General features: G+C 40.9%; 1 protein-coding gene across 2 annotated transcripts; it reads left to right on the top strand.

The window, feature by feature from the left end:
- Nucleotides 1-35,948: 35,948 nt before the first annotated feature.
- Nucleotides 35,949-108,913, top strand: FLRT2 (fibronectin leucine rich transmembrane protein 2). Of its 2 annotated transcripts, none has more exons than XM_030558977.1 (2): nt 35,949-36,011; nt 104,271-108,913. In XM_030558977.1, the coding sequence occupies exon 2, from the start codon at nt 104,695-104,697 to the stop codon at nt 106,678-106,680; it is 1,986 nt and encodes a 661-aa protein (XP_030414837.1). In that variant the 5' UTR covers nt 35,949-36,011; nt 104,271-104,694; the 3' UTR covers nt 106,681-108,913. The 2 variants fall into 2 exon arrangements, with proteins under 2 accessions (XP_030414837.1, XP_030414836.1); XM_030558976.1 differs by lacking the exon at nt 35,949-36,011 and adding an exon at nt 38,823-39,596.
- The last annotated feature ends 35,266 nt before the right edge of the window (nt 108,914-144,179 follow it).

Below are 144,179 nucleotides of genomic sequence, written 5' to 3'. Positions count from 1 at the left end.
CTTTCCTGTTAACAAGCAGCAGCAGACGCCAACCCAATCCAATTCTCTAGGATTGCTTTACCCGTCCCCCCACCGCATGGCTGGTATCATGGAAGATCACTGCTAATCACCCCCCTTTCTGCCCCCTCCCCCACCGCGTGGCTGGTAGCTGGGAAGATTCCTGCTGGCCAAACGCTAAAAAGCTCAGCGCCATTACCCCACCCCTCCTCCTGCTTTGCTACGTGCAAGGAAGGCTTTCTTTTAAGCAACAGCCCAGTAGGAAAATGGCCATCTCTGTCCCCTTAATTAAATTCCTGAATTTCAACCAGGTTACCATGAACGATATCACTCTGCTGAGGATAACAGAGCAAGATAAAGAACGGATGTTTCTTGAATGCCAGCAATCACCGGGACCATACACAGCTAGACTTTGTCATGCAATGATACTCGATTACTTGCTACATGCATGACGTGGTAAAGTGTCCTACCATGGTGGACGGAACAAGGCTGCCTTGCCCAGAAACCTTCTGCAAAGGCTTTTTTAGTACCTCCAGGAGCGCTTCATGGAGATGTCCCTGGAGGATTTCCGCTCCATCCCCAGACATGTTAATAAACTTTTCCAGTAACTTTACTGGCTGTGAATGCATCCCAAGCCCTCATGGCAAATCAATCATTAAAAAAATCTTGCTTTTAAACCATGTTTTATATTTACAAAGGTACACTCACTAGAGGTCGCTTCCATGGCTTCACTTTCTGGGCTAGTGGCTTGGGAGGGCTGGGAGGGTAATTTTGTCTGGGTCACAAAAAGCTCCTGGCTGTTGGGGCTAACGAAGTGCTGTGTGCTCACTGCAAGGTCATCCTCCTCTTCCTCCTCCTCCTCATCTTCCCCCTCCGCTGAATCCTCATCCATGGTTGATATTATAACCCCCACCTCGGAATCCACAGACAAGGGGGGGGTAGTGGTGGCACAGCCCCCCTAAAATTGCATGCAGCTCAGCGTAGAAGCGGCATGTTTTTGGCCCTGACCCGGATCTTCCGTTTGCTGCTTTGGTTTTCTGGTAGGCTTGTCTGAGTTCCTTAACTTTCACTCTGCACTGCACTGAGTCCCTGGTGTGGCCTTTTCCCATCAAAGCCTTGGAAATTTTTTCAAATATTTTTTCATTTCGTCTTTTGGAACGGAGTTCTGTTAGCACTGAATCATCTTCCCATATAGCGATAAGATCCAGTACCTCTCGTGCGGTCCATGTTGGAGCTCTTTTTCTATTCTCAGGAGACTGCATTGTTACCTGTGCTGATGAGCTCTGCATGGTTACCTGTGCTGATGAGAGCTCCAAGCTGGCCAAACAGGAAATGCAATTCAAAAGTTTGTGGGGCTTTTCCTGTATACCTGGCCAGTGCATCCGAGTTCAGATAGCTGTCCAGAGCAGTCAGTGGTGCACTGTGGGATACCGCCCAGAGGCCAATAACTTCAATTTGCGGCCACACTAACCCTAAACCGATATGTTAATATCGATTTTAGCACTACTCCTGTCATTGGGGAGGAATACAGAAATCGATTTAAAGAGCCCTTTAAATCAATATAAAGTGCATTGTAGTGTGGACGGGTACAGCATTAAATCGATTTAACGCTGTTAAAATCGGTTTAACTGCGTAATGTGGACCAGGCCTTAGTGGTGACATTCAATAAGCTGTCAATCAGTCTCCCAAGGGAAGTGGTGAAAAGTCCCATCACTTTGGACAATGGAAACAACACTGGACAACGCATTAGAAATTTCACTGCACAGAACAATCTTGCCAAAGAACCAATGGATCTCTTCTATCTCTGATTTATTGAGCCCAGATCCAGAATTCCTTGCTCAGTCATTAATGAAGATCTTGAATTAGATGAGATTTTTTCTGAGAAAGGAACTGAGAATTTGTCCCAGGAATCTATATGATTTGCTTATCCAGAGACTGGGATGATATCTCCAAAGTTTGGATTTGATCACCTAATACTACATGCATCCAATGAAGTGGGCATTCACCCACGAAAGCTCATGCTCCAAAACGTCTGTTAGTCTATAAGGTGCCACAGGACTCTTTGTTGCTAATACTATTGATGTGCTGAGCCGACTTCCTGGTCAATATTGTCTCATTCTTTGCTTATATTTCCCCATTTGTCTTTAGCCATTTGTTTTCTATTGTCTTATACTTAGGTTGTAAGCTCCTTGGGCAGGGACTGGTCTCTTTGTTCTGTGTTTGTACAGCGCCTAACACAATGGGATCCTGGTCCAGGACTAGAGTTTATAGGCACCATGGTAATAATAATAATAAAAAAATAATAATAAAGAAAAATGCAAGCGATTTATCAACAGCCCTAGTGAAGTTAAGGGAGAGTGAAAACTATCAAAATCCGACTACCAGTACGTAAGATTTCTGCATCTGATTTACCAAAAGTGAAACAGCAACCGGCAATCATATGTTGCTGTTTGTGACCAACTGGTGTGATGTATTTGTAGGGGGGTTGAGGGAGGGGAACCCCCATCACACAGTAGGAAGTGATAAGTACTTCAGTTACAGTAAATCTCCCACATGTATTTCCCCCTCAGAGCTAAACTACAACACAGTACATTGTGGGAATGCTCATAAAAATCAGAAGTGCTACGGGGATGATTCTTTTCTCACTGACACCAGCTGTAACTCCAATAAAGTCAATGGAATTATACCAGTATCACAGCAGCGTAAGAGGACAGCCAGGCTCAGAGTCATAGCTAAGCATAACTTCAGTGTGATATTTTTAATCCTCACCCTTAAAGAAAACCTGATATGTAAAATTTCATTTTCTGCAGAGAAAAGAACTTTGATGGCTCTGTCAGGAAAGGGCTGTAAATCTGAAAGTTGGAAACAGGAAGCAAGGGTAACTGAAACACCACAGTGGAATGTTTCACACTTTTGTGTTTAACTAAACATATTTTACATTACTTATAGAAAGATATACAGCACCAGGCAGACTCCATGGCTGTAAATCGTTAGAAGAGTTCTGCAGAAAACTCTAAAAGGGTAGCTAGGGTGCCTTATTTTACAATGTCACCGGAGCCCTAACATTGAATGATCGACAAAAATTCAGCTAGGTAGTCTCATTAATAATCAATGGGATGACTTGTTTCAATTTCATGGGCTCAGTGCACCCAACTGTTAAAACTTCTGTCACCAAAGGCATGACTATTAGGCGCATCACAGAAATTCTCTCCCCCTCTGTTTACCAAGTACAATTCAACTGAGGATATATTTCCAGCATTGCAGCAATATTCAAAAAGGCAAAGGTCAACATAAAGAAGAATGAGCAAACACATCCTTGAAGATCTAATAAGAATAACAGTGTTTTCCCTTGAAGAGATATTACGTGCCTGGTCCTGCTCTCGCAGCCTTTGGGTAAAGGGGGAGTAACATGCTTCTCTGCAGGAACCGAAGTGTACTGAGACTTGTAAGGGAAGGGAGATAATCTGCGTGCCCAGCTATTACAGAGCGCAAGGGAAGAAAGATGTGAAATGGAGAAGTGGTGATAAGAGTCTGGTTTTTATTTCCTGGCTCAGTCACTATACATGGGTCAACGTGTCAGAAGATTGATACCATGGTCACACAGCAGGTGTCAGTAACCCCTGTCTCCAATGGCTATAATTTTCCCTTTCCCACTTTATTTAAAACAACCAAAGAAACAAAATTATATCAGCTATACCCAATGCTGTCAACCTAATACAATCAATCAATGGAGACGCCCTAGGATGAAGGTCAGGCTACCTGAATCCTAGCAGATGGGAGGAGGTCTCTTAGTTAACATCGGTCAATAGCTACTATTTTACAATCTCTTATCCTCAGTGGCTTTCTGATCACACAGCCACTTCTTGCTCACAGGACAGTTCTTTCTGTCGTGGTGCAGAATCATGTGGTAAAATGCATTGGGCCTGATCTCACACCAGTTTTACAAAATTGTAACTCCATATACGAAGTTCATCTGGTTTTACACCTATTTTGAGATGAAAATCAGGCCTTTGGCAGATAAAACATGGGTTGGTTCAACAGCAATAAAAAAAAGCAGAAATCTATGTAAGAGACATGGGGAAAACATTCAAGAAAATTCTATTGGAACTTGACCCCATCTGTGAATGGCAATGACTTCCAATTATTAACCACCTGGATGAGACTCAAATTATAATATGGTTTAGTCCTTTTAATTTTCATGATGCACATAGTCCTGACCTTTACAATACCCTTTGAAGTAGATAAAAATAATTGCACCCATTTTAGAGATGGGGAAACTGAAGCAGAGGTGAAGTGACTTGTCTATGCTACAAAAAGGAGCTAGTGTCAAAGATGGACTGGAACACTGATGTCCTCTCTGTCCATTCTAGGATTAATGTTTCTTTCCGATAGGGTCCCTAAATAGATTTGTTCTTCCTACCTGTCTGCCTAATCTATCTGACCTTTATATCAAACCCAGTACTGTAATATCTGAGGACTTCAGTAATGGTACTTTTGCAGAATAAGAACAAAATAAGGGCAGTCAGTTTCTGTTCTGCCCTTAATACAGTAGCCAGGACAATATCTGGACAAGTAAGATATTTGATTCCTAGCCAGTGTTTGTTTAAAAGTGATGTTCAAACTCTAGCTGTTCTCACACATTCACACCATGAAAACCTTTCTCTTCCAAAGAAGGCATTTCAGAGACCACTCTCTGATGTTATTTTATGAGTTTGGTGACAGACTGTAGCACCTTCAGCTCTTCTCCTTGCCAAAGAGTACAGAGCAATTTTCTAGCTATTGCTTTTGCCACAGTGAAATTTCCAACTGATTTCTTCCTCTTAATGCTCACTTTTCATTGCTAAGAACTTGACAAGTAAGGAGGTTCATAAGCTGGTAAGGGAACATTCCCAAGAGCTCAACTCTGAGACAAAGAACCCACTTCAGTTATAGTGACATGTGCTCGATTAATCATTAAACAATCTCCAGATGTTGGGATAGAAAGGAATTTTTCACCCAGACTATATTAGCAATTATCTTGGTCCTCTGGATCATTCATTGAGGTGGGTTATCACAGTTAGGAAGATCCAATGAACACAGCTCATATGAGAAGTTACTTGTCTGTGCACTGGCAGACTTTGACCATGCCAGCCATCTTCTATGATGATCCTCACAGCAGTTGTAATAGTGCATAGAGATGTGTATCTTGTAACTCTAAACCCTTCATTAGTCATTGTTTATTATCTATATTAATACTCATTATTTAATAATAATAATAATTATTATTATTATTAAGAGACTAGGAACCCTAGTCATGTCATGGCCCGGAGCCTGGTTTGCTCAGCACTGAACACACATGTTGGGGAACAGTGAATTTCAGGTTTGTAACCATGATTGATTTAAATCAAGAAACAACATTATTTTTATTCTGAAATACAGTGATTTACAAAGGAGGTTAAGTCATCTCCAGTGAGGAAACCAAAACACTATCTGACATAGGAAAAAAGACACAAATCTCAAACCATAATTTCTGAATATTGTATAGTCAATTGAATCCTTCTACCAAAAGTTTATAAACAGCCCAAGGCTCAACTCGGTAGGTGAAAACTATTCTTCAAAACATTCTAAATAACAGATTTGTAAAAAACATAGAGGAAACAGCAAAGAATCCTGTGGCACCTTATAGACTAACGGATGTTTTGGAGCATGAGCTTTTGTGGGTGAATACCCACTTCGTCAGATGCATGTAGTGGAAATTTCCAGGGGCAGGTATATATATGCAAGCAAGCTAGAGATGACGAGGTTAGTTCAATCAGGGAGGATGAGGACCTGTTCTAGCAGTTGAGGTATGAAAACCAAGGGCGGAGAAACTGGTTTTGTAGTTGGCGAGCCATTCACAGTCTTTGTTTAATCCTGAGCTAATGGTGTCAAATTTGCAGATGAACTGAAGCTCAGCAGTTTCTCTTTGAAGTCTAGCCCTGAAGTTTTTTTGCTGCAGGATGGCCACCTTAAGGTCTGCTATAGTGTGGCCAGGAAGGTTGAAGTGTTCTCCAACAGGTTTTTGTATATTGCCATTCCTAGTATCTAATTTGTGTCCATTTATCCTTTTCTGTAGATACTGTCCAGTTTGGCCGATGTACATAGCAGAGGGGCATTGCTGGCATATGATGGCATATATTACATTGGTGGACGTGCAGGTGAATGAACCAGTGATGGTGTGATACAGTTCTGCGGCGATCTGGAAGCCTACTTTCGCCATCTCTGACTCAAAGAATACTTTCAGGACAACACTGAACAGTGCACTGATACACAGGTACCCTCCCACCAACAGCACAAGAAGAAGAACTCCACATGGACTCCTCCTGAGGGTCGAAATGACAGTCTGGATCTATACATTGAATGCTTCCACCGACGTGCACAGGCAGAAATTGTGGAAAAACATCACTTGCCTCATAACCTAAGTCATGCAGAACGCAATGCCATCCACAGCCTCAGAAACCACCCTGACATTGTCATCAAAGAGGCTGATAAAGGAGGTGCTGTTGTCATCATGAACAGGTCTAAGTACCAAAAGGAGGCCGCCAGACAACTCTCCAATACCAAATTCTACAGGCCACTTCCCTCAGATCCCACTGAAGAATACACTAAGAAACTGCACCATCTACTCAGGACACTCCCTACACTAACACCAGAACAAATAAACATACCCTTAGAACCCCAACCAGAGTTATTCTATCTACTACCCAAGATCCACAAACCCGAAAATCCTGGATGCCCCATCATCTTGGGCATTGGCACTCTCACTGAAGGACTGTCTGGATATGTGGACTCTCTACTCAGACCCTATGCCAGCAGCACTCCCAGCTCTCTCCGTGACACCACTGATTTCCTGAGGAAACTACAATACATTGGTGACCTCCCAGAAAACACCATCCTAGCCACCAGGGATGTAGAGGCTCTCTACACAAATCCCCCACACAGATGGAATACAAGCTGTCAGGAACAGTATCCCTGATAATGCCACAGCACAATTGGCTGCTGAGCTCTGTGCCTTTATCCTCACACACAACTATTTCAAATTTGATGACAAGATATATCTCCAAATCAGTGGCACTGCTATGGGCACCCACATGGCCCCACAACATGCCAATATTTTTATGGCCGACCTGGAACAACGCTTCCTCAGCTCTCATCCACTCATGCCCCTTCTCTACCTACGCTACATTGATGACATCTTCATCATCTGGACCCATGGGAAGGAGACTCTCGAAAAATTCCACCACGATTTCAACAGCTTCCACCCCACCATCAACCTCAGCCTGGACCAATCTACATGGGAGGTCCACTTCCTAGACATCACAGTGCAAATAAGTGATGATCACATTAACACCACACTATACCGAAAACCTACCGACCGCTATACCTACCTTAATGCGTCCAGCTTCCATCCTGGGCACATCACACGATCCATTGTCTACAGCCAAGCACTGAGGTACAACCACATCTGCTCTAACCCCTCAGACAGAGACCTACACCTACAAAATCTCCACCAAGCATTCTCAAAACTACAATACCTGCATAAGTAAATAAGGAAACAGATCAACAGAGCCAGACGTGTACCCAGAAGCCTCCTACTGCAAGACAAACCCAAGAAAGAAACCAACAGGACTCCACTGGCCATCACATACAGTCCCCAGCTAAAACCTCTCCAACGCATTATCAGGGATCTACAACCCATCCTGGACAATGATCCCACACTTTCACAGGCCTTGGGTGGCAGGCCAGTCCTCGCCCATCGACAACCTACCAACCTGAAACATATTCTTACCAGTAACTGCACACTGCACCATAGTAACTATAGCTCAGGAACCAATCCATGCAACAAACCTCGATGCCAACTCTGCCCACATATCTACACTAGCGACACCATCACAGGACCTAACCAGATCAGCCACACCATCACCGGTTCATTCACCTGCACGTCCACCAATGTAATATACGCCATCATATGCCAGCAATGCCCCTCTGCTATGTACATTGGCCAAACTGGAACATCTTTACGGAAAAAGATAAATGGACACAAATCAGATATTAGGAATGGCAATATACAAAAACCTGTAGGAGAGCACTTCAACCTCCCTGGCCACACTATAGCAGACCTTAAGGTGGCCATTCTACAGCAAAAAAAACTTCAGGACCAGACTTCAAAGAGAAACTACTGAGCTTCAGTTCATCTGCAAATTTGACACCATCAGCTCAGGATTAAACAAAGACTGTGAATGGCTTGCCAACTACAGAATCAGTTTCTTCTCTCTTGGTTTTCACACCTCAACTGCTAGAACAGGTCCTCATCCTCCCTGATTGAACTAACCTCGTTATCTCTAGCTTGCTTGCATATATATACCTGCCCCTGGAAATTTCCACTACATGCATCTGACGAAGTGGGTATTCACCCACAAAAGCTCATGCTCCAAAACGTCTGTTAGTCTATAAGGTGCCACAGGATTCTTTGCTGCTTTTACAGATCCAGACTAACACGGCTACCCCTCTGATAGAGGAAACATGGATCTTAATTATGGACAAATCTGCAACTGCTCCCTGCAATGCATGCCTTGTCTTTCTGTTGCAGGTGGCATGCAGGTGGCATCTATAACTTGCATCCCTGCTGTGGTCCATTGCAGGAAAGTGGAACCTCTCTTTCTACTCCTCTTTCCACTGTTTCTCTTCCATTCTGCCCCAGAATGTCCAGCACCTCCTCTCCTGGATCTCCTTGTTCCAGGGTAGTCTCTGGGAGGAGAAGCTTCCACCTGCTTCATGGTCCTTTTGAGCCAGCCATGCAAAAAGCTGAATTCCCTCTCTCTACTTTCATTTCCGGCCACTTCGTGACTAGACCCCAACTGGATGTGCAAAGGACGGGGATTGTACAAGGACCTTCCCCCCACCTCATGACTCTGCACACAGGCCAGCCCATTTCAGCCTATGCACTTCCTGGTAAGGTCCCTCTCTCTCTCTCCCTCCAGAGTGCAAGCACTGCCAAGGGGGCAAGGAAGGATGCCTAGAAGGCCAACCACTCAGCAGAGAATATGCTGCACTCCCTAAACAGCATACCAGAGATATACTCTCCTGGCACACTGGTGAACTATGCAGAGCAGCCTGCAGTATTTCCTCTGAATGCTTCTATCAGTGGAAAAGGTCTATCTACTGTGAAAAAGGTAGTCCTTGGCCCCAAAGATATATAGATCCCACATGAATATTGGGGCTTTACCGGACCATGTGCACAGAAGCTCCGTGCTTACCCTGTGCTCTGGATTTTCTATGGTTCATCACCAATACCAGAAACGCCAATAGCTCTGATTACCCTGAAGATCCCCTCTAAGCCCCACCACAGGGGCTGAATTCCAGTGGAAATCAATTATAGCTTCTATGTGTTTCCTCTTGCAGCCTCCCCTGTCTCATGCAGGAATCTCAGATGGATTTCCAGATCTATCGAGTTGCTGGATGTTGAAGGATGTTGCTGAGGAAGTGGCTGACACACTCCTCCAGGAGTGGGAGGAGGTCCACCCATTGGTTTCAAGGGCACAATCTAGGCTTAAATTAAGGCTGATCTCTGGGAAATGCTGCTTTAGCTAAAGTTTGTTTCCTGATCCTGGGAGAATCATAATCCAGCAGCATACTCTGTTTGTCATTAACCCAGTGTGCTGGATTCTATTAGAAAAAAAGTGACTGATCTGGGAAGAGAAATTGTTGATGCCTCTATTTATGTCTGTGGTCCATTGCCAAAAACACTGCAGTAGGGCCTGATTGGCTTTGGCATTTTGCATTTAAAAAGGCACAGATGAGGTATTAAACTATGAAAAATTGCTACTGTACAAGAGATGAGCCTTCCCTAAGGATCTGAGCAGTCTCTGTAACATATGTGGTACGTGTCTTTCCTAAGGACCACATTCTGGCTTGTAAACCCATATAGACTATTAGATGTGGGTGGAGGAGGGAGTGCACAGCATGCTGGGAATGCACACAGCAGCTAACTCTGCTGGCATTATTTACTCGGTGTAGAGTTTTCCCTATTGCTGACTACTGCAGAAGGGGCCAGAGCCTTGCTCTTACCAGCAGCTACCCCTTTGAGGTTTCTACCAATGCCCTCAGATGAAGTTACGCTACCAATGCCCTCAGATGAAGTCAGGGAATTAAAGACAGGGGAGTGGAGTGCATCAGGGGCATAAAGTTCCATGGGGACAGCCTCCTTGAGATTCAGATAGTTTGGGGGTAACAAGGGGTCATTCCTCCAATATATCCTCAGAACCTTATAGATGGAAGGAGCATGGAGCGGTAAGTAGTACCCACAGATACTGATCTCTAGAAGATTTCAGCTTCATTGAGGGCAGACCCTGTGAACCCAAAAGAACAATTTGAGGGAATTTCTGTGAAGGGAATCTCATGGAGATTTCCTCCCCCAAGCAACTTAAATGGATTTTCTCATGAGAGGAGACAATCCCACTGCTTAGTGATTAGATCTAGGGGCTAGGAATCAGGAAACATGGACTCGGTTCCTGACTCTATCACTGGATTGCTTTGATCTTCAGCAAGTCACTTATCTCTCTGTTTCAGTTTACCTATTTATAAAAGGGAATATTAAGTAGCCATCTTTCTAGAGTTTCCTGAGATTTGTGGATGATAAGTGCCATAAAAGTGCAAAATAGTATTATTCTTGCTGATTATTTATTCACTTTTTGTAACATTCAGAGCAGATTTGTTTCCTTGAAAAGTAAAAGCACGACCAAATGAATCTGACTCATCTGAGATCTGTCAGTGACCAAAGAACTAAGTAGCATCATAAAATTAAGAATAACTCTGTTTAATGCAGAAATTAGAAGGGGATAAGCTATTCATTAATCTGTCAAAGAGGCTGCAGCCTGAATTGTTCAGTGATGCACTCATACACCATTTATATCTGATTTTACTCTGCATTAAATACCTTTATATGCTATTTTTAATTCTTGTTGGCAAAGAGAATCACTCTCTCAAATGTCATATGCTTCCAAAGACAAATATAGACACAGATCCATTTAGATTTTGGACAAATGTATGGTATTAAAATTTAAAGCAATACATGCTAGGAACAAATCCTGTTCTAATTTTACACTATTCCAAATCTAGAGTAACTCCACTGACTTCAGCAGAGATATTTCCAGATTTACAACTATGTGAAAGAGTTTGGCGCTGTGGACTTACGCTGCATATATTTTTCTTCACCCCAGACTCACAAATCCTTTCCATACGAAGACAGGCATACACTTTGCTCTGTATTCTGCCAGATAAAGGGACTAGATTAAGTCAATGTATAAATATCACAGGCCAGATTTTCAAAAATTACGTAGGTGCTTAAAGTTTCAAAAGTGCTCATGAGTTTAGCTGCTTCTGAAAATTCCACTGGTGTTTATATTCATCTTTAGCCCCTTAATACGTTTAACAATCTAATCTCAGGTGAAGTTTTACAGGAGCAGTAAACCATACAGATTTGATATACACAGCCAAATATATCTGTAGTATAGCTTCAGTAAACTTGCAATGAGGATTTGGCTAACGTTGCTCACTTTACACAGTATACTTTCACAAAGGGGAAATCTGTGCCAGTGCTTAGTGTATAGGAACAGCATGAATATAGGGGAAATAGAAGAAGCACACACTGTATTTACCAGTGCAGAGGCTTTGAATGCATCTACAAAGGAGAAAACAAATTAGTACACTCTAAAACAGTCTTTAATTTCCGTGGTACTGGAAACAATTAAAAACAGTTGTACAAATCTGCCCTTCCCCCAGATCCAGCTCCACCACCATACCAATATTTATAAATTTTGGCCAACATGCAGGGGCTAACTGAGCGATACAGGCCTAAATCTTCTTAAGTGCGCTCTACTCTTGGTTGCCTCAGCTCTGGGGCACCAAGACCTAAATTGCCAGCTACCCAAAGCTGGACATGCAGAAATGGAAGCATACACAATTAGAAGTCATTTTTGAAAATTTATCCCACAGTATCCAAAGAAAAGTGATCAAGTATGAAATGACAGTGAATGAGAAAGCAGAATGGAGTGAAGATGTGGGCTGAGGAATCTGTTCCTAGCTCAGGATTCACTGGGCTGTCTCGTGAGAGAGAATACAGTCCAACCTGCCTTTCTCTTATACTTTTATTTGGGAAACTGAAGAGATGAATAGACTCCATGATGTTATGGAGTAAACCCAACACCACATGGTGATACTTTGCAGCATTTATTATGCTAATTCTAATTAATAAGAAGAAGAAAGAAAGAATAAAGGGAAATGAACCTCTGCAGATATAATCAGCTAAACCTTAGCATGGGAAGAGCAAAGTCTACTTGGGAGAATAGTTTTAGACTTGCTTTTACACTGATACCAAGATACCACAGTAACTGGTGTTGCATGAATACATACATAGATAATTATGTTTGCCTTGGGCTTTCATTTTTCAACATGATGCCAATAAATCAATGCTTTTAAACACAGGGGCAAAGTTCTGTGTCATTGGTTCCAGCAGGGAGAACCTAGGGGTGCCATTGCTGTGGATCCGATGATCTCCAACGTCTTTCTGAGCACAGCAGAGGAAAGAACTCCTATGGGGATTGCTCTCTGGATCCTCAGCTGCACTGTGTCCAGGCTTTTCAGATGTCTGGTTGCTTCATAGAACACTACTTCACTGGCATATGCTAGAACTCAGGGTTTTTCTGAGTCAGTCTCATTTAAAATAAAGGAACCTTCCTTCACATGAATTCACATGAAATCAGCAATTTATCCTTTTAGGCTTGACTTGGTTTTGGGAACAAGGCGGATAGGACAATTTGGGGAATGTTCGCTTTTCTTCTATTTTCAAACCAAATGTGACCAGTATGATAAACACCCATTGTCACTTTAGGATCAAATTCTCCCAACTCCTCCTCCCTCCCATTAATGTCTCACTTTGAAAGCTCAGTACTTGCTTTTATCTGCTTTCTTTTTAGGAACCACCTTCAAAACAAAATAACGTCTTGCTTCACTGCAATGGTTTTTGATAATGTGTGGGGAAAATGGAGAATGGCAATTGGAGTAGGATGTGTATTTAGTTATTTCCTAGTTACAATATAATGAGATCAGTGGGGTGTGAATGGATTATGATTGTGGCCATCCGTTTGGTGTAATTGTTGATTACTGTGGTTTTATTATTAAAAGGGTGACTCGGTATATGGGATGGGCAATCTTAACATGCATTTTAAAAACCAAAATAAATAAAGTGAGATACTATTATTGTTAGGTTCCTGGGAAATGCATAAGGCCAAATACAGAGGGGATTCTAAGGCTTTATCTTAGGATTAGGGTTAAAAGTATATTCTTGGATTATGTTAGTTGATTTTATCTATCACAATCTTATTAATACCTTCTAAAATCCTAGTCAAGACAAAAGCCTTGTCTACACTAGAAAAGGTCTAGCTATACCAGCAAGTCCTCCTAGTGTAGGAGCAGCTTATACTGGCAGAAGAGTAATTTTCCCCATATACCTCATACCAGTTCCCTGAATGAAATAAGCTCTAGCAACAAAATCAGTGTTGTGCTGGTATAACTGCCTATATGTTGAAAATAATAATAATAAAATAATAATAAATAAATACACCACCTAGTGACATTACTAAACCATTAAAAGTCTCCACTATAGACCTAGACAAAGAAAGTTGTACTTTAGACATACTAAGATGGTTGAATCAAAGCCTGTGGAGGAGTATAGCCTTTACTGGACTATGTGTTAAAGTGCAAATTGCTTTGTCTTGACTAAAGTTTTAGAAAGTATTAACTGGAATGAGCTAGATAACAACATGGTCCAACAACACATCCTTAAATCCTAATCCATATAAAACCTTTGGCCTTGTTTACACAAGAAAGTATTTTCAAGGAGGAGGGGAGTGTTGGTATAACCTAAAGTGTGAATTAAACCGATATAGTTATAAAGCATCAAATATGGAAAGAAACAGCAATGGATATATTTAAGACACATTTTAAAGATGTCACCAACATGACTTCTATGTAAATTGATAATATGGACATCCCTGGGAAAAAGAAAAGTAGGGTGACCTAGAGAAACATTACACAGAACAGCAGCAAAAGAAGTCATATCCATCAGTAGCCTGAACAGACCCCCACAAGACTGAAATAAATGACAGAAACTAGTGGACCCCCTATGCATCTGAAGTGTGGAAGGACAAAGAAAGAAGAAAAGATAGTAATATAATAATGTCCATGCTGGGGAGGAGGAGCTGTACTGCTTTAATTATACCAATAAAAGTAAAGCAATACAATGCTTCTGTGTAAAGAAGGATGGTTTGATAGTTAAGGTACTGACCTAGCACATAGAAGACTTGGGTTCAAGTTACAACTCTGCCATGAACTTTCTGTGTGATCTTGGGAAAGTCACGTATCCTCTTTGTGCCTCAGTTATCCATCTGTACAACTGGCCTAGAGGTGATGCCATATTTAGACTCCTTTAGGGTATGTCTACACTACCCGGCGGATCAGCAGGCCGCGATCGATCCAGCAAGGATCAATTTATCGCATCTAGTCTAGACGTGATAAATCAACCCCCGAGTGCTCTCCCATCGACTCCTGTACTCCAGCATGCCAGGCAGAGTTGACGGGGGAGTGGCAGCAGTCGACTCACCGTGGTGAAGACACCATGGTAAATCTATTTAAGTATGTCAATTTCAGCTACGTTACTTACGTAGCTGAAGTTGAGTAACTTAGATCGATCCCCCCCACCCACCCAGTGTAGACCAGGGCTTAGACTGATCTACTTATTTTTTAGACTCACACTTACTTATTAGCATGCAACTTCCAGGCCTCTTCTTACACATCACTGTGCATTTGGCACTCTGAGTCTAGCTGAGTGTAAGGGAGTCTAGAGAGATGTACATTGATGTAATTTACTCTGAGGGCCAGAAGCAGAGAAAGAAAAGCAACTAAATATTAGGAAGCAGACATTAAAGAAGGCCATCCCCTACTTTATTTAGTATATTTTATGCTTTCTTCCATCTCCACATCATAGTAGGTCTAAGAGTATTTAATTGAGCATAAAGGAATCTAAATTACACTGCTTTACACATCACCTCTGAATTTGGCTTTTAGGTTTTAAACAAAAGCAGAGTATAACAGCCGTCTTTTGTTGGGGAGGAGAATATGAAATGTATGCAGCAGTTTGTATATCCATAATGGTTTTGCATAACCAAGTGCCATTGTTGCTGTACTCCATCAAACCAACCAAACAAAACTCTCTTGCTTGTTGACTCAAAATACTGAACTAAAATGGAGATGTACGTGTAATTTTTTTGAAGGTGGGGCAGCTCAAAAAGCCAGAAAAATTCAATATGATTGAAAAAATCTGTCTCTAACTTGTCTGTCTGTCATCTGGGAATCAAAACAAAAGGATTTAAAAAAATAACCCTACATTATCTTCTGATGTGGCACACATTTAAACTTTGGCTAATCTATATTCTGATTCACTGTCAATTATACAATGGAATATGTATTTAAGCAAATTGTTGATGAGTAGTAGCAAATCTACCAGATTATAAATAGCTCCTCAGAGCCAGTAAACAACTATTTAGAAACAATGGAATCTATTTATTACCAGATGACTTACTCCTAAGGTCAATTATTGTTGTAAACATTTAATTAAATGGCGATGTAAATTTCATGAACCCACTGAGTGGGAAAAAACAAAGGGCCTGCTCCATACACAGAGAAGGTGAACAACAGAACTGTTCTGCTGTCATTCTAGCTGAAATTCTTTGAAAATCTTGTTTTTAGAAGATACACAAATTCCCTTGTCCATCTTCCCCCAGAATATTATCTCCATTAATTTTAAAATATACTGAAAAACAGATTTGTCAGAATGGGATAAAATGTGGGGTTTGTTTTTAAGCCTAGAAAAGCGAGGCCTGAATTTTGATTTGCTGTGATATTTTGCTTTTTTTATAGGAATTATGTCAGTTTGGGAGGGAAATAGGGTCCCAAGTTTTTAATCATACAGATCTGTCATTTAAAAGAGATGTGCCCCACAATTTTAGCATCAGATTCTAATCCTCTGGAGAAAGGGGACAGGCATCACTCCATGATAATTACTTAATTAGGTGCCAAGTGGTAAATACCTAATCCAAAGCATTCAAAGGGACACTTAATGAAACAAAGGAGTTTGTCATCTGAATGGACTGTGTTCATGTCTGAAAAAACATTTATTTTATATTTCTAAAAAGGGCTTAAAATAATGACAATCCGTAGCATGTGAAATTTACATTTTAAAGCCCATATTCCTTGCAGAGATTTTGTTTCAGTTTTAATTGAATTTATTCTTATAAATTACAATTATGCACCAAATTCACCCTGGCAGCACTTCAGTGCATGCCTTGAAAAATCAAAATCTTTGTTTTTGTGCATTTGCTGAACCAAAAGTTGTCTTGAAATCCTTTTATTGAAACCCTGCCTGATGTTATGAACCATATACTGAGACAGAATATCCAGTCCTTAATCAGGCAAAACTCCCAATCAAGTAAAATCAATTATTTTTTTCAATGCAGTCTGTAAATATGTCCTGAATTCAAACCAGTCCATAATATTAAAGGGCGCAGAGGTTAAAGTAGCTATGAGAGGCAGCCTTTGGGGATTTCAGCACCAAAGAGGTAGAATAAGCTACCTGTGCTACCTTTGAAACCTGGGTATTCCATACTTATTTGATCTATAAAAGCTACATACTACCTTTGATCCTTGAGCAGAAAGAGCACCCATTGACATCAATGGGACTGTGGGGACGATAGTGATATTAACACCACAGAAGATCCCCCTGTCTTGTTTAATATACATATATGGGGCCAGATAAATGAATAGATTTTAAAGGCCAGAAAAGACCGTTATGATAATCTAGTCTGATCTCCTGCATAACAGGCCAGAGAATAAAATGTGCAGAGCTTAGGGTGACCAGATAGCAAGTGTCAAAAATTGTGACAGATGGGGTGTGTGGGTGGGGGGGGGGGGGGGGAGGGTAATAGGAGCCTATATAAGAAAAAGCCTCAAATATCAGGACTATCCATATAAAATTGGGATGTCTGGTCAGGCTCATACAGGGAGTGGGTGAGGGAACAAGAAACCCCTCTGTTATTTGTGCTTTCTGAACAAAAGCCTGGCACAATAACAGGGCTTGCACCTGGAGAAAGAATGCTCTTTCCTACCATTCCAGCATGCGAATTAACCTACAGGAGACTGGGATTGTGGGTGAGGAGGCAGGGCTAGGCTCTTCCACTGGCTCATAGTGCCAGTTAATAATAATTACACATGGGGAACCCATGTCATGTCATGGAACGGGACAGTGCAGAATGCAGACTTCCACAGTGTGCTCCAGAGCGGGAGAAGACACAGGCCCTGTAGTTTCCTTTTCTACCTCAGCCCAACAAGCATCAATCCCTTGAGGTCATAACCTTAAGTGGAACCATGTCACAGGGAAGTTCCCCCTGCTCCAGCAGCCTCAGGAGAAGCAGAAGTTGACTTCAAGCAGAATTGTGTTGTGCATTGAAGATTGAAAGCTGACATTCTGCTTCTCCATACATGGACTTTCACTCAGTCTGAGTGGGTTTCAGTTTACCGGATCTCTTACTCTTTGGGCTTGCGGCATTGTCTTGTAAGTGTGAACTGCATTAAGTGCCAGTTTATCTTTAATTAAACAAACAAATAAAATAAAGGTAAAACCCTCTTCATGGTTTTTCAATTCTTCTCTTTCTTCTTATTACAAATTAAAGAAGACATTGTTTTAAGAGGTCAAATAGTAATTGCTGTAATCTCCTATGAAGCTGTATGAGTGTTCCAGGTAAATATGCACAGGAAACTCATTTAAGCAACCTTATTGATAATTAACCTATTTTCACTGCTAACACAGCAAGGAGTTGTTTATGCAATTTAGAACATTTTTATCTTATTTACCCAATAGACCATTACTCTTCATTGTGTAAATATATATCTGGTCACATAGTACCATTAGTCTTCTATATATTATACATCTTATACCTCTATATTTTTAAATTCTATACATTCACCAGATGCAATTGACTAGATCTATGACAAATAATGTTTACTATGAATATTACTTCAATCCCCATGAAAGGTATATAAACCATTCAGTACTGACACAATTAAACAGACCAGTTAGGTCAGCTGAGGATATAGTATTTACACACCAGTGCCTTATTCAAAACATAACTTTATGCTTTCCAGTGCCAACAGCTTTGCCATACTAAGCTAACTTTATATGAGGATCTGAAAAACAATGTCACCATGAACTATAAAAACTTTTTCCTGGGAGGATGAGGATACCCTACATCCACTTTCTATATCAGGTAGTGCTGGGACTGTGGGTGAAGTGGATGTTATAATTCATGCAGCATGGTCTGTAGAATTTTACAAAAAACAAACACTCCACTACTTTAACCAGCTCTGCTGAGAAACCAAAGTTTTATTACACTGTGTGTAAACTGTCAATTCCAGCTTTCAAGTGGCTGACATCATTAATTGTGAAGAAACTGGTCACTACAATACTATCAAAAAACAAACACAGGGGAAAAGCTGAGCTGGTCAAGAGAGTGATGTAATTTTATGACCTGATAGCTCAGACCTTGCCAGGAAGCCTAGGGTTTTCAGTGTTTCAATACAGAGAGGAATTTATTGCTAGCCTCAGTGGCTTCTGAGATACCAGATCAATGTGGGTTATTCCCACACAAGAGGACTAAAAACTCCCTGAATATTTACTTTCAGAGTTTCCAACTAATCATTTCCATGTGGGCAGGTTAGAAAGGGAGGGTATTTCCCTTCTGAGGATGACAGGGGCCTCTCTCCATTGAGCATGCAGATCTCCTAGGACTGGACTCTGCATGGATTTTGTGCCTATATGCCATATCCAAGCTCCTGCTAGCCGCCATGAGAGCACCAGTGCTATCCCACCTTCCAGCACTGCCAGACTCACTCTCAGAAGTTAGGAGAAGGCAGTTAACTCAGTAGCAGAGGAATCACCTTAAGTTAATACTGCAACGGTAAGTGCTAACATAGATTGAATGGGAGACAATGCTGTAGCCACTGGACTGCCCTCCATGGAGCACAATCCCCCAGTGAGCACTCATGGATTGCATTCTGCTAGATCAGTGTGGGGGTGGGGAGGAACATGCCAGGAAACCAGCACTCCTTCTTTTTGTGACTCTTACCTTGTCTGCTCAGGTCCACTGTTCTGGGGATTTCTTCACTCCCTGTTGGGCTTTGGAGTAGAGAAGACTGTCTGACCTTCCATAAACCAGCTCTTGATCTTACAGGTCTTGCTCACTCCGGTTGCATTAGAATGGGAAAGGGACAGTTTTATTTATATGTGTTGAAACTGGCAGTGTGTATTAAGATCTCATGAGTGTATTCAATGTGCTTGTGTGTGTGCAGGTCTAGGTGTGCATGCTGCTGAGTGTCTTTGCTGGAAGAAAGGAATAAAAGATTATTTTCATGAACTCCTGCTTTATAAAAGGAAGAGATGTAACAACCTCGGCTTGCATAACTCTGAAAAGTAATGGGTTTGTCCTGTTGTTTCAAGGTTTAATAAGTGTTTCTTGAACAACACTAATGACAGACCACTGATAAAACAATGCCGATGTACAAAATGAACATGAAACAGTTCCTTTCTTCCCCCCATATGTTCTGGTTTTCATACCTTTGAGTTTCCTTTCAAGTTCCCTTCCTTATACTTACTCTTAAGCAGGGGTTCTCAAACTGAGGGTCATGACCCCTCAGGGGGTCACCAGGTTATTACATGGGGGGGTCGCAAGCTGTCAGCCTCCACCCCCAAGCCACGCTTTGCCTCCAGCATTTATAATAGTGTTAAATACAAAAAAGAAGTGATTTTAATTTTTAAGGACGGGGGGCTCTCACTCATAGGTTTGTTGTGTGAAAGGGGTTACCAGTACAAAAGTTTGAGAAACACTGCTCTTAAGGTTGTGTGAATCATTGTCATTTACACTTTGTTCCTTTTCTTTTCCTTGGGAATATTTACCTTATTCATATTATTTACAAAGTAGAACCAAACCTTTGCATGGTGCTTCACAGACTTGTAAAAAAGGTGGTGTTCAGCCCCTCTCCAGACCTTTTATACATATCTTGTGGCAAATAGGGGCCAGGAAGCCACCAGATTCTTTCTTCTGGGTATTACTTCATTATAGTGTGGAACTTGGGTAACCAGTTCCTATGATATACCCCTTGCAACCTTCAGGGTAGATGGTATGCCAGGGATGGGAGGTGGCATGCCCAGAGTGCACTGCACTCCAGCAATTCCTTTTGGGCAGATCAAGTGTTGCAACAACAGCCAGCCAACCAGAGCTGCTCTGAACTATTCTGGTGGCTGGATTAGGATTTCCTCCTTGTCCTAAACCCAGCAGTTACTGGGCATAGCTGAGGGTTAAGCCTGAGGTCCCATAATCTGATGTTCTGTGTTTAGAACCAATAGCACAGGTGATAATGCAGAAATAGAGAGTTTAAAGGGAGAAGAGGACACAGATAAAATAAGAAAATGTGATTTCTTGGACATGTGCATGTGCTTGGCCTGACTTTTCATTCTGTTGCACCTCAGGCTATCATCTACATCCCAGCAAGGTGAGAGCAGCATAGATATACAAGCTGATCTGGCAGCATTTTACATTTACTTTGCATAGGTATCAATGATGACACAAGGTAGAGAAGAGGAGAACTAGGTGCCCACTCCCTCTCTAGTTTACTTTGTAGTATATATCTGCATGGTGTTTAGACAGGTAACCCTGTTCTATTACATTGATTATATGAAATGAGCTGGGTACGGGATTAGGAGTGATAAAGGGGCAATAGAAAGGAGGAGAATAGAGGAGAAAGAGTGAGGAAAGAGAAGAGGTGGTATGATGAGACTCCAGGGGCAGAATACAATCATTTGGAGCAATGAGTAAATCAAAGGACAACTTTAAAACTAATAATAAGGCAGGGAGTTAATTCAATGATAGAGATGACACAAATGCCAGGCTCAGTTACTCAAGCAGCAGCAATGGAGTAGTTGAGCCATTGGCAGCAAGGAGGCAAACACTCATCAGGGAATTAAATGGCAGCAAGAAGCAGGCAATGAAAGAACTGGATGACAAACTGGTAAAGTTCAAGCCATGGCAGCATCAATGCTGTGCGTGAAGATGGCTAAGGCCAAAGTGCCAACTGTGGAAGAGAGGGCAGGAGACAATGAAGATCCTTCCAGCTGGTGCAGTTGAAACTGAGGGCTCTTATAGCCTGCCCCAGCAGTGCTCACAGGTCTGGTCCCATCCTGAGGGAGTAATTTTGTTCCTGGTGGGATCAGTGGATCTAATTCACTCACCCGGTCATGCAGGGAGGGTAGAGGAGTGATCAGTGGATCTAATTCACTCACCCGGTCATGCAGAGCTGGAAAGCAGTAGCTCCTTACTCTGATATGCAATACACAATATAACGCGGTGCTACCCTCTTATTGGCTTTGTGAGCCCTGCAGCAAGTTGGGCTGAAATCCTGTGGTGAGATCCCTTCATAGCTGAAGAAGAATGGCACCAAATTCTACAGCAGGCAACATAGGCTTGATGGGAAAATACTAACACATAGTATTTAGCTACCATTTTCCATCCCCAAAGTCCTGTACAAGCATTAACTACGGAGTCCTCACGACACCCGTGAATCATCATGCTCCAAAAGGCATTGCAAGATAAAAATTGCACATAAAATATGAACAAGATTGTCGATGCAAATTCATTCCCCATCGTCCACTGAGGTGGGAGAAGAAGCAGAGGGTAGGTGGTGGAAGAATTGCTTTGCTCTCCACCTTCTCCAGCATTAGGCATAAACAATCTAAGGGGCTGTCCAAGATGCTATATCTAAGGGGACATATGGCTAATTCTTCCAATTAGAAAACTGTTTGAACCAATGTTAGGCTATTTAAGGGTACCCAATCTGACCCAACTGTGAGATACCCTCTGCCTCCTGTACAGCCCAGAGCCATGAAATCTTCTGCACTGGCTCCTGCAGCACCTCCTCTGAGGCTGTATTTTAGCCAGTGCCATGGATCTCAGGTTTTGGTTCTGAAGCTCTAAACCTTTTCATTACCTAAATCATCAATGTATACAGAGGCAACCTTGTCTTCCTATGGTGAAGGCTAGGTGGGATGGACATAGTCCAAATACTGCTTTCCATTTCTAGGGATTTTCCAAGTTTCCTTCTTGCAGGAAACCCAGGCACCTGACAGACCCCCCTGTGTCCATATGCTCAGTACTCTTCCTGCTACAGAAGAAATACATTTTGTCTGTGGAATAAATGAAGCAAAAGATTCCTTTGGGTAGCAGAATACAGTACTGACCTCTAAGGTCCAGAAATGATCTCTTGACTACATCTCATCCTAGGCCAGTGAAGATCTGTACAATTACCTTTTCTTGATACATTGCATGTATAAAACTGAAGTGAAGATGGTCACACCTGGTAGTTGGACTAGTGGCAGTCAGGCCAAGTGTCAAAGCCAGAATCAGGCATAAAAAGCAGGATTGGAACAAAGTAAAAGTAGGGGCTGGAATTAGGCTGCTGCCAAAGCAGAGCTGCAGCAGGATTAAGGACAAGAGTGGAGTAGGATAGAGAGTCCATCACCACTGTCAAGCAGCAGAGAGTTCCAGGCCACAAAGCAACTACTATCTTCTGAGGCTTACATACCTGCTTTCAGAGTCACCAGACCAGCTCCTGGTTTGTTGATTGACTAGACTCTAGTTCAGGGATGACTCATCACCTCCCAGCACACAGGGAAGAATGGCAGTGTTGATAGCAGGTGATACATTCTGCTCATTTGGATGTAAAATGAAAACTAGTGGCAGCTGGGGAGTGTGGGTGGATGAAGTGCTAGTTGACAGGGAACTGGTGGCCAACAAAATTTGGGAAAGGAAAGAACAGAGAGAGAGAGAGAAAGAAACTAATGTGTGATGTTTTATTAAATTGCATTCTAGGGATGGGTAAAACCTTGAAAGACTTACAGAGTTCAATCTCCTTTGCTTATTGAAGAGAAGATGAAAGATCACTTGATCACAGTATATAAGTAGCTACATGGGGGAAAGATGCTAGAAGGCTCTTTATTCTAGCAAAGAAAAAAAGACATGACAGGTTCTAATGGCTGGAATTTGAAGCTAAACAAATATAAACTGGAAATAAGGCACATATTTTTTAACACTGAGGACAATTAACCATTGGAACAGCTTACCGAAGGAGCAGATGTCTTTCTAAAAGATATTCTGTAGCTCAGCCACATTTTATTGAGTTTAGTGCAAGTATTGCTAGTTGACATTTTATTGCCTGGGTTATGCTGAAAAGCAAATTTGATTATAATAATAGTCCCTTTATGGCAATAAAATCTAGGAATCTTGTTTGGATAAAATAAGAACCAATACAAACATTTGCCCATAAGTCAAAATAGACTGAAACCAAAGCTTTTGCAAAGTATGAAAAATGTTCAGTTAAGTTGATAAACATTATTTCACTTTTGTGATCGTCTCTGCTCTCCTTGATGCCAGGTAGAAGTGCCCCAAATACCACGAGAAAGCTTAACCACCTATAACAACAGGAGAAAAAATAAATAGCAATTGAATGTGAAAGAAAACTTGTCCTGGCCAGATTTCTAGCTCAATATTTCAGCCTCAAGGGGTTAGTAACCTTCTAGCTGGAGAAACATGAGAATATTGTGGTGTTCCTCTGAACCCAAACAATGATGTTCTCTTGCTTTTTAAAACACTTTGAGATCTATTGATGTTAAATGCTATATAAGAACCAGGTACTGTTATTATCAATTAAAGTGAAATTCCAAGGTTTTTGAAGTCAGCCTTAATGACTTGTGACAAATTTGCTTAAAGCTATGTTAAAAAAAGACACTCGACTATACCCTCCATATGTGTAAATCAATGTAGCTCTACTAATTCCAATTTACACCATCTAAGGTTCTGGGCCACAATTTAGAATATTTTGCCTCCCTTTTGGATGTCTTATCTGATTATCTCAACCTGCTTTCCAGAAAGTCGCAGAATACCCCTGGGAAATAAGTGAACATTGTTATTCCCATATTACTGATGATAACCCCAAAGATTAAGGGCCTGCTCTCAGAGAAGTAAATGGCAAAACTCACATTGACTTCAGTGGGAGCAGGATGTACAGATCTACTATTTGTGTTACAGTAGCCTTCAAAGGCTCCATTGTGCTAGATGCTGTTCAAACACGTGTTCAAAGACCCACTGTCTCACAACATTTACCATCTGAATTAAATCAAGACCCAGCAAGTGCTGTGACAGACACTTGAGGGGATAGGGGTCAGAGGGAGGAAGGACAAATGTAACATTGCTATGAACACTTTTTCCAGCTATGGTACAAATTAGCAGATTTCAAGATGCATATTTATAATTAACTATAATAAACCAGAATTACGAATGCTAAAAATAAACCAATTCAGAGATTATATCTGCAGTCTTTAATCCTTACTCGCCACCTCTCCAACCATTGCAACTGACAATATATCATAGGCATCACAGTAGAAGTGGGTTTTGAGGAAGGGTTTGGAAGAGGTTTTGACTTTACCGATTACTTCAGAGAGGGTGCTCCATGCCTAAAGGGAAGACTAGGGGGTGGGGGGCAGAAATGTGCAGGTGTTTGTTTGATCTGGGATGGCATGATTCTGATTTATGTTGCTTAACAAAACTTCCTCCCTTCTTTTGGCAGATTATGTTAGCAGATTGGTCATGTAGATAAACATCAGAGCTATTAGTATAAATAATATATTTTAATAAATTTGTAAAATTAAAATATAAAAAATCATCACCAACATTTCTGGTGTGGAACAGCTAGAAGGTTAAAAACAGTGTGAATAACAGGCCAGAAAAATTAAAGGCAGAGAGAGCAGAAAGAAGTTAACAATCAGTAGTGGATGATGGAGGAGCAGTAAATAATGAGGAAGAATGCAGACAAATGCAGAAAGACACATAGCACATTCAAATGCTCACAGATGACAGATAGTTCAGTGCAGACAAAAGAAATATAATTATGACTTTGATGAGCCTTTGCGGCACAAGACTACTTTTTGTTCGCAATAAAACATGAGGAGTAAAGAAATAGATTTTTTAAAAATGTGAGGAGGCAAGTCATTGTGTATCGTTTAATGAATGATGAGAAAAAGAAAGAAGAAAGACAAATCAATGCACCTAGTGAGTCTTAATAGCCCAATTGTGTGTGTTCGTGTGTGTGCGCACATGCTTCACAAAATATGAGCGTTTAAAAAAACAGCTCAAAACAAAAGAGAACTCTTCCATATGCCATAAATACAATGTGCCTTGCTGGCTACTCAACTAGAATAAGATCATCAATTTCTTTGACTTCTGTTTCTTCATCCTTAGCTTTTTTTTATTATTTTATTTTTTAATCAAGAACTGCAGCTTGTACAATTAGTCAGGTTCTTTACAGGTGAGTGCATATTGCTTTTAAACTTCAGATACTGGCCATTGTTAGGATGCTTTTCTAGGTGTACTAGAGGCCTGATCCATTAGAGCAAAAGCTATGTTCTTTGCTGGGCACAGCTCCATTGACTTCAATAGAGTTTCACCTACTTATGCCAGCAGAGAATTTTTCCCCATTTATCTGCACTCAGATGTGTATAACTCCATATGGATGGTCATTACTAAGTTGACAGGGAACAACTGTAAGGACGTCCCCATTAGATTCATGATTAGGACTTTGGAACAATTAAAAAGAAACTTTCTCAGAGAATCCATCCCAGTATTTGCTGGGACAGGATTTTGAGGCCCCAATTCAGTAACATCTACCCTAATCAAGAATAAATAAAGTCAAGTCAGTGTATTCCATTAATGAAAAAGCTGTGTAAGGAAGAGCAAAAACCAGACCACGAGAGTTTAGGCAGTGCTGTGTGAAAACTCATATAATGAAGGCATGATTTAAGCAGTCTACGGTTCCTGAATCTCATTTTTTATCCTCTGTGCCTTGAACTAAGACGTTCCCCTGTTACTTGAAACATAACAGCATCTTCAGGTAATTATCATTATACTGAACTGTCTAATGATGAAATATTTGCGGATAATTGATTTATAATACGAAGATTTGCATCTTGGGGCATCTGGATTAAAATGTCAAGGTGACCATGTTCATTGTGAGTGAAGGGATAGAAAGTCCTAAAGATAGTAGTGAAGCAGAGTGCATGGATTTGCGCACTATCTGGCTACTGAAAAATAATTGAGAATCAGGGACAGATTATATACCATGGTGATGGATAACTGGGAAATACCTGGGATAAAGATAACAGCAGAACTGTCTAGTCCAAGCATTTACAACTCACATCTCCATAAATCATGAGACTGGATTTAAAATAATGAGATATTAAGAATAATATTGTCTGAGTTCTTTTTACTTGCCATCTGGGTTTTGGGCCTCTAGAGTTCACATTTTCAAGCTTTTCTGAGCACCAGAAATGTACTTCTTTAAAAAAATGAGAGCTGGGATTCTCATATAATCAGCTGACTCCAGAAACTAGGGATTTAACATAAACATTAAATATTATGAAATTCATGATAAAATTGTGAGAATTGGCACCACTGCCTCTTAGAACTCTGAGTGTAAAGTATAGTAATAAAATAAATGAAACCTTTCCCTCCCTCTCTCCTTCCCTCATATCATTTTGCCTCATGCAAAGTCCTCAATAAACTATTAAATACTCAAGCTGCTCAGTTTTTTTCAGGAAAGATTTCATTGCCTCCTCCTGGCCCTAAAAAAAAGAGTTATAAGCTCTTAGTATTCTTTCTGCCTGAGACAAAGAAAGGAAGAACATTTATGATTCAAATGAGACACTCAACTTATCCTGAGGATATTCTCATGATTGTTCCTAATAACTACTCTGCTTGTGACATAGTGTCTATGTAGTGTTTGACTAAATGAGCCCACCATAACTCACTCCTAGTAACACTGATAGCCACCAAAGAAGCAGCACTAACTGAAGAAAAAGCAAAAACTTACTGTGATTTGAGCCTTTTGAGTTAAAGGCAAGAAATCAGATTGAAATAAGTACTGTGTTTCATGGAGGAAAAAGTAATGGTGTGTGATCCATGCAAACACTACATGTCGAACTGGTTGCTTTAAATATAATGATCCTCTTTCTATACCATATTGCACCAAGGTATATAATGTACAGCTGGAACAGGCTGTTCTCCAGAGACTTGTGGGTTTGAGAACTGCAGAGGCTGAGAGAAGAAGAAACAAGAGAGACAAAATTATCATTTGATAATGCTTTCCCTAAGTTTAATTAAGCTCACTCTAAGCTTGCAGTCCTGGTAAGCTTTTGTAAATGAGTTTGATCATGAGGCAGATTCTTTCAGTATCCCAAAGGCCAAATAAAATACAGCATCTTTCTCAGTCCCTTCTAAAGAATGGGAATAGCATTATGAGAAATGTGATTCATATCAATGACAAAATATTCTTCATAATATCAACACAAGTAGCCTCATACCTTTCAGCAGTGTATTTCCACTTCCATATAGTACTCACACCTCATTAAACTACATCCCTTCCATCTTTCAGCCATAAGAGAATATTTTCCTGAATCAGTGATGAATGTTTCACTGGTTCAGTAGAACTAGTCAGAGTTCTAACCTCCTTCATTCTATCAACAGTTCCCCTAAGTCTAAAATGCAAAATCTTCCTGGCTATAAAGAGACCATTAAAGTGGCATAAACTCTCTTTTACCAGATCTTGAAAACAAGTTTGGGACTGAGAGAAATTAAACCAGTGCATCAACCAGCTCCTTTGTTTTAAACCAGATTGAAAAGGTGTTGAGTACTCTAGCTACCTTTCTGTCTCTCACTGTCTACAAATCTGTAACATGGGTGATTTGTACAGCTGAAGAGCTAAACAAATTGTTTCACAAGACACTTTCATTACCTCAGAATCCTCTCAAAGATCTGAAAATTTAGTGTCAATTTATCAGGATGCCAAATAGATACCATCTGCTTGGTAATTCTGCTGGCTTTTTAGCTTTTCTTTCAGGTGATCAGTCTGCAGCAGAATGACATGCTTTTCTGCCCCCAAGTAATAGACATTGGAACAGGGACCTTCTGGAGAATCAGCACAATGTGATTCTTGTTTATTTATCTCTGCTCTGCTTTGTAGTGGCATCAAACACCTCCTGAGCAATGCAAGTTTCAGGGCTGTAACTAGTGCAACAGCGCTGTGAGCTGTGATCCCAGCACTGGTAGCTTTTCCCCTTGTGGAGGAGGTTTTATTACAGCGTGGGGAGAGCTCTCTCCCCATGCTGGACCCATGACTACACAGCCACATTAAAGCGCTGCCATCAGCTGTGTAGACATACCCTCAGAAGGAAAAGATTCTTGGTCTGTGCTCTCTGATGGTCAAGTTATTTTCTTCTTAAGGAAACCGATATTGTATCTGATTTTCTTTTTCACCCATCTGTTTTGCAGTAATATTTTTCTTCCAAAAAACCCCCATAAATATAAAATGTCCACCATTGTCACAAAATATCATCTATGTTCTGTCACAAATAGGGAGTGTCCCAGAAAAGACTCCTTCTGAATGGATTTCAACATGAAAACTATATTTCCCCCCCTTCAGACATTGCTATATAAGATTAACTATCTCTGGCTCTGAATACTGGTTTGCCAGCAGCTAGTGGAAAGATCTCAGTATTTCAGAGAATTCTCAAAAGCTATAAAAAAATAAAAAAAATAATTGGAGATATACCAATCTCCTAGAACTGAAAGGTCATTGAGTCCAGCCCCCTGCCTTCACTAGCAGAATCAAGTACTGATTTTTGCCCCAGATCCCTAAGTGGCCCCTTCAAAGATTGAGCTCACAACTCTGGGTTTTGCAGGCCAATGCTCAAACCACTGACCTATCCCTCCCCACATAGGAAAGCCCTGCTTGTCTTATGTCAGTAAGTGCATGGAAATCAATAGGCTTATTATGGGTAATGGTAGCAATAGAGTAATGTGTATCTACAACACATTTATGTTGATGGTAACACTTTGGAGGAGACCTTTAACATTCCAAAGGGGACTTTGGCCATATCTGTTATTTTGAGGTCATTTTTTGTTCTTCTGTGTCCTCTCTGAATCCTCACACTTCCTAATTGGTCTTTTAATGAGTAGAGACCTCACTTCTTCTTTACCCTTAACCAATAATAATGAATACTGACCAATTTTACCTACCTCTGGCCAAGAGAGAGGAATGATGTAGTCTTAGACATGTCAATAGCTTGCCCCAACTAAATTAAATACAGCAAACATTTTTAAAAAAATCTCTTCTGTAACCTACTTGCTATTCAAGGTCCAGTTTAGAGTTTGGGTGGGTGGGTGGTTGTTTTTTAAGTTAAACATTTAACAACTCTAAGCATCTGATAGGTGTAGGGAAACTATTTTTGTTTCAAAATGGAAAAGAACTATTATTTAAGGCATTTAAAGACTTAAACTATGAATTATTCTTGTGGAACCTATAGTCCTTGGTCTACTGTGATCTCCTGCAGCCTATGTTCTGCCCTCAAAATGGAGTCCTTTTCTGACATTCTCAAGACAAATACATTTCTTCCTGTCTCAAGCTCCCAGCTCATATAGAGGAATCTTCCTCTCAGCTTACCAGGGAGAAGATGGGGATTAATTCTTTAGTGTACATATAAGGCCATTTCCTTTTGCTTACACTGATGTAAATCATACATTACTCCACTGATGTCAATGGAGTGTAAAATGGGTGTAATAAGAATTTTCATTAGAATCCCTAGTGTTCGGTCAACAGTCATTTCCCTTCAGGCTATCCATTACTCCTAAGGTGTTCTGATGCTAAGGGATTGTTTTGTTTCTTCGTTATTTCAATGTGATTCAGTATGGTACTCCTCTGGAATTATCAGCTGGAGTTTTCAGAGGAGCATATGGGAGTTAGGTGCTCAGTTTCCACTGAATTTCAATGGGATTTGGGTGCTTGGCTCCACTGACAATCCCAACCATTACCTTCATTGTACTATCTGAGTCTTCAGAAAGTGATACCTGCATCACATTGTTTCAAAATATTTCAAAAGTACAATGAACATTCAAAATTCCCCAGGCCACTAAGAGTTCAGTGTGTGATGTGATTTTCCCCAACCTCATGGAGGAATCAAAATCATTATTCCTCAAATCTAGCAGTGCAGCTTTTATCAGTGCTTGTATCACAGATACATCTGACTCATAAGCAGAGATATACATACTTTCAAAAGGGGATTGAACTTCTCTCTTTTGATTTGTTTATTGAGCTGTAAGCATAGTGGATCCTGTTAAATCATTTGGAATGTCCGTTTCATAACAATGGTCCCCTTGAAAATACTAAAGGTCATTGAGACCTGCTGAAAACAGACTGAATGACACAGAAAAGAAGGAAAGATTTCTGCCTCTTGAATCTATGAATATGCAAGTAAAAATGAACATGACTTTTTAATCAGTAGAAAATTAGAATCAATAGGTTTTTGAGATTATTTGGGAAGTAGGGCAGATGGCTTTGTTGATCAAAAGGTGGTGTTGTTTCTAGATCTGTACTGATTGTCTGTCTTCTAGCCCTTCTCCCCTTAAAGTAAAAGAGGAGAGATGAAGGCACAAGAAACAACATTATGAATTTGGTGGAGTGACGTTTATTGTAGTTCACTTTTTCAGTTCTGTACACAGTCAGCAGAGGGTCTCTGATAGGCATGTGCAGATAGTTTTGAGAATGGATGAAGATTCCATCACAGAGGCAGAGATGGACAACTTTCCTATTCAATTCAATGGCTGGTTTTAATAGATAAAAGAGTTTCTATGCTTTTATTGAGAACCTATTTTAGGAAAAACCTACAAGGGCCATTTTTCACCATGGAGAAAGGGTTTTCCTTACAGTTCCAGCGTTCACCATGCTAGGTAGTGAAGTAACAAATAAGCTCTCTTTCTCTCTCATCTCAGGTAGGGGTCATAGTTTATCTTGTCCTTAATCAGTCTTCCATTTTCCACTTGAGATTTTGGGCACACAAATAACTGCAGGAGCAATTCATATGCCTGTTGATTCTTAGCCAGCTTCTTGTCCTCACAAGCCAGTTATTTAGATAACTAAGTGTCCTGAATTTTAGGTGCAAATTATTAGCCAAAACTGAACCTGTGATTATCTGAATACATTATTTGTTGCACAAAAGTGGACACCAGTGATTGAAATTTCTCTATGGGGTTACCTTCACTATAGGCCCTTTTAACCCCTATTAGCTGACATGAAGCTGACCATAATTTGTCCTGGGCGACACTGGGCACAAATCCTGCCAGCTAATAGTGGGTAAAGGGCCTCCCCTCAAACAGAGAATCCCAGGGTAACCGCAAGGGTCATCTAGTCTAACAACCTTCCAAGATTCAGGATTTGTTGTGTCTAAACCATCCAAGACAAATGGCTATCCAGCCTACTTTCGAACAATAACATTTTGTATTGTAGTCTAGCTTTATCTGTCAAATTTCCAATGTATCTCTCTTCACATATTATCTAGCTACACCTTGTCAGGCTTCAACAGTCTTTGACAAGCTTTTTCTAAGGTGTCCACAACAACTACCAATTAATAAATACAATTAAATACATACATAATTAAAAGCAAATATTTTCAGGAGACTTTAATCTTAGAATGACTTTGCTGAGTTTATTTCCTGGTTTTATTGGAAGAACAAGACTAACAAAGAAGCTGCACACTGAAGACTTTGAAACACGTTTGTCATGCTTAGACACAAGTGGAAATCCACAGAACTCCCCAGATGCCTGTGTCTTTTGGAAAGAGATGGTGAGGAATGGCCTGAAAGCAATTCTCAGAAAAAGGTTGTCATGATTTTGTGAAAAGCTTATTGCAGAAACCACCTAGGGGAAAGAAAGGAGGATCTCTGCTAGGGCAAGCCAGTGCAGCACCCTAACGCACTGTGCACCCTATTACTTGGTGATACTGAAGTGACCCTTCCTAGTCAATATATAGCAGATAACTATGAATTGTGAAGGGAATTAAGAAAAGAAAGAAAAGCCTCCAAAATAGATAAATTTTATATTTGGAAATTGCAGGACCTTATCCTGCAGGTCAGTAATAGTTTGTCATTATAGGCTCAATATCAGATCCTGTCCTTGGTTACATAAAACTTTTACATTACATTAGTTCACTCTCAAATTAAGAGCTCAGAGAAAACCTGGCAATCCAATGTTGTCTTCCAAATTTATATAACTCTAACCAAACTGTTTTAATGGAGGATAGGTCCATCAATGGCTATTAGCCAACATGGTCAGGGATGCAACCCCATGCTCTGAGTGTCCCCGAAGTCTCGACTGCTAGATATGGGACTGGACAACAGGGGATGGATCATTTGATAATTGCCCTATTCTGTTCATTCCTTCTGAAGCATGGTGCACTGGTCACTGTTGCAAGAAAGATACTGGGCTAGATGGACCATTGATCTGACCCAGTATGGCCATTGTTATATCCTTGATTGTTATATTAATTTGCAGACAAACAGTTTTATACCTTCATTCTGTCCCAGAATTCAAAATACAATACAGTAATGATTAAAAAACATGGTGGCCTGTCACTGCACAGACTTTTCTTCTTGTAGGTATCTGGAGAAATTACTGAATTATTTCTTTCTTTCTTTCTTTCTAACTTCCTAAACACCCTTTCCCTTCCAAACCAGAGTGATAAAAACCAAAAATGTTCCTAAGCAAAAAGTACATATTTTATTTGCCTGAAATTGAACAATTGACTACAGTCCTAATTTCCCTTTCTGTCTCCAGTGATTTCAGGCTCCAAAGTCCATCAAAGTAAATGATAGCTCAGTGATTTGAGTATGTGCCTCCTTAAACCCAGGGTTGTGAGCTCAGTCCTTAAATGGGCCACTTAGGGATCTGGGGAAAAAATCAGTATTTGGTCCTGCTAGTGAAGGCAGGGGGTGGACTAAATGATCTTTTAAGGGTCCCTTCCAGCTCTATGTGATAGGTATATCTCCATACATTATAAAGGGAAGAGGTAGCTCAGTGGTTTGAACATTGGCCTGCTAAAGCCAGGCTTGTAAACTCAATCCTTTAGGGGGCCATTTAGGGAATTGGGGTAAAAATCAGTTTGGGGATTGGTCCTGCTTTGAGCAGGGGGTTGGACTCAGTGAGGTCCTTTCTAACGCTGATATTCTATGAATTGATTTTTTATCAGGTTCTGTGACAGAATGGGGGTAAGCCTAAAATTGATTCACAATCTGCAAGCTTCCACTGAGCAAGAGTCAAATTGGGGAGATACTCGATGAATGGTGGGGTACTTAACTAGTTAACAAGGGGATTCAGTATATCCAGTGGGCACTGTTAAAAGGTAGACAGGAAGGGAAGCTGGAAGAAAGGGTAAAGAAGTCCAGGATCTCAGAGTGGTGAGACCTTTCCTCCCACTCTTTCACCCTGTGCTTGGGAAAAGCCTTGTGGACCTGGGACATGAAGTTGCATGTGATATTGTAACTGAAGTATAGTGTGGTGAACTTGTGACAAATGTTTGCAAAGAGAAATCCAGGGTGAGAGAAGGCATTCTGTGACAGACTCTTATTTATTTGAATCAAGAGAAATATCTCTAACTCCCTTTACCCTTTCTTTCATTTATAATGTACAACTATCACTGTAATGCCATCTCTTCAAAATACTCTCTTTTGTTTTGTTTTGTTTTTTTATGTTATAGTGTTTCATTCTCTCTTAAAAGTGATTACATCAGCGTGCCTTTAGTATGGATCACTGGCACATCACTCTGGGCTAGCCCCACTTATAATCACAGATAATTTAAGTATATACTTCTGTGTTCTCCTTTCAGTTGATTGCCTTTACAACCCTATAAAGCAGTTTGTTTTTAAAAAAGCTTCATCAATTTTAGAAAAAAGACACAGTTTAAGGTCTAAGCAGTCAGACTATAACCAAGATTAATAATTCAAAGGAGAGAAATAAATAAATAAATCAGCCTAAAATAGGTGGGGGGAGGTTTTAAAAGCTGGTAGGTTAGCACTCCTTAGCTATCCCACAACGTGTTCTTGAATGTTGATGTTTCTTGTGTTCCTCCAAGGAGCCTAACCCTGTGCTATGCTGCCACCTTGGCAAAGCAAAGAGACTTACAAGCAATTCCACTACAGCATAGTGCTTGTCTTGCTGTTTAATGCTTCTCTGGGCATTGATGTGTAATTTTTCCAGTTTAGAAAGCTTCCTGTTTGTACATAAGAGGGATGATAGAAATGATAATCATGTTTGTGAGACTTGACTCATTCTGGCATAATCACGGTACTTATGCCATCGGGTTTTTTTTAATAACTGTATCCGGAATATTTCATGAGTTTTATAAGGTCTTTCAAGGAGGCTTGTTTGATTTTGTGTTTAAATCAAAGAAATTAAAGAGATGGGGGGACATACTTGATCTATCCCTTGGCAAGTACGTCATGATTTCCTTCTGTGTTTTGCCCAGTCTAGTTTTAAAGGCTTAATGAAAAGAAAAAGCAGATTAGTTTGGAGCTCTGGGAAAGACTTTCTTACAGAATCTTTACTACTTTTAGTTGATGGGTTTCCTTGAGTTGATGTTAGCTCTTTAGAGGGGGACACAGTCAGACATTGGAACCTTGTTTTTTAAAATGCACGTTACAAATCGGTGGAGCGTTGATAATGCCTCTGCCTGTCGGTTTCTTTCTCGCTCTTTTTCTTCAGTGTTTAAAACTTTACAAAGCAGTGGACGTGTCCCGGAGCGGAATCGAGCCTAGTGAGAATCTAGTTTTGAAAGATTCTCCGCCTCCCCGCCTTTGTGACTTATCGCTCTCGTTTCAAAATGCCCTTTTCTCCCCCCGAAGGAAACGTGTTCCCACATGTTCGTGTTTAATGGTGGTGGTAAAGCTTTCCTTTGAACACTGGTGAAGTGCTTATGCGAGCGAGACTCTCGCTTTTTTCTTGTGTGTACTTTTACTTGTCCCTGTTGAAGCTACTATAAATAGTCTTCCAAAAGGTGAAGCCAGCGTTTTGAATGGGGTCGTATTTCCACATACGTGCTTTCGGCTCCATCACACTCCTCGATTGTTAAAGTGCCCGAGGTGGCACAGAGGGAGAAATAACAAAGGGGGAAGACTTGCCTGAAGTTTTGCTTGCTGGATTCGAGACCGGTCCCAAGCCAGGGACAAAACATGTGGTCCCCAAAGGGGTCTATTTTTCCTAGAGGATCCAGTAAGTCCCTAAACTCAGAGAAGAGATGTTTGTCTCCCAAGCTAGAACGGAGTTACACTGTCCATTTAAAGCAAACTAAGAATAGAAACTGACACGCTATAAAAAGACATAAACCCAGCAAGCATCTTTGCTGTTGACCTTCAATAGGCAATCCCAGGAGGTTGGGGTTTCCCAGTGACCTGTGGGACTGCTCTTCCGTGAGGCGGCAAAGGGTTACGCCGCTGACTTGCTTGAGGAAGAATATGTCTGGGTGCGCTGCAGCCACACGTTGGAAAGCTGTCACACTCACTTAGGAGTCCTGCAGCTCTGCTTGTCACCAGTGAGTAATGATCACACATCGACAAGATCGCTCAGCCTGGTTGAGCTGGAAGCGCTGGGGGAAGGGGGAAGAACATAAAAAATAAAAAGGGCGTTTTAACCCCTTCAGCCGTGAGCTCTTCAGTGGGGTGTCAGGGTTCAATGATCGGCTGGACAGCAGCTCCGGAAGCGCCTTTCCTTCCCCCCCTTTCCTTGAGAGGAAGCTAGGGTGATGGTGACCATCGCTAGCTATAGAAAAAAAAGGAGACCTTGATGATGATCCTTAAAATAATACCATACAGGAGTCCCCCTCTTCTGCAAGCTTCTCTCCTTTCAACCTTCCTGACCCAGTGGGGTTTGGGTGAGATCCCTAGGAGGAACCTTCGCTGCAGCAGGTAACAGCTGGGTCAGTTGCATCTTTCTTTCTCGGATGGGATGAGCTAGAATTGACGACTGTGTTGGTCTATACACCCCCCCACCCCTCTCTTTGACCTTAACTTGGGATGGGGGAGTCAGACATATAACTCTATGGGCACTCTCTTTGCCTACAGGTCAGAGCAGCAAGCTCCAACATTGCTACGCAAAGCAGATCTCACCAAGTCAGGCGGGGGTGCTGGAACAATTTGTATAGTGGGGGTGGTTGAGAGCCATTGAACCAAACTGCAAACCCTGTATAGAATGGAAACCGCTTCAAGCCAGGGGTGCTGCAGCACCCCTAGTTCTAGCACCACCTATAGTCAGGCATTTGTGAGAGCGACTCTGTCATGGGGAGGGGGGGATAGTGCAGCAAATTTCCCTTGCAATCAGTCCCATTGACAGATTTCTGTAAAGTCTATTTGTAGGGGCTGACACGGAGAAAATGTCTCTTACTTTGTACCAGTCACTCAGCTTCAGTAAAACTAACTTGAAAATAATTACCTTTAACCTCCCTCCTCCACCTCCCAACAGGGCTCCTGGCCCTTTAAAAAAGACTCCTAATCCAGCTTTGAAAGACTCCGTTCATTCTCTGGAATGTTTAGGTCCGATTTTAACCCCTTAGGGCTGGCGCAACTTTCAATCCTCCGGGCCAGCATGAAGCTGCACGCAGAGTAGGTTTGATGGCAGCAGCCCTTCTCTTCACTGGTGATTATTTCCACCCTGCCTTGAACGGTCCCAGCTCTGCGCTTCAGCTTTCGCTGGTTTCACAGTACTCCTGTCTGAGCCCGGGCGAACTCGCGGCACAAGCGCCTTAGCCAGGCTTTTTGAACAGAATCCTATTGACCCCTGTGGGACTCTGGAGAAGACACCTGCCACCCCTGTGCTGCAAAGGTAACAAAGCCGCTAGGTGTTTGCCATCATGCAGACAACTCATGTCACCCCCGACCCCCGAGTCCTTACAGAAGGGCAGGATATTCTAGTCCCCCCTGCCCCACCACTCCCCGGTCGCGGCACTGCACCGGTGTAGATACGTCTCATCTGGAAGCAAGATCAAGGTCAGGGGTGGTGGCGGTAAGAGGCGGCCTCTGCTGTGCTCGGGGAAATAAAGCTCCGGACCGGGCAGTGCAGTGATCAGCAAGTTTTGATATTGCATCCGCTGAGGGAAGTTCCTGGCAAGATGGCACAGGCAAGCTGCCCTTCGCCCCGGATTTGCCCTTGGCATCCTTTTCAGCGCACTTCTGCAATACACCTTGTCCGGGGTGCGGGCTATTTCAGAGCTCTATAATTGTGGTCTTTCTTTAGCCACCTTTAAGGGCACTGCACTGTGAGAAAAGGTTGCCGCGTGGAAGGGAAAGCCAAAGTGATGATAGTGCTGGCGGTGGTGGTGGCTGTGTGTGTGGAGGGGTTTAGAAAGGAGAGGGGGGCACAGAGTAATGCGCACAAGTCCATTCTCTAAAACATTGGCCATCTCTATTGCATCAAATAGAGCATCCCACATCAAGCGGCCTCAGGATGAAGTATGCCCTTTGAAAAGGGGGGGAATAATGTAGACCCCAAATGAATTTAGAATAAGATTTAGAAACCGATGTCAGATGGCTCCACTTTTAAACTACAGATGAATAGACACTGCAAGTTCACCATGCAGCCAAAAGCAATGAATAAATATATCCCGAGACACTTCCATTGCCTTTCCTGGCTAATAGACACATGGAATTGATCGAATTCACCTATTCTCCCCCCTCTTTTCCTCTCTTCCCACCCCTATAATAACTTAAAACACAGTCTGTTTCCTGCACTTTCCAGATAGCCATGCCCCCCACCCCTCCGAAAGTCTATATTATAACTCGCTCTTCAAAATTAAATAACATAGGGTTTATCTGGACTTGTTAGAACATGGCAGGCCCTTACTACAGAACTAGGGAGTTTTTTTCTTCTTTTTCTTCCCCACTGAAAGAAATGCAGACAATCCGGAAAATGTGCAAAAAACCAAAACAAACAAACAAAAACCCCTAAAAGGGGTTCTTGGCTCCGTACAAGACATCAGTATGGGATTTATCTGATATGTATGGCAAGGCATAGTTGGCTATAAAATACATCCTCAGATTTCTCCAGCAGTTGAAAGTCTGGCTGGCTGATCACGGCGATCAGGCAGAGTATTTAAAAAGATCCGTTTCTTTCCCCAATGACTTTATTGTTTTGTTGTTATTTCCCAGATAAAAGTTCGGAGAGAGAGAGAGAGAAAGAGAGAGAGAGATCGTCAGAGGTTGCACGCAAGTGAAATAACGCCATGCTGGCAGAGAGGATTATTATAATTTGGGCACCTCTCCTTTTAGGTCACTGGCCCCAGGAGTTTCTTTTATTTAAAATAATCCCCGTTGATATGATCCAACAGCCCTCAGCCAGGAGAAAGGAACAGTCGCAAATCACATGGTGGCCTTATTCCTACTGGGGGTAGGGAGTATTCATTATGCAAGAATAGCGCTATGTTGCCAGTGTTACCTTCTTTGGCACAGCTATTTGGCGAGAAGAGAGCCCCTCTTTGCAATTAAAACAGCTAACCACACACATCGGCCTGGATCTAGACTGTAACACACTTCTAGGACGCTTTGCATTGCCAGCGCCATAAAACGTTTCGCGTAGGCACTATTCAGACGGAGCAGACGCCAGTTTCGGCAACGGGTGGGTTAAAAAAAACAACACCAGAGCCTGACTTTGCCTCTTGGAAAGCTCTAGGTTGCAGCCCACCGCTGCCTTCCAAGCATTCTTTAAACTAGCAATGTGGGAGGGACTCCAGGAGAGAGGGAGAGAGAGATGGCTATCAACTGAATTCATTACTGTAAACATCTCCCTGGGGTGTCAGGCAGGGAAGGGGGAAGAGAGAGAGAGAGAAAAAAGCACGACTTACATTAGCAGGGAATAGTCAGATCTGGGGCAGCATAACGGCTAAGATCAGCCTGCAAGCCCAGCTGAAAGCAAGCCCAAGACTAGGAGAGAGAAGGAGACCGACAGACACGCGACTATTCACACATATGTGTCCGGTCCCTCCTGAGACTTACGGGGTCCTGGGTCTGTGTGGCTCCTCCTCATGTGATCCACTCAGCGTCGCCAGCGGAGAAAACGACCAGGCTTGATCGGGTTCCTTCGGCTTCTCCTTCCTTCCCTCCCTTCCTTCCTTTATTTATTTGGGGGCAGCGGGAGAAGCGCGGACAGAACGCGTGCTGGGGATGCCAGCGCCCTGGACTGCGCGTTGGAGGAGGAGGTGGAGGAGAAAGGGGGAGGATGATGCCGCTGCCTCCTAAGGGAGGAAGGAGAGAGAAGGGGAACGGAGCGCTCCGGAGAGGAGGCGCAGGCAAGCGCCAGCCTGCGGGGAAGCAGAGCCTGCAGGGCGGGCTCGGGCTCGGGCAGCTTTTCCCCCGCACCACATTGGATACTGCCAAAGGCGACCGGCACGGCCACCACCAAGGAGAAGCGCCGTCAGCTTCAGCAAAAGTTTTGGTGTGGGGGGCAAAAGGCGCAGAGGGGGATTATGATCGGTGCCGGAGAAGGACTCCCAGCCCTGCCAGGTACAGATGGGATTTCATTTCTCCCCTTTTCCTCCCTGCTAATTCCAGTTCCCCAGCAGTTTACAGCTACCCCCCACCTCAATAGAAGGCGGTAAGAAGTTAATGATCCAGGATCGGGTTTTATACTAGAAATATCACCCTTCACATCATTAGAGACTGTGTGTGTGTGTGTCAGACAGACACACACAGAGATTTATGAATGGTATGTGACAAGTGTCAGGAGGGTTGCTCGGTTATTTTACGCCAGTTAGTGAATTTCAGTGTAAGTTTCCTGGCTTTGATTTGTTTCAGTTAGAGTGTATTTTGAATGGATCTCAAAGCTTTCACCCTCATCATCGCAAATCATGTTAATGACGATAGATTGCCCGCTACCATTTTAGCATTCATACAAAAGACAATCCTCCTCCCCGCGCACATATGTGCACCCCAACCTCTCCATGATAGGAAAACAAGGCTCCAGCTTTCAAAGGAAACACCTAGAAGATCTGTAGAGACGAACCTCTGAGTTATAATCTCGAGGGGGTGGGAATAGAGTTCCATTATTATTATTTTCTTGGGGGGGGGGATCTTTTTGGCAAACAGGAACTTTAACAGATGAGCCAGGCTCGGAAGAGGTGGCAGATTGCTTACTGCAGACAATCATTAAGAAATCCAAATGAACAGACAGGGGGAGAAAAGGGAACTAACTGTACAAGCATCAGAATACATCAGACCCCTATCTATAGCGACATGAACAGGGGTGGGTGCATGAGTGAGCGCAAGAGAGAAACAATTGCATCAAGTCTTCCAAATACACAGCAGCCTCTAATGTAAATAGTCAAATCATGATGAATTTAAAAACACCCCCCCCTCTCTATCGTGTGAGGATAAAAACAAAAACAAAACACTGGCTGCAAAGTAAGGGAGAAGCTAGCTACCTTTTCCTCGGAGTGGGAATCAGTCAACAGGAGCTTTTAATTAATTGTAATGGAGGAAACCTGTTTTAAGGCTTACAATAAGCTAATAAAGTCAAAGGTACAAACCCGAGTAAATGCCTGTGCAGTGTGTGGAAGGTGCTGATTAGATTTCTTCAGATGCTGTTTTTTGGCCATGCAGAGCCCTTGCTAAACCGAAAAGAAGAGGCTGGTTGCATTTTCTGAGACGCGGGAGAGATACTAAACCCAGGCAGAGCACTCTCTCTCTCTCTCAGAGCTTGCAAACTAATAGAATCTAATAGACCTCAAGCTTGATCTAAAACGTGGAGCCAAATCCTACAGTCTTTACTCAGGGAAAAAAAAAAGCAAACAGAAAAAAAAACCCCACAAACCTTCCATGCACCTCATTCATGGCATGATGTGATTTTTACCCAAAGGCACCTTTTATTCAACCATGGAGTCAGAGAAAAGTCACTGAGAGGGCTCTCTATATATATGGAAATGAAAGTGTGCGTGTGGGAGGAGGGGGAGAGACAATACTAGCCTCCTGTCATTTTTCCAAATTAATTTTAAAGTGCTGCACCAATAAATCTTTTTTTTTCTCTCTCTCTCTTTGAAATAGAGAGTCATAATGTGCATTGTTATCATTGGGGCATGGCTCTGCATCACTGTGATACAGCAGATGCCTCTAAAAGCCACGATTACTAAGTTTAAAAATGTGACATATAAAAAAATACAATGCTGATTTATTCAAGGTTGATGTTGCTCTTGAAAATGAATCCAGAATGAAACACTGCAAAATATCTATGCAACTAGCCCCTGCTGCTGGGCTATGATGGGGCATTGCATATGCACCTTGAACTTCTCCATTTGTAGAAGATTTTCCATCTAAATTGCAGTTTTCCCTCCTGACTGGGTAGCCAGGCAGTTAAAAGAATGATCATGCAGGCCAGAAACTGTTTAAATGAAGCAATTCCAGTCCCTGTGTTAATGCAGTGCTTGTAAAATTGTCTGTGATCAGAACGATCCTCACACTTTTCAAAGTCCAAGGCTATAACAAAGAGGAATTGCGTTGGAATGCACATGGTATTCTAAAAAAATCCCCCCCAACACACACACACAAACCCTATGTTTCTTATGATGATATTTTATCTGGGTTTACTTCTGTCTGGATCTAATCTGAGCCACTGTTACAAGTCACATATATATCCTGGCCTGTTGAACAGCTTGATTTAGGATTTAGGCATATCACCCTATAGCAACTCTACATCTTCCCAGTTGGAATCTGCATTACATGGGCTATAGTTTCAATCCAGAATCAAGAATGTGCTAGTCTTTCATTGCTTAAAATAGCAGATCTCCAAAGTGCAGAATCTTATCAAGTTTGATTTTTCCATACCTTTTAACAGAAGAAAAAGGTAAACTGAGGTTTACAAACTCAAAAACAAGCTGGAGTTCAAATATGCAACAGTATCAGGCTTTCTCAGTACTGCACTTTCTGTTTAACAGACTGGAAAGAGGGTACCTTTAGGATAATATTGTTTCTGTGAAGGTGAGGGCTTTTCTTAATCATCTCTGCTACCTCTTCTTTAATCTCAAAATAGTTCATTTTTCACTAGATTACTTTCATATAACTTTGCGGTTTCTACCACACTGATTCAAATTCAGTCCATTAGTGACCTCTATCTGTGAGAAGTGTAGGATCAATGGTGTGTGTTTTTTTCTCTCTTCTTCTCTAAAGTAGATTAAAAGCATGGTATATGAATTGCTTTGCTTTTTGACACCTCACTTTCTTGTAATCTTCCCAAAGTAGTGTCCTCTGTTGGTAATGTAATTTAACTATTTAAACAAACAAACAAAACAAACCCAAGTCCAAATAAGTACTAGTATTTTAAAGAAAAAGAGACATCTAGACAGCTATTCCAGAGAGCATTGAGAATGTGATCACCGTTAAAAAAATAAATCAAGTACTGTCCAGTGCCAATAAAGAAAGCAGTGCAGTCCATCTGATGTTTTAATACTTACTCCAAAGCCTGATGATTGTAAGTGAAATTTTATTGCCCCAGAGTGCTTACATAACAACTGAAACTTGAGACAAACATTCAGACCAGATATACTGTAGGTAGGACTTTATAGTATCGGGGTATTTTAAAAAAGAATAAAAAAATCCAACTGTGTCTATATTACATGTCATGAATACATGTCAGAGATCAAGGAAAAAGGGGGTCTTTATAAACAGATGGTCTCTTTTAGGAGATTATTAAACACAGCTTCTCAATACTAATTTGTCTCTTGCTTGTATCCACATTCATATTTCATGTTTTAGTTAATTATTGTTAACAGCAATTGAGGATTTAGATTAGCACAGTTCTTAGGTGGGTGGATACCATTGTTTGACATGTTCCAGATTGTATCTGGTGCATTACTGCTTGGTAATATGGTGGTTTTAGGTGGGTTTTTTTTTCTTCTCCCTCCCCTTGGGCAGTCTTTACTCAGGAGCTTTTATGTGTTTATTTATTTATTTATTTATTTGCTAAAGAAATTAAAAGAGCTTGTATTTGCAGTAGAAAGATACAGATTTGCATTTACTTGTGGAAAATATTTGTGTTTAAAGGGAGCAGAAAGATACAACAGTAAAGTTACTATTTTAAAGAAGGCTAAATTAGCATATATTGAAGACATCAGGTTTATTTCCCCTCTAGTAATGTTTGACCTAGTCCTTTCAATTAACTGACAAAGAAAGTGACCATTAAGCAGAATTATTAAACCCTATTACTCTTTAGAGCTGTTTTATTAAAACAAACAGATTTTAAAAACTCAGCACCACCACCGTTAACCCTATGAAAAATATTCTAAATAAAAACTATTCTCCCTTAAGCCAAATATATTCTAGTTGCATCAAACATTAAAATCTTGTATTAGTACAATAAATGTTATTTTCAGTTGATGGCAAAGTTGTTGGAATCTTCATGTTCCCTCTCATTTTTCACTTGTGATTTACGCAACTAGCAGCCTTTATTTTCTTCCTTCTGACGTGCTACTTTGAAGTGAATCAAAGCTAAACACCAGCAACCTTTTAAAACAAATCCATCATGCTATGGTCAGGATTTCAGAAAACTTAATGATGCATAAAGAGTTCTGTAAACATCATTTTAAAAAAAAGAAAAAGAAATCTTGTGCTCGTAGTTCTGCTGCTTAAAGGTCTTCCGTATATTTTACCTCAAGTTGGAACCATGTTATTAATGTATTTTAAAAGAAACCTTCTTTAACTTAGTTTAATGTGAGGATGTATTTATATAAGTGTGCAGACCTTGTGATTTTTTCAGGAGACCAATGCCATTGAAATTGACCCTACAGACCTTGTTCAAGCAAAACTCCCATAAACTTCAGATGATACAGGATCAGGTCCATCCTGCTCAATCCTGCAAAGTGCTGAGTACCCGTCAGCCCCCAGTGAAGTTCATGCAAGGTGAAGGGTGCTCTGCATCTCACAGGAGCTGCTTGGCATATTGCAAGATCTGGTCCTTACAGAGCACGAGTACCGAAAGGTTACAGAAATTTTTCTGACATGGCTTTCAAGTCAAAAGGCCACCATCATAATTATTAATCACTGGCCAGCTATTCAACTGATAAATTAATATTGTAATTCTCTGTGACAGTTATGGGTTAAAGACCACAATCACAGAAATTAAAACAAAAAGAATAATTCTGAAATATATTTGGAGAGATAACCTTTAAATACTCATGATAATCAAGGGTCTGATCCTGTAAGTCTTTACTCATGTGGGGCCAGATCCTGAGTAAGAGTTAAGCAGGAGAGGATCCTTTGTTCCTTTTATCACTCCTCTTCCCAACATGGTACCATATTAGAACTACTTGGATTGAGATGGCCAGAAGGTGTGGAGGGAGGGGGAAGAGGGATGATTTCTCCTTTGTTCAAAAGGCTGTTTTATGTATAATTTAATTGGGATTCACTAAAAATAAAACAGCTCCGATACTGGCAGACTTCCAATCAATTGCCTTTTGAAATAATGAAATGAGCCAATGGCCCTCTTCTGCACTTTTTGCTCAGGCAAGATTCCTATTAATATCAATGAATTTGAGTGAGAAGTGCAGGATTAGGCCACATGATTTTAAAATACCACCCCCTTCAGTCAAAAAATTCCTCGTAAAGCTATTGGGCTTCTACTTGCAGTCACTTCTGCCTACAGTAATACCTGTGCAAGCTGGTGCTAGGCACTTCTCCCACAACAGCTATTATAAACTGTACACAAATATTACATGATCTGTTAAAGCCAGAAAAGGTCAAATCCCTGCATGGAAAGCATTATCAGCACCTTATCAAGACTGAAATAGGCTCATACTGTAAGATTGTGTCTTTCCCTACTAAAGTTGGCAGCTCATATCACTGCTTAATCAAAAAAAAATAGCCAAAATTAAATTAGAACAAAGACAGTGTTTCACTTCTTAACCAAAGGCACAGTTTTACACCATTTAGTCACACAAATAGTTCTTAGCTATTTGGGTAGTTCCATAGAAGTAAACGAGACTTCTCTCATGCATAAGGGTTACTTGTGTGAAAGGGAGAATTGATTGCATGTGTTCTAGTATTTGATATAGATATGCATGATATAGATACGCAGACACAAATCCTCAGGGTCATAGATCTCAAATGAGCACAATTTAGCAGTCATAGGGTAAAATACCCCCTAGGTTAAAAATTACAAACATTTTCCTCACTTTCTTCACATAGAAGAAAAGCAACTGCAGTAACATTTAAAGCGCAACGTCTCCCCTGAATTGTTCTACAAAACCTCCTATTATTGAGTAAAGTTACTGTCAGTTAAAAAATAAATAAAGCAGAAATTGTTTTGTCAGTGGAAACGCAACCTCAACCAAAAGATAATTTAGAAACATTTTTTTTCTTCACTGTAAGTTTCTAGACCATGGACCCCAGTCTTCTAGGTGTTGAGTGCTCTCAATTCTCATTAATATCAGTCGAATTGGGCATTGGGTCAGCACTATGAACATTCCATCTGGATTCATGTGCCTTGCTTTTGATGATTTGTTTGGTAGACTCTCTAGAAAATGATACATACAACTGCTAAAAAATACTCTATGGATGAAAAGCAAAGTTGCAAGTAATTTTTTGGACTGTGGGCCCAATCCTGCTACCCTGACACAGGCAAGTTGATTTTATAGTGGGATAGCTAAAGCAGTACAATTCCCCTAGTACGGTTGAAGTTATGCCAATATATACATTCCCACACAGGCGGGAAGCAATCTATACTGGCTCAAGGCACATTTATACTGATATAACTGTGTTCACTCTGTGTTTACAGTGAAATACCACACCCCCTAACCAACAGAGTTATACCCATACAAAAGCTGTGCGTAGACCAGGCTTTAGGTTTGCAAAGTTCTCTTTGGGCTATTTTTTCATTGGCAAGCTGGGTGTAGTGAACTATTTTGTGTATGAAAAGATGTTCGTTAAAGGGCTGAAGTACCTGTAAAAGTGGGAATATTTGTCAGCAGTATTTTAGCATCTCATTGTAATTTTGGTTTTGGACTGGGAGTGGAGGCATCCCTGAGTGTGAGCAATAGTTGCACCAGCATTGAAAGGTTTCTGCAGGGCTAAGTTACACCAGTCTATATGACTGGCTTCCTGGGCCAAATCTAGTTTGCCTCATTTTCATGAGCAATCCCCTTGAAAATAATGGCTGAGCTGGATTTGGCCTGTGATAGCTTTTGGTCTTATCCCTTATCCTAACCAGACTTCAGGGCTATTTACAAGTTCCGTCAGGCTGAATTTTCTTTCTTAAGTCATACCGGTTGGAAAAGTTAATGATTGCTTTATAATAAAAAATAAGCATAGAAAAAAATGCCTAAGGCAGTGTGAAATCAGTACTTCCAACATTTGCTCTGGATCACAGTTAGAAGACTCCAACCAAATATAGTAATGTTCCACATGCATATTACATCTCTCTTTACTGATTTACTACTGTTAGCCCCATGTTATTCACTGAATCATAAAAGAGAGAGAGAGAGAGAGATGGAGAAGACCTATTAGGTCATCTTGTCTAGCTCAGGATTGTCCCCTGTAAATCATCCAGTCTTATTTTAAATGTCTCAAATGTCACCTGAGACATTTTCCCTTCTCAAGTGCCCACAGAAAATGAATTTCACTTTTTTCATTTATGTACAGTTGTGTATTTGAAAAGGATGATTGTCGAGCATACATTTCAGTACATTTAAAATGAAATGAATGAAGGCCAAACTAAAAGCAAAGTTGTCTAATGCTGCAGATGGGTTAACAATGTAACATTGCATGAATGTAGCAGCACACATACATGAATAAATGAATGAATAAAAGCCCTTTCAAACTGTGTCATTTAACTCTTTGTATCAAAATGGTGTATGCCCAACAGTGACCTTTGAAATATTTGGCTCTGGCTCTATGTCACAGTGCTTAGGGAGGATGCTTTTGTTTTGTTTTGTTATAATTTTTTAAGTTGATCTGCAATTCAACGGAAAACTATAAAATGCATCCTGCCAGTCACACACTCTTTTTGTTTGAGAAATTACTTTCACCTTTTGACAAAATTAATTTCAGAACCTCTTGCTTTAGCAGTGGTGTGTAACACAATAACGGTCTTTACTCATAGAGAAAAGTGTCTAGTATTATAGCTTTGAAAATAGGCAATAAAAGAATACAAGGTGTATATATCTCTTTGTCAAATTTGTACTCTGAATGCCGTGAACAGTGTTAGATCTCTCATCATCATATACACACACCTTTTCATAATCTCTATAGCAGACTAGCTAACACACTATTGCTTTAAATGCTTTATCCATGAACTGTTTTAACAAAATCTTCCATGTATATGATACTGTGTATGCGGAATTATATTTAGGGCAGAAAAAAACTCGTTTAAGAGAATTTGAATTACAAAGGCTCATTTGGCAAGTTCTTTTCCTTCTGAACTAATAGTTCAGACCTTCCATATAACTGTTTATTGGAGTAGGATACATAGGAATTAATGTTATCACAGAATTTAGAGGTAGAAAAGATGCCTTCAGTTTTGTCTGTTCTCTTTTTTTTTTGCTCTACTTTGCTGTCATAGCCAATACAGGAGTGCTCCCAAAAGTATTACTTTGTCCAGTACAGTTTTAAATGACTCATGCAGCTGGGTTACTACCATTTCCTTTGGAAGACTATGGGTCTGAGTCGCCTCCCTGGTATACCAATGTCAGATTGGTATATTTCCATTGAAACCGTATCACATTACGTAGCTGTAAAACCAGTGTAACAGAGTAGAGAATCGGGCGCTATGGAAAACTAAATGCTAACAAGATAATTGTTTTCATTCCAAATTGGAATAGTTTGATCAATATCATTTAAATTTGATATTTAGCATCAAATATAGTGTGTGGGTACACATTCTGTTACCATAGCTGTTAAATGCTTAGCTCTACCCTCAGATCTACACAGTGGACCTTTATAAATCTGGAATAAATGAGGTGTTAGAGTTGCTGCCAGCAGCCCTGGAAATAAAACAGTTATCTGCCCAGATTCTCTTTTCCTGCAAAAATTTCTTATCAGCAGATCCACACATCCTGCATGTTGTGATTGGGGATTTACAGATAAAGGGGCAGTTTGATTAAAGGTAGAGGGATTGGGCATCAGCATAACTAGGTCATATGCTATCATCTGAAACTGCTACATCTTGAACTACTGTAAGTTTCAGCAGCCACCCTAAGGATAAGGAGTTGTCTGACTGGAATTTTTTGACATGAGTTGTTTGTCCTTCATTTGTACAAAGTTGGAAGTGTATACATCAGTTTCTAGGAGCAATGATGACTCTGAATTTCACAACCACTCATATTTCTGTGACATTGATGGAAACTAAATTGGATCAAATACATGGGAATTCTGATTATAAGTCTCTATTATCCAGAACTTCCCTTAGGCTATCAGTATCTCCTATGCAGTCATATTTTAAAAGTTGCAGGATGATGGTTTGGTTATACATGTACCCACCAAGAGAAGATGTCCCACACCTTACCCTACTCCCCGAATATTGGTAAGAGAACAAACATAGCCGAATTTCAAAAAATATCAGTCTGAGTTCATAGGCTACTTTTGTGAGGAAACAGTCAGGGATTTTAAGGAGCTGTGTAAGCACCATCTATGTATTGGTTTGGATTGAATGATGACCATGATTGGCAGAAGAGTACCTTGTTAACCCATCTCATGCCAGGCAGAGAGAACAGCTATTGTGCCCCAGAAGGGAACAAATGCAAGGCTTAACAGCCCTCACTGTTAAAGGAGTGTAATTTATATTCCCTTGCACTAACAGGTGTGAATTTATTGACGTATGTTTGTATTTAGATAGTAAGACTCTCTCTCATTTTACACAACACAGTCTGAGACAGGACTTCGGAAGTGTTTAGTTAGTTTTATAAAGACATCCAACCAGAAAGGATCTGGTGAATAAAGTTGCCAATTCTTTAGGCTAATTAGAGCCCACAATTAGGTTTGATAAAACCAAGTTTTTCACAAAAGCTAAGATAAAAACAAATATTTCATTTTTTATTTAAAATTCCAATTAAACAATCTTTTTGTTTGGATTTAAACATTGCCCATGTTGTGTTTGTAACTCAAACACTGCAGCATTGTGCCTGTATAGGATGTGAACCATCAGGGGAAAGTGACTAGAAAATGACCAGGGAAAACAGGATGAAAGTGAGTAATGACTGGCCAAGCGGAGTGAAATGAAGAGGTAAACAATCAGTGTTCAAAGCAACAAGTACATCTCAGTTTCATAATGGTCACAGTTTTAATAATGTAAGCTGTTACTAATAATACATTTGCCCCACCCCACAAAAAAAAGTTTTAAAAAACCAAGATTGGAGTCAAGAGAGGTGGAAAAGTCTGTGAGATTCCCCCAAATTGTGCTCTTGAGGAATGAGCACACAGTATCAGGTTCTATTAACTTCAGATGTGACTCCATACCAGGTTGGTGGGTTATTCTGTGTCCCCATCACTAACCCTATTCCACCTTTTCATTCTCCCTTCCCAGGCATGCTTCCTTGAAAGGTTTCTGTAGTATCTGGGACATAGGGGGGATAATGGTAGAGAAACAGCTGATCCGAACCTTTCCTTGCAAACATGGGAGATCTGCGTACAGAAATTCTACTCCACATATGTGGATCAAAGGGGCATGATATGGCTCATACTAATTAAGGAAATATATTATTTGAAATACATAATTTATAACCTAAGAGCATTTCTTGTAAATTAATTTCAAATTCTTGATAATTTGGGATATACATCACCTACTTTTCTAGAGCCAGGTAGATTTCTAATGGCATTAAGCCTCTCATTTGTCATTGAAAATAGTTCCATTTAAATCATAAGAAAGCTGGAGATTGTACAATGGGGCCCCCAAATGATGAAAACAATGCTAAAATTTGTAGTTATTGCTTCTTCTTTATTAGTAAATTGCTAACTGCTCTTAAACATATAACATTGTCATGTTATTTCCTGTTTCATGCTGTCCTGTTGATTCAGTCCCTGATAGGTCAAATGTTGATCAAAATCTACATGGATGTTAAGAGCTCTCTCTTCCCGCCCCCTCAGTTGAAGGTGAGGTAGAATCTGATTTTGCATTCTAAACACAGTGAAGTGATGAAAAGTAGTGCATTCAATGGATTAAATCTACATTGTGTGTAGGGATCTCTTTCTTTATGCAGTCCAAATTCCCTCTTATGTCAATATCAGTTATGGGTTCATAAGGAGAAAGGACCAGACCCTTCAGGATAAGGATATCTATCCTATTGATGGATGTACCTGTTGTGAGTATGAGGCTCTGTCACTTGTATGATTTGCATGTTCTCCAGGGACCATCAGTAGTATCTGGGACAATATGCATGTGTACTTGGTGCCAGGCAATCTTGCAGAGTGTGACCAGGATCCAGTTACTACAGCCCTAAAAGAGGTAAGGGAAAAAGGCCAATGGAAAGGTGGCACTATGTCGGTTAATACACTAGCCCTACATACTGTGAGATCCAGGTTCCAGGATGATTTAAATCACAAATGAAATGAGTTTGGCTGGTCTCAGCTAAGCCTGTAGTGGATATTTTCCCATATGTGGGGAAAAGCACTTCACAAATTAGAAACACTGAACAGTTTCAGAACAGGTGCATGACTGAGCTGCATTGACAGTGCCTCAGGAAACTTGTGTACTTGGCCATACTATGACTGATTCATTATTATGTGTCTTCCATTTTCAGAGCACTAAAATGCAACCTAGAATAGTTTTTTAAACATCTTTTCATGTGCTGGAAGAAACCTCCATTCTGGCAGATTTTTAGAAGTCTTCTAGTCTGTGTTCCATAAAAACAGGCATGAGTATAAAATAGAACAATATACATTTTCTGTCCATATGTTTTTCTTTAGTTCAAGAATGGTATCATAACTGAACTTTGTGTCCAATTGCAATGTCTTAACCACGAGCCCATCCTTCCTTATTCCTCAGTGAGGTGTATTTATACTGGGGAGGAGAGGTATTCTGGAAGCTTCTACTGCGACTATTTCTACCCTCTTTGTCCTTTAAATAAACAGAGGACTTTAGGCTTCAGGGCTTTGAATATAGCATCATTCTTTCACTCTAAACACAATAGCGAATAGTATTATTTGTCTGTTTTGTGAAGGCTTAAACCCTTTTCCTCTTCTAAAGGCCATGGACTCAAGAAGATGCTAGGACTTTTGAACTAGAGATCATTTAAGATCAATTTTAGCATTGGCCTAATCATTTGCTCTGGGTAGCTTTCGGGCTTCAGAAAGAAATGTAGAATTTAGTTATTTAATTTACTAAGAGATCTTTGTATCCTTTAATTCATGTTTCTTATGTCAGTTATATAACAAATGCTAGATCCTTTGGAATTCATGCACATGAATTTCTGTGACATTTTTAGGCTCTCCTCCGTTGCTACATCTATTGAGTCTTGCTTCCCATGTGCATCTGATCAGCATGGGCATATAATAAGCCTTTGAAAAATGTACTGGCCTAACCTTCATCTCCTTGTCTCAGAAGACTGCAGGCATAATGATTTTATCGATGCAGCAATAAACATTTGGCACTTGTATTAAATTGTAACTGATCAGTTTTAGTGAATTAAATACTTTCTCTTGCATAGGAATACTACTGGGGGTGGAGTGGGGGGGTGGGGGAGGAAGATAGCAGATGTCTTCTACTCATTTGCTACTTCCTCTTAGTTCAGTTAAAATTGGAAGTGTCTGTGTTCTGATACTGGAGTTGTCTAAGTGAGATATTAACCATGTGAGCAACTTGCTGTTATGATGCTAAAGGTAATCCATCTGTCAATAACACACAAGAGCAATGCTGCTACTTTGCAAGAGAATGTTTTACCTTAGAATTTAGGGCAAGACTTTGTATCACAGCTGTGAAACAGCAGTGGGAAGCAAAGTATGGGTGGTTTTGCTAACTGGTAGCTGAGGACAGGGCTTATTAGATAAAAACCAGTTGGCCATCGCCATCACAGGTATAGTTAACCTAGGAGAGTGAAGATTAGGACATTTTGATTCAATATTGATTGTATAAAAACTACTATAGTGTTTTGTTAGTCAGTGCTAAAATCATTGTAGCTTAATTAGGCAAGTCCTCCTCTATTCTATTCTATTCTATTCTATTCTATTCTATTCTATTCTATTCTTATACCATAGTCATTACCGTAGTATCCTGAGTAGAATTCTGTAGTATTTTTTATGGGCTGAAAGGATATTTTTTTCATCCAGAGTGTCATCTATATATGCAATGGGATACCTATGGATATAGGCACAGTTTTAAGTTAAGAATCCCTTTCTGCACTTGCAATTTAGGGTGCAATTTAGTACCGCCAAGTATCAGAGGGGTAGCCATGTTAGTCTATATCCACAAAAAACCAAGGAGGAGTCCGGTGGCACCTTAAAGACTGACAGATTTATTTGGGCATAACCTTTCATGGCATCTGAAGAAGTAGGAGTTTTTTACCCATGAAAGCTTATGCGCAAATAAATATATTAGTCTTTAAGGTGCCACCGGACTCCTCCTTGGTTTTTTTAGTACAGACAATTATTTGTGGGAGCAATGGATAATATTCAGACACTTCGTGACCTAATAATAGAGTGATTAGTTAGATGTCAAATTACAGCTGTAATTATTAGTGCTCCAAATTCCGAATGTTAGTTTTTTTAAAACTAAAACTGGTCTTTTTGACAACATACAAGAGATCTGCTTACATGAACCTGTGATTTTATCTATCTCAACATTTCTCATATGTGAGAGCTGCACCATGAAGGAATATCCAGGATCACTTATAGATATATGGACAAAGCTGTCTTAATGTACAGTGTGAAGAAAAGCTCTGGGTTGACTTGGGAAGAGTAAAATCTTTTTTTCTTACCTCTAAAAATCTAATTAATTGTTTTGCATGCAGTTAATTCCTTGCTTTGCAGGCTATTTCCACCAAGCTGCTTTGCCTCAGAGCTTTTGCACGCGTTTGTAGGTCTGTTTACGTGTGCATTTTTTTCATATGTGCTGCAACACAGGGCAGAACTTCACTACCTGTCGGATTGGCAGGTAGTGATTGATCTATCAGGGATCAATTTATCGCGTCTAGTGTAGATGCAATAAAATCGATACCCGATTGCGCTCCCTGTCAACTCCAGAACTCCACTGCAGCGAGAGGAGGAAGTGCAGTCGATGGGGGAGTGGCAGCTGTCGACTCGCTGCCGTCCTCATGGCCAGATAAGTCGACCAAAGATACGCCGACTTCAGCTACGCTATCACGTAGCTGAAGTTGCGTATCTTAGGTTGACCCCTCCGCTAGTGTAGACCTGGGCACAGAGAATGCAATGGTGTGTAGTAATCACTTTTCTCATTATCTCATAATACTGACCTGGCACATCTGAGAATCATTCTCTCAATATAATTTAAATCCTATGGAACTTAAGGTCCCAATAAAGGCAAAAAGGCCAGTAAGTGCAGACATGAAGGTAGAGGAGTGAAAACCAGAGTTTTGCTAACAATACTCAAAATCTTTTCTTATTTACAATGATGTAAATCTAGATTAAATCCAACAAAGCCTGTGCAATTATTTCAAAATTCACATAGCTATCATTGAGGGAAGACTCTGGCCCCTAGTTTCAAATCTTTACTTAAAGAACAGATTAAAAGGGGTTTAGGGATCTCATCTCTGTTGATGGTGAAAATGTATCTACATCAGAAAAATATTGTATAATACAGAGAAATTAGCAGTCTGACTCCAGGAAAGATTCAGCACTACCGGAGATGAGGACTGCAGTGCAGTGGCAGAGCTATGTGAAAGCCCTGAACTGGAATACCAGGTGCTGATGGAAACACTGTGAGGAATAAAGAGGGGTGGCAGGAGAGAGAGATGCTTATATGCTCCATATTTTAAACTAATCAATGTGTTTGCAGATGCCGTGTAATCATGCAGTGCATTGGTCATTCGCAAGCTTTATTTATATATAGGACCTACACATAATTTTGTTTTTATTTGCTTATTCAGTGGTAACTTTTAAAATTCAGTGGCAGAGTGACCAATATTTTAAAATGAAGGGGTGTAGCCAAGGGCACGTTTGCTAACAATGGACAATATTATAATTGGGATTTTACGTGGGTGCACAGGATTTCCTCCATCCCTTGCCTGGGCAACAGGAACCTCTGTGCTCAGGGAAGAAAAGAGGAACTGCTCCCTCCATGCACTGCAATGGGGGCTGAGAAGAAGCAAGAACATAGACCTGTCTCCCATCCCCTTCCCCTCTGCTGCAGTGGGTCACAGAGCAGAACAGGAACACAAAGGAGCAAGATGCACAAACCTGAGTTAATCAGGGTGCTCAGTTCTGCCCTGCATAATACTTTCAGGAGCTTCGCTTGGGGCAAAGTGATTCAGCACCACCAGCAGCCAGCAAAAGGCTGCGCTTTAAAGAAACAATCTAGCCCATAATATTCAGTTCAATAAAACTAATTTAAAATAATGCTAAAGCTGAGACACAAAATGGGGCAGAGAAAGGCCTTCACAAACACATTAAGCCATGTACAGGGCCTAGATATCTCAGCACATAGACTATGGGCCGCTGTGGTTCTATACAGAGGATGAAAATTGTAAAGACTCAGACAATATGAATGAGTATCATTCCTATTGTACAATGAAAGCAGATACTGCATACCCTCTGTGTACAGAATTCTCATTGAACTCCAGGAAAGTGTTATATATAGATGTCTTCCAGGCACCATTCACAGCTGGTAATTGAACAGAATTACTCTTCCTCGGGAAGGGTCTATGTCTCGGAAACTGCTGCTTCACTGCCCTGGAGTTTACAGTGCACAAGCAAAAGAGGGCTGGTGGCATATGGGAGCAGGACTTCGTGTAACAGACCAGCAGCCACAGCAAAGAATAATAATAATAATAAACCTTAACACTTACATAGCATTTTGCATTGTGAGAGCACTTTATCAGCATAAACTAATTAGTGGAGCTAGAATGAGTTTCAGTGTCCCTAGAATTGTCACTGCTGTTTTCTCAAGGCCAGATTCTGTTCGTAGTTATATTAGAGTAATTCCATTGATTGCAGGTATGTAGATGGCTGTATGTGAGAATTTAATCCGGATGAACTTTTGCTTATGCCAAGGAATGAATTTATTTTCCATAAACCAGAGTTGATTTTGCTTACACCAGAGACTGAATTTATTTCATGCAAGCCTTGAGAATGGTGCACCTACACTCATTTTTCAGAGCCACCAGAAGAAACAATTCTCTGTCTACAACTGAGCCACAATCCTGCAGGATGTTGAGCACCTTCGACTCCAGTTAAAGTCAATAGGTTTTGAACATGTTAAGTAGCTCACAGCCTTTTTGATGTATGTTAAATAGCAGCCACCACACATGATTTGCAATTGTCTTTATCATGTACAAAAGGTAACATTACACATAATGATGCTAGGTTCTCTCTGAGATAGATCTCACTAGAAAGCATTCATTCAGATATACTAAGGTATAAATCTAAGCCTGTTTGAAATGGGGAGAAACCACTACAATCCCCGCTGCTAAAAATCCAGGTTTCTCATTAAAATGCCAGTATGCTCTTTAATTGTAGTGGCATTACTGGCATGGTCCGCAAAATAACTGGCAAACAATAAGAGTCATAAGAAGAGACAGCAGGTTGGCAGACATACAATGTGAATTAAAGCACAGAAAGCTCTCCCTGGATGAATGTTGATCTGCATTATTAAATGAAACAGTGATAAAATATAGACTACCAAAAATGTTTTCCTTCCAGAAACATGGGAGGAATTGAAATATATTTGCAAAGGACAAGCCTTTCTATGTTCCTACAAGCTCTTTGTTTTTTGTTTGTTTGAAGCAGAATTACATTACTATCCTTTTCCTAGCCTAAAGCTTTCAGTATGAAACCAGGTCACCGGACAAGAGAAGGAGCAGAGATAATTTCCCAAATGAATATTGAAGTATTCCTCTGAGGGCTTTTGCCAGCTGATGCACCTCAAACCCAATGCACTGGTGCCTCCTGTTGAGTAGTTATATCAGTGCTGGATATTCTATCTTTAAAAGTAATACCTGAGAGATTGCACTGCAGTATCTGCCATTGCCTTACTGAGACAGTAATTTCATGAGTAGCATAAAAATATAGCAGCCAGTTACTGATTTATCTCTTGGTAAATCAAATTATTAGAGTATGTCTGAGTACACTCAGGAGAAGTGGATGTTCCAATACCCATTTCCAACTAATCTGATATTAGCATATGCACTGTGTAATTTACACACGTTAAGTCAGATCCTTAGCTTGTGTATATTGGCATACTTCTGTTGGCTTTCTGGAGCTATGCTGATTCACATCAGTGCAGAATCTGGCACTATGAATGTATGACTAGTCAGCTGCAAAATCCTCCCTGATTATTAAAGATGTAAGAGAAAAGCATATAACACTAGCTAGGTAATTTCTTTTAGGCCTGGTCTACACTGCTGCTTAAGGAACTACTCTCCTGCTGACTTAGCTTCCGCCTCTTGGAGAGGTGGAGTACTAAAGTCAATGGGAGAGTGCTCTGCCATCAACTTATTGTGCCTTCACCACACTCGCTAAATCAATACTGCTGCAATCAATCATAGCAGCACTGATTTAGCGTGCCAGTGTAGACAAGCCTGTAGATTGACCATAAGGTCATCAATTTGACCTATGGCTTTAGCATCCTGAGTACAGCTGGCTGAAAATTTTGTGAAAGAACATTTTTCTGTTGGAAAACACCATTTTGTCAAAACCAAAACTTCCCAAGGAATGTATCACTTCTGATGAAATTTTATTTTGAAACAAAATTTGAAAAAAAGTGCTTCGATAAGGCCAATTTCAGAATGGCACATTTTGATTTTTCATTTCAAAATTACTTTTCATTTAATATTTCTTTTTCTTTTTAAGTCAAAAGACAATTGAAATATTTTTATTTCATGCAAAATTTCAAAATTATTTATTTTTGTTCTGATTTGGAATGAAAACAAATTTTGAAATTGTGGAATTTCCCGTGAAATGGAATTTCCACTTCCTACACAGCACTAATTATGCATTATAATCATGTATGACATTCAATTATTTTCAATAATTAGTGTCTGTCTATCTAGGCACATATCTGATCACCAGAACTATAATATTTAAGTGTGAACTTTAAGTTCATTCTTTAACAAACGTGACAATAATCTGTGTTTCTGAAGTCAAAGGACCTGGGTGAAATAATGGCCCCAATGGGTACATCTACACAGCCCACAAAAGTAAGCCTCCCAGCCTGTATCAACAGACTTGAGCTAGTGGGGCTTATGCTAACACTCTAAAAATAGCAGTGTAGACAGTGCTTTAAGCTGAGCTCAGGCTCTGAAACCAATTCCCTTTCCTAGGTTTCAGAGCCCAAGATCCAGCCCAAGTTGCTACTTCAAAGCAGTATCTACACAGCTATTTTTAGTGGGCTAGAGTGAGCCCTGCAAGCCTAAATTTAGCAGCTCTGACTGGGAGGCTCACTGCTGTGGGCTGCGTAAACGAATCCAGTAAGGTCAATGGACCAACTCTCATGGACTTCAATGGGGCAATGATTTCACACCCTGAGGTCTCATCCTGTGTGTGGGATGGCTGACTCTGACTTCTATATGGAATTTTAAAATGAGAGGCACTTTTACTTTGGCTTCTCAGCTGTGAAAATTGTAAAACCTCTATTACTATATTATTCTCCCAGTTTAAACTGTAACCTTGTCACCTTCCACATAATTCACGAAATGCACTAAAAGTCTAAAATCCAAGTGGCAGTAATGTTTGAATACATTCTTTTTTTAGCAATTTATTATAAAGGCTAATACACTGATTTCTTTACTTTTTTTCTCATATACAAAAGAGTATTCATCTGAATAAAATCTGGCTGCTTTGTAACTATGAGATTGTAAGTCCACTGCTAAGTTCCACCAGCCATCTAACAAGGTGCATGTTATTCACTTCTTGATACCCGTTACATTAATGGCACATGTATAAATACCGAGACAAGAAGATACCCCAAAATCAGAATGAAAAAAATGTATAAAAAGTACATGTAATTTTGATTGGTGTCCAACATTATTGTACCAATGCCAGATTTTTCTCTGCAACTGTCAACATACTATAAGTAACAATAATTTGGAATTTAACAAATGTTGGCCAAGAGTTTCACAAATGGGTCCCCAAAAATAGGCTCCTAAGCACATATTTCACCATAGATAAGCCCTGATTAAGCGTGTAAGTCATCCCCTTGAAATCACTGGGACCTTATATAACCTGATATTCAAAAGTATTATGTCTCCAGAAGATCCCATTGAAACGAAAGGAAGCTGCTGAGTATTTAGAAGCTTTGAAAATCAGGACTTTTTTCACTACAATATCTCTGAGTTCCTTCCTTTGCAACTGTTTTCAACTAAGCTGAATATCAGGATAATTTTCCTAATGATGAGATCTGTGGAACAATCTACAAAGGGAACTTGTGGATGCTCCATTGCTGGATACAATTAGATTTAGAGATGGCAAAGCACTGGCAAACAGTGTTGGAAACAAGCCTGGAATGGCAGAGGTTGGAGTAGTTGGCATACCAAGTCTAATTTCTATGATTGTATGATAAAAATGATTAAATCTATGTTGGTCATTTGGTGTTGCAGTAATTAAGTCTGCAAGATAGAACATTTTCACAGGATTCAAATCTCCTGCTTCAAAAAGCCATGCCTAAACTTCAATGTCTTTGTCTCCAATGAGAGCTATGTATGAGTAATTGAGAGAATAATGGAGCCGAAGAGATCATTGTCCTTTGACAGAGTTCTTCTCCAAACTCCAGTTGATATGATTTGTTATGTATATATTCCAGATCCAATATTCATGGGTCCAAACAACCCACTATTTATGAGCACCCAAGGTCCCATTCACTTTAATGAGGCCAGGTACATGTAAGTGATGGGATGATTATGCTCCTGTTGTAGATATGCCAAATCCAACATTATTAGATTGCCATGCAGAATACTGTAGCAATGAATTTAAGGGGAAATGTGGTGGTATTTTTTGTTATCAAGTTCTGCACACATACCTCCATATACACCTCTCTCCCTCTCTTTTTTCTCTCAGAGAGCTTAAATGCAATAAATCATTTTAAAACAGATCTTATTGCAACAGAAGTAATGCCTCACTGACATAAACTGCTACACTACATACAATATGTGGTGGTATATTTTGTACTTGCGTACTCTAGGTGGCATTAATAACATCAATATTTATATAGTCATAAACTTAGCTTGCACCGTAGTGTCATTTATATAGTATTATATTTCTCACAAGTGCTCTTCCTGTCAAATTCATTTCTGGCCCTTGGAAGGTAACTGTACAGTAGTACAAAGTCATATGTGTGGAGTTTCCTGTTCTTTTTAATGCTCTACCTATAAAAGTAATGGCCTTTATACAGCCATCTATGACTTTATGCAGTGGCTCCAAACCCAGCAGTTCTTCAAGACTTTTAATAGCAATAACATTATCTTAGTAATGTAAGCACCTTAGTTGTCCAGATTTACTGTCAGTGGCAGCATCAAAAATGTACAAGGAAAATATACCTGTCAGTATTACCACCTCTTGCATTATCAGTTTAAAAATATATGTGTTGAATAAAAAAAATCACTATTGTTTGAAATACCTGTAGGGTAATAGAGGAAATAAAAACAGCTCAGTGGAAATGCTATAAAAGCAAAGGCATATAATTAGAAGAATATCATTAGTACTATCATAAAAGTATGAAGGGCATCAAGGGACCAGCATCCAGGCGGAGCAGTCAGTGATTTACATAAACATTAAAACATAAAACATTGTGGGGGAGAGATTGAGACGTTTGGAGCTTGCGACAGGTATTTGTTATAAAATGAGTAAGTTTAAAAAGAAAAAAGAAAAACGAGAGTGAAAAAGTTATGATAAAGGAGAACCTACATAACCCTGTTGATACTTGAGGAAGGAAGATATAGCTCTCCTGGTAGATCTGAGTTTCTGGTAATGGAACAGAAATGAAATACCTTCACAGCATATTTGTTTGCTTGTTTATTTTAAAATTTGCCAGAATATAGGACAAATTATATTAGTTTGAATCTCTTACAAAGCAAACAAAACCTGTCAAAGCTCTGCTTGGTGAGGTACAGCAATTGTGTATCATCATGCTCTTTGGTGCAAACAGCCGGAAATGAGGTCTGACTTTCTCCTCAGATTGTATTTATAGTTTACCTGATTCTATTTTGTTTTTATACTGTCATTTTCATTCTCTTTAGTAAATTGATGTTAAAATGGAATTATTTAATGGATTGTAGTGCTGTTACATTTTAGACCAAGCTACTGGCCTAAAGTTCATATAGTTTTAATAGTATGTGATGAGCACTTCTGTGAAATCATATTGAAAATATAATGGGGGAGGGTGGAAGAGACAGACATTTAAACTTAAATTCACTTAAACAGATTGTGTTCTTATGGCTACAGCAGGGGACAGGACTGGGACTACTCAGGTGAAATCCTGGCTCTGCTGAAGTCAGTGGGAATTTTGCCATTTACTTTAAGTGGCCAGGATTTCACCCTTGGTTTTTATTCCTGCTCATGCCACTGACTCACTGAGTTTACTTGGACAAGTCATTTAACCTTTTGATATCTGTCTTTACCCTTCTGTGAACTAGGGTTAATAATACCAGCCTGCAATGGCGTGGCATTGTGGGGCCTAATTGATTCATGTTTGTAAAATGCTTTGAGTTCTTTCTATTAAAGATGCTGTAAGTGTATCATCAATTGTCATTTATAGAAATACATTTCTATAAGTTCACACAAAATGTAACTCAGTAGCAGAAAGATAAAGTTTGTATTAATCTTTTTATAAGAAAACCTATGGATCAATTAAGGCTTGGTTTATGCTTCGAGCATCCACATTGACTTTAGATATGAGGAGAAATTTAAAAGGTTAGGCCTATTTAGTTTTAGAAAGGAGTTTAAAGAGAGGAGATATAACAGAAATATATAATATAATGAATGGTCTAGAGAGCATAAACTGGATATTTCAAATTACCTGTTTCATTATACAAGAACAAAGAACAATCAAATGAAACCAAAGGGCAACAAATTTTGAAAATACCCAAAATGCCTTTTACACAGTGGGGAATTAAACTATGAAGCTCACTGGCACAAGATAGTATTGAAGCCAAGAGTTTATGATTTAAAAAAAGGGTCAGGCATTTATATGGATAATGAGATTTTCCAAAGTTACGTAGGTAAGATAAAAATTGCAAAGGTCTCTCTCTTTCTATTTCTCCCAAACTCATTAAGGTAAACATACAGTACTAAAAAAACATATAAGTGTAGTATATGTATATATAGCCTCATGAATAACTAACTGCTCAGGAATTAAGATGAAATTTTCCCTATGGCTAGCGTATATACATGCACCTTCCACAAAGCAGTGAAAGGATACCGGACTAGATAGACCTCTTTTCTGAATCAGCATGCTACAATTGTTGTTCCTATACCCCAGCATTACTCCATATGTCTCTGATATCGAACAATAGATTTTTGTACCCAGATGTTGAAACTTGGCAACTGCATTATTTAAAACTTTATATTAGCTTCTTTGTCATATATTTTTAGCAGTAATCCTCTCATTCAGACTAATACTATATAGCCTTTTCCAGTGTCTACTTATCAGGTTTAGCATTGATTAAAACTCCTTTATTTGAGCTGCTGCTTTGTATTACATGCAGTTATCCACATCTCTGGAAAAGATAACTGCTATATATATAATGCTATACAAACTAGTTCCTTTATGTCTGAATTTTGACCAGAGTTGTGCCAATATAAGAGTGGTCATTCCTTTTCACCTGTTTTCAACAATTATGAAGCAATGGTGGTAAAATGATAAGTCATTTTTAACACTATGGTGTTAGTCACTGGTTCAAAGATAACATCAGGATATTTTATAGTGGTATGCAGTAGTGAAAAGGTCCTGTAGTGTTACCAGCTATTCTTATACCTAGTAAATATCTAAATACGTGACAGGCATTACATCCTACCGAGTCTCTGACAGACACACAGTCTCAGAGTGGGGATTATGTTAGGATTATGATGCTGCTACCTCACTTATAAGGTGATGCTGTTCTTAATGTTTTTCTTGCTCAAAGTATGAAAACTTGGAACTCATAATTGAAACTCATTATTGTGAGTGGGTAATTACTACTATTCCAGTTTTACCTATGGGGAAACTGAAGAACAGAAAGGTTTGTGCAACCTTCTGCCAAGTCACTTCATAGATGCATAGATTAAAAGGCCAGAAGGAATCATTGTTACAATCTAGTCTGGCCTTCTGTATAACACAGGCCAGAGGACTTCTCTGGATTAATTCCTGTTTGAACTAGAAAAAAACATTTTTAGACAAACTTTCAATCTTGATTTTAAAATTGCCACCACAATCCTTGATAAATTGTTCCAATGGTAAGTTACGCTCACTGTTAGAAATTGCACCTTATTTCCAGGCTAAATAAGTCAGTGTCAGAAACAGGATTAAAATTCGGGCACTGATGACTCTCAGGTCTGTGCTGTGAGCAATAGACTACACAGCAAGACATGTCTCTACGATTAGTTGGTTATTTTCTGCTATCTACTCTCTCCTCAGTTTTTGGTTCCAGCTCTGACATAGTCAGGGAGACAATGTTGGTTTTTCCTTTCTTCCTCTGATGGCCCTTCCTTTTTGGTTTTAAGGTATGGAATAAAGAGGATAATGGTCCTGTTCAGCACATGTGCTCAGAGCTAACTCACATGTTTTAGGCAAAACAAAGGGAGCCCTGCTGAAAACACTGGGTTTCATGAGACCTAGATTGTAAACTCTTTTGAATGGAAACTGTCTCTCCCTAAAGGTATAGACAGCCCCTAGCACATTGTACATGCTATTGTACTCTTATTTCAGTTACTTCAAATAATAATAAAGCTATCCACAGGGCCCCAAAGAGTTTCTTTTAGTAGAGCAACAAGTTCACTGTCACTGACTTATGCACAAGGGTAACCTGGAGATTCCTTTGATAAAGACTAGGTCGGAGGTCATCAACCATAATAGCACTATGTGCAGAAGAGCATACACCTAGTAAAAGCCAGTCCCAAATCCCTTTTCACCACTTGAAAAGCTTCTTTTCACCTGATTCTTTTCTCACATCTGCAAGCAACTGGGCAGAAATAGAGAGAACTTTTTGGGAGAGGAATTGACACTGATAGGTGGATTGCAGAACTAGGTGGGAGGAAGAGAAAGAAAAGAGCGCTGGTGGTGGTGGGCTAGAGAAATTCCAAATCCCATATCCACCCACTCTGTGTTGTCAGTGACGATGATAAACCCACTAGTAAAAGTGCTCATCTTCATCTTTCCACTACTGAACATGTGTGCTGAATTCTGCTCTCCCTTACAATGATGTAAATTAAGAGTAACTCCAATGATGTGACAGGAGTTACAAGAACAGAAAACTAGTGTGAGAGCACAATCAGATAAAAGAGAGGAATGCTCTGTGTTGAATCACACCCCATGCTACCTCCCTCAGCCCAATGGTATTGAGTGATGTGTAATGCTACATAGTTTTTGCCTCAGGGTATTCACAAGGGCTTACCATTCTTTTTCTCAGGGAAACTCCTATTGAAATAGTTTGAAGAAGGTTTTGTCTGAGCAAGGATTGCATGATTTAGCCTCATAGTAACAATAGCATCACAAAATATTCTTATTTCCATTGCAATTAAGGGTGATGGTAAGCATTAGCAGCATATTTATTGTATGATAGTACAGTATCTACATTAATAGCCACCACATAACAGTTGAAAAGCATTACTTTTCTGTCTGGGCACATTGTGTTTGTGCATTAGCAAAGGTTCAAGAACAGAAGGTGACAGGCTTTCATACAGAATCATGCTGTTTAACAATAGTCTCTCCTGTTCCATAGCTTCTGGTACTAAAACCCACCATACCTTCATAAATTGCTGATAGATGTACTGTAGTATAAACATTATGTCCTTAACCCCTTTTGTGTTGGAGCCCTGGCTAAGTTTGTGTCTATGTTCAAGGTGAGTGCAAAAGGCTTTAAGAGGGAAGGAGGGGACCGGTCCAAATCAACAATAGAATAAATGAATAGATTTCAATACTACAGTGAAATGCCTGAGAATGCCTAATTTTCTGCTCACACTGAGCATATTAGTGTAATTACACTTTATCTACACTGAGGTAAGTGAAAGGAGAATCAGACCTCATGTATTTAAAAATCATTTCCTTCTTCACTACCTGCCAGTTACTGGCTCAAGGTCAGTGTTTCCTTCAGTAACAGCTGAACTTACAAGCACCACCTAATACAGACAGGGAATACCAGATAATGTACTGTTCAACTGTTCCAGGGCAAACCCCTCCCACCTTGACTACTGCTTTTCAGTGGTGTCCTCAGATCCCAGTTGTTTCTATCTATCTAATGTTCTTATACTGTCATCCACCACTATGGTATACAAGGAAGCTTTTCTTCATCGTCCCCAGGCTCAGACAACTCTGCTGACTCTTGAGTCATAAAATAAAATATCTACCTGTACATATGATTAACTGCAAAGTGTGAAGAGGGTTAGAGTGGAGCCAGAATGATGAGTTATGAGAAGAGCAAGCTGGAGGTAACGGAGTCTCATTATAGAAATTTGGGGCAAACTTATGGCTCATTGAAGAGTGGAAAAAGAAGTGTGAGTAATGGTTTGAATAAATATAGAATGGTGCTATCAGGTAGTGAAGTAAGAAAAAAAGAAGAGGGAAAAGAAAACAAAACAGGATAAGCAACTCAGGGACTCTGTTTTTATTCTCCTGGGCAAGCTGCTTTTATGCCCCTTCCTTGGAGCACCTGTTTGAACCTGAGTTCTATTCATGCCTCATTTGCCCGGGACACGGCAGGACCCTCACATTCTGCCAGAGGTATAGAAAAGGTTGAGAATACTGCATCACAAAGTGTGTAGTCAGACTGAGAAACTCACCCCCACATTAGGGATGGACAGCTTTAGCCTACATTTACCTACACCCTGCAAATAATTGCTTTTCCTGTTATACCTCCTGTATTCCTATAAATTATGCCATTTTAGACTCCTTTAGATTTAGTTTGGCTTTAGCTAAATTCAAAGGTGATTATGTGTAAACTGATATAAATTAGATTATCCGCCCCTCCTTTCCCATATAGGTTTCCATTATACTCAGTTTGGGTCAAATTGATCCAGTGGTGCAAGTATAATTCATTTCTTACTGGCATGCTGCACCAGCTAATGGGAGGGGGGAAGGATGTGACCTCCGTATGTGACCCCACCCCACCCCCAGCCCGGGCCCTGTGCTCTTTGCCTCCTGTCCCCATGATACATCCCACGTTACCTGGCAGGGGGCCTCTGTCCTCCTTCTGCTGTGCCGAAGACTTCTCAACTGCGCACCGGAACTGCAGTAATGAAAGAAGCAGAACATGGGGCCACTGGGCAGCCCCACGCCAGCAACTCCTCCGGCGTGGCTGTACTGCCCACAGACCTGCCCCCAGCCTTATCCTCCAGTGGGGCCGTTGGACAGACCCTGGACAAGAGATGCAGGCATGCAGAGGTGTGGAAGGGCTATGGGGACAGGTCTGTGGGCGATACAGCCGTGCCGAAGGATCTGCACATTCTGCTTCTTTCGCCGCTGCCGGGAGAGCCCTGCAGAATGTGGGACCACTGAGCTGGCAGCCCACATGGCTGTACTGCCCACAGACCCGCCCCCCAGCTTGATCCTCCAGTGGGGCTGCTGTACAGACCCCAGATGGGAGACACAGGTATGCAGCTGTGTGGAAGCGCTTGGGAATGGTATAGCCACGCTGGAGCTGCTGCCAGTGTGGGCCGTCCAGTAGCCATGTTCTGCTCCTTCTGCGTCTCTCCAGTCCGCCGTACCAGCTATAAATAGTTTACTGGTATGGAGTACTAAACCAGACTACTCTACTTGCACTACTGAATTGATCCCTGGTTTAATCTCCCTAAAACTCTTCTGGTATTTAGGGAGTCTAAGGGCTTGTCTATATTACCAGCAGGATCGACAGGAAGCAATCGAGCCAGCAGAGGTTGATTTATTGCATTTAGTCTAGACGTGATAAATCGACCACCAAAAACTGTCCCGTTGACTCCAGTACTCCATCGGGGCAGGAGGTGCAGGCGGAGTCAATGGGAGAGCATCAGCCGTTGACATACCGCAGTGAAGACACCACGGTAAGTAGATTTAAGTACGTCGACTTCAGCTATTTTATTCACGTAGCTGAAGTTGTGTAACTTAGATCGATCCCCTGCACCTCCGCTAGCATAGACCAGGCCTCAGCTGACATACCTTACAAGATATTGGACTAAAGATGGGAAGGTAAAAAATGATGTAAAATATATCAGCTTAGACTGCCTAAGACTCACTTAAATGCTCTCATGAATTTATCTCATTTTTTTCAAAACCCTTTAACTGTGGAGAAAGGAATTCAGCTGGTGATAATAGGAATAAAGGAAATGTACAAATATTGAATGACTATTGCAGGGTAGAACTGCATTTAATGTATGGGCAGCTGTAATTAGATCTTGACAGTTTCACCATATTTTTTCATGTTGTTTGCCAGAAAAAAAACTGATTCCTGATACAAGAGTAATTGTATGTGTGTGTGTGTGTGTGTGTGTGTGTGTGTGTGTGTGTGTGTGTGTGTGTGTGTGTGTGTATTTCATATTTTCTTTGCTCAAACAGGGACAGATAAATTGCATTCCAATTAGGCAATTATGCATTCGTGTACCACAGGGCGCAGATGTTAGGTTATCACTTCAGTTCAGCCCAGGAAAATACCACCAGGTCTTCCATTCAGGACCATCACAGAAGGGCCCTTCAACTACTTTGGTAGCGTGGGGAGGGGGCTTGCCAGGCTGCCAGCCTTCTTTAGGTGCTAAGGTCCCAGTATGTGTCACTACTAGAATCCCTCTTTTACACAAGCTTTGCTTTTTAAATATTGGGGTGGGGGAGAGAGTCATGTGCTTTTGGAGTCTCAGAAGAATGCTCTTCCTTTGCAAAGAGCAAACTGCTCCAGTGGATTTTCATTGGCACTCTGTCTCTTGATCACAGTTCTGGCAACTACATTGCTTCTGATGTGTTGTTACTGGTTGGCACCATCTTCACAGTTCTTACCTAAATTATATGGGGAATAAGGTTTTAGCCACATGTCTTCCATTATTGCTGATAGAATCCAAATCCCTGTGCAACGTGAAGAAATCTTACCCCATGATTTTATGGTTTTCTCAGGAAGAATCATGATATAGATTTTTTTTTGAAGCCTTATTAAGAAAAAAAAATAAAGACCAGTAAATAGATTAACATTTTAGTGCATAAGAAGGAAATTTATTGAGGTGCTTGCACTGTAGTTTGTATATACCCCCTTGTCACCTTCCTGAATAAGAAAGATTTATTTTATTTACTCCTTTACGACATTTAGTGATTACAATGCCGGTAAAAGGAGCCAGAATGACTGTCCTGAAAAATTGAAAGCCTCTATTTAGCCATAGAAGAGGAGTAAACCCATCACATCCACATCCACCATGTGCCTCAACCTTGACCCAGAGCAACCATTTTTTAGGAATGAGTGGGTAATTCAGTCTTCATGCCTTTTAAATTTTTGGCCTCACAAGGAACCAGTTACTGCAAATGAGGACTGTGATTTTGTGCTGTGCGTACCTATCCAAAAAGAGCTGTCCTGAGATTCACCTACTCATTTCATATGGGGTAGTGAATTGCCATCAGATTGTAATGACATTAGGATGGTTGGCATTAATCTGAACTGGATTGGAACCAATAAACCAAATGTTAAAGGAACCGTAATCCTATTTTCAAGCCCTTTAGTCAGCTAATCCCTCACAATTTTATTATTTTAATATCACAGCTGCATCCTATGTTCTTATCAGATCAGAAGCTCCGTTCTAAACATTTATAAAAGGAATCTAAGAATGAATCAAGAGACTAACAATTGTTCCTATTACTACACTATGATAATTTCCTATATTTTTTGACAAAATCAATACATTACCCCAAATCATTTCATTTTTGTCAAACTAGCATTTCCGAATGGGCAGATTTTTGACCAGCTGTAGTAGTGGGCACCCAGAATTCCAGCAGCAGTTACTGGAATCCATCAGTGCTCAGCACCTCTGAAAATTTCTGTCTCAATTTGCCTATCTCCAAAAGCCAATGGTAACACTTACCCAGCTTACAGAAGCTGTGATGATTAGTTAACAATAACATGCTTTGTGATATAAAATGCTGCATAAATCTAAGTAGTGTGATAATATATATTTTGTTGAATAGCTCAGAGCCTGAAAAACCTTCTGACCTCACTCAAAGTCTAATTCCTGTAGCTCTAACTTTCATTAATTTTGGCATTCATTCTGAAGATCAAAAACATCTTATTTTCCTAACACAGACACCATTTCTAAATGGCAGAAATAATGATTTGGCATTTCGAAAGTGCTAAAGCATTAGCATTGTTATAATTATATGACTGAAAACTAGGAACTTTATTAAAATCTTCAGACACTTTCCTTTGGGACACATGCACAATATTACTTGCCTCTATTGTTAAATAGAACTAAGGATTTGCTTTTCCATCTCCAGAATTCTACTCTTGGTAACAATACAGTGATTACATGGGGAGATGGATGTCCTAAGCCCTATATTTAAGTTCCCTAACAATTTCTATTATAAAAAATTCTTGTGACCTTTTCTTTCAGAAGCTCTCTTACCTCCATTTTTTTGGGGGAGGCCTTGATATTTGGCAGGGGGATAGCCAAGTGCCTTTTCTGTGTTCCATGGAATTCCTTTCAGATTTAGTTGAGTTATAAAGTGTTCAAAATTATCATTTCCCTTCTCTCACTTGTGTTCCTCAGGAAAAAAGTGTCAGAATAGTACCCAAATCAGTGCACATTCCAGAGCCACGGCCAGGCTAATGGTGCCACCAAAGCAAAGGCAGCAGCAGATACTGCACTGAGAATGTGTGAGCTTCCAGAGCAGCAGTTTTAGGAGGAGTTGGGAGAGCCAGGATTCCCGTACCCACAATCTCAGCTCCTCCTTCCTCCAGATGTGGCGTGTAAGCCCATTGTACCGGTCCACCCAGTGGGTACCAAATGGAGCAGGAACTCTGTGAGGGAAGGGGAAGAGAAGGAAACAAGTTGGGCTCCCTTGCTCATAACTTCCCCTCCACAGACCTGGCATATGGTCCCAACTTCCCATCTTTCCCTTCCTTTCCCCTAGAGACACCAAATGGGGCAAGAGCTCTCCCAACACTAAAGTTGGGGACAGAGAGCTGAGCCAGGCTCCTGCCATAAAGTCCATGGCCCCAGCAGCCCATCCTCCCATCTGGGAGCTCCACCTGGGGTGTAAGCTCCCCACCCTATAGGGTGAGGAAGAAAGAAAGCCAGATCAGGGATCCTCCTGACCACCCTTGTTCAGTGCACACGTTGAACACACAAGATTGCATGGGCAACCAACCATAAATTATTCATTTCTCAACTTTTGAGTGCTTGACTTTACAACCTAAATAATGTTCTTTTAACATAGCTTTCTGTATGTACTATACTAGGTATAATAGAGGTATAAGGTCAGGTCCTCTCTTACTCTGGTGGCACAAATGGGCTAAAGATGGGTTGGATCTTCCCAACTGTTAATTTCTCCACCACCACTGAATAGTGGGGTATGCTGAGGATCACTGAGGGCAGCTGGGCCAGAGTGTTCCAACTAGTCTCAGATAGTAGATGGCCACCTGAAGGCTGACTGAGTTTACAGCAGCCCTGAGGTTCCTCTAAACTACTCTTGACCTATTGCTGCCTTAAAGAAATGGTGTTGGGGCATCCATGGTGCCAGCCTGAGAATCAGAAGGCTGCAACCAACTCCTTTGTGCACTCCTTAGTCTCTCAGTGAAGACTAAACACTGAATCTGATCCATCATCCTTGAAACTCATCTCTTCTGTGAAGCCTTCCTACACTGGTCTTCTCTTTTCCTTTCTGTGATACAGTTCTTTTTCTAGGTACATTTCCTTTTCTCTGTTTTTTATATTTCTGTAGTGGTCTATTAATCTTTGTCATGCAGGGAAGTCTATTTGAATGCATTTAATTTTTTACCATATGGGCTATTTTAATAGTATATATTTTTTTCCTTTAGTTTTGAGTCTTGTGAGGATCTTTCATTCCTTATCTCCACGATTCTCCTCTCATATCCTTTTACTAACATGTTATCAATGAATGATCTTGCCTAAATCTCAACATCACTATCTTCTGCTTATTTTACTCTGCTGCCTGAGATGCTGAGAAACAGATGTTAGAACATTTAAAAAGTAACATTTTAAACAAGTATTTGATTAAAATCAGTAGAAGGTCAAGAGATTCTGTGCACGTTCAGCTCCCAGCAGGTGGATGTCTGTTGGATAGTATAGTTCAGAGTAGTTTGAAGTTAGTCTGAATTTAATGAACTGGCTTACCCACACATCTGGGTTGGATAGGTTTTCTAATTTTTATTGTTGTCTTAATTCTCTCTTTCTTGTTTTCTTATTGGACTATAGCTTCATTAGTTATCAAGTGCTTGAAAGATGGAAAGCCCTGTACAATTACTGTAAGTGCTAAGTATTGTTATTATCTGAGAGTGGGAGAGTCAGGTTGTCCTTACAGCCATTTATTTAGTACAGAGGATCTGTTTTAGGGAGATGGGGGATATTTTCTATGCCTTTATCCTGCCATCTTGGAGAAATATCTATATGCTAAAGAAAACAGTTCACAAGCCTAAGGGGAGCTTAGTTAAAGCTAATAGAGTCTCTCCGTCTCTTTAATGTTCAAAAGAAGGAAAAGACTTACAAATGCTGTTTTGAAACATTGTGAATCAAAGAAGTATCCCATTGCTAACCACATAGGGTGATTATTTCTCTCTGAGAAACAGGGTACCACTTTGATTTGTACCAATCACAGGGAGGGAGAGAGCAATGACCAACTCCCATTGAAATAAGTGAGAGTATTTATATGGACTCTATTTGGATTTTTGTTGAGGGATGGGGAGAGAAGAAGGAAAAGGGGATGAGAACAGCGAGGGAAGGAACAGATGGGAACGTGGACAAAACTGCTGGGCTTCATTTAGGAGACACAGGATCATGGATTGGAGACAAGGGATCATTCAGATAATCATTTATTTCTGTGACTATCGGGGTCTTCCTGACTGCTTTTCTATTAACAATGATTTATTCTTTTGGAGAAGAAAAAAACATTCAAGTTCTTTGTTTAGAAAATGGAACTGACTGCATATTAAAAAAAATGACATTGACTTTGAAAAAGGATTCAAGGACAAAAAAGAAAAAAAAACCACAGCAGGTTAAAATTTGGGCTGATGAACACTGAGAAAGTCACTTTAACATGCAGCCCTGTTTATCCTCACTTCAAACTAAATCAAACCGTGACTGTTAGATTTTATACAGTATGTGATGGTGTACTGCATCACTCGCTGAAACTTCAGGCTAAATTTTCATTTTGAACAGTGAAATAAACACTTAAGTATCCTGAGTAACTGACGGAGCCCATTATCTTGTTTTATTATTCAAGTCTTTAAAGAATTCCTTGATGCAGCAGTAATTGCCTGCCAGAATCAACTGACTTTATGGAACCAAAATTTTAGATGTTTTCTTCAAAATATTGGCCTCAAACCTATTATGCCTAACATAATTCAGATCATTCCCAGAAAGTTGGAGAAAATTGCCTTTTTGTTTACTTTCCAATGTATCAAAAATGCTGTTATAGTTGTATCTCCTTACCATTTTATGAGGGTGACACAACTTGTTAACTGTATTTTCAAGAACTGCCACTGTTCACAATATATTTATTGCATAGACAGCTGGGTTATATACTTCAAATTAGAAAATGGGCTGGGGAAATCAAGTGATGTGATTGGCCTCCCTTGCAGTTAACAGAATTTAACAACATGAGTGGGAGCCTGGGATCCAAATAGTCTCAATGTCCTCAGTGGGTCTACACATGTGCATCAAGATTCTTTCAAAAACAGGCCTTAGGTGGCATCCTGTGCAATACACAGAGGCTGACTTGTAAGGGAAACACTCAACAAGATATTTAAAAAATAAATAGGGCACTCTGCTCCAGCTGAAATTGATGGGATTTTTTTTCCCATTGATTCAGTGGGAGCAGCATAGGACCCAAAGCTATGGGAGCTTCAAACCTGGCTTCAGGGGGAGGAATCCATGACAGCTGACTTATATCGGCACACAATAATAATTTTATTTGTAAAGCTCCTCCCTCTGCCCGTCTTCTGAGGCACTTGGGATGCAGAAGAATTCTTCAAAGGCCAGTAGAAGTAAAAACAACATGAAATAAATAATATAAGAAAACCTAGTATCTTTTAAAAGTTAAACAATTAAATACCTATAATGAACAACAAATCAACAGGCATTTGCTTTATGCTCTAATAACAACACTTAGGTTCTGGAAGGATTTAGGAGTAGACTCTAATCTAAATTATTCAAAAGTTACCATATACTCCTGTAACTGAGATCAGAATTTGTTACTTAGTTTTCAGCCTCATACTTCACAACCAGAATTGTGCCAACAGCTTCAGAAAGAATAACAAACCCTTCACCATGCATGTTAGACAGTTTTAGAATTGAGCCTGAAATGAACTTTTTGGAAGGTTCTAAAAAGTATAGGGATGCCTTTTCTCCATTTATTTTTTTTCATTTTTGATCTACCTCTTTACTTCCTGAGTCTGAACACAATTATAAATGAAAATACCAAAACATCCTGGGTCAAGTTCTAGGCTGGTGTTAATCAGTGCACAATGAATTGTACCACCTACACCAACTGGATATTTGGCCCTGTGGGCATAGGTGCATGAAAACTGTGAAGAAATTGCTATGAATATTCATTTGAATTTTTTCACTGTCACTTTGGATGTATTCACACCGCTTTACTTCTTGATCTCTACACATATGTGTGTGACTGAGTTTTGCAAAAGCTTTTGGAATGTGAATTTCAAGCTCTAATGTAAAACTAATTTTAAATTTTCTTTCCATGAACATTTGCACCAGAAATCTGATTATAGGAGTTATACCGACTGAATTAGGGAACAGAACTCTTCCACATGACTACAATGACCAGTCACAACTAAGCAACATAGTTTAGCACAAGCAGATGTCTAATAATAAGTAATTCGCAGAAGATGTAATGGAATAACTTTGAATTATGAATATTTTTCAGAAAATCATGTGTTGAATCAGGAGCATTCCATGTACAGAAAATGAAGGGCAATTTGTCAGTAAGCTATTACAGTTTATTTGTTCACTTCTAATGGCAAGGAAGACTGTTGTTTTGATATTTCTGGCCATACTAGTATTGAGAATTCCTAGAGGTCTTAAAACAAAATTTGTTCTTGACACAAGATTTCCCTTTTTTTTTTTTTTTTTTTAAGTTTCAAGAGATTGGAGCAAGATTTGGAAAGTTACCTGAACATCTGAACTAAACTCATGTTCTGACATTCTGGCATTACTTACTGTGCACACAAGGCATGTTGTTACTATAGTAGAATGCATGTTAAATCTATTGCTAAATGTTATAATAGCTCCAGTTTCTGACTGCACTGAGGTCTAACTGCAATAAAGATTAGGAACTTTTCCTCAGATCCTCAAACATTTAGGTCCCTAACTCCCATTGGTTTCAATGGGCATGAGGTGCCTAAATATCTTTGAGCATCTAGACCTCTGATATAATCCATGTGAGCTCAACATACAAGAGCTAAGCTTTCCAACCACTGCCCATTTTGCCACAGTATGAGGAAGTTCTCTCTTTGGCTTTGTTTACACAATTCCACTCAAAATCCTGTAAATACAGATTCTCCCTGTATGTCAGAGAAGTGACAAGTGCAAATTTTCAATGTTTCAATGTGTTTTTGTCTCGCACTGTCAGAGAACTAGGTGAAAGCAGTGTGATAACTCCAATAACAGGTACTTAAAACAAAGATGTAGTTGGACACTGACTTTTGGAAGTGTGTGTGCATGCACTGTTCCATCACACAATACAGTAATTTTAAGGCTATCTTAACCACAGCTCAGAGGAAGTTGTGCACTCATTTCACTCTAACCGTGTAAACCCCGCAGTCCATTTTCATGCTTTCTGTAAACAGAAGAATTTCTGCAAGCGCTTTTATTAAGTTAAATTCCCCACTGTGACTTCAAGCCTCTGCCCTACACTTGCATCAAATGACTCTGTCTGAGGTTGGTACTAGAGACTGAAGGAAGAAAACAACAAAGCTGGAGCACTCACAGCTCAGGCCATTAAGAACCAAGTTTTCAAAGGGGGATGACTTAGTAGAGAGGAAATGTGGTTTAGTTGATTTAACATGGGGCTAGAAGATGGGAACTTGTGACTTTTAATCCTAGTTCTGCTAGTGACTCATTTTGTGACTTTGAGCAAGTCCCTTTAATGATCTGGGGCAGATTTTGAGCTGTGCCTCTGAGAAGCACAGCACAAACCTTATTGGCAGGGGGCGGGGGAGGTAAGGTGGCTTTAAGCCACTTTTTGAGCCCTCCTGATTATGGGCTGCTCCAGGGGATGAAAATGCTTCCAGTCTGGAGACAGCCCAACTTAAGCAGCCTATGAGCAGCCCTACTCAGAACTGCTGTAGAATGTGTCACTACCGCCTCACCCCCTACAACCCGTGGCCCCACAAGCAGTACAGCCTGTATCCCTGCATTCACACAAGAAGGGCTTGTAGCATAGCCAAGACTGTCTTACAGTTCTCCTTGGATAGGCTCTGGGGGTTTTACAGCCCCTGCATGCTGCCACAACATTGTGTGTAGTGGTTGTAGTGGAACCCACAATCACAATCCCTGTCCACAATCATGCAATCAGCGTCTCTGTCTCAAAATGAAGTTAATAACATCACATCATGGTTTTGTGAAGAACAGTTAGTTAAGTCTTAGGACAAAAATCCCACTGAAGCACAAGGCTTTGTCCCTAGCAGGAGAATGGAAGGGCCAGTTGGCATTCACTGCAGGAAAAATTTATCACCCATCATCTACGCACTAATATAGCACCCCTTAATGGCTCCCAACCACTAAGGGAATTAATCAGTCCTCTGGTGACAGTCATCTACTTATAAACACTGTAATGTTGCAACTCCAAATACTGAGCCCATGAATCCTGAATTTGTACATATAGATGGGCATTTACTTAGGTAAATCTGACAACTTTATGTTAAATCTCAAACCATTTTCTGTGAATGCCTGTGTGGTGGGGTGCACATGCAGATTTTAGGGGGTTCAACTTAGACTCCCAGTTTTGATAATTCAACCCCAAGAAGGGAGAGAAACATGAAGAAATTCACCCGAAAACAAAAGAGCTCCGTTTGGATGGTTATACTGACATAAGCATGGTCCTTTTCAATGTGGACTTTGCCTTGTTGAACACTTGCCAGCAAAGGATACTTTATCTTGTTAGTTTTCGTCACCCTTGTAGTGAAATATCTGGGACAGGCTGTCCATGTAGCTTAATAGGGGATGTTTTTAGGTGCTTGGCTTCATTTTACCTTCTATTATGCTCGGGGGGATAGAGTTTTCATAAATATTCCAGTGAGGAGCTAAGTGGGATAAGTGGATTGCATCAGTCACATTTCCTTAATGTTCACATTGAGCTTATGAAACGTCACTGGTTTTATGGCCGATTACAATTTCTTCCTTGCAGTGTTGCCAATCCTTATGATTTTATTGTGAATTTTGTAATATTTGGCACTTTTTTTAAAGCTCCAGTTCCTGGAATCAAGCGATTAAGGGAGAATTTCAGCTTTCTATGTTTTTAATTAAAATTTAACTTTCTGGCCCTCATGGTTGCAGAGAAAAGCTTTAAAATGTGAACCCCATTATTTACTACTTGTATTACAATAGCTAGATGCTCCAGCTAAGACTGGACCACACTGTGCATAATACAGTAAGAGACTGTCTTACTGCCCTGCCTGAAGAGCCAGTTACAATATAAATAGAACTCAGGTCTCTATCCACTTTATTATCCCTCAGACAGTGAAATGAATACTTAACATAATGCCACTTGGAGCTCCCTGTGTTCAGGTAGAATGTGCTCCTTGCGCTGCCTCTTAGCAGGATGCAGGATGTGCTTTTTTTTAGTCCAATCTTCTCCTTCCACTGCTTAAGCCCACTAAACCCAGGAGCTGTAAGAGGAAAGCCATCATTGCAATCAGTAGAATGTGGAGGCTGAAATTGTGTCTTCTTTCTGAGGAGGAGTGTTAAAGGGAAGAGCTCCTCCTGCCTACCCCACCCCCTTTGTGTATCTGCACAGGGGCACAACCACAATCTGACCCCAAACTTTCTTGCTAAGTATCCCACAGTCAGTGGTAGAGTCAGCAAGAAAAGTCTGATCATCTGACTCTCAGGGCTTGTCTACATCTGAAAGTTGCAGCGCTGGTGAGGGAGTTACAGCGCTGCAACTTTGAGGGTGTACACATCTGCAGGGCACCACCAGCGCTGCAACTCCCTGTTTGCAGCGCTGGCCGTACTCCCGTTTTGTCTCGGGTGTAGAGGATCCAGCGCTGGTGATCCAGCGCTGGTAATGCAATGTAGACACTCACCAGCGCTTTTCTTGACCTCCGTGGAATAAGCAGGTATCCCAGCATACCTGAGGATACCTCTCTGGTAATCAAGAAAACTCCTCTGCCCTGTGCTCACCTGACCCCTCCTTTAAATACCCCGGGAAATTTAAAAAATCACCTTCCTGTTTGCTCAGTCAGGCGTGGAGTGCAATTAATCAATCAATCATTCAGCGACCATGCCTCCACGCAGCAAACGAGCCCCAGCATGGACCAATGCAGAGCTGCAGGATCTAATTAGTGTGTGGGGAGATGAGGCTGTTCAAGCACAGCTGCGCTCCAGAAGGAGAAACTACGATACCTATGGTCAGATATCGCAGTCCATGATGAGAAGGGGCTACGAACGGGACGCCTTGCAATGCAGAGTAAAAATTAAGGAGTTGAGGAGTGCATACTGCAAAGCCCGTGAGGGAAACCGACGCTCAGGAGCAGCCCCCACAACCTGCAGGTTTTACAAGGAGCTGGATGCCATTCTTGGGTGTGACCCCACCCTGAATCCTAGGAGCACGATGGAGAGTTCAGAGCAGGGAGACGTGGGGGATGGTGTAGAGGATGAATACAGTGATACTACTGGCGTTGAGGGGGACACCCCGGAGTCTCAGGACACAGGCAGTCAGGAGCTCTTCTCTAGCCCTGAGGAGACTAGCCAGTCCCAGCAGCTGGAAGCGGACGTTGATGAGGAAGCTGAGGGTCGTGCTCGTGGTAAGTAGACTGCACTGCTTTGTGATAGCAGGATTCTCGTTATGGCTGACTGCCAGCATGCCTAAACGTGGAATAGCCCATTGATTTGATCTATGACATCTGTGTAATCTGCCTGAGTAATCTCTTGAAAAGTTGCAGCTAGATCTTGGGCAATGTGCTTTAACAAGTTTATAGGTAGAGCCACCGTGGTCCCTGTCCCGTTCAGGCTAACTCGTCCGATCCACTGTGCAGCGAGGGGTGGGGGAACCATGGCCGCACACAGGCGAGCTGCATAGGGGCCAGGGCGGTATCCACATTCCTGTAGAAGACCCTCCCGCTCTTCCTTGGTAACACGCAGCAGTGATATGTCTGGCATTATGAAAGCCTGTGGATAGTTTAGGGATAATTGAGGGCAGGTAGCTAGAAGCACGGCTCCCCAGCGCAAGGCGGTCTGTTTCCTCTGCCCCAATCCACCCCCCCCCACACCCTTCCCAGCACGTAGGCATCCAGGCGGGGTGCTTCTTCCTCACCTGCTCTGCGGTGTGTTCGTCCCCCACCCCCCCTTCCAAACGTGAAACCTGCTCTGCGGTGTGTTCGTCCCCCAACCCCCCTTCCAAACGTGAAACCGGCTTTGCGCTGTGTTCGTCCCCCAACCCCCCTTCCAAACGTGAAACCTGCTCTGCGGTGTGTTCGTCCCCCAACCCCCCTTCCAAACGTGAAACCGGCTTTGCGGTGTGTTCGTCCCCCAACCCCCCTTCCAAACGTAAAACCTGCTCTGCGGTGTGCTCGTCCCCCAACCCCCCTTCCAAACGTGAAACCTGCTCTGCGGTGTGTTCGTCCCCCAACCCCCCTTCCAAACGTGAAACCGGCTTTGCGGTGTGTTCGTCCCCCAACCCCCCTTCCAAACGTGAAACCTGCTCTGCGGTGTGTTCGTCCCCCACCCCCCCTTCCAAACGTTAAACCTGCTCTGCGGTGTGCTCGTCCCCCACCCCCCCTTCCAAACGTGAAACCTGCTCTGCGGTGTGCTCGTCCCCCAACCCCCCTTCCAAACGTGAAACCTGCTCTGCGGTGTGTTCGTCCCCCACCCCCACTTCCAAACGTGAAACCTGCTCTGCGGTGTGTTCGTCCCCCAACCCCCCTTCCAAACGTGAAACCGGCTTTGCGGTGTGTTCGTCCCCCAACCCCCCTTCCAAACGTGAAACCTGCTCTGCGGTGTGCTCGTCCCCCAACCCCCCTTCCAAACGTGAAACCTGCTCTGCGGTGTGTTCGTCCCCCAACCCCCCTTCCAAACGTGAAACCGGCTTTGCGGTGTGTTCGTCCCCCAACCCCCCTTCCAAACGTGAAACCTGCTCTGCGGTGTGCTCGTCCCCCACCCCCCCCTTCCAAACGTGAAACCTGCTCTGCGGTGTGCTCGTCCCCCACCCCCCCTTCCAAACGTGAAACCTGCTCTGCGGTGTGCTCGTCCCCCAACCCCCCTTCCAAACGTGAAACCTGCTCTGCGGTGTGTTCGTCCCCCACCCCCCCTTCCAAACGTGAAACCTGCTCTGCGGTGTGTTCGTCCCCCAACCCCCCGTCCAAACGTGAAACCGGCTTTGCGGTGTGTTCGTCCCCCAACCCCCCTTCCAAACGTGAAACCTGCTCTGCGGTGTGCTCGTCCCCCACCCCCCCTTCCAAACGTGAAACCTGCTCTGCGGTGTGCTCGTCCCCCAACCCCCCTTCCAAACGTGAAACCTGCTCTGCGGTGTGCTCTGTCCGTCCCCCACCCCCCTTCCAAGCGGGAACCGTGTCCTACGGGGTGCTTTTCACCCGGCCCCCCTTCCAAGCAGGAACCAAGGCATTCCACTAACAGGGGAGAATTTTAAGCAAAAGTACTCACCGCACAGCTAGACATGTCTTAGCTTTCTTGAGCTCTACAGTGTTATGTGAGGTATGTGAGAGGGATGCTACCTACAGTTTCCAGTGTCCTTCAAAAGTTGATAATAAACAATGATGCCCCTGTGTTTTACATGTCTCTATCTCTATTTTTTCTAGACAACTCGAGAAATGCAGCTGTGTCACCAGCCTCACGTAGATTGCAGAATTTGAGGCGCAATCCTAGAAAATCAAAAGAGGAGCTGATAAAGACCGTTCTGAACCACTACGACAGGGAAAGTAGGAAGACTGAGGCGTGGAGAAAAAGTTTACAGGAATGGAGGCTGACTGAAAGCAGGAGACAGGAATTGTCTGCCAAAAGAATAGCCAGGCAGATGATGAGACTCCTGTTTCGCCAAACCAAGTCTTTTGAGTCTCTTGTAGCCATGCAGACAAATATAAACCGTGATATCCCACAGCCTTCCCAAAGCACTGTTCCTTGTCCCCCTGTGTATCCTCAAAATACCTTTATGCAGCACCCAGTTCCTTTTTATCCTCAGCTGCCCCCAACACCTATAAGATCACCTAGTAACCAAGATATGTTTAATTCTTACCCAGTGCACTCCACCCCAATCATTCTGCAGCAAAGTAATGGTGAGTTGCATCAGGCGGTTACAATTGAGTAAAAGAGGAAATAGAAAAACCTGTGAATGTACTGTGAACCAACCATACCCCCTTTCCTGTTTTTTACTGTATGACAAATAAAAGGATTTGGTTTGTATTTCTTTCCCTATGTTTTATTGGTGATAGAAATGGTTACTTATACACAGCAAGGTAAAGCAAAGCACTACACATGCACCAAACATTACTGCTGGCTCTCAGCATCAAATTGCTCCCTTATAGCATCCCTAATCCTTGAAGCCCTTTCCTGGGCCTCCCTATTAGCCCTGCTCTCTGGCTGAGCAAACTCATTCTCCAAACGTCTAACCTCGGAGGTCCATTCCTCACTGAACCTTTCACCCTTCCCTTCACAAATATTATGGAGGGTGCAGCACGCGGATATAACAGCAGTAATGCTGCTTTCCATCAAATCTAGCTTCCCGAAAAGACTGCGCCAGCGGGCTTTCAAACGGCCAAAAGCACGCTCCACAGTCATTCTACAGCGGCTCAACCTGTAGTTGAACAGTTCCTTGCTCCTGTCAAGCTTCCCCGTATATGGTTTCATGAGCCATGGCATTAATGGGTAAGCGGGGTCTCCCAGAATCACGATGGTCATTTCCACTTCCCCTACTGTTATCTTGTGATCTGGGAAAAAGGTCCCGGCCCTAAGCCTCCTGAACAGGGCACTGTTCCTAAATATGCGTGCATCGTGCACCTTTCCAGGCCATCCAGAGTAAATGTCAGTGAAATGCCCACGGTGATCCACAAGCGCTTGCAGAACCACAGAGAAGTACCCCTTGCGATTAATATACTCCGATGCCAGGTGGGGTGGAGAGATAATAGGAATATGCGTCCCATCTACTGCCCCTCCACAGTTAGGGAAGCCCATTTCTGCAAAGCCATCTAAAATGTCCTGCACGTTCCCAAGAGTCACGGTTCTTCTTGTCAGTGTTCGATTAATGGCCCTGCAAACTTGCATCAGCACCATTCCAACGGTGGACTTTCCCACTCCGAACTGGTTCGCCACCGATCGGAAACAGTCTGGAGTTGCCAGCTTCCAGATTGCAATAGCCACCCGCTTCTCCACAGAAAGGGCATCTCTAAATCTCGTGTTCATGCGCCGCAGGTTGGGGGCGAGATCATCACAAAGTCCCATGAAAGTGGCTTTCCTCATACGAAAGTTCTGCAGCCACTGCTCGTCATCCCATGATTGCAGGACGATGTGATCCCACCACTCAGTGCTGGTTTCCCGAGCCCAAACGCGCCGGTTCACGGAGCAGAGCACGTCTGTTATTGCCACTAGCATTGTACTGTCTGCATATTGATGCGATTCAGTACCATCGTCCCTCTCCTCAATGTCAGTCACACGCATATTTAGCAGCCTAAGGATTAGATCAACAGTACGGAGAGATGTGCTGGCAATAGTCATTACTAAGGCATTCAGTACCTGAGGATCCATTCTTGAAAGAAAATGCAGAAAAACCGCTTTAGAGTCACAATGCTGCCACAGGGCTCCGCATGTGTACCAAAGCAACGCTGGCCGTTGGAACAGGAACAGGAAGCAGAAGGACAATCACACTTCCTTCCCCTTCCCACAAGCCCCAGCGCCGCTTTGGGACGAGGTGCCCTGTGGGATAGCTGCCCACAATGCATCACTCCCAACAGCGCTGCAGTGTGGCCACATCTAGCAGCGCTTGCAGCGCTGCTAGCGGTAAGTGTGGACACTCTGCAGCGCTGGCCCTATACAGCTGTACTAATACAGCTATAACAACCAGCGCTGTAAAGTTTTAGATGTAGACATGGCCTCAGTGGTCTTTAGAAAGGTCAGTATTATTATTCCCATTTTGCAAGTGGGGAAACTCAGGCACAGAGACTCACCCATGGTTACCCAGCAAGGCAGTAGCAAAAATGGAACCCATATTTTCTGAGTCCCAGTCTAGTGCCTACCCACTAAACCACCCTGCCTTCACTGAATGCACTGAAACCACTAGCTCATTTTACACAGGCCTCTAATCACCATTTCTAATGACTTCTGGTTGGACACTACTGACCTAAACTAGATTTTAAAAGGAGATCTACAGGTGAAAGACAATGACCTATTACCAATTCTCCTTGGCCATCAAAGGCACTTATTCTTTAGTGATAAGGCAGTTGAGAAGGCATTGCAGTTTGGTTACCATTATCAATGAGATCATCTTTGAAGTGTTTTGCAGTCACTGAAGCAAAGGCTGGGTTTGTTCTTACTGAAAGGAATTTGAAATAGAAGAGAGGGAAATCCGCATTTCTGAGCCCAGATTTTTTTGTTTGTTTGTTCTGGGTTTTTTTGCACATGGAGGGAGGTCGCTAACAAGCCTTTTTGCTCTCCATTTATTGACTGGCAGAGCCAGAGGTGTCAAGAGACCATGTCTAGAATCCTATATTCATTCTGGAGACCTTAATAGCAAAAAGATAGTGATTAACTGGAAGTAATTCAAGGAAAAGCAACAAAAATGATTTAAAGGGCTGGTGCGATTGAACTGGGAAGAGAGATTTAAGAGAATGAAGTAGGTATAGCTTGGGTAAAAAATGACAAAGAAGTGTATTCATATTTGAAGGGTTTAGTCACCCAGGAAGGAGAAGAATCGTTAGAGTGATCCACAGGGTATGACTAGAAGTAATGACATGAAATTGAATATTGGATCAGTGGGAGCAGGATGGTGCCTCGTCTGTTTTGTTTTTTTGTTTTTTGTTTTTTTCCTAATCATTCCAATTCCTCTGAATGTTGGTTTGGCAAAATAATCAAGTTGGAGAGAATTAACCTTTTCTCTAGCCTTCTCTGTGCCAGGAAAACAGTTGCAGACTCTACACTTCAGTCAAAAATGAGGCTCCTTTAAGAAATCTACTTTCAGGGGAAATGAGGAAGTAGTTGTTCTTACAAAAGGTTCCATCCTTTAAGAATCTTCCCCATAGTTTAAAAGTGAAACACATAAGTTAACCCATTCATAGGCAGAAACTGTATTTGATGACAGAGCCAGTGACCCCTCTCTCCAAAGTTTGGGAAGGAACCTGAAGGAAAAGGGCTTCCTTCCATCTCAGAAACTGAATTAGGGGGTGGAGGAAGAGTTTAATGCTGCTTTAGCAAAGATTTGAGAGACTGAAAATTATAGATGTCTTCAAACCCAGCCCCCAAATTCAAAGCCTTCTTAACTTTAAGAGAGTTCAGATCTGTACTAAAAGGGGCATTGAAGACATGACTCCAGACCAAGATGATAAGTTTCAGTTCCTCCTGTGGTCAATGCTTCATTCTACAAGGTTTCTAATCCACCAGAGCTAAACCGAGAAGTGGCTATTTATGGATCAGAACTCAAAGTAGCACTAGTAAGCATCTGTAACATCTTTGTTTCACCATTTTATTTTTATTTTTTTTTCTTCAGAAACACATGGCTTCAGAAGCAGTAAACTCTCCCTTAAAGGTAACCCCCTACCCCATGTATTCTTCATTTGAACAATTTTTGGTTTAATTTTGTGTCTATGTTCATTAACAGTTACCTGAGACCTTCAGTATTCAGAATTCAAGCTGTGCCAGTTAGCTGTGATTCATCAGATAAGCCACATGCTGTTGTATCTTATCCTTCACTGGAAGAAGTGTAACCCTCTGGTCAATGAGTGTTATGTTTCCATCACTGTGCCCAATCCACAAAGGAGATGGGTCTATTATAGCCCCTAACTACACAGCCTGCTTCATTAACTCAAGCTATAGAACTTAACCATATTAGCTCTGGAGGGCCCCACGTTCATTCTTTGGTGTTAGTCAAAATAGCAGCATTACACATGAACATCTCATGTGAAAAGTTGTGCCTTGTGAAATTAAAATTCACTTTCTATGGATACATGCACAAGTCACTCTGAAATTAGCTTTCCTCATAGCAGCATAACTCTATCATGCAAATGTTCACAGAAAGGGATTCTAAAAAGAAGATTAGCCCAGCCAAAGGAATTCATTAAAACACAGAGTGATTATTCCCTGAAAATATTTTCAGTATGCACCTATATCTAGAAAAAAAAAACCTATTTGATTCCTCCCTACTATAATCCCTCAGTAGCGGATTTGAGTAAAATGGATTGTTTTAAAAAATGTTTAAAATATTTGCATTGAATATGAAAACAGAGTGTTTTCCTCTTGGATACAAGGTGGTTTTCTGCTTAAATGGCAAATAGGAGGGCAACCTCTCTCCAGAGGCTTGTAAGCCTTGAAGATAATTGCTGAAAGGGTGGGTTAGTTTTAGCTTGTGTTTGGATAGAGCATGTGGGAGTATCTCTCAGGAAGCATAGAATTAGGAAATACAGTTCATTTTGATTCAGCAAGCAAGGAAAGGATTTTTATAATAATACTGTACAGTAAACAAACCCAATTGCACCGGATAGGTCTGATTCACGTTCTTTGGAGCCAGGAAATGTATTACTCTGTTGAATGCTTGCAATGATTTACTTTTTGTCCTTTGTTATTTTACTATTACCCTCCAAGCTGAATGCATAGACCTAATCTCTGACTGAGTTGCTGCAGTCCTCAAATTTTGATTTAAAGTCTTCAAGATACAGAGACTCCACCATTTAGTTTAGTTCAAACCTGCACATGACCCAGGCCCCACACCTGCAGACGAAGGCAAAAACCACCCAGAGACTCTGCCAATCTGATCTGTGGGGAAATTCTCTCCCAACCCCAAACATGGCAATCATTTAAACCCTAAGCATGTGTCGAGACCCACAAGTGAAACACCTTGGAAAGAATTCTCTGTAGTAACTAAGAGCCCTCCCAATTTAGTGTCCCATCTCCAGCCATTGGAGATATTTGCTAATAACTGTCGCAGATGACCCATACGTCTGTGCAGGCAATCTCAATCTCTCCTCCATAAATTTATCAAGCTTGGCCTTGAAACAAGTTAGGTTTTTTACCCACTACTTCCCTTGACAGACTGTTCCAAAATTTCACTTCCCTGATGGTTAGAAAGCTTTGTCTAATTTCATACCTCAACTTATTGATGGCCAGTTTATACCCATTTGTTCCTGTGCCAACATTGGCTCTTAACTTAAATAATTCCTGCCTCTCCCTGGTGTTTAAAATAGTTTATCCCTCTGATGTATTTATAGAGAGCAATCATACCTCCCCTCAGCCTTTGTTTTGTTAGGCTAACCCAGCCAAGCTCCCTAAGTCTCCTCTGTAAGGTAGATTAGCTATTCCTCCGATCAGCTTAGTAGCTCTTTTCTGCATCTGTTCCAGTTTGAATTAATCTGTTTTAAACATGGAGACTAGAACTGCACATAATATTCCAGATAGGGTCACACTCCAGGCTGTGTCATCTGAGAGACACAGCACAAAAGGAGGAGCCCAGAGGGTGGGGAAGGGTAAAAGTGGCTTTATACCACTAGCGTTGCATGGATTCCAGGCTGCTGTTGGGGACAAAACAGTCCCTGGTGTAATCTACAGCAGTATGGCTGGCAGTTCGAACTTACAGCTGCCTTTCCCAGGTTGCCTATGGATTGTACTGCAGCCAAGAATCTCCACTTCCTTCCACCTCCAGTGTGCATGCTCCCTCCTATGGCCACAATTTATCATGCAAGGAGAGGGTCAGCAAAGGATTGCTTATAGTAGCCCTATGCTGTTCCTATGCTGGGGAAATTCTGCCTTTACCCCCTATGGCTTGTTTAAAACTTCTGTATGCAACTGGAGGGAGATACAGGGACTGGGCAGAGACCAGAATTGGGCAGGGTTGGAAGCAGAAGTGGTAAAATACCATGGACCTGAGTCTGAAATATTGGTTTTACACCAGGATACTTCCATTGGCTACAGTGGAGTTGTTCCTAATTTACACCAGTGTAAGATCAGAATCAAGTCCTGTGACTGACTGTAAGCTACTCAATTTGGATGTAGAACTGGATCCAGATCCAAACTTTCCACAGCTTGGGGTGCCCAGAAGTAGGGACTATATCTCTTTTCTGGTCCAGCCACAAGAAGGAAATGTAATCTTACCATATTATAGGTAAACTTCTTCTCATGAGATTACCATCCCCATCTGAATGACCCAAAAGGTCCACAGAAGCAACTAGAACTTGTGAATTTTTTATTATTGATTAATATAATGCCACAGGATGCTGGGTGTTTTACAGACAGACAGGAAGACATGTATTATATTCACAGCAGATACTATTCTGAAGCCCGGGGATCTCTTTAACCTCACTGCCTCCCATTTTCTCCTACACTGTACAAATGTCTCCCTACTTTACCTGTTCAGGTTTTATGGTGTGGTGTCTACCCAGCTTTTTTAAGTGCTTGGAGATCCATTGATGTCTAGTGCTATATAATCACAAAATATTAATTATTATGATGATGACCTAAAATAATCACCATACTGGAAAATAACATAGGGCAGAACTTTTGCAACCAGTCCATTTGCCTGGAATGCTTTGGTACATGCAATCTGGAATTGACTCTTGAGCAGAAGGCCAACATAAGCCCTATGCACCACTTAACTCCCACATAAAAGCCACTAAGAGTGTGAATGGTGTACAGGCCTCCATTGTGCAGCACTAGCTGCAAAGCAGTCCCACAGGGTGCTTCCTGCAGCACTGTTCTGCTGTAAGGTGTCATTTGTGTGACCAATGGCAATTTTGATCTGACTAATGCAACCAAACACAGCTTCCTAGGGTTGGGAGAGAAGTTGAAAAACAAAGCTGAATTGCTTTCTGCGCTTCCTTCTGTCTCTGACAGCCTTCAGTCAGTGAGAAGACTGAATTGAGATGAGCCTAGCAGGGCTTTTTAGCAAGCAGTTTCAGAACTGTTATTGGGCCAACATAAGGATAGTTTAAAAGTCTAGAACTAAGTTTGCTGTTAGATGCCTATGTGTAAACATGCATTGACAGCAGAGACCTTTCTATCACTGAATGCAGCCGGCAGCCTTACAGAATATGTATACACCTCTACCCTGATATAACGCTGTCCTAGGGAGCCAAAAAATCTTACCATGTTATAGGTGAAACCGCATTATACCGAACTTACTTTGATCTGCTGGAGCACGCAGCCCCCTCTCCCCCCCAGAGCGCTGCTTTACCATGTTATATCCAAATTCGTGTTATATTGGGTCGCGTTATATCAGGGTAGAGGTGTACTCTACAATTGCGATGTGTGTGTGTATGTGGGGGGGATTGCAGCTGTGCAGACATACCTGCACTAGCTTTAATTTAGCTAGCTTGGGTACTAATACCACTGAAGCTACCACAGCTGTACACAGCTGCCCAGAACCCTGGATATGTACTCAGGCAGCTAGCCCATGCTGAAAACTATACTGCCACAACTTCAGTGTTAATGGTACCTTAGCGAGCTAAATTAGAGCTAGCTTGGGGATGTCTACATGTGCTGCAATCATACCTTCAATGGCAGCGTAGACATACCCACAAGGTTAGATATTTACCTGTTGCTCTTACTATATTCTCTCTCCTATAGTCATTGCCTGAACCTCACCTTACTGTACTATTTACAAAATTATAAACTAGATTTGGGAAAGCAATGGAGAATGTACTGTAGAGAATAAACTGGTACTGGCTTTCTTGTACTTTCTTCTTCTTCAGCTTTATTATGTGTACTGCTATTATTTGTACTTGTAGCTGAGATCAGGGCCCCATTGTGCTAAGCACTGTACATACACACAGAAAGAGAGACAGTTCCTGCGCAAAGACCTTACCAGTAAAATAGACAAGATAGAGCAAAAGTTGGGGGAAATGAAGTGTAATTTAATCAATGGAGAACTGAGGCACAGTGAGATTAAAGATCAGATTTATGAAGGTATTAGGCACCTAACATCCATGCAAGTCAATGGCATTTAGGAGATCTTGGTTCAGTTCCTAGTCCTGCCTGAGATTTTCTTTGTGATGTTGGGTAAGTCAAACAGGGCCAGATCCTTATCTGAGTACCCAGCAAGTGCTTTAAGCACAAGACCTTCCTTTACCTCTGTTTTATTTGATTCTATCATTCCTTGAATTTACATATTTGCGGGGGGTGGGTGGGAGGGAGAAGGGGACGACATGGCTCTGGCCACGAATCCTGAAAAGAGGAGGTAAGACACACTCATTGTCAAAAATGGGTAGCAACATATAGAGTAATTTTAGTCTCTCTCAGCATTTTAGGACTTGGCTGGAATGGGAAAATTCTGGGACAGATGAAAAAACAGGGTGAAAAAATTACTATGCCAACAAAATTAAACTAGCAAAGAATCCTGTGGCACCTTATAGACTAACAGACGTTTTGGAGCATGAGCTTTCGTGGGTGAATACCCACTTCCTCAGATGCATGTAATGGAAATATCCAGGGGCAGGTATATATATGTGTGCTAGCAAACAAGCTAGAGATAACGAGGTCAGTTCAATCAGGGAGGATGAGGCCCTGTTCTAGCAGTTGAGGTGTGAAAACCAAGAGAGGAGAAACTGGTTCTGTAATTGGCAAGCCATTCACAGTCTTTGTTCAATCCTGAGCTGATGGTGTCAAATTTGCAGATGAACTGAAGCTCAGCAGTTTCTCTTTGAAGTCTGGTCCTGAAGCTTTTTTGCTGCAGGATGGCCACCTTAAGGTCTGCTATAGTGTGGCCAGGGAGGTTGAAGTGCTCTCCTACAGGTTTTTGTATATTGCCATTCCTAATGTCTGATTTGTGTCCATTTATCCTTTTCCGTAGAGACTGTCCAGTTTGGCCGATGTACATAGCAGAGGGGCATTGCTGGCATATGATGGCATATATTACATTGGTGGATGTGCAGGTGAATGAACCAGTGATGGTGTGGCTGATCTGGTATACTGTATAACTTAACTGGTAACTGTATAACTTAAAAAAAAACACATAAAAAGTTAACAGTACAGCTACAAGAATCCTCTTGAAAATGGCGACTATTCATCCAAATTTCTAAAGTGAATCACTTCAACTGTCTCTTTGGTGTCTCTTTACTACAAATATTCTAGAGAATGCCATCATTGGTAGGACAGTCCACAGAAACAGTAGGATTTATGAGAACGCCACTGGATGTGTGAGGCACTAGTGAGGCTGTAAAATGGGCTTGGAAATGAGGTTTGTTATTTATGATTTGTGTTGTGATAGCACCTAGGAGCTCCAGTTGTGAAGCAGGACTCCATTGCACTTGGCATTGGAACTGTGGAAGAATTGCACTTTTCACCATGTGGGTGTGAAGAATTTTTGTAGAGTTACTAAGAAAACATTGCAAAACCAAACTATTTCTAGCCACAGTTAGTGCAGCGCTACTGGACAACTCATGAATAATTCAGTTACTCAGACACTAGCAGGGGTTGCAAAGACGTTGTAAATTCTTTGTCCACCTTTTTGATATCTTTCCCCTTTTCTGCTAACAGATTATCTAATTATAATGATTAAAAAAAAACTTCAATTTCTTTCTTTCAATAGCATCACCTTTGCCTGTTCCCGAGACCGAGTAATGTACAGTAGGATTCAGGCTTTACCTGGGGAACACCTTCTCTTCAGTGGGCCCATACATGTTTAGAGCATCAGTGATGGGCATCAGTTAGGGTGCAGGAAATATTATTTTTTCTTAATAACGCCTCAGCAGTGCTTATGGGGTGGTGCTGAAAGCTTTGAAGGCGCTGTGTGCCAAGTAATATGGAAGGGGGAAGTGGTGGGCTCCATTTGACTGGGATGGTATTATATATGTGTAGCTGTAGTGCTTACAGCTTTCTTCATATCAACGTGTCCTAGTCCGCTGTTTCTCAGCCTTTCAGATACCAGGGATTGCCTTGCTGCCTTCCTAAACTGTGTCAGGGAGAATTCAGGTACCGGCGGTGGAGAAACACTGTCCTACAGGTTGGAGTGTGGTTGGAATATACCCTTTGCCCCGTGTCATAAGAAAGAGGTAGCCACACTCATTTTCCAGAGACCCTAAGTAAATGATACCCCCACCTATGCTAATGTGACACAAGTGCAAAATCTCATCAATGATGTAGCACACCATGCAACACATTTAAAATGTGTCAAGATATTGCCTCCACAAAAACAATGTTTAGCTGCTTAGGTCACTAAAAGCAGCTTTTTCAAATTATCCACAGATTTTTTTGCCAGGCTGCCTACATATCTCTAGATAAAAGCAAACTGTTTGCTTCACTGTGTAGAATAATTTATAGGTAGAGACCAATTTGCTTGCAAAGAAACAGCAGGTTGCCTTCCTTTTTCTCAGTACAAAATTCATTATGCTAAATGCAGTACAGAGTGTCTGTGTTCAGAGAGGGATTCTTTTAATTAATTTGGTGTTATTAGTTTTACCAAACAGACATGCCAAGTTTAATTGTCATAGAAAGATCTAAGCTCTCTGGAGAAGGATCAAGAAAGCAAACAAAAGGACTCATTTTTACTCTCTTGTCATTCAAATAGAGCTGGCCAGAAGGTGACAACTACATTTTGCAACAACTTTTGAATTTCTAAATTTGTTGTTGTTTCACACTGGAATGAAAACAAAACCTTTTGAACATTTCCATGAAATGGAATTGAGTCAAAATGCCTGTTTTTAAATAAAAAAAGGACAGATTTTTTTTCTCTCTCTCTTTCTGGTCAGAAGTGACCAGAGAGCCCAGGATCTGAGACAACATCCCACTCAAAACATTGATGAAGTAGATATGTCTTTGTGAAACATTTCAGTTAGATGAAACAGCATATTTCAATGAACATACATTACACTGAAAACATTCAACTAGTTCTATGTCAGCTTCATTTTTTCTCCAACTCCCAATTCCACACACTCTCATTTCAGAGATTCATCATCACACCCCCTTGATTGTCTAATTTTCAGTTTCAACTGAGTGAAAACTACCAGGCAAGAAGCTAAGGTGAGACCTATCAAACCCATTTAATCTATGATGGAATCCAGAATCAGATCTTCTGAGGTGAAAAATTTGTGTAATAAATTACCAACTTAATCTCCTCAACACACACATATTTATAAAGTTTCAATCTGTATGGGGTTAAAGTAATGAAGAGTCTGACAAACTTGGCCTTGGGGAAAGGTTAATAGAGACACCAACTGGTCTGTTGAGGAGCATTATCCTATGAGATGTGGATCTCCATTTAATATAAGTCTTGGAGGTGATCAACTATTCCTCTCTGCATGGAATGAAAATAGCATGGAAGTGACCATCTGGCATGAGACTGGCAAAGGGAGCAGCACTCAGCAGTTTTATACTGAAAATACAGATATTTCCTTATACAAGGGTGCTTGGGCCATCACAGACTTGGGGCTCCCACTGAATACCATGCAGAAGCTCCAGCGTGTGCAAAACATTGCAGCTTATTTGGTCTGCCTGTGCTTGGTATGCTACATTGGCTTCCTATGTGCTTATAAATGGTTTTAATTTGAAAAGTTACATACATGATGTGTGTCCTCACTAGATCTCTCTCTGCTCTGACAATTGAGATCAGCAGAGATAGCTCCTGTTGACAGACCCTAGATTTGAACTCTGGAAACTACAGGCAGGAACTTCTTGGTACAGTATTTTCAGATTTAAAACTCACTCCCTTTCTATCTCTTCTAGGGCCTCAGGCTCTTGATCTTTAAAGCATGGTGTAAGGTTTGTTTGTATATCCAGGCATTTATTTGAGAGTGGGTAAGATCTGAAGGAGATTTAAAAGATAAATTGGGATGGACAATAGGTCATTGTCCATTAATGCTGCTTATGGTAGGCCATATGTTGTGTCTTCGATATTTAATGATTTTTTTCACTATGTAAAGGTGTCCAGAGCTTGGTGCAGTGGACTCCTATTTCTGAAATTCAAAGAGAGTGTGTGTGTGTGTGTGTGTGTGTGTGTGTGTGTGTGTGTGTGTGTGTGTGTGTGTGTGTGAGAGAGAGAGAGATAGTCAATGGAAAGTTTGGCACTGCATAGTGTCTACAGGATTTATGTCAGCTTTGAACTTCCTGTTTTATCTTAACCCTTTATAGCACAATTCCTACTCCTGCTTCACTCTGCTCTGTGAGGTGTAATGACCAGTGGAACCACACAGTTATGGATTCACTGGTCCTCTCCATTGGCTTGCCATCTTTTTTTACCACTTGGGGAAAAGTGGAAACCCTGATGTATCTGGGCTCCATCAGGAATGCAAACCGCTTGCACATGGCCCCCAAATCCTTTCAAAGAAAAAATACACCCCCAATCAAAACTTTTTGCTAAATAGAAATATAAAAAATGTTTTGGGTCAACCAAAATGTTTTATTTTAATAAATCACCTCCCCTCCCCAGTTCTTCAATTTCAATCTCTATTTTAAAAAAAACACAAAATAAAATACATTTTGAAATAAAGTTACTTCAGAATAAAAAATAAAACCAAGAAATTTTGACATTTCAGGCACTTGTTTTCTGTCCCCCCCACAAAAGCTAAAGTTTGTTGAAATCAACATCATTTCATGAAGAAAGGTTTTATTGAAAAAGCTTTTCCCAATGGAAAACTGTTTCAACAATTTTTTTTTCTGAGTAGCTCTAATAGTCCGTGAGAGCAATTTTGCAAAACTAACATTCCAAGACATTTTTGCTACCAATCAGTAAGTAGGCGGTGGGAGGGGAGAAACAAGGTGGAGGGGGGAAGTAAAATATTCATAGATGTAGATAAGAACAGCCATACTAGGTCAGACCAAAGGTCTATCTAGCCCAGTATCCTGTCTACCAACAGTGGCCAATTCCAGGTGCCCCAGAGAGAACGAATGGAATGGGTAATCAAGAGATCCACCACCTGTTGCCCATTCCCAGTTTCTGGCAAACTAGGGGCACCATCCCTGCACATCCTGGCTAATAGCCATTGTTGGACCTATCCTCCATGAATTTATCTAGCTCTTTTTTGAACTCAATTATTGTCTTGGCCTTCACAACATCCTCTGGCAAGGAGTTACACAGGTTGACTGTGCATTGTGTGAAGAAATATTTACTTTTGTTTGTTTTAAACCTGCTGCCTATTAATTTCATTTAATGACCCCTAGTTCTTGTGTTATGAGAAGGAGTAAATAACACTTCCTTATTTACTTTCTCCACACCAGTCATGATTTTATAGACCTCTATCGTATCCCCCCTTAGTCGTCTCTTTTACAAGCAGCAGACTCCCAGTCTTATTAATCTCTCATCATATAGAAGCCATTTCAGATCCCTAATCATTTTTGTTGCCCCTTTCTGAACCTTTTCCAACTCCAGTATAATTTTTTGAGATGGGGTGGCCACATCTGCATGCAGTATTCAAGATGTGGGCGTACCATGGATTTATATAGAGGTAACATGATATTTTCTGTCTTATTATCTATCCCTTTCTTTGTGATTCCTCTCCTCTTTACTAGGACATAGAGAATCTCCATTAATAGATCCTCTCCTAAAGGATGTCTCTGTCCGCTCCTCCACACCTGTCGGCTTCCCCCCCACCCTCCACACCCAGCCTTTAGTTTGAAAACTGGACTACAACCTTGTTAATTTTAAGAGACAGAAAACTGATTCCATTTGGTTTAGGTGGAGCCCATCCCTGCTGTACAGGATCCCCGTTTTCCAAAGTGTTTTGGGATGTGTTTTGTTTTATTTTGTTTTGGTGGAGAAAAAAAGTTTGCTGCTGTAATAGGTCCCCCTAGTGGCAGCTACAAAGATAGCTGATGTGGGTTGCTGTCAGTTTGCAACTTCAGGGAATCTGAACATGGCCTGAATTTCAAAAGATAAAACTTTTGTCAGTGATAGCGTCATGACTGGTTTTGTTTTTAATGAAGGGATTTCCTAAAGCTTGTGTCTTTATAAGAAATTGCTCTTTTAAAAAAATAATTTGTATGGCTATAGTTTGATGGAGATAAAAGGAGTACAAAGATGCTATGTCTGAAGTCTCCTTAAATATGTTTTGTCATTAGCACCATTTCTTAAGTTGTCTCCAAGAATATGCTGATGTGTCCACAGCAATGCCAGCCCAAATCCATTTAAATTTCCTCCAGCAATGTGCTGTATCAGTGTTTATGAGAAATATTGTCAGTGCTGGTTGGCAAGCAAAAGCAGAAATGTCCTTATCAATTAAATAGGTGTGAAAAGAGGGAGATTACATCTGATGAGTCATTTTGCTGTGGGACTGTTACCTTGCTTGCAGAAAATGTGCCTCCATGGACTTCACTGTGTCTGCTCTGTCCTTTCCCCAGCAGATAGTTATCTAGAAAGAGATATCTCCTCTAGGATAAGGGGAGATCCAGGATGGAACATCTTTCCACTCCTACCTTTTTCCTCCTCTCCCATACAGTGAGAGAGAGAGAGAGAGAGGGAGAGAGAGAGACTATCCGTGGGTACATGTGATAAGGCTTATTAAAAAGGCACATTGGTTCTTTGATAATGTTTCCATTTATATTCTGATCAACTCCTTTGATGCATAGATCTTATGCCACAAATTTTCCAATTCCAGTTTCAAAACCAAATAACTCATATGAAAGACATAAAATAAATCATCATCTTAGTCTCTTAATCAATTTAGGAGAACATAATGTCCATTCATTTGTAGGTGTGCACTGAAAATGAGCATATACAGGATTTATATAGACAGAGGGCTGTAGCGTGTATTATTCTATAATTATCTTTTGTTATCAGATGACATAAAAACAGGTCCAAGTGACTGTAACACAAACTATTCTAGGCTCCAAAGGAATGTAATTAGATTTTTTTCTTCTTGCTGTTATTCAGTTTTGTACATAATAGTCTTGTACTTACTGTACATAATAAAGGTGTGAGGTGAGATCATGACTTGATTATGACCTTATTCTACTCTAGGACACAATAGATGTATTCAGAACAGATTTATGCTGAATAGGATTGATTCACTTGTAATCGTTCTAAACGAGGGTGGATTTCTCATTTAACTTTTTGGTTGCTGCTTGCACTGTCACTTATAATGTGCAAGGTATAGATACAGTCAGGACAGCTTTAGGAAAATGTAAGCATCTCCAGGCAAACTGGATACTGGGTAATTGAAATATTGGACAAAGAGTCAGGATTTCCTGTACCACTGAAATAGTACTTAGTAGTACTACTAGTGGTTATAGTATTGTGATGGCACCTAGGATCCTTAGTCATGGACCAGGACCCTATTGCTCTAGGAACAGTACAAATGCAGAACAAAGAGACAGTCCTTGCCCCAAAGAACTTACAGGCTAAGTATAGGAGGTGGATGCACATAGATGGGAGAGCACAAGGAAACAATAAGATAATATTGAGCAGGATGACAGGCTGTGATCTCTGCACACAAGGTGCCTAACTGTTGCCAAGCTTTTTTGTAGCCATCCATTTTTTGGATTTGGAGGAGGACAATAAGGTAGCTCTGAAAATATTTAAAGGGAGTTCCTCCCAAGAAGTGAATGGCGGCTTTGCCATTGACTTCAGTGGTTGCAGGATCGGGCCCTTAAGCTGCAATTTTCAAACATAGGTGCATAAAGGGTGTGTATGTGTGTTCTTATTTATTCCAAAACAGTTCATTCATCCCTATTATTTGACCCTTTGTAGCGTCTGTGTTTATTATTTCTACTGCACTAGGGTCTGCTGGGCCCTTTCTAGAGTGGAAGACACAGCCCCAGCTGTGAAAGATAAAGGCTGTGGAGGTAAGGGAAAGGATACAACAGTGATTAGGGTGATGACGGGCACATGTATTTATTTCGTTATTGATGGTTCTATTTTAATTAAACACACTAGATCCCCTCTCCCTACCCTTCCTCCTCAGTTCTCTTCAGCAGCAAATCTCAACTTCAGATCCAGTGTCTGAGTTTTGCCAACCAAAAGCATTTGTAATTCATGAATCATTTGCCCCCAAATAATGAAGTTGGCTAAAATAAAGTGCTGAGCTTTGGCCACGCAGAGTGCCTCGATTTTCCTCCCTCAAACATTTGACCTCCACAAATGATCAGTTTACTAGCAGATTGTAAGCTAGTTTCTTGTACACATCGTGAAAGAAGGTCTTTGGGGTGGGGGTTAGGAGGATCTGAATGAGGAGACAATGGTTACCTTCCTGACCACAGCACAGAAATGGGAGAACGTGTGAGTATTTGTTAGTATTTTACCTGCTTTCAGTTTTGAAAATTAACCACAGATCAAGTGCTTCAGTTTTTCCAATTCCTTGGAGTTTGCTTAGGCATGGATTAAATTGTGACTGTATCCCCTGCAGTGTTATTTTGTTTAACCAAGCAGATTGCCTATTCTTTAACCTGTAAGCCTCATCTTACATTTTCAGCAATTTGGGGCAGAGACCTATAGTACAGCTCCTAGCATAAAGGAGTTTCCATTTGGATCGGGGTCTCTGAGTTCTACTGTAAAATATATATCTAACACTAATAATAACAATTGCAGCATGATGCTGAGATAAAATATTTCCCTTTCATTTGCACCTTTGCTCCTATTCCTTTCCTCTGTCACACCACAGTCAACACTGAAGTCATAAATGTCTGATTAGATTTGTCCTTGTGCTGGTGCTTAATACAATCAGCGGTGGTTACTGACTGCATGACAATGCCTATTTTCTGTACTAGGAGTTTTATAGTCTCAGTTTATTAACCACCACTGGCTGGAGTTTAGGATCCTGGAATTAATAAAACAGAGTCACTTCCACAGCAGTTGAAAGGGGAGAAAACATGTTGCAGGAAACTTTTAAAAGATTTATGAAGGCAAAACCCATGTAACCGCAAGAGATAAACCCCAAAGCACCAGCTTTTTGTGAATACAGAGAACGTGAAGAGATGGAAGTCTGCATACCAACAGGAAGAGTCTAATCAATTGAGATGAGCTATCGTCAGCAGGGGAAAAAAACTTTTGCAGTGATAATTAAGATGACCCATAGAAGGTGTGATGAGAACTTAACATAGGGAAATAGAGTCAATTAGTATAATGACCCAGCCATTCCCAGTCTCTGTTAAGGCCTGAGTTAATTGTGTCTAATTTGCATATTAATTCGAGTTCAGCAGTATCTCTTTTGGGTCTGTTTTTGAAGTTTTTTTGTTGCAAAATTGCCACCTTCAAGTCTGCCACAGAGTGGTTAAAGAGGTTGAAGTGTTCTCCCACTGGTTTTTGAATGTTATGATTCCTGATGTCAGATTTGTGTCCATTTATTCTTTTGTGAAGAGACTGTCCGGTTTGGCCAATGTACATGGCAGAGGGGCATTGCTGGCACATGATGGCATATATCACGTTGGTAGATGTGCAGGTGAACGAACTCCTGATGGCGTGGCTAATGTGATTAGGTCCTATGATGGTGTCACTTGAATCGATATGTGGACAGAGCTGGCATCGGGCTTTGTTGCAAGGATAGGTTCCTGGGTTAGTGTTTATGTTGTATGGTGTGTGGCTGCTGGTGAGCATATGTTTCAAGTTGGGATGCTGTCTATAAGTGAGGACTGGCCTGTCTCCCAGGATCTGTGAGAGTGAGGGATCATCTTTAAGGGTAGGTTGTAGATCTTTGATGATGTGCTGGAGAGGTTTTAGTTGGGGGCTGTAGGTGATGGCTAGTGGCGTTCTGTTATTTTCTTTGTTGGGCCTGTCCTGTAGTAGGTGGCTTCTGGGTACTCTTCTGGCTCTGTCAATCTGTTTTTTTACTTCAGCAGGTGGGTATTGTAGTTTTAAGAATGCTTGATAGAGATCTTGTAGGTATTTATCTCTGTCTGAGGGATTGGAGCAAATACAGTTGTATCTTAGAGCTTGGCTGTAGACAATGGATCGTGTGGTGTGTCCTGAATGGAAGCTGGAGGCATGTAGGTAAGTATAGCGGTCAGTGGGTTTCTGGTATAGGGTGGTGTTTATGTGACCATTGCTTATTAGCACAGTAGTGTCTAGGAAATGGATCACTTGTGTGGATTGATCTAGGCTGAAGTTGATGGTGGGATGGAAATTGTTAAAATCACGGTGGAATTCCTCGAGGGTTTCTTTTCCATGAGTCCAGATGATGAAGATGTCATCAATGTAGCACAAGTAGAGTAGGGGCATTAGGGAACGAGAGCTAAGGAAGCGTTGTTCTAAGTCAGCCATAAAGATGTTGGCATACTGCGGGGCCATGCGAGTACCCATAGCAGTGCCACTGATTTGAAGGTATATATTGTCCCCAAATGTGAAATAGTTGTGGGTGAGGACAAAGTCACAAAGTTCAGCCACTAGGTTAGCTATGATGTTATCGGCTTGTAATCCATCTTTGTGTGAAATATTGGTATAGAGGGCTTCCACATCCATAGTGGCCAGGATGGTGTTTTCTGGAAGAAGTCTTCAACCTATCCTTAAAGATGATCCCTCACTCTCACAGATCCTGGGAGACAGGCCAGTCCTCGCTTATAGACAGCATCCCAACCTGAAACAAATACTCACCAGCAGCCGCACACCATACAACATAAACACTAACCCAGGAACCTATCCTTGCAACAAAGCCCGATGCCAGCTCTGTCCACATATCGATTCAAGTGACACCATCATAGGACCTAATCACATTAGCCATGCCATCAGGAGTTTGTTCACCTGCACATCTACCAACGTGATATATGCCATCATGTGCCAGCAATGCCCCTCTGCCATGTACATTGGCCAAATCGGACAGTCTCTTCACAAAAGAATAAATGGACACAAATCTGACATCAGGAATCATAACATTCAAAAACCAGTGGGAGAACACTTCAACCTCTTTAACCACTCCGTGACAAACTTGAAGGTGGCAGTTTTGCAACAAAAAAACTTCAAAAACAGACTCAAAAGAGATACTTCTGAACTCGAATTAATATGCAAATTAGACACAATTAACTCAGGCCTTAACAGAGACTGGGAATGGCTGGGTCATTATACTAATTGAATCTATTTCCCTGTGTTAAGTTCTTCTCACACCTTCTATGGGTCATCTTAATTATCACTGCAAAAGTTTTTTTCCCCTGCTGACGATAGCTCATCTCAATTGATTAGACTCTTCCTGTTAGTATGCAGACTTCCATCTTTTCATGTTCTCTGTATGTATAAATATCTCCTGTCTGTGTGTTCCATTCTGTGCATCTGATGAAGTGGGCTGTAGCTCACGAAAGCTCATGCTGAAATAAATTTGTTAGTCTCTAAGGTGCCACAAGTACTCTTGTTCTTTTTGTGGATACAGACTAATACGGCTGCTACTCTGAAACCAGCTTTTTGTGAGTGTAGTCAATGCTCAGCTGGTATTCCTAAGTAACTGGTCAATCGAAGATCTTCTAAGTGTGTTACCTAATGAGCAGCGTTGACTGTGTTGTATTTCTTTACTAGGTAGGAACTATAATCTCTTTCTTCATGTGCTTCCTCTGTGAGAGTGAAAGTCATCCCATTGCTTGGGGCCAATACAAGGCCTATATAAGTTACACTTACCTTCAGTGTGACCATCACCCTCTGTGGGCTTCTTGTGAAGGCAGAAGCTGTGATTGCCTGGCAATCCCTCTCCAGATGGGCTCCCCAACATATGCCAGGGTGATTAAGCCCAATCTCTTTAGCAACTGGAGGAACAACCACAGTACCATGTGGTCTCTCCTTTAGACTCTGCTGACACACAGAGGCTACTTCCAATCACAGAATAGGAGTGCAGGAGCCACGGTCACTCTGTGTGGTCCCAAGCATCTCGAAAAAGGCTCTGTGAACCCTTCATCATTTTATATAGAAATTGTCCTGACTGATCAGGACAGCATGATCTAGATTGGAGCTTGGCCATATTAAAGGAGGATAAACTGTCACCCTCAGACTCACGTTAGAATGTAATCCTGTTAGAGTTTCTCTACAGCATCATCATTTACATAATTGAAAAGAAACCGCTTGTCATAAACAGATAGCTAAGGGTTAATGTCTCTTTCACCTGAAACACCTGACCAGAGAACCAATCAGGAAACTGGATTTTTTCAACTTTGGGTGGAGGGAAGTGTGTCTCTGAGTCTTTTGTCTGTTTGCCTGCTTCTCTGAGCTTTGGAGAAGTACTTTTTATTTTCTAGTCTTCTGTTTCTAAGTGTAAGGACAAAGAGATCAGATAGTAAGTTCTATGGTTTCTTTTCTTTGGTATTTGCATGAATGTAAGTGCTGGAGTGCTTTAATTTGTATTCTTTTTGAATAAGGCTGTTTATTCAATATTCTTTTAAGCAATTGACCCTGTGTTGTATCATCTTAATACAGAGAGACCATTTGTATTTTTTCTTTCTTTTTTATATAAAGTTTTCTTTTAAGACCTGTTGGAGTTTTTCTTACTTCAGGGAAATTAAGTCTGTACTCACCAGGGAATTGGTGGGAGGAAGAAATCAAGGGGAGAGCTGTGTGTTGGATTGCTAGCCTGATTTTGCATTTCCTCTGGGTGAAGAGGAAAGTGCTTTTGTTCCAGGATTGGGAACGGAGAGGGGGACTCACTCTGCGTAGTTTCACAGAGCTTGTGTCTGTGTATCTCTCCAGGAGCACCTGGAGGGGGGAAGGGAATCAGGATTATTTCCCTTTGTTGTGAGACTCAAGGGATTTGGGTCTTGTGGTCCCCAGGGAAGGTTTTTCAGGGGGACCAGAGTGCCCCAAAACACTCTAATTTTTTGGGTGGTGGCAGCAGTACCAGGTCCAAGCTGGTAACTAAGCTTGGAGGTTTTCATGCTAACCCCCAAATTTTGGACGCTAAGGTCCAGAATCTGGGAATAAGGTTATGTCACCGCTCTTGACTGAAATAGGCCTGCAAGAGAGCAAAGCCTTGAGCAGCAGGTTAACTAATCTTTCTCTTTCTATAGGAGCATGGTGTACAGTAGAGACATGTGGTAAATTTATCATTTGGATGCATAATAATAAGCTAGGAGACTATTCTGGTGCTTGCTTTTTAGCTCAGACTGTTTTAGCCTAGGGGCTGATACCTGATGAGCCTTCTATATAACCACAATAATCTTCAAGTACAAAGTTTCCTGTTGTAAGGTTATAATATCTCGGCTCCAAAACACAGTTACTAAACTCCCAAACCGTAGTGTTCCCAAGGGCAGCTTTTGGGGCACACTGTACATTGTATGGCAGTAGTACAGGTACAGGTATAAGCTTTAAGATGCTGTTTACTCCTGAATTAAATTTCTTGCACTACATTTAGAGATGGATGCCACTATGCTATTTGAAAAGAAACAACAGTTTTTTTATCCTTATCTAGCTAGGTTTTCTTGTGCCCCTCAAAACCATACTGAGTGCCTATTGTAATTACTCATACTTCTTTTTGAAGAGACATTTTTTCAACAGTTGTATTTTGGGCCAAATCCTGAAAAGGACTGAGCACCTGCAATTTCAGCTGAGGTCAATGGATGATCAGCACCTCAGGATTTGGCTCATGAATTTCAGATTGCATTAAGCAAGGTGTGGTAGGGTAATACAATTATTTTAGACATCTGTACTGAGGCTTAAGTATTAGGGACACTGTAGCTTTAACAAGGCATCACTATCTCATGTATAAGCTCCTTTGTTTTCAATTTAAACCAATTTTAACTGAAAAATTACTGGGTTTTTCAGTTTTTTCACCCTCCTTTTGTATAATTAAAATATATAAAAATTACGTGTTTTATTAGGAAAATACAATACATTGCATGAGATATATGTATTACAATAACACATTAGTCTATGTGTATATGCAAAGCTGCCTGTTGAAGCAAGGCTGTGTGTTAGTCTAGAAGATACACACAATAAACAAAAAGGCATGTACACAAGTTTTGACTGGCAAGAGCATCTGAATGTACTGATGAATCTTACTCCCATCACATACACATTTCAGATAACGGTTTAAAGATCTGACACACTAAAATGGGAAGAAAACAAAAGTCTGTATCAGAATATGTTTCAGAACTGAAGTATTTGAAAGTTTCAAAAAGACAAAAACAGGAGAAAAGGCTGAAGTTCAGTGAATGTGCTGCTAATGATGTGGTCCAGTTATTAAATGTAAACATTTATAGTCTAATAGTTCTAAGTCTACAACAGTAAACTATTTATTCAAATGAAAAGTTTTATTTGCATATTAGAAATGTATTGTTTTCTTAAACTCAGAGATGGCCTTGTGTTTTGAGTTCTTTTTTTGTTCTGCGGCAAATCACATTGATCAATGGAATTCAAAGCATTAATGTGCTAAATACTTTTTCCCGTCTTTCCGTTCACCAAAATAAACCCTGATATTTACCCAGAAAAATTACTAATAGTTCTTTGCACTGATTTACACCTGTTTTTGTTGTGGTGGTAATAAATACTGATAAATTCCCAGGAAAAATTAAATAAAATAAAAACTGAAAACAAAGGACCCAACTCATGAAGTATCTTTCATAGCTACTGTATTCCAAATTGCTTTACAGAGTTAAATAATTCAGTTATAAAGTTGAATAATAAATAATATCATAAGGAGAGAGGAATTAAGAGACACAAGCAGGAGGGGAAAATGTTCAAAATCTCATGTATTCTAGTGCAAAGGAATTTTCTACAGAATCCACCCACTGTCATAGACTTATGTAGCAGAATCTAAGCTTCATTTTAAATAAAATAAGTGTTTAACTTTCATGGTTGCAAAGAAAACCCTCCAAATATGAATTGCTATAGTGTTGCATTTCTGAATCTCTGCTGATATCATAAAATAATAACTTTGACAAGTTATTATTACCTATTCCTCTCAATGGAATATTAGTTCTTAAGTTTAATGATGTCAGTGTGAGTGCCAGCATTATTAACTATTTCGCTGCTGATAGTTTTAGTAAAAATACTCACATGATCTGCTGATAATCTATTAAAATGAAATTGTAGTTACTTAGAGTGCACTGGGGCAGAGAAGGAAGTACATGCGACTATGGAGAGATCTGAACCGAACAGATTAGAAAAGGAGATTAAATGAAAAGAAAAAGCATACAGTGTGATTAATTAGGGCTTGATCCTCTTCCCATTGATGTCAGTGACATAACTCTTATTGACTCAAAGAGACAGAGTCAATTTCTTTTTTTTTTTTCCAAAAGGAGACAATACTTAAGCCTTTTAAAAAATAAAATATATGAGTTTTAATATGCTAAATAGACTGTGGTAGTACAAGAGTCTGAGAACGTTATATCCAAACATAAGGAACTGATCCAAACCTCACTGAAATCATGGATTGTATACATTCATTAGGGTCTGTGTGCTCAGGAGTTGGACTTGTGCACAAATGAAAGTCTGATCCAATTTTTACAATAGACTCATTTACTTCATGTAAATATATAGAACAGATCACTGTGGGGAATAAAAAAGGGTTAAAATGAAATGATTTAAATTAAATATTATGAAAACATCACAACAGCTGTGATTAGTACTCACTGCACAATTTTCCAAAGACTTTTTTCTTTACAAACTAGTCCCAATTTTCATATACTCTGTCAATGTAACAAACATTCACAGCATGTAGCTTAAAAGCAGAAATGAACACCTGGTAATTGCACATCTTTAAGCTGTATGGGAAAGCCATCAATGGACTCCTTTGTAAGAATATTTGTGTTCTGTACTCCCCTCTTCCCCCTGGCTGAAAATAGATTAGGAGTTTTCCTTATGGGACAGTATATGGATAAAACAAATCTGATATCAAATATGATAACAAAGTAGCTAACCCCACAGTTCCATTTGCTAGTGGATCAGCTCACTTCTTTCCCCAATCATTTTATGTCTATCAGAGTGAGAAAATTCATCCATCTGGGGAAAGAATCTGTCCTAATATTGCAAGCAAAGAAATCCAATTCTTTATGTATTATTAGTGTAGCCTTCAGGGGACTGAATAATACACTTTATTAGTGATGCTAACCAGGGCCGGCTCCAGTTTTTTTGCTGCCCCAAGCAGCGAAGAAAAAGAAAAGGCCTCAATCGGCAGCACTTCGGCAGCAGCTCTACTGCGCCACTTCATTCTTCGGGTGAGGGACCTGCTGCTGAATTGCCGCCGAAGACCCGGACATGCCACCCCTTTCCATTGGCTGCCCCAAGCACCTGCTTCCTTTGCTAGTGCCTGGAGCCAGCCCTGACACTAACTAACACTTTCAGTCTCAGCTTTTGACAGTGGAATGGTTAATTTTCATTGAGCTTTCATCTCTACAAAGGGGTTTGGATCTAATCTATTATTATAATATTTCTGTAGTAATATTAACCCACTGTTTAATAGCATAGCTATTTCCAAAATGCCACAAGAGTTATATGCTGTGTGAAGACAATATTCTTCCATTGATGTTCTTCTCTATTAAACATATCATGTTGTTTAATTTCTCTCTTGTTTTTCTTAACAGGTTTCTCAGATCCATCATCAAGCTGAAATGAAGACCTTGGAAGCTGAAGAAAGCTGAGTGCACCACTACCTGGCTTCAGAGAAAGGAACTACTGGTCCAGCCAACCTTTCTCCTGACGACTTTTGGTAGCTTTAAATTGCCAGTAGCCTACCTTGAAAGACACAGCTATTGCTTCTTTCAGCACACATGGAGGAAGGCAGCAAAGTGTGTAACCCTGGCTAATCAGACTGTGGCTTTCCTATGAAGAGTAGAAGGCAGACCAATCATAAAAGGATTATTTCACAGTTAGCCTCCAGGACTTTACCTCTGACCTGATCACTGGACACAAATTCAAGCCAATTCCAACAACCTGAGTTTTCACTACCTGTTCTTTATCATTGTTTTAATTTTTCTTTCTTTGGTATTCCATTTCTTTAAGTTCAAAATGGGCTTGTGGACGAAAATGTGGCCCAAAGATTGGGCTGCTTTCCTGAAATCCTGGCTCATAATTTCCCTGGGGCTCTGCATGCAGGTCTCCAAAACTCTGGCCTGTCCAAATGTGTGCCGCTGTGACCGAAACTTTGTCTACTGTAATGAGCGAAGCTTGACCTCAGTGCCTCTTGGGATACCGGAGGGTGTAACCGTACTCTACCTCCACAATAACCAAATTAATAATGCTGGATTCCCTGCAGAGCTGCACAACGTACAGTCTGTGCACACGGTCTACCTGTATGGCAACCAATTGGATGAGTTTCCCATGAACCTGCCCAAGAATGTCAGGGTTCTTCACCTGCAGGAAAACAACATTCAAACCATTTCTCGGGTTGCCCTGGCCCAGCTCCTGAAGCTGGAAGAGCTGCACCTAGATGACAACTCCATCTCTACTGTGGGGGTTGAGGATGGAGCATTTCGGGAAGCTGTCAGCCTCAAGCTTCTGTTCTTGTCTAAAAATCACTTGAGCAGTGTACCAGTTGGCCTTCCAGTGGACTTACAAGAGTTACGAGTTGATGAAAACCGAATTGCCATAATTTCAGACATGGCCTTCCAGAATCTCACGAGCTTGGAGCGTCTTATTTTGGATGGCAATCTCCTGACCAATAAAGGTATAGCTGAGGGCACCTTCAGCCATCTGACCAAGCTCAAAGAATTCTCAATAGTACGGAATTCACTATCCTACCCTCCCCCTGATCTTCCAGGTACACTTCTGCTGAGGCTCTACCTGCAGGACAACCAGATAACCCACATACCACTTTCAGCCTTTTCAAACCTCCACAAGCTGGAGCGGCTTGATATTTCCAACAATCAGCTCCGGATGCTGGTGAAAGGGGTCTTTGATAACCTCCACAACCTGAAGCAGCTCACTGTGCGGAATAATCCCTGGTTATGTGACTGCAGTATTAAATGGGTCACTGAATGGCTCAAATTTATTCCCTCATCCATCAATGTCCGGGGTTTTATGTGCCAGGGACCAGAACAGGTCCGAGGTATGGCTGTCAGGGAGCTCAATATGAATATGTTGTCATGCCCCACCACCACTCCTGGTCTGCCACTTATCACCCCAGCCCCCGCTACCACCTTGCCAACCACACTGGTTCCCACTTCATCAGTTCCAACTCCAAGTGATAAATACAGTCCTCTCCCACCCACAAAATCCACACTCCCCACTGTGCCTGACAGGGAGGGCGGAGAAATGGTGACACCTCCCATTTCTGAAAGGATCCAACTCTCCATCCATTTTGTGAATGACTCTTGCATCCAGGTCAACTGGCTGTCCCTTTTTACCGTGATGGCGTACAAACTCACATGGGTTAAAATGGGCCACAGCCTGGTAGGAGGTATTGTTCAGGAACGGATAGTAAGTGGTGAGAAACAACACTTAAGCTTGGTGAATCTTGAACCCAAATCCACTTATCGGATTTGTTTGGTTCCACTGGATGCTTTTAATAATTACCGAGCTGGAGAAGACACTGTCTGTTCAGAAGCCACAACCAAGGCTTCCCACTTAAACAATGGCAGCAACACAGCCTCCAGCCATGAGCAGACAACTTCTCAGCATATGGGCTCCCCCTTTTTGCTGGCAGGCTTGATTGGGGGTGCAGTGATATTTGTTCTTGTGGTCTTGCTCAGCATTTTTTGCTGGCACATGCATAAAAAGGGGCGCTACACCTCCCAGAAGTGGAAATACAACCGGGGCCGGCGGAAAGATGACTATTGCGAGGCGGGGACCAAGAAGGACAACTCCATCCTGGAGATGACGGAAACCAGCTTCCAGATTGTCTCCTTAAATAACGATCAGCTCCTTAAAGGAGATTTCAGACTGCAGCCCATTTATACCCCAAACGGGGGAATTAACTACACAGACTGCCACATCCCCAACAACATGCGATACTGCAACAGCAGTGTCTCAGATCTGGAACACTGTCATACGTGATAGTGAGGGGAAAGTGAGATGCATAGAACTACAAGCAAAAACTCTGGAAAAAGAATACACACACACGAAAATTACATTTGATAAATGTTACACAGATGCATTTGTGCATTTGAATACTCTGTAATTTATACGGTGTACTATATAATGGGATTTAAAAAAAAGTGCTATCTTTTCTATTTCAAGTTAATTGCAAATGGTTTTGTAACTCTTTGCTTTTTAAATCTTAAAAAAAATATTGCTGAAGTACTGTACAGGGTTGTACAATAAGAACCCAATGCCATGGCAAAGGATAGAAAGACTCATTCTTCAAACATTAACCACTTTGCTGTCGAAGCTGTCTGAAGGATGTAGGTCCATAGGTAGTCCTGTAGTACGGGATATAGGTGTTCATTAAAACAGGGTCACTAGGAATGGGCAAAGTCAGTTCTGATAAAATGAGTACAACCCTCTCACCCAAACTCATAATGAACTTCTTCTGAGGTTCAAACAAGTTAGAGTAACTCTGTTCTCCATTTGTCACTTTCATCTGCCTCTGTATTTCCTGGTTCCACCTAGAAGTAGAAGTTCTGAAGTGCTACCAGAGAGACTGTTTCAGTGGTGCTTTTTTTTTCCTGCTATTGATGGAAACAAAAAGCATCAGACACTTTCTGCAAGATTCAGAGTTCTCTGTATTCCTATTCATAAGAGCTAGTCAGAAAATGGTCCCAAAATATCAGATACACTTTCCCCCATTTTTCATTAAAATTAAGAAATGTTACACATTTTCTAACCAACTTCAATAGGAAATGAGGGTACTCACCAGCTATCAGGTGGCTCTCATGAGATCAAAAGACTTTCTAAGAGAACAACTTTTGCAGAACTAGCATGTTTAGTTAAGGCCTGGACCTGTGAGATGCTGAGTGCTGTCAACTCCTATTGACATAAAATGTCCAAATCCTATAGGATTTGCCATGTCTTAATGTCAATATACCTATCCAAATCACTGAAAGCCTCATCCAAATATCCAATGAGATCCGTGGAAAGACTTCCACTGGCTTCTGTGGATTTTGATTAGGCCCTGATTGGTTTAATGGCCTGAATAAAGTTCAGTACAGAGAACTACGAAGAAGCAACCTGGCAAGTGAGAGAGCTTTTGTTTGTTTGTTTGTTTGTTTTTAGAAAGGCTCTCGTCAGACCTGCTGTGAACTGAATTAACTTCAGTGAAATTATCACATCAAAGTCCTATTGTTTTAGGTGAATGGCGATGGGCATTAACTAAACATTTGGTGAGTTGAGGGATTTGCAAGGATACTAGTCCATGCCGCCCCTTTTACTCTCCCTTCTTCAATCCTTAGTCTTTTGGCCACTTTTTCAACAAGGATCTGTGCTTTAAAAGTAGTATTTGAGCCTAGATTTTGTTCTCTTCTGCCCTCAACTCTTCAGTTGGATTCAATTCTGTATCCCTGAACTTGACACAGACAGTATGGAACATCATGCTTCTGCTAAAATCATGATGTTGCTCAGAAAGTTACATAAGGTTCTAGCAACTCCTGACTCCTGTGCTTGCCAAAAGCTCTGGTTCTCTTGCCAGCTCAGTGATGGATTTTATTCTTTTTAAACACACTTTGGCTCACTCTGTCTCCTGAGCCTAGGGAACACACACAAGTTCACAACAAAGAGGAAGAAAACCACACGAATATCAGTAAGCCCCTCATACAAAAAACTCACAGGGCTTGTTTTCTAAAAAATTTCCAAGGGAGAAGGGAATGCATGCATGCATGCTTGCTACAGAGACCACAGAAAGGCCCAGCAAAAATTGGTATTCTGATAAAAGTGGCCCATTAATTAAAGATTTAACAAAATCACTCTGAAAAATTTGGAGTTATTTGATCATTGATGGCTTTTTATGTTGGGAGAGAGAGCTGTGGTCCTTTCCTCTGTGAATTTCACCATGCCCATCCCTGAGCCCAAGCAGTCTTTGAGCAACTTCTAAAATGGCATGAAAACATTTCTCTTCTGCACTGAAGAGATTAATCTGATCTTTAGTTGTAGATGGCAAAGTACAATCATTATCTGAGGAACTACACCCTCCCCATAGACACCTTTTATAATCTCATTTGGGAATTCCATTCTATATTCTGTATATTTGCTATTTTCTCCTGATATATCTGGTATTTTAGGCAACCTGTGTGGCTACTGTAATAGTAAAGTCACTGAAATTTTGCTGAATAAAAGGCTGCCATATGATCTCAAATTGTGTAATTTTAGGTAGAAAAGTCTATGCAAAGTGTTTTTTCCTAGTATGTGACCTATTTACTCAAGATAACTGAGAGAAGGCTGTACTTTTTGTTTATTTGTTTAATATGTTTTTGCTGCCAAGACCCCACAGGACGAGCAGCAAGCCATGTGCATGTGCACACACCTGTGGCATGCGGTATACATGAAAGTTTATTTTAGATTAAGTAAAGTTAGTGAATTCATTCTGGGCATGAATGTAGTATTTAATTTCACTGAAATAGCTGGTTATGTGTTTGGTTTGAAAAGCCATCTCACATATTTAATAATGGTTCCCAATCATTGGTATATATACCAGTACTGGTACTTCATGCTTCAATGTCTGATACTGTAAGTACTTTTCTCTTCCATAATTATAATCAGCTGAAATAGGTCTTAGTATATTGTAGTTACTAGAGCTAGGTGAATTATTCATACCAAATTACTTCTTCAGTGAGTTTAGCCCTTTATTTGCAGTTGTGAATTATCTATGCACAGATTGATTGACATGATTGTGCTTGCTATTCAAAATTGTTTGATGAATACTCATGTGAATGTGATCCAGACGAGAGGTTCTTCACAAACTGTTCAGTTTGACTACATCTTGGACTATTCATGGTGCGTGACTGGGCCAGCTAAGTCACATGTCATTAATTCTGCTCCCTGACTGATGATGGGAACTTTTATAAACAGCAGGAGGGAAAGCCAAGAAATTTCAAAGATGACAGAGTTTGGGCTTTGGGTACTGAACCCTTGTGCAAAACGTATTGGCATGGAGTGTTCATAGGATTCATTTTACATGAACGTTATGTTGAAAAAAAACCTCACTTGTACCAGATTTCCCTGAAAAACAAATTGAAAGAACTGGGAGTACTAGCTAAACAAATTCACTGTTTTATTCAAACAAATGTTTAGATATATGTTTTGGAATTATTTTTGTTACCTCTAACTGCTACCCACCTCTCCTCCATTTGAGCATACTCCAACACACAACAAAGTTTGGATTATTTCAAATTAGGTCCACAGTCATACAAACAGCTCAAATTCCATTTTAGCACATAGTTGACTACAGTTCATTTGGGGGAGGTTTTCAAAAGAGGCTGGATAGCCATCTGTCTTGGATGGTTTAGACATCACAAATCTTACATCTCGGCAGGGGTCTAGACTAGATTACCCTTGTGGTCACTTCAATTCTATGATTCTAAGCAGGTGATAGGCACTAGCTGAAGTCTGAGTCTGATAAAATGCCTGAAAAGATTGGGAACCTCTCAGCTAAAAATAAATGATGACAAAGATATTTGTTGTGATTGGACATTTAATATTAAACTAATATCACAAGCTTTCATCTTGTACAGAGTATATTCCAAACAAGCTTAATTAATGCTGCAGATTCTGGGATCTGCCTCAATTAGTGTAAGATCTGCATACTTACATTAGCTAGCATACACCATGGAGAAAAGTTTCAAATGTGTGCACATAAAACCCAAGCAGAACCTCTGAATTGTGCATTTGCTAATCCTGATTTCCATAGATCTGGATTGTACATATTCATTAGGGTCTATGTGCTCAGGAGTTGGACTTGTGCACAAATGAAAGTCTGATCCATTTTTTACAGTAGACCCATTCACCTCGTGAATGTATAGAACAGATCACTGTGGGGAATAAAAAGGGTTGGAATGAAATGATGTAAATTAAATATCATGAAAACATCACAAGAACTGTGATTTGTTCTCACTGCATTGGTTTTCCAAAGACTTTTTTCTTTACAAATTAGTCCCAATTTTCATATACTCTGTCAATGTGACAAACATTCACAGCATGTAGCTTAAACACAGAAACAAACAGCTGGAGGTCGCACATCTTTAAACTGTATGGTTTGCATTGAGGAGGCCATCAATAGGCTCCTTTGTAAGAATATTTATGTTCTGTATTCCCCACTTCCCCTGGCTGAAAATACATTACGAGTTTTCCATGTGGGACAATACAGTAAATACATAAAACAAACCTGATATCAAATATGACAATGAAGTAGCTAATGCTACAGTTTCATTTGCTACTAGACCAGCTCACTTTTTATTTTATTTTTTCCAATTATTTTGTATCTTTAACAGAGTGAGAAAATTCCTCCATCTGAGGAAAGAATCCCTCCAAAAATTGCAAGCAAAGAAATCCAATTCTCAATGTGTCATTGGTGTAGTCTTCAGAGAACTAAGTAAGGCACTTTTTTAGTGACACTAAATAGCAGTTTCATTCTCAGCTTTTGACAGTGAAGTGGTTAATTTCCATTGAGTCCTTTGTTTATAGCATTTCTTTGCTCTAACTTATAACAGAGACATTAAAGCTTTACTTTAGAATATGAGAATAATGGTTTTACTCATGACTTATCTTTCCAGCTGCATGAAAAAAAACAAAACAGAAATTAGTGCCAAAACAAAAAGTAACTAGCTCTAAGCTTCATCAGATCCTATCTGATGCTTTTCTTTTTACAAAAAAGGATAATTCTAGGAAGCTGAAGCTGACATCCTTCCGTAAGATCTACAGGAGAGGTCAGTTTGGATCACAGAAGACACTAGGGGATGCTTGTAAAAGATTTATTTGTGAAGTTTTTGCACAAGCATGGTACTGTATTTTCTCTTCAATAAGACAGTTCTTTCTAGTAGCACACCCAGCAGTCTAGCACAAAGGGGATGCAGCAAGCATTGACTGTATTGGGAACTCTAACAAAACACATCCCATTAGAGTTAAATTCTGATTCTCTCGAATACAGACAAGGCACGGAACAAATTGTCACGAATACTGGGTCCCAGATATAGTGGCTCCAAATATATAAATTGAAAAATAATCATAAAACATTGTTATTAATTGAGATATATGCAAATTTGGTTCTTCTTTGTGTTTGGTATATTTTATCTATAACAAGATAGTAGAAGTGGTTTGAAGTCTGCGTAATCCATCTTCTGAGATCTGCCATGTTTAACTTCAAGACTCCGTTCTACACTATACAGTATCTTGTTGGCTTATTCAGTAAAGACTTATTGGAAGAAAAAAATACCACAAAACCCTGCAGTGTTTATATGAGTACCTGCATTAAAATTCAGCCATCTCATCTCATCAAAAATCTCATCCATAAGAGAATGGAGTAAAAAAAATGGTCAGGATTCCAAATTTTCATTTTTGCATATTTTTTAAAAAGTGTTTTGCTGTACATCTGCTCTCACTTTAAATTCTAACCAACTGACTTGTTTGTTTTATCTCTTTGTCTTCAAAGCAGTTTTGCCCCTATAATGAGAACTACTTGTTGGCATCATTTTCTGAAAGATTATCTTAGCTATAGACACATTCTCATCTTGTTACGCATTTAGGAAATCACTGTTCAAGAAGATAATGTAACATAATGTTTGCATATAGAATGTGTGTGAGAGAGTATGTGTATATACATAAATGCTACATGTGTATGTGGAGGTGATATCCAATCCATATGAGAAATAGGATAAATGCATTTATCATACATCTTTGGGTCCCTAACCTGCCTTTTACCCATTAATCTATTTTTCCAGAAATGAAATATTCCTCGTTCTCCTCCAGTTTCTCCCAGAAAAATCAGTTCTGGTTGAGACCCAAGAACAGGATTCAGCCATAGGATAGCTGGCAGCTTTTATATACCTAGTACCAAGTATATGTGTATACAGGAACTTTAGAGAGACAAAGTGGGTGAAGTAATGCCTTTTATTGGACCAACTTCTGTTGTTGAGAGAGACAAACTTTCGAGCCACGCACAGCTCTTCTTCAGATCTGGGAAATGTACTCCCAGTGTCACAACAAAATGCAAGGTGGAATAGATTGTTTAGGATAAGTGGTTAGCACATATTGTAAGGGACCATTTGAGGTGGAGTAACCCATTTGTGCAATCATAGGACAAAAAGAGAGAGTTAGTGGGTTACAGATTGTTTTAATAAGCCATAAATCCAGAGTCTCTGTTCAGTTCCTGATTTTTAGTTTCTAGCAAAGTATTTAGGCTCCCAGCCTCATCTTTTGAAAGTGTTCTGCACCATTCCTTTGAGCTTATGGACTGAGACGTCAGATTTAGAGTGATTGCTTTGTGAAAAGTGTTCACCCAGAGGTGATAGGGTGTTGCATTTTGCTGTCATGCTGGGATTACCTTTCCCAGGCCTGAAGAAGAGTTCTGTGTAGCTCTAAAGCCTGTCTCTCTCACCAACCAAAGTTGGTCCAGTAGAAGAGATTATCTCTCCCACCTTGTCTCTTTAATATCCTAGCCAGAACTACACTGCAGATAGGAGATTTAGACATTTGAGAAGATTCCCAACTTCCAATGATATACACAGCACTCACTTCTGGCCCTGAAAGGGCTTGCAATGTCAAACCTATAGTTGTGTCATTTTTTATGTCTAGAAAAAGGTCATTTTCAAGAGTCCTGCACTTCATTGATGAGTTCTTTCTTTCACTGTAAGTCCTGCAAAGCTCAAGTCATGGTATAAGGTTGTGTGTAGCTTAACACCCACCATGATTCCCAAGAGGCTGTCTCTCCTACAGAAGCAACTCCTACTCTCTTTTCTAAGCAGCCTGTCTCACCATGGGTACATGAGAACACAAAGAGATGGGATAGACAGCAGGTTAGAAGTTTATGACAAAAAAATAGAAACAAAATAGAAACATTTTCAAAGTTTATTTTTGTTTTCTGCCAGAATGGAAGTAGTTGATGAACACTGGTAGTTTTTCATGAGCTAATCTTTATGTAGCCAAAAACTGTTAATCTGAATAAGGGAAACAATCCTTTAAATGTTCAGTTTGAATATTTCAGAAGTGGCTGGTATCTGACATATCAGAATGTGATATGTATATTTGCCTGTGTGTAGTGTTTCTAGTTTATGACAACTGTGGTTGCCTAACAAGAGGAACTAAAAGAAACAAGAAAACAGGGCAAATTTTAATACAGGGAACATTAAGTTTTCTCAGTAAAAATTAGCAAATGTGTTCCTATAGAAAGTACATACAAATTCAGTTGTCCTAGGAAGAATTATTGTGCCAAATTTGGAGACTGTGTTCAACCAGGTATGAAACATGGATGGATGTGCAACTCTTAGTAAAATCTTAGATGTGGAGTCATTATTGATGGCTCCATTATACACTGTACACACATATATACATGCAACCATTATATATACACACACATGTTCAAAAAGTTTCCATTAGTCTCCATTAGTGAAATACATTTATATATTCATAGGGCATAATCCTGGCCCCATTGATCTCATTCATAGATTTTGAGGTCTGAAGGGATTATTAAAATCACCTAGTCTAACCTCCTGCATGACCAGTGAATGCTATATGCCAGTGAATTTCCACATAAAAATAAATAAGATAACTAAATAAGGCAATTTGACTATGTACTGCATTATAAAGAGACAATGTGGATGAGGTAATATTTTTTAATGGGACCAACATCCGTCAATGAAAGAGACAAGCTTTTGAGCTAGACAGAGCACTTTGTCAGGTCAATATACTGCCTTGTAATTTTGGTTATCTTCCTTGGATTGCAGGAAGAATTAAATGCAACACAAAAAAATTGTACAGAAAAAAATGAAACAACTTGATCCACATTTTCAAATGTGAAGCTGCACACATAAAATGGGGGTATGTGTGAACGGAAACAGTCAATGAGTGCACAGAAGATGCAGTTTTATGAACACACACAAGCACACAGCGTATGCTTGTATTTTCATAACTTGCCTAAGTTGACGGACCCACCTATGTTTTCTGAACACAACTCAGAGGAATGTTAGAAATTTGGTGTGCATGTTGTACAGGCCACATTCTGTTTAACATGCTCATACAAGTCCTGTGTATTACTTTAGGGCTTCTCACCCTGAAGAAGGAGAATAGGATTTGACTATGTGCATCAAGGTATAAATCATTTTTCTCATTCTGTAGAGAAAGAATTCATACACCAAAGAAGTGATATTTTATTTTCACAAGTTGTTGTGAACATTGTGATTGAAATGTTTGCTATAACCAGTGAAAAACAAAAAAACCCAAGCTCAATACCCCATTTTTGATTCCATAAGTGCGGAGTATCTTGAAGAATGAACACAGTGCAGAATCTAGATGAAGTTTCAACCCAAGTGTGCTCATGCGTCTACAATACTGACAAGCTCAGTCCTTGCATTAGATTTTTCAATGATAGATACCAGCCAGGGTGCTAAATTCGATACAAATCCGGTTGTAAGGAATTTGCCATAATGATTCCCTCAAAAAGGCATATTTCTTGTACAATGTGAATAAGTCCACATCACTAGATATGATCACTAGCCAATGATCATGTGAGGTGTCACTGTGAAATGGGAACAGGAGAATGTCTCCAAAGAAACAGTGTTATGATTTGTGTGCTGTGAATGATGTGATCTCAGTGAAAATGACAAGTTTATTTTCCCATGAAGATGAAATACAATTATCATAGGCAGAGTTCATAGTGCATTTTTATTGAATGAATATACAAATCATGCCACACTGATGAAATATACACACAAATACAGTGGAAATATGTATATAAATTAGAGATAGGTCTGGTTTGATTCAAATCTCCCTCCTCCCCACTCTCATCCCAGTTTCTGGGGTGTTCAGATCAGATCCACTTTTGGTACATACAGAACATTCCAAACCGTGAAGAACTCTGGTTAATGAAGTTTTCATAGGGACAATTAAAATGAATTGCTTTCCTATAAGATATGAGTGATTATTCTCCATTTGAGTGACTATAACCATGGAAATGAAGTGGTAAAATAGTCTCAGAAAATGCAAAGTACTTTCTCAAATACTTATAGTATTAAAAAGAAAAAAAAGTGGTTAAAAGAGAGACTGTAAAATGAAACCTTTTCGTTCCATATTTATTCTTTCTATTTCTCCTTCAACATATCTTTAAAGTCAAACCAGGATTCCATTTAACTGGCAGTGCTATAAGCTTGACCTTGTCTCATCATCATAAACTGATTCACATATCCACAGTTTCACGTTAACAGTAAAAATTCTGGAATCACCTGGCAAATTTGTTGACGATTCAAGGAATGATATAGTATTCAGTTCTCTCTGTTTTGAGATACTGACAAGATGAATTTTTTCTCCATTAAAATGAACAGTTATATAAGAATGGACATACTGGATCAGATTAATGGTCTATCTAGCTCAGTGTCCTGTCTTCCAACATTGATCAATCCCAGGTGCTTCAGAGTGAACAGGCAATCACTGAGTGATCCATTCCCTGTCATCCACTCCCAGCTTCTGGTGATCAGAGGCCAGAGACACTCATAGCATGGAGTTGCATCCTGGCCCATTCCAGCTAATCATCATGGATGGACCTATCCTCCATGAACGTATCTAGTTCTTTTTTTTAAACCTGGTTATAGTTTTGACCTTTACATCATCCTCTGGCAATGAGTTCCACAGGATGACTGTGCATTGTGTGAAAAAGTACTTTTTTTCATTTGTTTTAAACCTGCTGCCCATTTATTTAATTGGGTCACCCCTCTGGTTCTTATGTTATGTGAAGGAGTAAATAACATTCCTTATTCACTTCCACCACACCATTTATGATTTTATAGACCTCTGTTTTATCCTCTCTTAGTCTTCTCTTTTCTAAGATGAAAAGTCCCAGTCTTCTTAATCTCTCCTCATACGGAAGCTATTCCATACCTTTGATCATTTTTCTTGCTGTTTTCTGTAGTTTTTCCAATTCTAATATATTTTTTTGAGATGGGGTCTAGAACTGCACTCAATATTCATGGTTTGGGCATACCATGGATTTAAATAGTGTCATTATAGTATAATCTGCCTTATTACCTATCCCTTTCCTAATGGCTCCTACTCTTTGGTTTGGTTTTTTGACTGCCACTGAAGTTAAGAATTGGAAAAAACAAACAAACATGAGTTGAGGCAGTGTCCAGTACTTCGACATATGTTAATATAGGCAGTCCCATGTATTTTAGTGAGATTTAAGAGTGGCTTGTGTTGAGTCAGGAGCAAGTCTATGTAGAGTAACTATGTGCCATTTTGAAAGAGCTACTTTTCTGACAAGTACCACAGTGATTGTAAATAGGGCTGTATTGTACTGTTCCTCTTATGACAGGATTATGTTCTTCTCTAACACTATAAGAAGATTTTACCTACCTATCCCATTCATAGGTGCTCACCATTCTCACCATAGGTACTCAAAGAACTAGGATGTACAATGCATATTCAATTTACACTTATCTGGACTGGCAAGAAAAAAGAAAAGAAATGGAAATCTGAAGAAAACACACTGAGTGAATCTAATATTATCCACTGAGTACTTTGGGCATGTAAAAAAAATCCCACAGAAGTGCTGAAGCATTGGATATTGAAAGAAAGCGACTGAACACATGTTCTAACTACTTTCATTTTATAAGTATTGTATCTAGGCACACTTACTGGGGTCTGTTCACCTCCTTTCATATTGTGGGCCCAATTCTGAAGTCAATGGTATTTATGCCTGAGTAAAGAGGATAGCATCAGACCCATGGTACCTTATGGTCTGCCAGGTGGGTAATGATGTGCATCTGGAAGTTACTCTGCATGCATATTTACATGACCAGCCAGGAGCCCTCTAAGGGAGAAGTTATTTTATAATTTGCCTACTCACCTCCATGACAGATTTTTATTTCTGGTACTTCATTTTTATTTTTGCTTGTTTTGTTATGTTATATCTGTATCCTTTATCAATTAGCATTAAAAACAATATATAGAAAATGGAGTCTGTAGAACCAATTTAACCCAGCATTTAAGGAAATAAGAATGGTCAGAAATATGTTTCCCATGAACTCCCCAATCAAAAATGTCTTCAAGAAGATGACAGTGGCAAGGAAGCTCTTTTCTACCCAATTTCAGTTCTACATTTGTTAACATTTCATAAGAATAAAAATGTTTACAGTGAATCATTGTTGTGGGTGAATGAGGGCTTGCCGTGTCATAGCCTATACTTCTATGGGTAAGGATGTTACTAGTTCTAGCACAAGAGCACAAGGAGATGAGGGGGAGAAATTGCTTTCCCTTTGCTGAGGAGTATTAGGATGGCCTACATCATGGCTTCCAGCACTGGAGAACAACAACTGCACCATATATTCCCTCAAACAAATGGGATGGCAGAGAGAGGGAGAATAGGTGAAGCCGTATCTCCAGCCCCTATTTCTCAACCAATGAAGCTAGCAGATGTGTGTGTATGTGTGTGTGAGGAGGGAGGAGGACAACAAACTGCACACAGTAAAAGGATGTAAGAAATTACTATCTCCCTACAGTGAAAAATGGGAACTCTGTGTTGGCAGTCTTTGAGACACAATGCCTCCCGCTGCTCCTCACTGAGGTGGCACGCCTTAAGTCCTTCTGCTTACAAGAGATGTTTCAAAGAGACAATGCAGCCTTATAGAAGCAGGGAGGGGGCGTGGCAGGAGGGAGAGGGGAAGATAAGAGGAAAGTTTGTGTTTGTTTCATTTTGTTTTTTTGTTGGGGTGTTTTTGGTAGAGGGGAGTGTCTTTAATATTCAAATATTTTCCTGGAGTGAAAGAATTCCAGACATAGCAATGCTGCACCGTTGCTCAAGAAATAAGAAGTTTAGTCTGTAAGTCAAACTGAATTGCTCAAAAAGACTGAAGTGCCATAATAAATGGACATTATAAATGGTGAAAAGTTTTCCAGATTGCACAATTCTTCTAGCTGAAATAATTTCAGCTGTCATTAGTAAAGTGGGGATATGTATTCATTGTCTGCCTTGACAATATTCCTTTAAATGAATATTTGACAAAGGAAAATACAAGAAAAATTAACACAATTTCAGTGCAACAAAAAGGAAAATACAAAGGGGGGAGTGTCTCATTCTGATTTTACAGTAGATTTCAGGGATAAAACTGCACTGACTTAACTCCAGTTACTCCTGATTTACACCACTGTAACTGAGATCAGAATCAGGCCTGGAAAATGGTAGCAGAGAAAAATAGATTTGTTAATCTGATAGAATTCAGGCAAAATTTTTAGTGTCTCGTCTACTTTTATTGATAAAATCTTAGTAGTCAGAGGTATTTATAAGCCACATCACCTTGAATGGTCCTTTATAATATGTACTAACTACATATGCTAAACTATCTGTTCAACTTTGTATTTAGCTGTGACAACCTGAGTATCTTTCCCAGACCTGAGAAAGAGCTCTGTGTAGGTTGAAAGCTTCTCTCTTTCACCAACAGAATTTAGTTCAATAAAAGATATTACCTCACCACCTTCTTTCTCTCCAGGTCTAATTAAGTAGTTGCAAATCACAGTAGATACTATATACGGTGTTATGAATCATAGGTCAGCTCTAAGGCCTCTTGAAGTAATAGAAAGACTCCCATTGACTTCAATGGCCTTTGGATTAGGCCCTAAATATAGGCCTGCTAAGATTTCTTGTCTCCACGACTCCGTGGTTTGATTCTAATGCTGTTTTTGGCAAAATTATTAAATAAATATTGAATACCCATTACAGTCTCAATGCAAGGAATAAGCACCCTGGAAGCAAGTAAAGCCCAACACCCTGAGCACAGCATCTGCTAAGCTAACTTAAAAAAAATGAGGAGTCCGGTGGCACCTTAAAGACTAACAGATTTATTTGGGCATAAGTTTCATGGGTAAAAAACCAAATTGTTTTTTTACCCACAAAAGCTTATGCCCAAATAAAGCTGTCAGTCTTCAAGGTGCCAGCACACTCCTTGTTGTTTTTGTGGATACAAACTAACATGACTACCCCTCTGATACTTAAGCTAAACTAGATATTCTCAATGAAATCAAACATTTGGCACAGAGTAATAGTCTGCTACTGTGGCCTAAGTTCAGAGGTGAAGTCAAGGCTTTTTTTATATCCAAAGTATGATCATCTCACTATTTTCTCTTGCAGTCATATTACTTCTATTGCACCACATGGATGTTGTGAATACAACCTTTTTATAAGTTGGATGTTGGTGAAGTAGAATGTGTGACAGTTGCATTCTCACTCACTATCAAGCTCCATCAGTATGATAGGCTTAGGAAACAGATCTCTGACTGATTTAGCTATTAAGAGGCAAACTAATAAGAAAGAAAGAAAGAAAGAAAGAAAGAAAGAAAGAAAGCTGGGTTCTGACAGGCTAAATGTTTGGCTGTACTGTAGTAGTAATTTGCTATGTGGCCTCCACTCCATCATTGGTCTTTTGCTCACATATCAAATATATGCGCTAGTTCATACTATCTATTCCTTTAGATTTCCCCCCTGTACAGAATCTATGCTCATGCAACACTTAGATTTAGCAACAGTGTTTTTAAAAAATATACTTTTTTTTTTTTCAGGTTTGGAAAGATTTTTGTTTTCAGTAGTGTTAATATACAACCTGTCAACTATAAACACAAAGCTGGTACTGGGGAAATTCAGAGGATAATTGTGACATCAAGGATAGCTCTTTAACTTCATTTTCCCCTTCTCACATAACTCTTCTCTCCTTCCTTTTCCCACTTTTTTCTCTTATCCTTCTCTTTTCTTCCAGCTCTTTCTTTGCCTTATGTTTCTGTGTACAAAGAGCTTGTTAATTAGTGGTACTGTGATACCAGAATTAAGTCACCCCTCACTCACGCTCCACCTCTTCAGCTCACTTACCTACTGCAGTTCAGTTGGTCCAAATAAATCCCTCTTCAGTTCATGAACCCCATCTCCTCAATTTATTTGCATAATGGTTGAAATGACACTGAGCAGGAATGGAGTAATATGGATAAACATATTGTGCTTTATTATATGGGGAGCAGGTAGTGATCATGTCTTAAAGTTGCCTAACAATTTCCATTTATGAAGAATTTTCACAACCTTTTATTTCAGATGTCTTCACATCTCCATTGTTTGCAGTACTACTCTGATGTGCAACAAAAGGATAACCCTCAGGTTACAGAAGTGGCTTTTCTTTGTCCCATGAAATTCCATGTATCTTTTGCTGATATATGAGCTGTTAGATTTCCACATCTCCCTTCTCTTACTTTTGTTCAGCAGGATAATTTTGTCAGCATGCCAAAATAATAACTGAACATGAACAATCTAAGGCCAAACTCATGTTGATGCCAAAGTAGCTGCCAGAGCAGGTGTACTGGGGTCATAGTGGGGAAAGGGGAGAGTGAAAGCCAGGCTTCATTGACACAGCACACACCTTCAGTGACTTATGCTCCCCTCTGGGGGCAAGAAATAGATTAGACACATCCCCCTCAAATCCTCCAAGACCCAGCACTTGGCTCCAGCAACCCATTCCTTCCCTCTTTGGAGGTACCACATGGTGCTGGAGCTCTCCCAACTCCTGGTGGGGAGGAAGAGAGCCAATCTTTGCACCCACTGCCAACCACCCTCTGGCCCCTGTAATCTATCCTCCCTCTGGCATAACAGCTTTCTCTTGTTGCCAGTTAATGAGATTAGCCTTGTAGCTGAAGTAAAATAATGTGTGTTGCCATGATAAAAGTTCAGGGTGCAAATTGTGCTGTTGATGCATTATGGGGAGATTGGTATAGTTGCATGTAATATAATAATTTTTCCCTTAAAAATAAAATAGGAAATACATTAAAAGAACATGAAAGTTGTAAAATCAAACACTTGAAAGTTAAGAAATCTCAGATTTATTATTTCCCAAGAAACCTTGGTTCATCCCCTTTGTGCACAGGCATTCTGATACTGCCATTAATTACATGATCATGCACTATTTTTTTCCACAGGAGCCTTGCCTCATTCAGTGCTCAGGTTGGAGGAATGAGAGGGAATAATTAAAGTTGCACAGGCAACAGTAAATTTCATTTCATTCCATCCCTTTTGAGTGATTAATTTTGCAACCTAAGTACTGTTTTTTTTAATGCTGGCTTTCTGTAGGTAATATTGTGTATATGCTGCTGGATATACTATATGTATTAATTGAAGAAGTATAAACTCTCCAGCACACAACATGCATATTATCTCAGAAATCTTTAGTGAGTTCCATAGTCCTTGTTTTCCAGGTACTAGAGAAATATACTTGTTCATTAATGAAATAATACATATAACCTCTGTCCCTATCTAGATGTTTCTATCAAACCCATTGCTGTGGTATCTGTATGGAATCAAAGAAATGGTCCAATAAGTAATCCTTACATTTGAACAAGTGTTTAATTTTTATTTGTCTTCACTGAAAGTACATTGTTTCATTTTCTTCAGACAATATCAGTGTCCTCTTCCTGGTAATATTTTAAAAGAGGTTATAGCAAATTTGGAAAACTAGGCTCATGCAGGTAAAAATAAATAAACAATTAAATAGATAATCCATATAGCAGGAATTGTTCTTCCTTTACATAGGAGATTTCTCTTTTGGAGAAAAATTGTTGCATGCTCCGATAATCCAACAAAAGGAGTTTGATCAGGGGATGCAATGGCTCTGTGGGTTTCAAAGGCCTACCTTAATTTGAAATAGCACAGAAATGTATTGTCCTTAACTGCATTGATTCTTACACACTGCATGCACACGGCTGGATTTGGCTTTTGACAAATGCTGCAAGAATATGATTGAAATGACCATAAGAGATAAAAAAAGTTATGAGCAATATACATTCTAATCTTTCTTTACTCTTACATTTGGTTTATATATCAGAAATAACTGGATTTTCTTTAAGTTAGAATTTGCTACTTTGCTAGCCAATTACATTATCTAATGAATATCGTGGCCCTTGCAATTTTATTCATGGGATATATACTCTAATTATTTAAGTAGAACAATATACTTCACAATCTACCGTTCACACACTTCAGTAAAATCTATCAGTCATGCTGATTTTCTCTTTTCCCTTATTCAAACTTCCTTTAATTTTACTGGGTTATTATTATTATTTCAGTTTTGCTCTTGTTGCTGAAGCAGCTCATATAGGAAGATAGTATTGGACCCCTTTTGCCACATGCCAGAGCTCTGCTCGAGGCAGGAAGGGTGCGGGGGGGAAGCAGGGGAGGAATGTGAAAGCCAGTTCTGGTTGCCTGAATCTGAGGGCTGCCCTATGCTGAACACAACTTGCCAGGCCAATCTATACTACACTACAGACATAGGATTCTGTGGAGGATTAGAGTAGTGAAGTTGAGCTGTGTCAACACTCTCCCCACCACACACATGCCCTAACACACATCCCTTTGACACACTCCTTCCCGCTTCCCTACACCCAGTCTTGGAGTTGGCACTGATGCACCAGTTTGAGAATCTTCTTCTGAATGGTGCAAAGGGAAATCTAAACTGGTTTGAGAATCTTGCCCCATATATTCCAGATATTAGGGCCTAATTTAAACTCCTGAAAGCAACAGCATTTAAAGCAAACGAGGATTTGAATTTTGCTTTGACTATTCTTGCTTTTTTTAAGTCAAATTGAGATCCTTGAAGATTATTTGAATTTATCTGTGATAGTTGAGATTTCATTTTTTAATGGTACTATCAAATATATAATTCACATGGGAGTTTAAGAAAGCAAAGAGAACATTATGTAAGGACCTGCTCCAAAAACATAGAGATCAATGGTAGTTTTTCTATTTACTTCATTGGGGTTCGACTTGAGGCCTAACTGAGAAATTCAACTTTAGACAAAAACTTGTCTTGATCACCTGATTACAACACCTTTTTGGAGACATTCTGATCCTCTAGATGTTTTTCTTGTAATTTGATAAAGGATACAGTATTTACACAGTTAGATCAGTTATGAGCTCTTCTGCAAATCCATATTTAGGGGCATGGGTAGGTTCTGATGAGCAGTGTTTCCTAGTGAATACAACACTGGACTGGGACTCAAGAGATCAGGGTTCTGCTCCTGGTTATGTCACCAGCCTGCTGAGTGACCAGGGCAAGTCACTTCCCCTCTCTGTGCCTCAGTTTCCTCCTCTGTAAAATGGAGATAACAGTATTGACTTCCCTTTTGATCTGATATGTAAGTGGCATACAAGAACTAAGCATTATCATTATTATTACTCCAGCATAAACCTAGATGAACTCAACTGAAATCCATGGGATTCACCCAGATACATGTTCGTGTAATTAAGACTTGGCTACCCATTTAACAAAGCAAATTTCTTTGACCCAATAGATAGGCTCCAAAAGGACCTCAGCCATGATACCCGCAGCATTCCCTCTCACAGAATGGAGTTATGATCATATATGATCATGTATGTGTATTAAAAATGTTATGCAAAAGAAAAAGTCACTGGACATGCTCACCAAATAGAATTCAAATGTAATAATTTTGCTTAGAAAACAAACGAACAAACAAGGGCCTGCTTAAAAAACCCAAAATGATATCAGAGTTGAACACATACAAAGTGGCCTAAACTGGGTGAAAGAAACTTTTGTACCAATTTTAGAAATGGTCAAATGGATTATTTTTATTTTGCACTGATGTCTAGCTCCAAATGATCGAGGAACTCTATATGAAGCTTTGAAGTCTCACTCTATTTTTCACTTTTGGTAGACATATCATAAAGAACTGTTTTTTGTTTTTTCTATCTCATAGACACACAGTATATTTATAAATTCACAGTAGGTTAAAGGTCTTTTGTTTTGATCTAATTAAATATTATCAGGTGATGAACAACAAAGAAAACACATCTCACATATCAAAGTGATATGCAAGGATGAAAAACCCACAGATTCAAAATAAAGGAATTTTAGGACTATTATTAATCTCATTAATAACTAAAGATTTTCTGCCCTAACGAAAAAAAAATCCCACTGAAGTTAATAATGAGGAAACAAATAGGCTTCTATAGAAATCAGTCTAAGCAGCCTAAAGAATTTAATAAAGAATGAGATCTTTCCTGTAGAATTTCCAAACCAACTGATAGAATGTAATACATAATTATATCCCTGCTATAAAATTCCACGAGCTGGATTTTGAAAGGATTTTCTGTCAAATTCTATGGGCTTTTTCTATAAGAGTGGGTGTTTCTCTCCTCCATTCTAGCATTAAATGAAAATATTTGAACTTGTTTACCAAACAGAATTTAGCACAGCAAAAACAAACTCATGAATATGCTCTGGGTTTTGCTTTTGATCACTGCTCAGCTGGGCGGCCTCCTTATGTTTTTTTTTTTCTTTTATCCTTGAATGTGTCTGTTTTCCAGCTCCAGATATGATGCAAAAAAAACCTTTATTTTTTAAGCTTGGAATGTTCTGTTTTTATCTAGCAGAGGAATGCAATCTAGTTACAGTCTAGTGACCTTTTACAATAATATATGGTTTTATTTACCATATTAGATCATCTGTTTTCTGCTAAAGGACCTCACATTTCTTAACATATTTTGTTGCCCAAGTACCAGAATTCCATCCCAGAATACACTATGGCAAAATGAAACCCTGAAGTGTGCAAGCTCCCAACTATCCATTCCAACAACAACAACAAAAGGTAAATTCAGAAGGATGGAGAAAAAATGGAGGAGGGAAAAATAATCACAGAATTGTAATTATTGTATCTGGAAGAGACCTCGAGAGGGCATCTGGTCCAGCCATCTGTACAGAGGCAGGACCAACTGTACTTAGACCAGCGTTTAGCAACCTTTTAGCAGTGGTGTGCCGAGTCTTCATGTATTCACTCTAATTTAAGGCTTCGCGTGACGGTAATATATTTTAACGTTTAGAAGGTCTCTCTATAAGTCTATACTATATAATCAAACTACTGTTATATGTAAAGTAAACAAGATTTTCAAAATGTTTCAGAAGCGTTATTTAAAATTAAATTAAAATGCAGATCTTATCACTTTAGTGTGATCCTTGCCCTTGCTTTTCCTTGTTAAGGTTTAAAATGTCTGGTGCGTATTTGGATACTTTAAGCTTCACATGGGCTTCTGAGTGATCAGTTGTTAACCGGCTGGAACCCCAGACTGGTAGCTGAGGTGAGTGAAGCTGGCGGCTGGTAGGGCTGAGCAGGCCCGCTGTCTTGACCTTGTCTGGCAGGGGGTCTCCGCTGGAACTCCAATCAGAAGCAAGGTGAGTGGTGCTGCAGCAGGGGACCCCGGCTGGCAAGGGGCCAGCAGCCAGAACCAAAGAGCAGTGACTGAGCAGCTCAGCCTACTGCCGCCGCTCTGGGTTTTAAGCCGCTAGCTCCTGCCAGCCGGGGTCTCAGCCCGCTGCCAGCCTGAGATTCCTTCACCCAGGCCAGCAGCAGGTGCGGAGTGGGACCAAAGGTAGGACCCCATACGAGAAGAGTCCAGCAGCGGGAACCCCAGAGTGACAGTGGGGTGAGCAGATTAGCACGCGCTACGTGCCATCAAAAATCGGCTCACGTGCCACCTTTGACACGTATGCCGTAGGTTTCTGACCCCTGAATTAGACCATCCCTGACAGGCATTTGTCCAACCTGTTCTTCAAAACCTCCAGTGATGGGAATTCCACAATCTCCATGGACAGTGTATTCTAGTTCTTAACTATCCTTATTGTTAGAAAGTTTTCCCTAGTAGCTAACCTAAATCTCCCTCGCTACAGATTAAGCCTGTGACTTCTTGTCCTACCGTCAATGGACACAGAGAGATCACCGTCCTCTTTATCACAGACCCTATTATATCTAAAGACTGTTATCTAGTCCCCACGATCCCCACTGCTACCAGTCTTCTTTTCTCAAGACTAAACATGCCCAGTTTTTTTTAACCTTTCTTTATAGATCAAGTTTTGAAGACCTTTGATTTTTTTTGTTGCTGTTAACCTTTTTTCACAAATATATTGCAGGGCTGCCTCATATTCAGTTTGTGCTCCTCTATTACCTCTCCCACCATTTTCAGCAATACTATTGCCTAATTCTCCATTTTGTGGCTGTGCATTTGATTTTTTTCTTTTTAAGCGTAGTATTGTACACTTGTCTTTATTGAATTTCATCTTGGTGATTTCAGAGCAATTCTCCAATTTGTCAAATTTTCTGAGCATAATGGGAAAACTGCCAGTTTAATCCAGTTGTCTTTATCACTTATCATGCTTATCCTTCTCAAGTCAAAATATTCACTCAGTAATTGTTACAGATTATTAACAAAAAAACCTGGGAAAGTAGCAAGTGAGGGTGAAATTCATTCAGTGCAAAAGCCTGTGCAGCACTCAAGTCATAACTAATTCTTGTTTTAAGGGGATTAAGTGGGATTTAAGTGATATATAGCTCTTGTGTTAGTCCTATGCAAAGCAGCAAAGAATCCAGACTAACACGGCTACCCCTCTGATACTATGAAAACAGTGAATTTCACTAAGATTTTTTTTAAAAAGAAACAGTCTAGCTTATGCTTTAAAAATTAGACTAAAGAGATAGGTATAAGCTAACAAATCCAGATTTAAATGTGGATCCAAACTAGCCCATTGATTGAGGGAACTCACAATTAGGGTCTAACTCAAATTAAAAACCACACAAAACTTGTTTTGCATCATTTTCTGACCCAAATTCATGCAATTTTCAGCAGTTTGAACTCAGTTTTCCTATAAACCTTTGAGTTAATTTAAACCCGAAACTGAAGAGTAAAAATCTCACAGGCAAATGATTACAAAGCATTTTTAAAAATTACACAGAAGTCCCAGGGAAGCAAAATGCTCTTTTGCATAGCTCTGAGAAGGACTAGGAGACAGCCAGGTCCTGATCTGGGGTTGGGCAAACAGACTGCAATAAAACAGTCCAGGTGTTCAAAAAATCATGGATCAAGCCTCCCATAGCAATTAAACCAACTATCTATCTATCTATCTATCTATATATATATGTTGTATTTTTTATTTGCCTTTGTTTATTGAACATTTTGTGTACACTCGGGTCATGTGTCATGCTTTTTTCTGCAATCATTTAAATGAAAGTTGAGATTCTCATACAATTGTTTAACCCAAGAGCTAAGGCTTTAAGAAAAATACCAAGTGTCATAAGATTCATGATAAAATCATAAATTTTGGCAACATTGAAATCCCAGCATTCTGCCAGAGCAGGATCTGATACTGATTTCACTGGTACATTATAAATCAGGAATAACTCTACTGAAATCAATAGGGTAACATCTACAGCTGGTCAAAAACTGGAATTCTTATCCTGCAGGAAATTATGAGATTTCAAAATATTGTTTTGTCCTGAATCAGGACAAGATGTAGAAATCTTGGAATTTTTCATGAAACAAAATATTCTGAAAAATTTCATCTGACCCTATTGAAATGTTTCATTACGGTGGGAATGTTTTGCTTTGACTAAAACAGAATATTGAAATGACAGTCAAAAATGAACTTTTCCATCCTTTTCAAAACAAAATGTTCCAGTAATTTTCTGTGACAATTTTGACCAAATCAATCCATCCCTGTAAAACATTTTGATTTTGTTGAACTGACATTTTCCAGAGAAAAACTACTCCATCAGAAAATTTACAGCCAGGTCTAGTCACACCACTGTAACATCAGTATATATTAAATCAGCACCGGGCTTTTCAGGAAAGCTGAACTGAGCTGCAAAGGGAAGTTATCTGAGCAAAATAGAATTTCATAACATGGAAATTTTGCCAGGAAACAAGATGCCAGAAAACTCTAGACTTTTGTAAAAAATCACAAACAACAACAACAACATCATCATGGAATCTTACATTACCATAAGTAATTACCATAAGTATGAGAACTAGTTTTATGTCTCATACTAAAGATACGACTTCCAACAGCATAGAGTCCCTTAACAAATAATGGAATTTTAACTACAACTGACCCAGAATGTACCACCTGCTGAGTCATCAGCATGGCTTCTTCATCATCATTGAGAAAATCCACAGTAAATCTACACTAAGGTTAGTATAATTGTGAATTAAGATATTGTGAGTTTTTTAAAGGGCACAAATGAGAATTGGATATCTAATTACCCATTGTGCCTTTGACAATCTCCCTCAAAATCTTTTGGGTTAACTCTAATGAGTCAGCATAACCTGGCTTCACCCTAGCATTCATTACCAGTGGACATGCAAGGTGAAGACCTGTTGTTTAGTTACTGTTTTTCCTACAGCAGAATCAGTGAAATTTCAAAGCCTGTGAGCATGGATTATGTTTTCTTTAGAGACCAACTCTGGTCGTTATTTCACTCATTGGAACATAAAAATGCAAGTTTAAACCTTCTACAGGGCAAGGCATAAAAACCAGATCCCATCCCTCCTGCATGTGATTAAGAAGGACTGCCTGATGATTCTAGAAGAGTTCTGGGAGAAAGGGATATTTTGTATTTCAGCATTCAAGATCTGATGCTCTGAAAATGAATCCCAGCCTTTGGAATCCTTGGTTTATATGTGGGGAAGGAATACAAATCATAGCTTGTGCCCTCAGTATCAATTGCTGGCAGAATTTCAAGCCCAAGAAGTAGAGAAAGTGAGCAATTTTATTTTGTATTGAAGACAGAGGGAATAAAAGTAAGTTAAACTCTGTATTCTTGTAATAGCGTTTGATATTATAGAAACATGGGGTCAGATTCTGAACCAATTGGAATCAATAAAAGTTTTGCTATGGACTTCAGTGGAGTCAGAATTTCAAGAAGAAAATCATGGAAGGCCTGCCTTTTTAGGCTCAGACAAACCAGACTTTAAGTTTGCCAGTTTAATTTAATTCTCCTGTCTTTAAAAAGAAACCTGAACAGAAACAGAGCTATTTCTCTCCATGCAAGTGATGCAAGAAGGATGATAGAAAAGAGACACTTGACATTTATTTATATACAAAAATGTGCTCCTCTCTAGGTCCTTTGCTGAATTTCAGGACCTTTTTTTAAACTGCTTGATATTTCCATTAATAACATGTTTCTATTTAAGACAGGTGGCTCAAATTCCATATTGTAAAATTAACACAATAATTGGCTAGAACTGCATTAGATTTGTCCTTGTTAAGACCATATTAAGGGACTTTTTAACAGATGTCTGAATTACACCTTGTTAATAATAAGAGAAATGCACAATATGAAGAGGAGTCTTTAAGACTTATTTCTGGAATAAACCCCAAACACACAGAACAGAAGCTTTAGGCAAACAGAAGAAGGAAAAAGGAAATAGATTGAATCCATGGGTCCATATGCTAACTGCAAATCAGACCTATTATCTTTGCTTACCTTATGGCTGAGATATCATTTGTAAACCAACTTTATTGCTGAGCAGAGATAAAAAGTGAACATTAAAAATACATTATAGCTTATCTCTCACAAACAGGTGAAGAATGTGCTCTTTTCTTTAAAAAAACAGGGCATGCTTTTTTTCTCCATTTATTTAATTGCAACCCACAGTGCAAACATAACTAACATAGAATATCAACCACTTCTTCCCAGGCACAGTGTTCACCATCTGCCCAGCCTAAGCAATACCAGCCCAAAATCCGTCTACCCTCCCTAGGCACCTGAATATCAGAATTCAATTACACTGCAAAATTATTAAATCAAAGGGTCGGAAAGGTCAAAGCTAACATCCCCCAAGGCTGAAAACTATCCTATCTAGTTCAACAGCTGACAGCTTGGAAGCTCTTATTAATGGTTGGGAAGAATGTTGAACGTTGGGTGTTTGTTTGTTTGTTTATTTTTCAGTAGATGTTATTTCTGATTCCATAAATACTGCTGGGCTCAGAAGTTACTCCAGTTCATAAATGTCAGAAAAGCAAATTCTCATAGGTTTTCCAATTTGTTTTTTTTTAGTCTAATCCTGTGCTCAACCACTAAACTGTGCACATTTTTAAAAGCTAATCAGTGTTGGTGAAATATCATAGAATCATAGAAGATTACGGTTGGAAGTGTAACTTTAGCAGCCTCGTGGCCAAGATAGATTCTGCTCTGCAGGCAGCTGTGGGCAAGAGAGAGCAAACGCAGTAATGCAGCAGGAGAAATCCCTTCCACCCCAGGGGCACCTGTTCCAAACCCCGCTGAGTGAACACACACACCCAAAGAAAAGGTACAATAGATGTAAGAAAGGGAAACATTTATTTACAGAGGGATGAGAAGAGAAATACAACAAGACGAAATATAGGGGGAGCAGTAAAACAGGGCTGCATCCAAGCCAAGGCCCCATAGGCCCAGTGGTAGCACAGTCTGGAAGGGCAGACACCGAGCAATGTGTCTGCACACAGAGTTCAGGAGTCCTGAGAAAAGTTCCAGTCCAGTAGTGAGTCTTGGGTACTCCTGGTTGTCTTTGGCACCAGTGAACTTTCCCCCAATAAGCCTCTTCTGCTGCTCTCTGCAAAGCCACACAGAGCAACCACCTCCCCACTTAACTAGCAAGCAGCCTCCCTCCTTGTTCCCAATGCAGAGTCACAAGCCCCAGTACTCGTAGCCCCATGCAGCTCTGGGCAGCCGTGCTTCTGGGTCCAGATCCGGCCTGTCCTTCTCAGGCGATTCCTCCCTGGCACAGTGCTTCTCCTGGCTCCTGTCCTGGGGTGTTCCCAATTGGCCCTGTCCTGCTCAGGCCTCTGGTAGGTTCTCCCTACTTTACATTTCCAGGGCCTGCCGACAGCCTCTCTCCCCCCTGGAGATCCAGTGCCGCTCCCTGGAGTTTCCCTCCTTTTTTCTCACTCTCCCCCTCCCCCCAGGAAAAAGATGTAAAGGGGCCATGCTCTCTAAACCCCAAAGGGTTTACAGAAGAGATCTCAGGAGGTCATCTAGTCCAAACCCGTGCTTAAAGCAGGACTAACCCCAAATAAATCATCTCAGCCAAGGCTTTGTCAAGCCGGACCTTAAAAACCTCTAAGAATGGAGATTTCACCACCTCCCTGGGTAACCCATTCCAGTGCTTCACCACCCTCCTAGTGAAATACTTTTTTCTAATATCCAACCTAAACCTCCCCCACTGCAACTTGAGACCATTGCTCCTTGTTCTGTCATCTGCTACCACTGAGAGCAGCCTAGCTCCATCCTCTTTCAAACTCCCCTTCAGGTAGTTGAAGGCTGCTATCAAATCCCCCCTCACTCTTCTCTTCTGCAAACTAAATAAGGTCTGTTCCCTCAGCCTGTCCTCATAAGTCATGTGCCCCAGCCCCCTAGTCATTTTTGTTGCCCTCTGCTGGACTCTTTCCAATTTGTCCACATCCCTTCTGTAGTGGGGGGCCCAAAACTGAACACAATACTCCAGATGTGGCCTCACAGGTGCCAAATAGAGGGGAATAATCACTTTCCTTGGTCTGCTGTTAATGCTCCTCCTAATGCAGCCCAATATGCCGTTAGCCTTCTTGGCAACAAGGGCACACTGTTGACTCATATCCAGCTTCTCATCCCCTTTAATCCCCAGGTCCTTTTCTGCAGAACTGCCGCTTAGCCAGTCAGTACCCAGCCTTTTGCAGTGCATGGGATTCTTCCATCCTAAGTGCAGGACTCTGCATTTGTCCTTGTTGAGCCTCATCAGATTTATTTTGGCTCACCTCCAATTTGCACAGGTCAATCTGGACCCTATCCCTACCCTCCAGCAAATCTACCTCTTCCCGCAGCTTAGTTTCATCTGCGAACTTGCTGCTGGTGCAATTCATCCCATCATCCAGATAATTAATGAAGCTGTCGAACAAAATAAAGATGATATATCGACAGCCCTTGAGAATTAAGTCTTACATTTTTCCATTACCATGGGGAGGACTTGTGGAGAAGATGCAGGTCCCAGAGTCAGGAGCTCTGGGATCATGTCCTGATTCTGTGATAGACTTTCTATGTGTCCTCAATCTTTCTCTGTAACAGTAAGGTCTGGCGTTAATGGATATTGACCCCTGCTATGTGATAGCTCTACAGTGACTTGTATCGCAGTTTCTGCTTCAGTTTCCTGATCTGTAAAATGAGGATGATGGTACCTACTTTACTAAACCCACGTCCAGACTAACCTGCGGCATCGGCGGGTTAAAATCGATTGCTCGGGGATCGATATATCGCGTCTAGTCTGGACGCGATGTATCAATCCCCGAGCGCGCTTACATCGATTCCGGAACTCCATCAACCCGAAAGGAGTTCCGGAATCAACACGGAGAGCAGCAGACATCGATGCCGCGCCGTCCAGACGGTTGAGTACCTCGATTTTAGAAATTCGACTTCAGCTACATTATTCACATAGCTGAAGTTGCGTATCTAAAATCGATTTTAATACCCTAGTCTGGACGTGGCCTAAGACTGTGAAAGGAACTCTATTAATGGCTATACATTGTTTTGGAAGCACAATTATTCTAGCATGGACAGCAGCAGGACAAGCTTCCATCTTTCCACTTTTCCAGAGTATACCTTACTGCACATATAATCCCATAGACCGCTCGCCAAGTAATATACTGCATAGCATGAATTAGGGTAGCAGAATCAACCCTTAATATTTGTACTTTCTTCTGACCCTGTCAATAAGGGTGTCAAACGTGCAGTGGTTTGCAGTGTGATTACCTCTCTGTTAAGCAGATTGAAACAACCAAAAACTAACAGAGACATCAAATGGAAATGACTTTCTATTCCTTGCAGTCTGGGCTGGGTTTGAACTAGTGACCTACAGTAACAGATTCTGAATTGCATTGTTACTATGTCTGTTGCTCTTCACACAAACATCATATGAAAAAAACACCATGGGCACCGTGGGGTCCAAATAACCATTTTCATAACTTTCATAGCTGTTAAGGCATAGGCACATATAATACTCCAGTCTGCTAGCAGAATTCTGGTGGCTTCTGAAACAGAGAAGGCAGTGAGGACCACTAATAAGCTCACAAGCTATTTAAAGAGATACTGTCCATATCTTACACACTCCAATTTCCAGTTCCCCAAGCCACAGTCTTACCGCTTTCCTCTCAAGACATTTCCTTTCCCACTATAAGTTTGTGGTTAAGGAGTTTGTTTTGTTTTGTTCAGGGAGCCAGATTTGCAGTTCCAGCTTTGTCATCCGCAGATGGTATCACTTTAAGGAGAGAATTGCCTTGTGCCCAGAGGCCATGGGAATGCCAGTGCTAGTTTAAATAAATAAATAAATCACATGCTAGCTGAGAAAGCTTTCCCTGCGTCCCATCAGTGGAGTCAATGAGTAAGCAAGAAGAGAGAGAGTTAAAGTGCACACAGCAGTTATAACAATATTCATTTTCCCCAACCCAATTCAGCAATCAACTTTGCAATTACCAAGATCCATTTCCTGGACTTTATAACGGATTGAAGTGAAAGAAATATGAGAATCCCTAATGATGACACAGTCCCCACCCATTGCTTTATCATTGCGTTCCACCTACTCCAACATTCTGCCTCTGACTTTCAAATTTGCAGCTTATTTTCTCACTGCTTTCCATGTGACTCCTTTACATTTGCTTTATTGTCCATTAAATACAAAACACAAAGAGGGAAAAATAAGGTTTCAAATCCAATACACTCGACTTTCGGGTTTTTGTTTGGTTTTGGGTGGGTTGTTTTGTTGTTTCACTTATTTATCTCTACTGCCCAGAATGGCTGTCTATAGCACTTCATTTAATTTAGCATGTCAAACTGCTTCCTTCAAATGAGACTCTTAAGGGTTTTATATCTGATGCTGTTACAAATGCACAATGAGCAATATGGAGCAAAGGAACATAAATGAGAAAGAACGAAAACAGAGGCCAAGCTACAGAACTGCCAAATTGGCTGAATATTTAGTCCCTGTGTTCTGCAAAGAATATGGGCAAATGCTCCACTGTCTAGTTTTTTTTCCTGTTAGAAAATCCGCATGTACAGGAGGAAGGGCGGTCTAATGGTTAAGGCACTGGACTTCGATTCAAAACACCTGCATGTAATTTCCACCTCAGCAACAGACATTTTGTGAAATCTTGGGAAAATCACTTAGTCTACTCTGTGCCTCATCTGTAAAATGGGGGTTGTATTTCCCTGACTCAGTGGGCTGTTGTTAGGACAAAATATATTAATGATGAGTTACTATGATGTAGGACTGGATGGAAAATTGATGCAATGTTGATGAGGTCTATATCAAGGGACTGAGGCAAGACAGCTAGTGCCACCTCTATTCTGGAGTTGCTTGGGGCAGCTCAGGCCTAGTGTAGATTAGTGCAACTCTGAGGGTGACCCTGAATGGTGCTTCTGTTGCGGTGGATCCTTATGGGATTTGTAGGAGCATAGAATCCCCAGGGTCTAAGAACAAATCAGCTGTATTCTCTAGTTCACCTCCTGATCACCTATGGCACATCTTAAAATGTTCCCTAACCTGGGGCTTCCCACAAAGAATTTGGTGGGAGAGGAATTAAACCAGGTCTGCAGTCACCACACAGAGCCTTTGGCATCAGATTCCCGAAGGGAGGACTTTTGCCTGCACAGTGGCCTTCTTGCACCAGTGCAGTTTGCAGAAAGGGACTGTAGAACAAGGATTAATTTTTCCTTTTTGGGGGATCCTTTGAAGATCAAAATACCAATGGATTTTCAATAAGCAACTGAAAAATTGGACACCAGCCAGCCTTTAGTAAAATGGCTAATTCCAAAAAAAAAAAAAAAAAAAAAAAAGAGTTGAGTTGCACATCTGTAGTTTCTTCCTTACCCAAAATAAATGGCCTATGTGGACACAAAGCCAAATGCAGCTCTACCTTTGGTATAAATCACTTTGCACAGGAGTTTGATAGGGTGGTAGGAGCCAGCAGTTACTGTACATTAAGAAATGCACTATGTATGCACTTATTTATAGTAGACAATTCCTGTTCTTTCTTTCTTTCCTTCTTACCACAAAACCTTGCTTAATGCCAGGTTTAGAAGTTATGTTGAGTATCAATTTCCAGCAAAAACAGAGTGGGGAGTACAGAGAATCAGTAAATAATCCTGCAAAACTGGTCTGCTTAAACTGATTACTTTGTCATAGTGAGGTGGCCAGTCAAAGGTAGTTTAAAAACGTATGTTACTAGGCAAGGAAAAATTAACTCTTTCAAAAAGGCAGAGCCTCAGCAGAGTGATTGGTCTGTCTTTCAAAACTCATCCCTGTGAGCATTTGGGCTGAGCACCCTTTTCAGGGGAATGAATTTTCAGAAATCCCTGCTGCTAGTTCAAAATCTCACTTTTCTTATTTTTTTTGTTTGTTTTGTTTTGTTTTGTTTTGTTTTAGAAGTGGGATGCTAGAGGAAATGACCCTGCACAATTTGTAATATCCGACAGCATTGTGTGAAGCAGGCTAAATGTCATGGCTGCAGAGGCAGAGTGATGAGGGGGTGAATGTTATTTGCGTGAAGGATGGCTACAGATGATCTCATTAATCTTTCATTTTATGGACACTGGTTTCAAAGGCAGACAAAAGTGACTCAGAATGCACAAATGACAGAAAGTCTGGTCTTGGACCACTCAGGGTACAAGCCAGCACAGCAAAGTTTCCTGAAATGTCACACCACGTTATTGTCCCTGGCTTGCAAGGGCTCTTCTATTGCATTGGTTGCTGGAAGTTGGGCTCACATAGACACAAAGTGAGATGCTCACATTTTATTCCAGGTAAGGAACATTATTGGGTCACCAGCCACAGCATTCTAGGACTACAAGGTCATTTGAACACCCTGAGAATGGTCCTGCCCAGCACTGGTGCAGTGTTACCTGTATAAATGCAGTCAAAAGTAGTGAGCAGGATGTAAAGTGCAACAGAAACTGCTCATGCATTAGTGAAAGCACTGCTGCCTCGACACCAGGTTACTCCTGTCCACTAAAAGGATTATATCTTAAGGAGCAAAGCACCTTATTAGTATGACTATAGACCATGTCTCTTCAGATACACACATAATCCTCATTCACTCTGCCCCATTTTTCTCCTGATGTCTTGAAAGTGTGTTCTCAGGGTGCTTGAGACATATTGTACTACTTACTGCTTTGTGTGGAGGATCAAACCTAATGCATAGCCTTACTTGTACCCACACATAGCTTCCACTCACACTTGTGCCAGAATGCAATAGCCTTCGTCTCCCTGCTGTGCACCTAACAAGGACTCAGAAGGACTTCTCTAACTTCACTGCACCATGACCCTCTTCTGACAACAAAAATTACATCACGATCTCAGGAACAGGGACCAAAGCCTAAGTCCGCCTGTTTCCCACTGCCTTGGGTGGGGGAGCCAAAGCCTAAGCCCCACTGCCCTGGGTGCTGTAGGGGTCAAAGCCCAAGCCCAAGGGCTTCAGCCTCAGTCAAGGGGCCTGTAACTTGAGCCCCACCACACAGGGCTGAATCCCTCGGGCTTCGGCTTTGGCCCTGGGAGGTGGGGTTTGGGCTTCGGGCTTCAGCCCCGAACCCCAGCAAGTCTAAGCCAGCCCTGCTGACCCCATTAAAAGGGGGTCGTGACCCCACTTTTGGGGTCCCGACACACAGTTTGAGAACCGCTGACTTACAGGATCAATGCCTGTGTGCACATATAATGACAATGCTGACAAATTTTACAGACCCTGTTTCCTGAAGATGTGCCTCACCTAAACTCTGACTTTTACGAAATACAGTGAAACTTGAACTACAAACCCCAGGCACAATAAGCAGCTCCCAGTCTAAAGCAACCACTTTAAAGCATCCCCGATGTTTCCATTACAGTTTTATCTGACCTTTACCTAAAGATCATCTCAACAGAGCAACACATCTTTCTGGTCCCTCGGGTGGTACTTAATACAAGCTTCACCGTGTACTGAACTCTGCAAACAAGCCTAGACAACACCTCACAGATAACTGAAAGTGGGCTCTGTAAAATCATTGGGAGTCTATAATTTAACCAGATAGTATTTGAAAACTAAAATCACTCAAGAATTCAGTCCCCAAAATATATAATTTTAACCCATCCCTCCAAAAAACTAATTAATTTTGGCTTCTAGCTGTGCCACCTTAGACTGTCATTTTTTCAGATCTCCCCAGTTGAGCAGGGGAGATATCTGAATCAAAGACCCTCAAGGAAAACCTAGCATATTTCAGGACAAGGTATTGATTATTCAGTAGACAATGCTCTGCCTTTGGTGTCATTACCACACAAACAATTGGAGATCATATTTGTTCTTTCAGTTACACGGGAAAGATTTGAGACGGTTATTAGAACATGCTTAAGTTTCTTTACTGTGGCATCTATACAACACAAAAAATACTGAGCAGCCACTCCACCTCCCCAAAAGATACAGAGCAGCACTCACATGTTGTTGAGGAAGCAGTGTCATACCTACAGTGTATGTTCAACCAATGAGAAGGTTTTAGATGATGTAATGCCTCCATCATGTACATCTCTACTTAGATGAGGGTTTCTTACTGGCAATGTTGGGTGGGTGCAGTTCTGGAATAAGCAAGGACATTTCTTTTTGTAGTTGAACTAAGCTTCTTAATACAACAATTGTTATTTTTTTGAATGTGTGATCGGACCTGCTATGTCTATTACTCCAAACATGGTATTTACTTAGATTCATAGATTCATAGACTCTAGGACTGGAAGGGACTTCGAAAGGTCATCGAGTCCAGTCCCCTGCCCTCTTGGCAGGACCAAATACTGTCTAGACCATCCCTGATAGACATTTATCTAACCTACTCTTAAATATCTCCAGAGATGGAGATTCCACAACCTCCCTAGGCAATTTATTCCAGTGTTTAACTACCCTGACAGTTAAGAACTTTTTCCTAATGCCCAACCTAAATCTCCCTTGCTGCAGTTTAAGCCCATTGCTTCTTGTTCTATCCTTAGAGGCTAAGGTGAACAAGTTTTCTCCCTCCTCCTGATGACACCCTTTTATATACCTGAAAACTGTTATCATGTGCCCTCTCAGTTTTCTCTTTTCCAAACTAAATAAACCCAATTCTTTCAGCCTTCCTTCATAGGTCATGTTCTCAAGACCTTTAATCATTCTTGTTGCTCTTCTCTGGACCCTCTCCAATTTCTCCACATCTTTCTTGAAATGCAGTGCCCAGAACTGGACACAATACTCCAGTTGAGGCTTAACCAGCGCAGAGTAGAGCGGAAGAATGACTTCTCATGTCTTGTTTACAACACACCTGTTAATGCATCCCAGAATCACGTTTGCTTTTTTTGCAACAGTATCACACTGTTGACTCATATTTAGCTTGTGGTCCACTATGACCCCTAGATCTCTTTCTGCCATACTCCTTCCTAGACACTCTCTTCCCATTCTGTATGTGTGAAACTGATTGTTCCTTCCTAAGTGGAGCACTTTGCATTTGTCTTTATTGAACTTCATCCGGTTTACCTCAGACCATTTCTCCAATTTGTCCAGATCATTTTGAATTTTGACCCTGTCCTCCAAAGCAGTTGCAATCCCTCCCAGTTTGGTATCGTCTGCAAACTTAATAAGCGTACTTTCTATGCCAACATCTAAGTCGTTGATGAACATATTGAACAGAGCCTGTCCCAGAACAGACCCCTGCGGAACCCCACTTGTTATACCTTTCCAGCAGGATTGGGAGCCATTAATAACTACTCTCTGAGTATGGTTATCCAGCCAGTTATGCACCCACCTTATAGTAGCCCCATCTAAATTGTATTTGCCTAGGTTATCGATAAGGATATCATGCGAGACCGTATCAAATGCCTTACTAAAATCTAGGTATACCACATCCACCGCTTCTCCCTTATCCACAAGACTCGTTATCCTATCAAAGAAAGTTATCAGACTGTTTTGACACGATTTGTTCTTTACAAATCCATGCTGGCTATTCCTTATCACCTTACCACCTTCCAAGTGTTTGCAGCTTGTATCTATTCCTTGCATGAGTGTGCAGTGTGGGAAGAAGATGGCAGGAATCATCTCCCCATTCTGCAGCTTGTGTAAGAAACAGATACAACACTGAGATTGTGGAAACATTCCTTGTTCTTCAAAACATATTGTGGCATGCCTTATTGCCAGCAGGGGACTGAGGCCAACATCCTCAAAGGTACTTAGGCATCTATCTGCCTCTTTAGGCACCAAGTCCAACATTTATGCTCCAGTGACATTTTCAAAAGCACCACTCTGCTGCCACCTAAACCAATAGGCACATTCTGCTGATCAGCATTCTCAAAGCTACCTAAGCACGGACACTTCCCCATCACTAATGAGCAGCTTAGAGCCCTTGCTCAAGCTGAATGTTCAGAGGCCCTGAAGCAGGATTTTCAAACCAGGGAGAATATCTATTTCACTTGGGGACCCAATCAGGGAGGCCACTCATGCATCCCCAGAATACCAGACCTTTCAATACTTCTTGAAACACTGTGGGCCCTCCCAGCTAATATGACCTTGCATGAACTGTGTGAGATCACGCCTGTGGGGGTGAGGCAGTGCATAATACAAAATGGCATCTCCCGTTCAACACCAGACAAAACCACATCCAGTTTGGTCTCAGTACTGGACAGGGCACAAACCTTAGAAAAGCAAGACAGTCTAGCTTAAACTTGGACAAATGGTCTGCCTAGGCCAATTCCTATCAGCAATCTTTGAGCATGACTAAGACCTGATACCAGTTACACCTGGTTACAGCAGGAGGTTCTGGAGGCAGGCCACCTGGTAGTAGGGGGAAGAATAGTATCCACACAAAAGACATTCAAAGAGAGCAAGATAGAGGTATAAAGTGTGAGCAAAAGATACACACACACACACACACACACACACGGAGAATAATGGGTTCAGATGCCAAGGCACGGGCTCCCTATGGAGCTGACTGGACTCAGGTGCCTAACTCCAGCAGGAATTTTGTGGCTGAGGATCCCCAGAGAGAGAGGGTCCCAACTGTGGCCTGTCAGTCAGGTGTACTAGGTTAGTCATTTAGGCAACAAAACCCCATTCCTCTCCCGGCCCCTCTCCTCTGCATTACACTCCTGGATAGCTTATGTGGTACCTTAGGTCCCAGCTCAGCCTGCTGGCTTGTGAGGATCCCTTTCTTAGGTGACTAAGTCACCCCATGCTATGCATGGGGAGCTTGGGTACCTAGCTTGGGGGCTGAGGATACAACTAGGTGGCAGATCACCTAGGAGCTAGGCATTGCAATGCTGAACAGAGCAACATCTACGTACCTTTAAGGATCTGGACCTAAGAAACCAAACTTCTCATTCACCCGCTGTTATCTTGAACAAGTCACTAACTTTTTTGCACCTCCATTTCCTGTAAAATGGGTAGGCAATACTGCACTGGCATCCTATTGGGATTGTGAGTTTTAGCTAGTAAGTAATTGTAAGGCACTTGGAGAGCATTGGCTGTGAGAAGTTATATAAGTGCTATTTATTACTATTATGGTCTATATATCTCCACTGATGCACATACTAACTCCTACTAACATAAATTGCAAATTATAGGTAATAAAATGAGAATGGCTTCCCCTATATATTTTTTTATTTGTTTCCTCCAGAAGGTTTCAAATGAATCACTCAAGCCCAAAGTCTATACAATTTATAGGTGCAATGTTTTTATCTCCTTTTCCAAAATACTTTAAATTATTTTATGTATAGAACACCAGTCACTTTCACCCCTGAACTAAATGTGTTAAACTTTTAGGCCTTACATAATTAAGGAAATTTGCATCAGTATAGCTATGCTGATGTGGTTACAATGGTTCAAATCCCTAATTCGGACATAATGTATTGGCAGAAAGTGGGATTTACATTCAGAGCAATTTAATCTGCTAGCATGGTCAAGCCTTAGCAGCACATCATCAATAGAAGTTTGCACTGGTGTAGTTACATTGACGCAAATTTCTTTAATGAAAGCAGGCCTTCACATTAAGATTACAGTGTTCCTAGTGTATTACAGTTGTAGCACTGCCCTTCTGAGCGCCTTTTAGACATCCATCCATTGCCTGGGCAGGAGCTGTGTGTGACTTGCATTTTATCCTCACTTTTGGTGAAGAGAGTTTGTATTCACTTCAGCTGGTCAGCTGGAGGTGGGAAAATGAATGCGTGAAAACACAGGGTTCAAGCTGCTAACTCATGTTAGGGTGACCATATTTCCCTATGCTGAATACGAGACACCTAGTAAAATTACTCATATTCAGGTGAGAGCAACAGCAATCAATCAGAATTATGCAGTACAAATGTTCAAATTAACATCAGTTTGACTGAGCCCCTCTTAAAAAGAAATACTGCATAGTTTGATTCTTTTTATTTACCATCTTATCTTTAAGGTTTTAGGATTCCCAAGGGGAGGGGTGACACACACATCCTTCCCTCCACACACAAACACAGGGGGAGAGGTGACATACACACATATATCTCTCACACTTGGGGGTGATCAACTGACCCAACCCTCCTTGCTTGGCGCTCTCTGTCTTCCATGCCTGGTTGAGCCCCCAAGACGGACCCGCCTCTTCTGGTACCTGGCACCACGTTCTCCTGAGGCAACACATGGGGGGAGGGCATGCGGGGTCACACACACACACACACACACACACACACACACACACACACACACACACACACTCTATTTCTGCCAGGTTTACACAGCAGAACGTGGTGAGCAGCAGCCTTTCAGTACTGTGGGGAAGAAAGAGACATGAGCTGCTTCCAGCTGTGGGGAAGAGGTGAAGGAATAATCTGGCCCATGTCTTAGCAGAGCTCTTGTCTCCCTGCTCCCTCTCCCCCCTTCCCTGTGTGAATGGAAGCAGCTTGTCCCTTCCTTCCCACTCAGTGTCGAAAGGCAGCTAACACCTCCAGGCTAGGTGTACACTGGGCGGAGGAGTCGACCTAAGATACGTAATTTCAGCTATGCGAATAGCATAGTTGAAGTTGGCCATGAGGATGCTGGTGAGTTGACTGCTGCTGCTCCCCTGTCAACTCTCGCTGTGGTGGAGTTCCGGAGTCGACGTCAGCACAATCAGGATCGATTTTATCGCGTTTACACTAGACACGATTAAATTGTTCCCCAACAAATCAACCACTACCCACCGATCCGGCAGGTAGCGTAGGCATACCCCCAGGCTGCTGTTGGCCACCTACATAACTCAGCCGCCTCTGGCTACAATGCAGGCAGAAAGGGGTTAAGTCCTAAGGATCAATTGTGCACCAGGGCCCAGGGAACCTGATTGAAAGGGCTTCAGCCAACCCGGCCAGAGAGGTGGCTCAGCAGGGGAGGGTGCCCAGGGGATGGAGCAGCCCCACGCTTCCTGGGAGCAGGACTCAGGGCGGTGGGGGGACAGGTGAAAAGGGTACTAAGCCCCTGCCTGAGGGGCTGCTGTGGAGCCTGCAAGGTTGGGGCACAAACAGGATGGAAATCACTTCCCCCACTTGGCCACTCCAGAGCTTAGCTGAGGGGTGGGGAGGCTTCCCTGTGCCAGCACTGTGCAGGGCCTTGGCACATGCAGGGCTTGGCTCCTCCTGGCCAGCACCCCAGGCTGGAGGGTCTTGGGCTTTCATGGGGTGCTGGTCCAGCCAGAGACATAGGGGGAAGGAAGGAGCCTGCCAGCCAGGCTGTTGGTGAGCTGAGCACTCTGACCAGGGGCTGGCTCTCCACACAGCGCTGGGAGCCAGACGTGCCCCACTGGAGGGGGAGGCGGGTGTATGGAGGAACAGCAGGGCAAAGGAGCAAAGCAGGGAGAGGACAGTGACAGGGGGAGCACATCAAGGGCCGATGTGTGGGCAGCAGAGGCGACATGTAACCGGCCACCTCCTGGCTCCTGCCCGCACTCATCTGCCACCACAGCTCATAGTGCACAGCCAGCGCCTGCCAGAATCAGGACTGGGGGCTGGGGCCCTGCTGAGCGAGAGCCAGAACATAGCAGGGGCTGTGCTGCTGGGCCAGTAGGGGGAGCGGCCAGCCCTGCATGCTGCATCTTTGCCCCACCACAGGTCTTGCACAACCAGCCTCATCGTCAGCCACTGGACACATCCCCTCACTGCTGTGGATGGGTGGCTGGTGAGCAGGGATCCGGCCAGCAGCAGGACCCACCAGTACTAATGGTGCAGAGACAGAAAATATGGGACAATTTGCCCATTTTAAAGAAAAAGTCGGGACACCTGCAAGAGGGCTTAAATACAGGACTGTCCCTTTAGAAACAGAATGTCTGGTCACCCTAACTCATGTGTACAGGATTCAGCACCCCCAGAAGTGTCATATGTAACATTTTTTAGAGGCCAAATAAAATAAGTATTCTTCATACAACCAGAGAGAATGGAAGAGTTATTTCTCCCTTAAATTTGGGATCCCTATGGCCATACTGACCTTGTGCAAAGTCACACCAATCCCCTAGATACCACAGGGTAATATACCTATTTTCCTGTGGTCCTCAGCTATGTTGAAGGTCTTAGCTTGAGTTTAGCAGATACTCCTGACTCCACAAATGGCCTCATCAAAACTCCACTGAAGTCAATTGGACTGTTT

The sequence above is a fragment of the Gopherus evgoodei genome, chromosome 4, assembly GCF_007399415.2.
Source record: "Gopherus evgoodei ecotype Sinaloan lineage chromosome 4, rGopEvg1_v1.p, whole genome shotgun sequence".
NCBI lineage: Eukaryota > Metazoa > Chordata > Testudines > Testudinidae > Gopherus > Gopherus evgoodei.
The sequence above is the reverse complement of the archived record's forward strand: the minus strand, read 5'-3'. Positions and strand labels throughout refer to the sequence as shown.

What these genes read in the sequence shown, in the direction of transcription:
- FLRT2 (XM_030558977.1), top strand. Translation starts at nt 104,695, where the DNA reads ATGGGCTTGTGGACGAAAATGTGGCCCAAAGATTGGGCTGCTTTCCTG.